Here is a 144179-nt window from a genome sequence, read left to right on the forward strand (position 1 = left end):
GGATAAATAACATTTTCATGATGAAAAAAATACTTTGAGATTTGGATCGGAGCACTTTGAACTTGCTGATACTAGTAACAAAAATAATCAAAGTACTGAAAGTACTGAGGAGTGGATTAGCAAGCTTGTTTGGAATATTTGTATTTCGTATAGAGTTATTTTAGTGTTCATGAACAAGATTTTTAAAAAGAATCAACATGTTAGTGTATGACTAGCCAATATATCACTGTTCCTGATTTACCAGTGTATATTTTCTCTTTATAAAATCGTATGTTGATTCATTGCTAGGAAGTACATTTAAATATAAGTGTTTCAAGTTTAAAATCATGTAGTAATGACTATAGGACCACATTAAATCAAAGTATCTTGCAAGTCCCTCTCGCTGTAAATAATTTCAATAAAATAAAAGTTAGTGATACTAGTAATCAAAAGAGCTTGAATGTAAATTATACACAAATCATTGGAATCTACCTTCATGTACATGTGAACTAATATACTACACATGTAAATACATGTTATAAAAATGTACTTCGTAGGAGGGGGCTATTAGTCTTTGAAACGTCTGATGCCACAGTTGTTTTTATTAGAAATTAGAATCTGGCGTACTGTGAAATATTGATATGTATCATTGGGTATGCATTTTTTCATCACAAAATCAGTTATGTTTTTATCGCGAACCTACCTGTAAATTATTTAGAGCCAGAGAATAATATCATTTATGACGCGCAATACCATAATGCTAGTTTAACTCGGAAATGGGTTTTTTTTTCATTCAAACAACTAAATTAAAATGTTGTGATAATAAACGGCGTTTCATAACTCCACACTAGCTCCAAACTCAGTAAATGCTTGCATCATTAAAAAGAACAATCACTTAATTAAAATCAATGATAAGGTTTAAAATTGTCATTCTTGTTCCCAAAATTTGGACAATCACACATTAATGAAGCTCGGCTTTCAGTACTCTCAATACTTCGATTTATCATTGGTAGCGCTTTAATGATGCACCTGGTTGCGTAATAGTTTTGGTTACATGGCATAAAGCGTTTACGTTAAACTTATAACGGATCCTCAACGCTACATGACTTATACTTTCTATTTCTATGATCGTTAACGCTCTCGCATCTTGCGGGAGACTTCCGCAAAATGGCATAAAAATTAAATAAAAAAACCCCACATCTAACCAATTTTCTGCGTGTGAGACTAAATTATCCCGCAAATATATTTGTCTACCGAATTACCAGTGTTTTGGGTTCAAATCCTAGCGGAGGTCTATTTAAAAAAAAACACAACTTTTTTTTTTGTTTCAAATGTTCGTTAATATAACATTATGTTGAATTACAATATACCGGTATATTTCAATTTGTCGTTATTGATTTCTAGATCTGCTGTATGAACACTATTTTCTGTTCTTATTACTAGTTTTTTTAAAGATATACACAATATAACTTAATGAAAATATGTTTCCATTAACATTTCCAATATAACTAGTAATCGGTTTACCTATCATTGCAATTTTTTGAAAGCTTGTGAGTTTTTTTTTTAATAACCGGAATAGCCCTGTACTTGGACTCACAACATAATGTACCTAACATAAGAGGTGTACATGTTGCATCGCCATGCCAAAAAGAGACATCCCGTTGATGCCAATCATTTAAAATCATTATAATTCATATTCATTTAATAAATACATGTACAGGTACATGTATAAACACTTACAAGCCTTCCAATACAACAGTTATAAATTTTACAAAATATTAAAAGTTACTTTTTCAATTTAAAAAACTGTTCAGGTACTTTTTCAATTTAAAAACTGTTCCTAGCTACTGAAAATCCTTGTCTGGAGCAAATTTTAGCTCCTTCAGACCGAATGGGGCACATATGAACTTGACTCAAGAATGCATTTCATATCAAAGATTGACATTTACCTTCAAAACAAGTCTCTAGGCTATTATTATGCAAGTATTTATCCAAGGAGTCTTGCAAAATACCATGGAGAAATTGAAAGTAAAAAAGAACCAATAATTTCTAATACTGAAGAAACCAGTATATGATACGTACTTCATATGATACCCACCAGCTATCACAATATATGACACTAGACAGGAAGTTGTAGCTAAAGGACATATTGGTCAATAGCTCAGATAACCTTAAAAGCAAAACAAGTGACTTTGATTGCAGATTTATTTATCACAGAAATCACAAACAAAATTGATATTGGTGGGTTAGGGAGTTATGTAAGACAGGAGTGTTAACATGTTTTGAAAACAAAAATTTTAAAGTTTTTTAATTCTTCAGTTACCTTTAGTATAACACTTGTTGATAACATTCAGAGGAAGAAAGTTTTTTTAAATGGAAATAAGTATACGTTGTCTGCTTAAATGTATGTAACCACATAAATTATCAAATAAAATCTTACGTCAAGAAAGGTCGAATGTGTTTAAGTCAATATTGTTGAAACAAACGCTTATAAGGAAATTCCAGAGTAAATACCACAGCTTAGTTAAAATTTTCCATAAAATATATGACCTAAGTATTTATATACATTAAACAACTGTACATTTTTTTGGGGGGGGTTTTTTTTTTTTGCTATTGTTTTTTTTTGGTAGTGCTAAGGCAGTTGATGGACATAGTCTGTCATAGAGGTGATAGAGGTAATACTATTCACTTGAGTTTGTTCAATACTCTCAACAACAACAACAACAACTCTGAGACCCAGTAATTAATATCCAAAAACTAAACATCTATGTCCAAAAACCCAAAGTTTTCTCTTCATAACAATAAAACAACAATATAAAAGGTAAAGGATTTTTTTTAAGGCTTATCAAAATTTGTCTTTATGAATCAAACTTGTTCCACTATTGCTGGATGTTACATCTTTTGTTCTTGGTCCCAATTTTGTTTTACCACCTTATGGGAAAAACAACAAATAAATGCCTTAACATCAATAAACATATTGCACTTAAAATATATCATACCCTTTAGTAAAATATTTAATCATAATCAAAAATAAGAAGAAAAAAAATTTGAAAAATGCTTTTTCAACAACTTGTTAAACTTGTAAAGGATTTCCAGTATCACAATAAATTAAAGGAGACAAGTTTCTAAAACAAATATGTCAAAAACATATCAAAATATTATGAAACATTCAATTATGCATGGGGATACAGTTAAACTTTGGTATCTTTAGTTTTGCTGGAGTGAGGAACACTATGAAAGCAATGAAATGGTGAACTTAATTATTGGACTTTGACAAATACATGTAGCATATGATTTGAACACTTGAGAATGACAATCTATATCAAGATTAGCCGGATATTCAAGATGTTCATGTTCAACATACTGGATTATCTTATCATTGATACAGTAAAAACAATAGGGACAGCCAACTAACTCCAAGATACTCATGCAATTTGAGTTATAAATGTTTGATATACCAAAGTTTAACTGTAATTTACAATTCAGCTTCTTTCCTAAAATATGAAAAAAGAATAATGTTTTGGAGCTTCTTTGTCCTTTGGAAATGTTGAGGGTCTTGACAGAAAATCACCATCCTGATTAAGGAGAAAGTTTGTAGACCTATACGACAGCAAAAGTTGACTTGAATCCTGAGAGACTAATTTCCAGTTACAGACTTGAGTATCCTTTGTAAATAGTTGTACAGTTGGTAGTCTTTAGTGTTGTATACATAGTCTCCATAAAGCTGAAAAAAAAATACAAAAGCTTTTCTTCACATTGTACATTTTCTAGTGTTTAAAATACATATTCACATATCATAAACAATCTTTGTGGAAAGTAAGAACTTTCAATGACTCTCCAACAGAAATTCAAACACTTTTTTCTCCATTTACAAGGGCCTGTATTTCACATCATCCTTTGTTTGGATGCCTTGAAAAGTCATCTTACTAGCATAGATGCCGAAAATGTTGTGTAATTTTCTATATTCATTTTAAATATCAAACAACTTACGACAAAGCTTTCTTCAATTGAAAACACTTTTAAGACCAAGCAAATATTAAACCTAAGATGTTGTGATTACAGGCAATAAGGTACCTTTTCGTCCAATCTTACCTTGTCATACAAAGAATCTTGAAGAAACTGCTCTGTTCCACTACTAAGATCCAATTGTTTGGTGGGAATGCAACCAGTTTGCCCTTTTGTTCTCTCTTTATTAGAAGGGGTGAGATCAAAGTTCACAGCCTGAGCTTGTTGCATCTGTTTATTAGCCACAGTGACGCAACGTTCTTCTGGGTGGAATCCTTCAGCAACAACTCTGACCTTGTAGTCTCCATCCAGCAATAGACGATAGTAGTCGCCCTGTTTCCCTGCATTAACATAAAATTTAAAAAAATAGATACATGTAATCTTTTGATCAGGTGGTCACTTTTACAATATCAACAACTTGCTTGGTGGTGACAAGAAATGTGATATTTGGATGAAAAATTACATTTTCAAAAATTTAATTCAGTTAACATGAACAAAAGCTCCAGACGGATTCGAACTCATAATCTGCGGTTAAAAAAAACCCAATACTTTAACCACTGAGCTACAACAATATACAACCCAAATGAATGATATAAACAGTTTAACAAAACATTTAAATCGCCGTAGTGTCTTAAAAAAGTATAGGTGTGGGTGTAGTGAGGTACCTTAATCAAAATCATTCAAAAATTGATAGTTAAAAATTTTCTAATCTTTTTTCAAACGGGAAATATAGGAGAGACACTTTGAACAAGGAAAATATTTTTGTCCCTTATTAGTCTTGGATACACACACCTCTGAAAAAAATATTTTGTTTGTTCAAGCATGTGCTCAATGTTATCTGAAAGAAAAATTGTTTAAAAACAAGCTTTTTAATGCTAAAAATGGAAAAATTGCAGAAAAAGGTAAACCTTGTAATGTCATTTTCTAAATTGTGGGCATTTGGGTCAATAGGGAAATTATAAAATAACTGTAGTAACATGTATGCGTGTACAAAGAGAACAAAGAACTACAGAAAAATGATGATGTTCATTTCAGGGGGCCATTTTAGGCCCATATCATATATAGTCCTTTGTCCTATAAACGATTACGAACAAAAGAAAGCAAAACAAAATTGTGTGAGCATGTTCATCCATATACAGAACTATGCTGTAGGCTTATGTATTTTCTCTATGGGCTATTTTGAGTTCATGTGAGTGTTGTCCTATTTAAACATTCAAAAGTAATGGTACTGTAAATGACAAAGGTATTATACTCATAATACATGTATATATTTCAAATTAACAACTGTTAAGTATACACAAAATCGAGACGGATATGTTATTAGCCAAACAATTCTGGCCACCTGAATTCCTGTGGACATGCACAATGAGGTAAGTTTCGCTCTTCCTTCACCAATATATTTATTAGTAAAATAAACAATTGAAATTTTATTTGTAACGACATGTAATTTACAGAATAGAGATAACTTTTCTAAGTAAACACACACATGCGTTTTTACTGTCATTCAAAATTGACGCAAATTAAAACATGTATAGCTTAAATACCCCCCTCTTATTAATTTGTACAAAAATTTCTACAAGTTTAATTATATTTTATATAAATTTTAAGGAGTCTTTTCACAACAGTACAAGTACACCTTCAATAAACGGTAGTTTTGAATGCTAGTCTTTACCTGAAAGAACATCATGTTTGATAGGAGATCCAGATGGCATGTTCATCACCTTGATGGTAGCATTACCCACTCTCTTCCCACCTGACTGTATCAACCCCTTAATACCAATATGCACCTATTTAAAAAAGTTTAATACATGTAACAAGGTAAACTTATGTTAACAAAGTAAATTTCTATCTGCCTCGGAAAACAGTTTGTAGGTAATTGTTTTGATTAGTACTTGAAACATGTAGTTGAGGAGAGCTGCTTTGTTCTCTTCCCAATAATTCTTCTCCTCCTCAGGATAAGGGAATTTATTGCAACCCAACTCCAAGGTAGTTTCAAAGCAGTTAGTCGCCAGGTAGTTGAAATCTTGCATACCTGATAACAGATTCATACATTAGTACCCTTATATTTTAATATACCATATAATGTATTCATTCTTTTTATAAGTCTTTAGCTTATTCTATCTTAAGTTGTTAACTTGTTATCAACGGTGTCTATATTGTTCATCAACATTGGTTAAAAAAAAACCAAGAGCCAACTTTTATTGAATTCCCATACCTCCAGCTACTGAGTACCACTTTGCACCATTGGTAATGCCATCCTTGAACTCTGGCAGTTCAAGGTCACCTGACATGTCACATGGTTTTCTCGATGGATCTGACATAGTGAGATGGTATTTAGAGTAAGACTTGGCCAAGAATCTGCAATAAATGTATACACATAAAATTCTCAACTAATTTTCTTACCGTAACGAATTAATAAATGCATGTTATATGCTATAAATGCTGAATAAGAAAATCATTAGTTAATATCAATAACACCACGAAAAACAATTAAAGATGTTATAAAAAAAAAGTTGGTTTTTACTTGGCTGATACTGTAGAATCATTAGAATTCGTGGTGGCTCAATTTTCATGGTATTTGAGGGTAGCCCTCCCCCACGAATTTACATCCTCAACAAAAACAAATTTCAAAAGAGTTATCTTTGTTACTGAAACTGAAAACCGGCGCATCCACAAAATTACATCCCCGCGAATAAGCAAATAGTTCACAATCCACGAAAATTGGCCCCCACGAATTTAAATGATTCCACAGTATCATATTTCTGAACCATGAAAGCAAAAGTAACTGCTGTTAATTACCTGAACAAGCCATCATCTGGTGAGGCTGAATATTGTGAGGTCTTTCTGTCATCACGAGATTCGTCATATGGATAATTAGCCACCAAATCTCCACCATGCAGATTAGATGACAGTACAAAGGGGATAGAGTACAACCATTTAATGACCGCTCGGGTCTCTGGAGCAAGGTTCTGAAACATCAAAACATCAGTATTTTCAATTTATACGAACAAAAAACTACTGATGTATGTACTTGGCATGGAATTTAACAATAAAACTGGTAGGATACCGTTTTGCCGAGTGCCTTGCTGAGTGACATAATGTGGTTGTTAAGTCCACCCTCCAGTTTTTCATATTTATATTCCAGCTTGTCAACCTCTGGGAAGTTTCTGTTTAAATCAACCTCATTTGCATTAGCCCTGCCATCCAACCATGGCTTCTGACCATTCTTAAATAAAAAATATCACAAAGTACATTTTAATTCAAATATTCACAAAATGAAAGGCAAGTTTCCAATTAATTCAATTCAATTCAATACAGTAATATCAGAAATATAACACTAATTAGTTCAGTATTAACTTTTGAATAATCATGCAATCAATATTAAAACAAGAGGCCAATTGACCATATTGCTCACCTGAGCAACAATAGGCATCATAAAATCAGCTTTATGGAGTAATATACCAAAAAATGTGGACAATGTTGTCTAACATATCCTGTATTTAAAAAAATCAATTTTTTCCCTGGATATTCTGTTTATGATTGATCCCTTTTTGTCACAGTATAGTCATTTCACATATTGAGCGTTACAGTTCTCAAGAAGATCTAAATCAAATGAGATATAAACCTACATCAAACTTGTGAAGCCAAAGAAATGTCCAGAGGCCAACGTCCAAACAATTTTAAAGAATCAAAAATATGTCAAAATGCTTGCATAAAAGTAAAACCATATATTAACATTTGAGTTTTGGTGAATATAAAATGTTTTCCTTTGTAAATTGGACCCCACCCCATGTGGCTCCATCCTACTCCTGAAAAATATGATTTTGCAAATTTTAATCTACACTGGCTAATGTTGCTTTCACTAATGTTGCATCTTTTCTAAGAAAATTCAATATATTCCTTTGTAAAGATTTAACCGGTCCCTATTGTACTCCTACCCCACCCCCAGGGATCATAATTTGACCAAACTTGAATCTACCCTACCTGATGATGCTTCACACAAGTTACAGCTTTTCTGGCCAGTTGTGTTCTGAGTAGAAGATTTAAAATAAAATTTCTCTTTATATTCCTATGTAAAAATTTTACCCCCAATTGTGGCCACATCTTACCCCCAGGGACCATGATTTGAGGAAACTTGAATCTGCACTATTTGAGGATGCTTCCACACAAGTTTCAGCTTTTCTGGCCCAATGGTTTTGGAGTAGGAGATTTTCAAAGATTAACTCTATATATTTCTATGTTAAACTTCGACCCCCCATTGTGGCCCCACCTTACCCCCTGGGTTTATGACTTGTACAAACTTGAATCTACACTATCTGAGGATGCTTCCACACAAGTTTCAGCTTTTCTGGCCAAATGGTATTTGACTAGAAGATTCTTAAAGATTAACTCTATATACTATTAAACTTTGACCCCCCCCCCCCTCATTGTGGCCCCATCTTACCACCGGGGACCATGATTTCTATAATATCTGAGGATGCTTCCACACAAGTTTCAGCTTTTCTGCACAAATGGTTTTTGAGAGGAAGCTTTTTAAAGATTAACTCTATATATTTCTATGTAAAACTTCAACCCCCATTGTGGATCCACCTTACCCCCAGGGTCCATGATTTGAACAAACTTGAATCTACACTATCTGAGGGTGCTTCCACACAAGTTTCAGTTTTTCTGGCTAAATCTTATTTGACTAGAAGATTCTTAAAGATTAACTCTATATACTCCTAAACTTTGACACCCCTCCCCCCATTGTGGGCCAACCTTACCCCCGGGGACCATGATTTGAACAAACTTGAATCTACACTATCTGAGGATGCTAAGTTTCAGCTTTTCTGGCAAAGTGAGTTTTGAAAAATATCACCCAATTTTCAATAAATCCTAATTATTTCCCCTTAAAATAGGGTGTGGCCCTTTATTTTAACAAACTTGAATCATCTTTACCTAATGATGCTTTGTGCCAAGTTTGGTTGAAATTGGCCGAGTGGTTCAGGAGAAGAAGTCGAAAATGTAAAAAGGTTACAGACAGACGGACACCGGACAAAAGGTGATCAGAAAAGCTCACCTGAGCTGAAAGCTCAAGTGAGCTTTTCTGATCACTTTTAAAACTAATATACTAAACAAGAGGCCCAGGGGCCACATCGCTCACCTGAGCAACAATTGCCTTAATTCTGATCAAATTAGCATTACAGTATCAAAATATCTTGACAACTAAGTACAGTAGATCTGCCAATTTCTATCCCCCTCTTTTTTTTTTGGTAAATACCAAGCCCCTTTTGTTGTTGTACCTGTAAGAAGATTTTTCTCTATTCGTATATACCCCCCCCCCCCCCTCCCCATTTCATGGCCCCACTTTTCTCTACGGAATCATGGTTTCATCAAACTTAAATCTGCATAACCGGTGCTTTCACAAGTACTAAGTTTAGGACCAAAAACTTTCCCATAATATTTTTAAAGATTTTCTCTATATATTCCTATGTAAAAATTCAAACCGCCATCATGTCCCCGCCCTACCACTAAAGACAGTGATTTTGCAAACTTGAATTTAAACTACCCAAGGATGCCTCTTCACAAGTTTAAGCTTTTCTGGCCAAATAGTCTTTAAAAGAAGATTTTTAAAGATTTTCTCAATATATTCCTATGTAAAAATTCATTCTCCATTGTGGCCTCACCCTACTCCTGGACTATTATTGAAACAAACTTGAATCTATACAATCTGGGGGTGTTTCCACTCAAATTTGGGCTTTCCTGGCCTAATAATTTTGAGAAAAAGATTTTTAAAGATTTTCTCTATATATAAAAATTTAGCCCCGCCCTACCCCCAGGGACCATGATTTGAACAAACTTGAATCTACACTACCTGAGGATGCTTCCATTTTAATTTGGGCTTTCCTGGCCTAATAGATTTTGAGAAGAAGATTTTTAAAGATTTTCTCTATATATTCCTATGTAAAACTTGATCCCCCTATTGTGGCCCCACCCTACCCACAGGATCCATGATTTGAACAAAATTAAATCTACTCTACCTGAGGATGCTTTCATTTTAATTTGAGCTTTTCTGGCCTAATAGATTTTGAGAAGAAGATTTTTAAAGATTTTCTCTATATATTCCTATGTAAAACTTGATCCTCCTCTTGTGGCCCCTCCCTACCCCCTGGGACCATGATTTGAACAAACTTGAATCTACACTATCTGAGGATGCTCCCATTTAAATTTGAGCTTTTCTGGCCTGATAGTTTTTGAGAAGATTTTTAAAGATTTTCTATATACCGTATTTTCCCGACGATTAGTCGGTATTTTTTTTCTCAGAAGCAGAGCACCCGACTTATTGTCTTGTTCGACTTGTCGTAGGCTCGAGGTCAGAAAATTGTTAAAAATAGCATTAAAAATCTTGGTTTTAATTATCTTGAGTTGGCTGTGTGATTGAAAATTACGTTGTTGAATTCACTGTTCATCTTTAATAATTATCATTTCACTCATCTGTTAACACTTAAATACATAATAATAACAACAGTTATTAAGAAATGTTACATTGTCTTTAATCAATTAAAAGTTTTACCGTTCCGTTTTTATAAACACATCGTCACATGGTTCTATGTATCACTAGTAGGAAGATAACATTGCGCAGTAAAATTAAAACCAAATTTGAATGGAAGAAAATATTGCAGTAGATCCGGGGGATATTTTTTTTTTTAATTTAATTATTTTATTAGCAAAGAGTTGTTAGTGGAAAGTATAAATCAGAAATATTTTATGGTCAAATTCAATCTTAAAATACGTAATCGGCAATAATCAATACTACTGTTTATACAATAGGCTGACACCGGTTGTGTTAATAATCTTGCCCTAAGGCTGAGATCTTTACGGCAATTTCACTCCTTGTGTATATAAAGAGTACCGTTATAAGAGTGATTATATTTCATTGATTAATTATTGTCCATTTCTTTTATTATTGTTAGATAATTTTTTTGGGAAACGTATGTATGTCGTATATGTCGTATATCGTCATTATCAAGTCGTACAAATGATCGATCTATTTCTAACAGTGTCTATGTAAAACAATAGCGTGTAACTGCATTACTGGATACAAAGTAAACAAGTTTCATCAAATCATATAGTAATTGCTAAGCTTTCTGCACTTGAGATCCCCCTTTGAAGTCGACACGAGACAGGTGCATGCCTATGACACCGGAAATTTTTAAACAAACATTGACCACGCGCCGAGTCAACAGGTCGCTGGTTACGTAATGGCGAATACACTGGCGATAGTCAGACTGGATAATTATTTTAATGCTTGGGAATAAAATATTTCTGACAAAGTAAGTTTAGTTTTGCATAACACGCGATATCGGGAATTGTTTAAAATGCAAGCGACTTTGTAGATGTTGCCGGTATTTGAAAATATGATGCATAAGTATAAAGCGTAATTGTTCAAATGTTAATCATTGATAATAATTGGTAGCAATATCGGGAACATCGTGGCTTCATACACTGGTAATGTTACTGTAGTTTTATATGCCATTTTGAAGTGATAAGATCGACGTGTCGTCTGAATCGACGTATCGTAGGATTTTGTTAAAATTTTGGTTAAAAATGAGCAATTCGACGAGTCGTCCGCATCGACGAGTCGTCGGGAAAATACGGTATATTCCTAGGTAAAATTTGATCCCCCTCTTGTGGCCCCTCTCTACCCCCGGGGACCATGATTTGAACAAACTTGAATCTACAATACCTGAAGATGCCTCCACACAAGTTTACGCTTTTCAGGCCTAATAGTTTTTGAGAAGAAGATTTTTTAAAAATACCAACAAATTTTCAATAATTCTCAATTATCTCCCCTTTAAAGAGGGCGTGGCCCTTCATTTGAACAAACTTGAATCCCCTTCACCTAATGGTGCTTTGTGCCAAATTTGGTTGAAATCTGCCCAGTGGTTCTTGAGAAGAAGATGAAAATGTGAAAAGTTTACAACGCCGACGACGATGACAACGCCGACGACGACAACGACAGACAACGGACAAATTGTGATCAGAAAAGCTCACTTGAGCCTTTGGCTCAGGTGAGCTAAAAATGAATGGACTGCAATTCTTTCATATATTTCATAAATATATCTTATATAAACCAGAAATACACTCTTTCTCAAAAAAAAATTAAAATTACCAACCACGCTTTAACCTTCACTATCAAAGTACAGAGTTACTGTATTTTTGGGATTTGAACTCCCAAAAAGATTTAAGCACTTATTATATTGAACTTTTTTCAGTGTGTACTTAAACTTCATGTGCCAGTAACTTTGGTTCAAAATATTGAACATTGATGCAGTCTGTACTAAGTTTCAACACCTATTTAAAATGAAAAATGTAAAATAGACTGCAAACAGGAACTAAAAGTACAGCTGTGGTTGAAAATATTATTTCATATCAGTCTTTGTTGACACCATGTGCTTCAATCTGCATCTGCTCCATAAATATCATTTTCTATGGAATGATAATTGTGTCATTAGGTACATTGTGCATTTATTTGAGAGCTTAGCTTATTATTTATGCATATTGTACAGTATATGTATGTTACAGACAATGGAAAACATATTTGGAATCAATTTGTTTATGATACTATTTATACCAGTAAATGGAAGTTACAAAAAGTTTGAAAAGATGCCTGCAAAATGTTAATAAAATATACATCGTAAGGATATTTCCATCAGCAAAATTAATCTATTTTGACTATAAACTCAAGAAAATACTGAGCATCTAACTAAACACAATGAATTAATCAACCATTACGCAAAGATCATACCGAATTACCGATAGAATTGTATTTTAGTATGTTATTAATGTACGGTACCTGTTAATTCATCTAATTTTACGCAGGTAAACAGTCAACTGTCTTGTTTACCGAAGTCTATGTTTGATTGATAATGCTATGTAAAAGTTACAAAATACAGGCGATAGTTCCCTAAGTTACAAAGCGTAATTAATGAAATGAAACGAAAATCAATTCCGATTCTTTAGAGATTTGCTTGATTTAGCAAGTAAATCCTGTACATTTGTTGTAATTTGTACATTAGTTTTCATACGGATTATCTAAAACTTCTCTCACCTTCCTTGGGCGTGAATTAGCCAGCTCCCAACCATCAGGATTCATGGAGGGCATAATGTGAATACGTGTATTGTCCATCAGCCATACAACCTCTGGGTCTTGCTCTCTGTATCCCTGGCATAAATAGGCTATAAGGGCCAACAACACTTCTCTGCTTACAACCTCATTTCCATGCATGTTTCCAACATATTTAAATTCTGGCTTCCCTACAAACAGTATATATTTACCTATTAGATTCTATCCATTCTTCCTTTGTCATGGGCATTTCATAAATGATTTTGAATAAAATATTTAAAAACTGATGTTGGAATTTTTTCTACACTCATGACTTTCCAAGTTACATCTTAGGATGTATGGGAATTTCACCCCATTTAAAAAATCAAAAAAATTTTGAAAAAGAGTTTTGAAAGTAAAACAATGTGCATCAGACTTCATGATATACTCAGAGTTTAACTTTGCATATGTTAACATCCATAGAAAGACATCCTAATTCAGTTAGGATGTCTTTCTATGAATGTGAACATATGTAAAATATTGGTAGAATTAAGTCAAAACAGAGATTGTATATTACAAAATATTTATGAAGAAATGAACATTCACGTATTAATAACCCTTTCAGGTTTCAATACACAACCCAAAATATTAAGTCTATGTGGATTTTGCATTCCATCAGCCATGAAATAGCCTGGATAATGTTGAAAAATTGTGCGAGGTATTCCAAGTGAGTTCCGAATGGTGAAAAAGATGTAAACGTTTCCAATTAAAAATATCCACAAGAAATTTGTTTTCGTTTCTGTGAACTTTTATGAGAGAAAAATGATAATGTGTCAATGAAGATATCTTGGATATTTTGCCATTTATCAATTTCAACAGTATTTCTTTCACAGGTATGTGTATTTTGATTAAAAATCATCCAAAAGAGATGGAAGCAATAACTTGTGGGACAGACTTTACATGTTCAAGGAGTCAAGTGAATTAATTAAGTCATACCCAAACTGACTCTTCCCCAAACAGACTCATGTAATCCATTAAAAGATAAGCTGTTATGGTGATGGGTTGATCTAATTACAAGTAATTAAGAAATTATGAGAAAAATGAATGTATGATTTTTTATAATATAATGCCATCTTCAATAAGTTTGCCAAAGAGGTCCCTATATACATGTAATTTCTTTCTAGGGTGAGAACCTAGTAAGTTGAAAGAACTTGTGTTCAAACCCTTTGTATATATTATATATACAATAAAATATGTTCAAACTAATTTCTTTTTTAAATGCCATCTTATTATTAAAAAATCGATAAATTAAACAGTATTGACAAATTTATAAATTCTTCTCACTCTTTGAAGTCATTCCTTACTCGGGCAATTTGATTACAAGTCTTGACTGTAATTCTAATACAATTTAATACTACCCTTTTATGAAACTTTAAATTATTTTTACAGAATAGAAGCTCAAAGAGAGAGAGAGAGAGAGAGAGAGAGAGAGAGAGGGGTCAAAAAGCATACCTGCTAAATGCGTCCCAGGTTTTTCTGCTGTAAATTCTATGACTACCAAATCTCGGCCTTCCACAGTCTTTTCATCTAAACTGTAAATCCGACTGACATCTGGACATTTCTTATTTGTTTCGTTCAAGACATTCAAAAGACTATTGTAATCGTGATCTCCAAAAGTGAAGTCTTTCAATTCAAAAGCACGATTACAGGCTATGCTCAAGGCAATAAATGTAGCAGCAATTAGCCGCATATCCTTCTCTTTCTGTTGTTTTCCACAATATTTCAACCCTAATTTTTAGATACTCTTTCTCCTAATTTATAAAGCATAATGATAATCGATTATAAACGTCACATTGACGTAAACAAAGTTGCACAGGTGCAAGACAGTTCGCTAAGAGTTTATTCGTGTTTATGGGTGCGTCGTTTTAGCCAAATGGCGATTCAAATGGAAATTTATTACAATAAAATTATTATTACGGGTAACCCGAATTACTGAAATGACAGCTAATATTTACCGAAATAACACCTGAAAATACCGGAGTGACAACTCATCCCCAAATATTAGGACAACTCGTCCTTAGCAGGGATCGACGTATATATACTAACGTATATATATACTACATATATATACTATAAGTATATACGTCCCTGGTAAAGACAACTCGCCCCAATGAAAAAATATATATTCCATATATTTATCCACATATTTAATAAACAAATAATGTTACTTTACACTTATTTTTGAAAATTTTAACAAGAACTCAAGTATAAAATTTCTAAATTATCATTTGTTGTAGGTGTTAAAAATATTTTAGATATGTGTGGTTTTTCAAATATTTGGTATGAACAAAATATTGTAAATGTAAAGTGGATTTCTACAATTGTAAAACAAAGGTTACAAGACCAATATATCCAAAAATGGTCTAGTGACATTAATGACTCAAAAGGGCAAATTTACAAGATTTTTAAGAAAATTTTTAATTATGAAAATTACATTAATATATTGCCACTTAGGCTCAGAAAGGTTTTTATGAAATTTAGAACCTCAAATCACCATCTCCAAGTGGAGACTGGGAGATGGTACAATACACCTTTGTAACCAGAGAGTGTGTAAACTGTGTAATTCTGGTCAAATTGCTGACGAATTTCATTATATTCTGGAATGTAAAGAACTATTGACATTTAGACGTAAATATCTTGATGATAAATACTGGTCAGCGCCAAATACTATTAAGTTTTGTGAATTATTATCAAAATATACAGTTTGATATAATAGTTTGTCCTCTGTCCTCCATTATTATACTTTTTCCTATCTTCATTGTATATATTGTATATTTATGCTTATTTACTATTTATCTACTACTTATCTATTCATTTATACAATGTACCTCTGACTTTTGAACTGTATATAATGATTGACCTCATGTACCATTCCATGGTGTGAGCGAAATAAACTGAATTGAAAATTGAATTGAATTGTTGCTTTTTTAAAAATACAAAATCACGTGCATTAATCAAATAGACAATAATTATGTTATCTCCACATGCAGAAACATCACCTAAGCAGTTTAATTAGTCGGCAATTAATTCATCATAAATGAAACCGTTGAAAAAATAGTTTTTATTGCAATATAATTTAGATAATTTAATGACAAGTTTCTCCAGAATCCAAAAGCGCGTTTTTTGGTACCAGTATTCCACCGACTCATTTTTTAAAAAATGCTATTATTAAATTTATACATCTATAAGATTCATTTATTCCTCTATAGTTATGCTGTAAAATAGTATTTAATACTATTTAAAACTATTCAACATTATGTTAATGATTTTTAAATTCTTAGGGTACGTTTTCTTCAAGAGAAAACATACTCGAGTACGTTTTCTCTTGTAGAAAACGTACCCTAGGAATTGGGTACGTTTTCTCCTGGGTACGTTCTCTCTTAAACTACCTTTATATACTGCTACATTGAGAGAACAAACTCATCTGATTTGCTCGGGCTGACCTCAGACTTCCAAGAAGTTGTTCTCCAGATGATAGTTTAAATAATTTTGATGTTCTGATGAAAATATAAACAAAATCCGCTAAAAGTGGTAAAAATATGTATTTTTCCTGCAATGCTAGGCTATCTATCCAGAATTCTAGTCAACAGAATTGCATCCGAGTATAGAACGCCAAATTCACAACAAGAGCCCCAATGGCCAATGATATTTCTCACCTGAAGAACAGTTTTTGTATAATCTTTTTCAAAATTTTCAAATATGAAAGCCTTCTCAAAATGTTGTAAAACTCCAAAAAATTATTGTTGTATATTCCAGATTTGACAATACATGAAAATAAAATACAGACCCTGAAACGTGCTACTACACCTCTGAAACGAACCGTACCGTTCCGTGCAAGAAACGAACCGTACCGTTCACAAAAAGAAACGTACCGTTCACAAAGCGTACCGTACCGTTCACAAAACGAACCGTACCGTTCACAAAGCGAACCGTACCGTTCACAAAGCGAACCGTACCGTGAAAAAAGCGTGCAAGATAATTTATGCAAGACCCGCCTCCAGACGGACAAAAAAACGTACCGTACCGTGCAATAAGCGTGCAACTTCCATATATGGCTTATTGACCTAATGTCTTTCGATGAATACGGACGGAGATTATCGCTGACCAGATAAGTTCAATATTTTGCTAGATTTTTTATACGGGATTAGATAACACATACTAAGATTTAAAACAGTTATTCTTATTAAAACAGTCACAAAAATATTTCCTTTCTTAGACCGTAACCATTTCTTTGTTTTTCGACAAAACTTGCATCGCCGATTTCTTAAACATTGTAAACTATTAACGTTCACACAATCCGTGGTTATACTATTTTGATTATTTTTATGAAATGTTTGAAACATTGGGTACATACTGGACTTTACATAGCTTTAAGTGATTCTCGGGAGAGAGAGAGAGAGAGAGAGAGAGTGAGAGAGAGAGATCTCGTTACCCGAAACGTTAGAAAAGTAGCGTTTGTTTAGAAATATATATATACACTATGGCTAAACAAGGTTGAAATATATCTATATATAATTTTATATCCTTTTTAAATTAAAAAAAAATGTCGACTTAAGTTACGCAGACCCAGAAAACGTAAATGACAACCACATATTACCGGTGACTCGAGTGATTTGTTCTTGAGCTATTTATGTACCAATAAATAAACAAAAAATCACTCATACATGTATGATGAATTATAAATAAATACATGTACAAAATCTTAATGCATTAAATGCAAGCATTGAACGGAAAAAAAGTACACGCATTCCATAAAATAACTTTCAACTTTATTTCCCGCATAGCTGGTAATGGCGTCGTGATTTCACATGAACAAAAATCACTCGTGCGAAACACGTGTACAGAAGCTGATCTTTGGTTCTATACACAACAGGTGTTATTGTCTTTCTTTGGTGTTTAGCAGTTATTGTACTTTACAACTAACTCTGTATATTTGGACGCTTAAATAGGTGTACACGAGATGCCGGTATTCACACCTTTCCACGGGCACCTGTTAGGTTACTCATCACAATCTGTCGTGTGTATAGTCTGAATATATCTTACTTCTACTTTGTTAGTTTCATGGCTTTTCTTTAAAATCTCTAAAAAACAAAAGAACCGTCTGTAGAAATGGACACAAACAACTACACGAAAGATTATCGGCGCGTGGATCCGTGGAACAATTCAGCGACTCTATACATGCGGGATTTTCACATATTAACTTGCGATAAAAATATCATTTACCGGGTACATTAATGTACCAAAAAAAAATGATTAATTAAATCATAAATAGTTGAATGAGATATCAAGTACATGTAAGCACAAACACAGCTCTTTTAAAATTTATTTTCAATCTTATATGTGTGATGTGAAATAGCGTCGAAATTTTAACCGTCGAGATCAATCTATATGTACATTGTCCGCTGTGCATACTTTTAGTCATTGTGTTGAAATCGTTGTGAAAACCATGGGTCTAAAATAAATGAATTCAATTCATACAAATAAAAATCTAATAATTCCAAATGGTTTGCACACAATCACATACACCCTCAGAGAGAGAGAGAGAGAGAGAGAGAGAGAGAGAGAGAGAGAAAACTTGTGTGTTGATTATAATACTTATATTAAAATTTTATCACTGAACTTTATTATTTAAAATTTCCCTTTAGGTTTCTATAGTCGGTCATTTGAGCGGGATTTTATCTCAGGACTCCACGTGCTTCGCCTGTCAATCAGTTTAAGTATAACAGTACAGATCACGCCACGCGCTGCGTGCTACTTGGCTCCTCCTATATGGCTAGAAGAATATTATCGAATGATACGTTTTTGTTTCATGTTTTCTTATATCCCTATTGAAAAGAGTGTTCCTATTTTAAATTATTCACCAATAATTTCTTTCCGATTTCATGATTATAATTCATGTAATGGCGATCAGAGTCGTTTTCCCTCGCTGTCGTATTATTTTTGTTACTAGATAAATTCTTATATATTTATAACATTTAACATTCATTTGTTGATTACCGGGTATTTTTTCGTGTCCTGTTTACAACAAGTATGTGTGTAAAAAGGTAAATAAAATATAAACAGGTAAGTCAGCTAAATCGCATGCATACAGTGAAGAGCGGACACTTGTTCAACAGAATGATAAATATCGCCATTATATAAATAAAAGTTATTGACTTGTTGTGTACAATGTATATCCAGTTGTGTACATATCGTATGAAATATGTTACATGAACATGTATAGTTTAACGGAAAAACAAAAACTAATAGTCATATATTTTGACTATACACGCGATCTTAGTTCAGAAAAGAGAGGCGATGACGGGTTAGATGTAGGTATGATCTATGTATACAAACAAGTGCAGAAAATCATAGAATTAATATTTAAATGAATAAAAATTCGTGTCAAAAACTATATAACAGTTGATTTCAAGATTTCTTATCTATCCATTAATTTTACATCGTCTATTCACGAAGGCAATCGGCGATCGGCAATAGTACTACAGTAGTACGCAATAAAGAATGATCATACGAATTATGAATAATAAAAACTAGCCGAGAATCAAGACAACGATAAAGGAAACTAAACTAAGAAAATATCGGAATATAGTCGGGGCAATTTGTTATCGCAATTTTAAATGCATGCGCGGATCTAGAGGGGGGGTCGGGGGGGTCCCGACCCCCCCCCCCCCCCTGGAAAATGAAAATTTATTAAATTTACATAGTAAAATTATCGCGAAAATATGCCTCGGACCCCCCCCTGGCAAACACAATTATCCTTCGGACCCCCCCCCCCTGGAAAAATTTTCTGGATCCGCGCATGAAATGGATTAGAAGTATTTAATGACTTCAACTCAAGTACATGTATAGAAATAAAAACTCAAGATGCTTTGTAAAATTATCGACAGCTCGCTGAATTAACAAAAATATATCGGATTAAAGTCAAACAGTTCTTTTAATCTATCTGAATGATTACATTAATCTAAATTAAATACTAATAATAATAGACTGATCAAAATTAAAATTACCCCTGCTTCCCAGTTGTCACTGAGTACACGATTCACGCAACGTATCAAAAACGGGGGAACGGATGGACGTTCTGATTTTAAATAGATCAATTGAAATTCTTTTGTAATACATCATATAAAAAAAGAAAAATTATTGTCACAATTACCACCTTGCTGAAGTAGGTCGGGCAAAAACTAAACAAAATTATATGGAGAAAAATCAAAGCGTTCAGGCCACGCCTACCTCATTAATAAAGCGCGCAAACCGTTCACAAAGCGTGCAGCTATTTTTAGCAAAGCGTACCGTGCAAGAAGCGAACCGTTCCGTTCACAAAGCGAACCGTACCGTTCACAAAGCGAACCGTACCGTTCATAAAGCGTAACGAACCGAACCGTGCAATTGGTGTAGTAGCACGTTTCAGGGTCTGTGTATAAAGATAACTGAAACGTACTTTTGGGACAATACATCCTAATTTCTATGATATTGCATCCACCGACAAATTTTAATATCTCAGTCAAAGCCATCTTCGCTAGGCAATGGTTTTCGGTCCACTTTGCTCCCCATAAACCCTTGGCGGATTTCATTACGAAAACAAATCATTCTTTAAGGGTCCCAGTATTGTCCTGGGGATCATGGAAAAAATTACAGACAGCTGGATGAACAGATGGACAGACGGACGACAGACAACAGGTGATCAGAAAAGCTCACTTGAACCTTCAGTTCAGGTGAGCTAATAAAAAGTCATACAATTTTCATTGATAGGTTATGACAGGTTTATTAAGCATGGATCTTTTGCACACTTAAAACATGTAGTTTTGATGGATAAAATTACAGTTTTTAACTGCATAACAAGAGGCCTAAGGGCAATATCCTTCACCTGAGCAACAATAGCCAGCAAATGCTTTATACTGTCTTTAGAGTATGAAATACAAAATATCTAGAGTTGTAGAGTACCGGTATATCTTGAATTTCAATACATATTCCTAAGTTAAATTTTTTACAACGAACTCCTTTTATTGTTTCAGTTTTTTAGAATAAGTTTTTCAAATATTTTTCTCTATTCATTCAAATATAAAATTTCACCCCTTTCTTACTGAGGCCCCACCCTAACCAGAGATGATTTGGTCATCTTGAATCTACATGCACTACCTGAGGACGATTCCACACAAGTCTCAGTCTTTTTAAGAAGAATTTAAAGATTTTCCCTTATAAATTTCTTTGCAAAAATGACCCCCCCCCCCCCAATTAAGCCTCCACCATACCCCTAGTATCAAGAATTTACAAGTAAATTTCCGGTTATGCGATGTTACTGGCTAAGTATGCCAATGATACAGTAAAGATAGAAAAAAACCTGGGTTGTTACATCAAAAATATATATAAATATCATACATATATTTAGATTTGTACATAAATATATACTAGTAGGTAGTATTATAGGTAACAGGCTAACAGCAGTACCATACATTTCTCTGCTAGTTACGTAGGGTGATATCAGTATAAGTGTCCAGAAAACCCCCCTACCAGTTTAATAATCCAAAGGCCTGGTCACCTTTATAGTAACATTTTTCGTAATATTCTAAGAAAAATGGTTTACATTTACAAGTAAATTTTTAATCATAAGCTGTCCCTGGTAAAGTAAAAATGGAGAAGAAAAAAATAAAACAGGTTGTCACAATCTCTTAAAAGATATACAGTCGCACCTGTTTTAAGCGGCCACCTGTGGGACAATGCCAAACTGGCCGCTAAAGACAGGTGGCCTCTTATTCCAGGTTTCAAATTAATGGGGAAAAAACACCGAGTACTATTGCACAGATTTATTAATAGCATCTGTAATGGCGGCGTACACAGAGATGATGAATGCACAGCTCGGATTGCTAAATAAACAGTTTATATTAATTTAAATGGCCATTTTAATTCCATTTATCAAGGGATTAAGACCAAAACATTTTCTGCTAAATACGCCCAAATGATAATTTTAATGTTAATTTAAAAAAGTATAAAAAATTCCATTCTTATATATATTAAGAACCCGTTTTATTATCTCAAAGAAATTTTCTAGGAAAAAAAGTGCATATTACCGGCTAATTGCTGCACATGTTAAGCTGTTCCGCACAAGACTGATATACAATGACTTTGTAATGAAGTATATAAGTACGTGTCGATATATAAACAACACAAAACAGTGGCCGCTGGCCGCGTTAGACAGGTGGCCGCTTAAATCAGTTAAAATATAGTGTAAAACTAAACGGGCGGGATTAAAACTGGCCGCTCATGGCGAGTGGTCGCTGATTAAAGGTGGCTGTAACAGCAGGTGCGACTGTACATAACAATATATTTGGATTTGTACATATAATACATGTATAGCTAGTACATGTAACAGCAGTACATTTTCTGGTAGATATGTGTAGAGGGAAATCAGATTTGAACAAACTTGACTCTAAACTAACTGAGAATGCTTCCACGGTAACCCCTACCTTTGGGGATCACGATTTGAACAAAATTTGATCTACACTACCTGAGGAATTAGCTTCCATACAATTAAGTGACAGCTTTTTTGGCCAAATGGTTTTGGATAAGAATTTTTTTGAAAAATATCAACAAATTTTCAATAACTTAATATATTTTGCCTTAAAGATTGGGCGGCCCTTCATTTGAACAAACTTTAATCCCCTTCACCCAATAATGTTATGTTCCAAGTTGGTTGATATTGGCCCAGTGTTTTGAAGAAGAAAATGAAAATGTGGAAAGTTTACAATGATGGACAACAACGGCAGACAATGGAAAAATTTTAATAAAAAAAGGCTCACTAAAATGAGCCTTCATGATCAGCTCAAGTGAGCTAAAATCTCAACATAAAGAAAAGAAATAAATAGCAATTAATTATTATTGTAGCAAATACTGATGTTATAAAATAGTGTATCAAAGTGCAAGACTTTGCAAAACATATGAAAAAACAAGTATAGTTAGCATAAGATAACTTTGGAGAGAATTTGTAGATGAGGCAGATATGTCTCCTTCGAAACATTCACACACACAAGTCTTGCCTACACAGGAGTGACAGACACAGGGTCTGGCATATTTGTTTGGAAACTGGCTTTGAAAGTCAAGGAAATTTTTGTACACCTTGTATACAGCATTTGATGATGATCCACCTTGACTTGGAACGATAGCTGGATCTACCTCTTCTCCACTATCTGGAGTGGCAGGTCGATCCCATGTTTCCAGTTCAGTTGGAACAAGAGGTGGAGTGGGAACACCAGGTTTAAAGATGGGTTCTCCTTTACTCATCTGGTTGGTAATCAAAGAATAGCCTGGTTCAATGTCTGGGTGACCAATTGCAATGTCTGCACATCCATAAAACTGTTCCTGGTTTCCACAGCCTATACAACCCCTGTTTGTTGTTGGATCCACTCCCCAGCTGTTCCCTGTGTTATACTTCCACTGTAAAACACAAGCACGGCACTTAACACTATCTGGAAGCTGTAGCTTTAACTTGTATTTACCAGATGTCGTTACTTGGTATCTTGTACTTTTCGACTCAATAATGGTTAAAGGAAAATCATTCAAACACTCCTCTGAGATCCGCTTCTGTGGATCATCATTTGGACACAGTCTGAATTCCATGTATCCTTTGTGTGAAGCTGTAATTTCTACCATCACTGGCATAATGGCACCAATGGTTGTTGAGTGAACAATGATTCCATTAGCATACTTTCCACCCGGCTCATTGTCCAGGGGCCCCTGAAATGGGTCCCCACACACCCCACAACGTCCTTTATTAACCTCATACTGGATCTGCAACAGAAAATAATTTTTGTATTATATATTTTCAATTATTTGTCACCAAGTGCCTTAACTTTACTGTGAGTGCTGCTATGTGTTTCAAGTTTCAAGTGATGAAGTCAGATATATCTAAGAAATCATTTAGTTCTGCTTGGACTTTCAGATAATTTATAACTGGTGTGATTACACTTAAGGACTTTGATGAGAACAGTTCTGAGGGTCAGGAGTTCACTCCCCAATGACAAGTGTAGCAGGGTGTATGACAGATGTATAAATTAATGCCCATCAAAGAATATTTCCTATATCTCACTTTTTGACCTTCTGTTACTTTATTTTAATATCCACTTCCTTGGAAGTTTAGGCCTTTTCATTAGAGTCATTATATATCTGATCAAGTAAAGTTAATATAAGTAATCAAAAATTATACACTCCATTTCACGGAGACAAGGTATCACCTAAATGAAGCCACCATAATCATATCAAATTCATAGTTTATGATTTATATTATGTTATATATCATCATACAAGAAAATGTTGGCATATTATTTTATACAACATGAAATCTTGAATACTTATATTTATATATGATATATGAATCATATAAAGGTAATATCATAATTATCAAGTTATACAAAAAAACATCAAATAAAATGGTACCAAATGTATCATTTGATAAAGATATTACACCATATGATCAAAAATTTCATTTAATGATATATGATTTAAATTTAATTCATAATATATATATTTTATAAAACCCTGAATTCAATAACAATCCTATGATACGATCCTATGATATGATACGATAATACATTAATAACTTAGATTATTCTATAAACAAGAAGCCCATTGGCCACTATTCGCTCAACTGAGCAACAATAGCCATTTATTATGATATTTATAAAATCAGCTTTACGGAGTACATCATATACAAAATATCTGGACGATGTAACAGATGTAGTAGAATAGATCCTGTATAAAAAGATTTTTAAATTTTTCTCTAAATATCCTTATGTAAAACATTGAGCCCCTTTTGTAACAGTTATTATCACATATTGAGCATATTACAGTTCTTAAGAATATTTACAACAACTGTTTATGTACCTCCTGTAAGGCCCAACAATTGTCCAGGGGCCCCTGAGTCTAAACAATTAAGTATCAACACACTGTAAAAATGCTTGCATATAAGCAAATTTAATACCATATACATGTATTATAACATTTGAGTTTTTGAGAGTGATTGAAAAAGTTTTCCTGCGCAAAAATTTGCCCCTCCAATATGTTCTCACCCAGCCCCCCGGGATTATGTCTTTGTACAAGCTTGAATCTACACTTAAAAGGTTATTTTCGCTAAAGACTGTCAGCTCCTCTGACCAAATGGTTTTTGAAAAGAATATTTTTAAAGATTTTCTCTATATATTACTATGTAAAAATTTGACCCCAAATTGTGTGGTTCCACCCTACCAAGAGGATCATGATTTGAACAAACTTGAATCTACACAATATTAAATACATTTTCACTATATGGTTATATCGGCCCCGCCCTAGGGCCTGATCCCCTGACCCAGGGGTCATGAATTTCACCATTGTGGTAGAGGGCTTCATGGACATCATAATTATGAATTTAGTTTTTTCCTCAAATGCGTGGGAATAGAGAAGAAGATTTTTGAAGAAAAAAAAATTGTATATATAGCCCCAACTATGGCACCCTGGGGGTGGTTATAGAGCCATGCATGAATTTCACAATTTAGATTCCTTTTACCATAGAGATGCTTTACTCCAAAAATTGTTCCAATTGGCCTTGTAGTTTTCAAGAATAAGTTAAAATTGTAAAGGAACAATGCACAATGGACGACGACCAATTGCAATAGCTAGGTCACCTGAGTGACCCAGGGGACCTAAACATATTTTTTGTTGTAAGATATTCTAATTTTATCTATAAATCTACTAGCTGTTAATAATCATAACTTCTAGTATCCAAATCAACATCATTAAAAAATACATTTTCATCTAAAAATCTACTACCCCCGGTAGCTACATGTATTTAATAATCATAATAAATTTTTTCGTCAACAAATCAACATCATTAAAAAAATTTGTTTACCTGTACTCCACCACAGTACAACTGGTTATCATTGTAATTTGGGGGATTTCTGTATCCATAGCGCCACATACTGGACCTACTTGGGGGTTCAATCAACCGACCATGTCCTGTCACCACTCCAAGCAGACAGGTAGTCCCAATGGTGACAGCCAAAAACATTCCTCTCATAAAACCCATCACAATTTGGAATCTAAAACCAGAATGTTAAGCATCCATAGACAAATGAAAACTATGAAAAATTATAGAATTGAACCTTTGCCACATAAATGTTTATATTTACTTATAATTGACATAAAAACTTCATCATTTCCTGTAGTTTAATAGTTGGTAGCTAGACTCTTATTTCCCATTTCACTCACTGACAGGATGTTGACATGAGGAAATTCCATATTTGTATACCTTAACAATGGGTATATTAAATAAAGTACTAAATGAAGTGTTGTAGTACGTGTTGCAGTCATTAATACTTCCTAAGAGTATGGTGACTTAATATAAGTATACTACACATGTATATATGTATACTTAAATGTAAATTCCTAAAATACTGTATATAATTTCCTGACTATTAGACAGATTATACCCAAGTATACTGATGTTTGGATTAGGTACTCTTGAGATGGATCAGTGATCTAGCTGACAGCTTGTCATTTTACAGTTGAAGAATTCTTTCAATCAGTATTGCTGTGGTTTCATTAGTATTTGTGGGTACACTGTATCAATTTTCGCTGATTCAGTGAAATTCATAGTTTCAAAGAAACGTAAATTCGTTGTCAATGATCCTATCAGTACAAAATGTTAGTAGAAATTGCACTTTTTGTGGATCAACTTAACTATGAAATCCAAGGAAATCAGTATTCTTAACAAACATTGATGAAACCACAGTATATTGGGCAAACTTCAAATTGCATTAAAAGGGACAAAATTCAGTGAAAAATGAATTTAAGGATTCAGAACCATCCTCAATAACTGCTGTTTGATAGCTTCCAGAGATCAAGTTCCATGCTCTGACAGCTATATATAGCTAGACTGTTTAAGTACGTAGTTTAAATAATTTAATCAATTCAATGTTGGTCAACCTTCCAAGTTGAAAAGAGCATTATAACATCAAGAAAAACAATTAATGGAAATTTCTCTCTAAATTGATATGACAAAGAGAAAGACTGCCTATATATGTACTTTTTGAATGATCGTGACCTTCATATTTTCTGGGGTTTTTTTGTTGGTATAAATTGTACGTAAATAAGTAAGTAAATATTTTATTATAGTGACATGTGTATGTCATAGGTATATAGTACAATACAATATTATACATTATCGAATTACACCCGGCCCATTGGACCTATATGTCACTTTGAAATCTTATAATATACAAATATACATTTCTGAGCATACATTAAATTGTATCAACATAATTGCAGGGTTGTCTCTAAAAATTGAAGTAGAAGGAAGGAATAAAAAGGTAGAAGGCCGGGGTATGGAGGTCTAGCTCATAGCAGATTGTGTTTGAAATGCAATAATAGCTGGGTAATTATGTCATTATAGGCGCTTCCTGGGTCTTAGAGACAACCCTGAATTATAAGGAAGTTTAAATCTTGTTGCATAATTAAGAATTAATCAAAGTTTTAAAATCCTGTTGGTAGCAATTAAAGTATAGATTAGAAAAACAAATTTCATAAGTATGACAATTGAGGTAGATTTTTGTCAGGTTTTCTGATGGCAGAAATAGAATTCAGAGAAAATACATAATTACTAATATACAGAATAAACCGGACCTGTTTGAATGATTTATAGTGTGGCTTTTTGTAATCATTTAGTGAGCTTTAGTATTAATCCAATTTCGTACATCACCGGGAACCCATACCAGTCTTGTACACTTATTCAGACAACACTGGATATTAAACAGACCCCCCCAAAAAATAAAATAAAGACAACATTACTGACTTGCATAATGTATGACCAATTATATAAAAACATGCTAATAAGGATTCTTTAGTTTCACCTGATGATGAATTACCTACCAAGGTATACTGTATATACAAGTTAAATACTCGTTTTCAGTGGTAACATCAACTGTCCTAAGTATAATTCCTCAGTAATTCCCGATCATGAACACATATTTTGTTATTCAAGAAGACAACGCAGGAAATATTCTTTGACCAGCCATCTCTGAATGAATCCACGTAACCAATCATTAAAACTTCCGTTCACAATATTTACATCATTGTCTCATTGTTTGACTGCTCTCGAGATCTAAATTTATGTAACTATCAATCTTAAAAGCTACTTAAAATTCACCGCAAGTTGTCTCTTTCGCCTGTTCGCTGCCTTCTATATGACAGAGACTGTAAATGCCGTTGCATTATATAACAGCGTATAACGTAGAGTGTTGGCGATCAAGCTATTCTGACTAAGTCACTGAGGGATTGTCTCGGCCCAAGAAAACTGTTCATCGTAACGATTTCTTCTGTAAAAATATCTCCTACACTATGAAAGGCTTGTCTGGGTGAACCTGCTAATTAGCTATGAATATCAAATGGTGATAATGTACGTGGATATGTTCTTTCTACCTGTGACAGGTATTCAGGACCTGGGGTCATACAGTTTACTTGACGGTATGCGCAGTACTACTACATGTATTTGACATTCAAGCATATTGATATGCAGACTTTTTTCTTCGGAACATATCTTTTTAGTTGACGAAGGATAACGAATTTTGAACAATTCTAACTGCCCTCCCTATTCCCCACTCTTTGTGTGAGGGACAGTGTTTAAAGTGATAGGAAAACATGTGCAGATCCGGATTTTTTTTTTCGAGGAGTACTTATGTTTGCCAGGGGTGGTCAATAACTTTAATTTAACGTACAATTATTTATTCACCCCCCCCCCCCAAAAAAAAACAGTGTCAGCAAAGAAATGTCGGTACGTGATCAAACAAAGCTCCTGGGACTTTTGACCGTATAAATTCCAAGTTAAAAGACAAAGAATGAATCCATATTCTTTTTAAATAAAGAAAATCACATAGTCCTTAAACTTTGTCCCACTATCTATGTATATTGTGTTACTATTTCCATATATTTATCATAAATACTCCTTTGCTTATTAAACCACATTTATTTACCACGACGGGGAGTAAAAAGTTAAAAAAAAAAAGAAGAAAGATTTAGAACATTTCTCTCATGTTGAATGGCACCATTGAAGGGATCATATTAGGCATTTTTGGGAGTTGATTTTAATCAACTCTCCTATGCAGTCACTCTGGCAAACCGAAAGTGAAACAGTGTTTGGACCTAAGCACAAATCATCACCGCTGACAAGTCTTAGTTCTTTAATAGAATAGAAAAAATCGACGTAATTTTTGCTGAAGCATTGTTTTTCAAGGAAACTTATCTATAAACACTTTGAAAATAGCAAGATGTTATATAATACGAACAATTTAGATATTTATATATGTAGTCTCGTGTATTCCTACGCCAGAGTTTAATATAGTCTCGTTCAACCAGACGCTCGGCTGTCTCCGTAAATCTCCGACAAACAGAGAGGCTCTCTTGCTTGTCGGAGTTTAACGGAGACAGCCGAGCGTCTGGTTGAACGAGACTGGAGTTCAATATCAATAGTGCTTGGATCCATACAATTTTTAGAATTGTTTCGATTACTAATACAAAGTTTGAAATCTTCTTTGAATATTACACAACATGATTCATATGGGGTTTCTCTAAATTCTTGTCTGAAAAGTCTAATTAAAATTCATATTATAAAAAAGTGTGTAATTTAAATACAGACTAGAAACTAATTGCCACGCAAGATAAGTTGATTTTAAAATATATGATAATCGATAAAATCAACTCCCGTCAGTACTTCAGTACTTTGATTGTCTTCGATATTAACATCAATCAACAACAAACAAACAAAACGCCAGTAATATTGATATCGTATGCAATTGTCAATAATTTGACAAGTTGAATTGCTTTTATTTCAACGGAGATTTGTCTAATGAAATCAGCCCTTGTGTTGTTGTTTTTTCAACTCTGATATTCACCCAAACACGATATATAATTTATGTTTCTCTTTATCGTCAAACTATTTTGAAATATATACTTATCGGTAAACATTTACTGAGTGTGAAAAGTTCTATAAATTTACGTAAGTGTCGAATAGGATTTTCAATTAGTGACAATAAAAAAAATCTATGGGTTAATGAGTAGTTTTAATATCAGAGCAAGTTCATGGAGGAAAATGCATGGAATCATTAATGAAATGATATTTAATAAGTATCATAGAAAGAAAAAATGCATCTGTAAACTGTTCCGGACAGGGCGGAGTTGTATTTGTGTATTTACATATACTGAGTATTTTTTTTTACACAGATACAGGTAAAACTGAATCATCGTCTAACCAGTTTTAATCAATATGTCCGCAAACGTTCATAAACATTCCATGACTTTTTAAAGACTGTCTTGTTTAGCAGTGCATGATTCATTATGAGCCGGCTATTATCATATGTTCATTATCTTTTCAAGGCGGATTTAACCGCAAACCCGACAAATAATAATTATACGTACTAAAATATAAAGTAGTCATATTGCAGATATTATTTGAAAAATAATATATGTCAGAAAGGACTGTACTCTTGATCGCCTTTGATATATGCTATTTCTTAGGCAAAAGTAAGATATTGAAATACATCAACTATCATAACTTCCTTTAAATGGATATTTGAATACTTGATAATTGGAGAGAGAGAGAGAGAGAGAGAGAGAGAGAGAGAGAGAGAGAGAGAGAGAGAGAGAGAGAGAGAGAGAGAGAGAGAGAGATTTGGGGTATGTATTTTTTCTGAAATATCCTAAACCACCAACGAAAGTATTGTATTAAAAATGTACTTTCTTAAACAAAAACAAATTTAATCTTTTTGTTGGTTTATGCATATTAATCATGTACTGAATAAAATAAAAATACATACATTTTAAAAACATGTCCATTTCTTTTCCGGTTCAGCAGAATTTACCACATATATTCATGCGGTCACACCAAAGATGAATATGTTTATGTCAAATGTGCATAATGCATATGATTTTCTCTTTTTTCGCCGCAAAGTAAAGCATGCACATACTAGTGTTACACGTCTTAAGCGTTTCTCAAGTGGAACTGTGGTCACTACAGACAGCGAAACGACCAGGCTTATACCATCCATCAACATATGTCAAAGCCAGCATTTTAATGGACAAGATGGATAATTACTCATCATTCTGAGTGTGAATGTATATATTTCATGTAGCACAGAAAGATATGAAATATCCTAGCTAGGATTTCTACTCTCACATGAAAGTCATGCATTGTAAAGGATTTCAAAATGATAAAAAAATCCAAACGCAGGGTATTGTTAATAATAAAAGTAATAGCGAAGACATGTAATTCAATTTTCTAATAAAGAGCTTTAAATAATCTTTATACTCACTTGACTTATAATGATTTTACACATGAAACGTTACTTGCTATTTGTTTCATTAGAATTCTTTGAAAACTTCAGAAGTTTTCAGATATTGTCAATGCTGAATATTGCAGATTGTGTGGGAGTGACTTTCTATAATGCAAGAACGAAAATTGCAAAAAATGAATATTGTTTTTGGTGTTAATTGTTTTTATGAAGTGCAAGTACAAGAGAATAAATAAAGTCAAGAGATATGACAATGCTGTTTTAAATACTACAATATGTACTTTATATTACATATAAACAATTCTCCCATAGCTCACTGGTTTCGTTCTGTATAGACATGATGTGTTTCGGGTTCAAATCTTGCTGACGATTTTTTTTTTATTTCATAGGCCACCTGAGTCACTCAGATGACCTATTGCTAGTGGTCTTTGTCCGTCGTCGTGCGTTTTGCGTTAACAATTTTACATTTTTAACTTCTTCTTGAAAACTGCAAGGCTACTTGTTATCAATTTGAGTGTGAAGCATCGAGAATTGGTAAGAGAAATCTAAATTGTGAAATTTGTGGCTCTACCACCCCATGCAAGGGCGCCACAAGCGGGGCCAAATATGCAAAAATAAAAACAACCAAATTTTCAAAAGTCTCCTTCTCTACTCCCTTATATATTTGAGGAAAACTAAATGCATGGACGTCGCGCACGATACTGGTGTTACTTAACGTTACGCTTATAGCGTCAAACGACGCACAAACGCAACGTCGCATTCTAAAGAAACTCAACTTCTTAATAGCCGTGAATTTTGAAACTAAAATAAATATTCATATCTCCTGTATCTCCAGATTTGCACTGCAAGCAAGTTATGAATTAGTGCACAAACATTGCCAGTGATATGGTTGTAAATGTACTTAAAATAAGATCACAGTATGCACGCCTGTAACTCGGGCAATATTTAATAAATATAAGTAATAACTTTAAAAAGTGTATATCTTCATTTAAATAACTCAATCATAGTTTATGAAACAAAAAAAAATTCACAGATTGGAATGTGATTTTCTTTTAGAAAATTTCAAGCTGCATGTATAAATCTATAAATTTGATCAGCGAATTCAAAACATTCCACATTTGATATTGCACTGTTACTAGTATCCCAGACAATACAGATAAATGCACAGTATGCACATATATTTGGATATTATAATTATACAATCATGAAAAATTATATGCTGGTATATTATTCTATTTACTAGGTTTACAATCTTAAACGTTTATGTATTCGATCATGTACAATTCATTTTTAAGACGTAATAATGTCGTTTATTGCTTGCAATATGTTTAAATGGACACATTCGTCCAAAACAATATTGGCCCTAGCGTCTATTTCTGAACAGATATAAACTACTGCACTGGCTGGCACTACGGCTCTTCTCCTGGGTATAAGTTTGTATGACAGAAGATTCTTGTTATTAATATTGTCGTAATAGAGTCCTGTGATGACCTTAATACCAGCTGGAAGAATTGAGCCCCAAGCGTCGGTGCTTTCGCTGTTTAATGTTTGAATTGCTTCCTGAACCTTTAGCAAGAAATAGTCATGGTGTGGGTCATTCGCATATACGGCAATTACCTGTCCTTTGGATACCATTTCGGACAAGGGCACCTCTTCGTCATCTTCTTCAACATCGAATGTGTTATTTGTCTCCTTGACTATTTCATAGTATTGAACTTGCCAAATTCTTTGAACATTTACACATTCGTGATAAATTTGTAAACTGCATTTTTCACAAAAGCAGGACAGTTCGCGTATAATGATATGGGGAGACGAGTTTTCAACGATGACTTGATGGACAGATCTGATGTTTGAAATTGGTTTGAAACTTAAATTACCTTCTCTTGGGATGAAATCAAGAAAACGGAAAAGCCGTCTCCGGCAAACAGATTTTGTCCGCGTCATATTTGAAACAGATCCTGGGTATTTTGTATATGGGCTTGTCCACGCAAAACTGCCAGATCTGCCTGTCTTATTAACAGTCCCCCAGCAGCATCTTGAGGTCCTACATTATAAACACAATCATGTAATAATACAAAAACATTTAATTGAAACAAAAATGCTCATATAGTAAATGCAAAATAAACTTCAACGCAACATGAATGAATTTAATAACGCACGTTCTGCTCAGTGCTCTCCATTCCATCAATGTCGGGTAGTGCATGGCGATGTATAATCGTAACGTGAACAGAGACTTCAGTTTTTTGAAAGTAAGCACTTTGAAGTTGTTTTAATTCTGTGCAACGGTAATTTTCAGAAAAGTCATGAACACAGATGCAGTGGTTGAGTGGAAGATTAGATGAAAGTTCTTGAAATTGGTTGTTTTGCCTAGTAGCTCGGTGTTGATGGAATGGAAACGATTTTAATAGTTGCAGAAAGTGTGAAAATAAATCACTGACCTTTTGATTCCTTTTTAACTAGAACGAGTTTCTTTGTTGTTTTATTGCCCTTCACTTTGATTTCAACTTTTTCAAATTTTCCCACTTGACTGTTTCGTCTGTCTCCGGGTCTACAGTTTCTTCTGCATGGTAATAAGTATAGTTTGTGTATACCACATTCTGCACACTGTCGCTTCATGCATTGCAAAGTAGGATTTATTCACAATGTGACATCCACCATCGCTTATGGACTCGAATACTTGGACATCAATTCCAATGTCATTTGATGATCTTTTGATGATCTTTTTCCGAAAGTCCATACATGATTTGAAGGTACTTTTTATTTCAACATGATATCTACAACAGCATGTGTGTCTTTCCTTTGGTTATGATACCCATGAAGTCTTCTTACTAAATTGTGATTTTTATGGCCCCTAGGACAGGAGTTTAGGCCTTAGTGTGGGGCCAAAATAGCCCTACAGTAAAATTTTATTCAATCATAGAAAATTCTCGTAATTTCTCCCACACATGTGGGGAAAAAACTAAATGCATTGTTTTGTTGTCTACGAACTCCTCTACCTAAATTATGAAATTCATGGCCCCGTTTATAAGCATTTTTCAAAATTTTTGTAGTGTGGGTCATACTGTTATCTAAATGAAAAAGTGAGATAAACTAACTGAAAATATGCAAAATTATGTTGAGTAACATCGAAATAAAATCTTAACTTTAAATATAACAGTACTACCAAAATATTTCAGTGAAAAACAAGGTCTGAAAAATTTAGTCCGAATTTCCTCTGTTTTGCTAAAAGTCCAACTTTGTTTGAACCTAATTCCATAATATAGTAAAAATATCGAGTTTTCTGTCAATAGTATTTCATTTGAGAACTTCAACCCTGAGTAAACAACGTCCTTAAATGAGTTGTTTAGAAAATGAAACAATTTCTTAATTGACATTCTATATTAAATCCTGGAAAAAGTAATCACGATTCCATTATCATTTTGACATCATTTTTTAAAGAGAAGGTCAAGAGCTTGTTTAATGCCGTTGTTTGAGAGAATGTGGGCATTCTCTAGATTATGATATATTTCATTAGTCAGAACAGAGACATAAATAACAATGTTATTTATGTCTCTGCAAGGTCAGAAATGGACAAAACTCCAAGATTTGTTACTTATAGCCTTCATATTTCATAGAAAATGAGTTTAAAACATGATTTTTCTTTGTATGTACCAACATTTTAAGCTCCAGCAATGGCGTCGGAAGCAAATTGAAAGGGGGGCGTCTAGACTTATCAAAAAAATCTTGAGAAGCAAAAAAGGGGGCATGGTTAGTAATGGTTAGGCTATAACTTTGCAAAAATAAAAGTGGATGGGGAGGCTAGCCCCCCGCCCAGTTTCGGCGCCTATGCCTGGTACACCGTATAAACCAAAGCTATTGTAATGAAGGATCATTAAATTAAAATATCTTGAATTTCATAAACCTGTACGGTAGGCACCTGTCATTTACTAGATATTGACTTTATACTGTTATAAGTATACTTAATTACATCCAAAGTACAAATTTTGTATCATCGCCCTCCCGCACATTTAAAAAAAATTCCTGGATATTATGTCAGTGTGTCAGTATGAAAATCTACTTGTTGTATTGTAACGAGGTCGGTTCTAGTTTAAAAGGGGGGGGGGGGGGTGCATGTAACAAGCCCACTGTTTCGCACATGTGTATGTGTACAGTAAAAAAAACAAATTTATTGAAAGGCGTTAAATACAAATTTATAACAAATAGAATTTTAACTTGTGTGCATATTTTACCCTAAACGTTTCTCCTACAAATTTATTAAATAACATTTGATAAAAATACGAAAATAAATTGTCAACATGGCGGATGCAGTAGCAAGGAGTGAGGCAAGAAAAAGGAGAATCCTTGAAAACGCAGAGAAAAGGATAAATAGACTGTATAGCCGACAAAGAGCGGAACATGAAATCAATGGTATGATAATTTACACGATAACATATATTTTATTGAATACTATTGAACTAGTAAAATGTTGATGAATAGGACCTCGTCAGTCGAACACCTTGGTCAAAATGTATCAGTTAATTTTAATGAGTTATGAAATTACCAATGACTTACCAAATGGATGTTAATAATGACATTTTAAACATTATTTTTGATTAGTTAAGTAAAAGAAATAGGTAAATAATCATCAGTTGCATCTCTAATATGTACATATATGTAAAATCAGACAGTGGGTGCGTTTAGAGTACATCCAATGGTACCATCACCTGTTTGCCAATGGTAAAAATTTGTGCCATGGGCACCATTAGAACCATATATATACTCGGAACGAGTTTTGGGGTATATAAATTCACTAATCCTTAGTGTACCAGCTAGTTAACACTGGCTGATTATTTTGAAGAAAATGTGAAAGCAAGATGTAATACTTTTGCTTTGTGCATCATTTTGCAGCTAAATGATGTGTTCAGAAATAAAACATTTATAGTACAGTAAAGTATTTTTTTTACCGTACAATTTTTGTTCTCCTGCAAAACATGAGTAGATCATTAGAGGAAATGGCTAGATTGAGTCATAACTATGAGATTACTATACCATCATATACACTTGATAATTATTTGATACCAATTTCCATTTGTTCTGGGACACATTGAAAGTAAATGCAATGGATGCCAACATTGGTACTGTTGGCATACCAATGGTAAGAAATTTTACCTGTGTTAACTTTTGTCTGCCAATTATATACTAATTGGCCTAAGAACAATCTTGCCATTTACCAGTTCTCGCTGCCACATAATAAGTATCTAAAAGATTAATTCGTTGCATGATGTTGAAATAGCTAGGTTTTTCCACAATTTCATAATTTGATTAGACATACATTAATCCAGTCATATCTCCTGATTTCAGCACTGTTGAAACTTATCTGGTTTGCATGGTCAATTATTTTCCTTCAAATTATTTTAGATTGGAACACTAGAAAGTTATTAATAGAGTTTAGGGACAATCAACATTGACAAGTGCAAGTCATTTAATGGTTGTTTGAACTTTGTTGAAGAAAATGTCTGCCAATATGGTGGAGCACACGAGCTGAAAGGAAATTTTTTTGCTGTTATTACTTTCATTTTCTCTGATTATCCTAAATATACATGTTACCATTAAGGCTTGTTTTTCGAGGTGGGCTGTGCTCGGTATCATGTATAATTTTATGTGTTGATGAAGTGACATAATATTGCACTGGAAAGAAACAGTAGTTCTCTCCCTTTTTGTTAAAATGATTGTGACATCGGAGTTTACTTTGGCATTTTAGGTGTAGTGTCTTCTGTCTTTAGAAAAAAACCAAGAATCAAGTACCAGATTAGTACCCTAAAGTCTTGTGTATAAGTTATACACATATACATTATACAGTATAACACATATCTTTTTCAGTCAAAATTGGATCAAACATGTGTATTATACATGGGAGCAAACTTTTACCCCATTTTTTAGAGTGTGTTTCTAGATATCGCAGTAGTATGAATGCTGATATTGCGTGTTATGCAAGTTGTATGAGTGAAGACCGAATTTTATTTTGTAAGGAACACCTTATTCTTAATTTAATTTACATGTATTAGAATATCTATCCACCCAGTCCACTGTTCCTTGCATCAAACAAGTTCTCGCCAGTGTATTGGCCATTACATAACCAGTCACCTGTAGACTTGTGGCAGAGTCTATATTTGTTTAACAATTTCTGGTGAAGCATGCACCTGTTTCATGTTGGACTTTACAGGTTATTTGAGTGCAGGAAGATTAGCAATAATTTAAATTTGATTAACTTATTTAATTTTAGTTCCGTTATGCAGTTAAACATTATTGATTTACATAGACTGTTAATTAAAAATAGATCAATCATTTGTACAACTTGATGATGACGATAAACAACATACAAACGTTCACAATGTTTATTTCAATCATAATTATCCAAGAATTTGACTAATTATCAATTAATCATTACTTTTGTTGTTTGGGGTTTGATCTGCAGACATAATTACTGTTAAGCACTTTGAAAACATTATCAACTTATACACATTGGTTATTTAAAAAAAATCATTTTTTGGGTGCGTATTTTACATAGGAACAGCAAGTTTTTTAAAACATTTTACACCCAACTTTCGTATTATACAAAGGTGAATGCTATACACAAGACTTTACGTTAATAGAATTTACTCATAAGAACATGCAATTAGAAGCCATATGCAATTTACTGGGAATTGATGGTCAGATTAACTGATACCAACAATTTTGATAGCAACAATGTGTATATAGCTTGACCAAATTTTATATTCCCAAACACTGGTAGATCTTGTATGCAGCTTATCTTTCAGGTTAAAGCAATGATTTTAACATGGAGATATAATGGGGCTTTTCAAAGGAGAAATTTTTAATTTAGTAAATATCAAATTATTGAACAATGATAGGATTTTGAAAAAATATTGTATTTTTAATACATGTATAATGGCATCGAAAAAAAAGGAATACACACGCAAGTACTATGTCTTTTTGTTTGATTATAACAGGTGGAGAGGGCAATGATAGTAAAGAAGACAAGTCCACAGAGAGCCAGCAGTGGACGTGTGAACAGTAAGTACCAAAATATTATGGTGAATAGTCATATATTGTTTATTACATCATATGGACATTTTTATTTATCATGTTAAAGTGGCACGATCACTCAAAAATAGATGTTTTGCTTTTTGATTATGACAACGGAAATAAAAAGAGCTACTCGAGATATCATCATACGGAAGGTTTCGAGCATCACGAGTCTTCACCTATTAATTTACAGGTCATTAAAACTCATACGGAAATTGCACATGTAAACAAACCGAGTTGTTTTGGACACTGGTATAGTGTCATGTGATTGTGATTTCTGTCTAAAAATAGTTACAATGGGATTGACACACTGAAAAAATAATTTGATATAGAAGCTATTCGATGACTGTGGTAAGAAATATGCATTTATAGAGAATGCAACTTAATAAATATATAGTTCCTGAAGACATCATGTTTTAATGAGAGGTTTCTGGCTCATGATGTATGTCACGCTGTAGTATTTACATTCCCCTGCGCTTGTGTGGCTATGAAGCGGAAGGAAAACTCAATATTTTTGTGTTGGCCCAAGACGTTATTCTATTTTTAATTTGATTTTCTGTGGAATCATTTAATTTCTTGGGGGCCAATTTTCGTGGAGTGTGGGTTTTTTGCTTATCCGTCGGGATGTAATTTCGTGGATGCGTCAGTTTCCAGTTTCAGTAACGCTAACATCTCTTCTTAAATTTGTTTTTGTTGAGGTTGTCAATTCGTTGGAGAGGGCTACCCACGAATACCACGAAAATTGAGCCACCACAAATTCTAATGATTCCACAGTATTTATACCCCCCAGAAACAAAGTTTAGGGGGGTATATAGGAATCACCTTGTCCGTCTGTCTGTCCGTCCGTCCGTCTGTCCGTCCGTCTGTCTGTGCAATCGTGTCCGGTCCATATCTTTCTTATGGAGAAACATTGGAAGTTTTTACTTCACAGATTGCTTATGACCTAAGGGTGTGTCATGACCTTGACCCAAGGTCATTCCGGCAAGGTCAAGGTCACTGGCAGAAAAAATACAAAATTCATGTCCGGTCCATATCTTTCTTATGGAGAAACATTGGAAGTTCTTACTTCACACAAAGATTGCTTATGACCTAAGGGTGTGTCATGACCTTGATCCAAGGTCATTAAGGCAAGGTCAAGGTCGTTGGGAAAAATAGTGCAAAATTTGTGTTCGGTCATTATCTGTCTTATGGAGAAGCATTGAATGTTCTAACTTACCAAAAATATTGCTTAGGACCAAAGGTGTTTCATGACCTTGACCCAAGGTCATTTGGGCAAGGTCAAGGTCACTGGCAGAAAAGGTGCAAAATTCGTGTCTGGTCATTATCTTTCTTATGGAGAAGCATTGAATGTTCTTACTTCACACAAATATTGCTTATGACCAACAGTTTTAAAAACATAGAGCAGTTGTTATATAAAGAAAATAGACGGTGAATAGATTCATCCAATTTTTTCTATAATTGGAAAAATACACGCATTATGATTTTTAATTTATCTTAGCGGGGGGTATCAATTGTGAGCTTGCTCACAGTACCTCTAGTTACTTTTGAACACTGTAATTTTTCAAAGTTCATCTTTTCATATGATGTGTAAAATATGTGGAAATGATGTAAAAATTCGATATTTGCTGAATCATGGGTTTGTCCGTCCCCATGTCCCTTTATGATATCATACTCTTCATATTATGTGTATGTATTAGGTTTTCATGAACCAGATAAAAATACTTGTTGCCAGACTTGTTTCAAATTAACTTAAGGGGGAAACAGGGCATTGCAGCGTAAAATTATTTGTCAATGAATATTTTGCTTCTTCAAATACATAAAAGCTGAACACTGCTCATAAATAGGCACTGTCCACCATATTTCTCTTTTATCACTGCTGTCCCTACAACCCCTATATATAAGTCAAAGTACTTTGCTGTAGAGGTCTCGCTTGTGGACGTACATCCTGCCTTGCCATGTTACTCGGTTGTAATGAAAATATCAAATTTTACTCACTATTTTTCAATCCAGGAGAATACTAACATCAAATAAATTGGTCAATGCATTATTTACAAATAGAATGTGCACTTGAATAAGAAATAAATGCATAAAATCCATAGACTACGAAAGGAATACTACATGTTGGTCACGAGTTTCGGGTGTGCAATCGGATGTAACGAAATCAAAGGGTTTTATGCCAGGTATCTGTGTGCCGGTGCCTATTTAAGAACGGTGTTCAGCTTTAACATTAAGATGTCTTCTACAGCATATATCATTTTCATGACTACTTTCTTACCTTGCAAGGGAGATATTTGATAGGAACTGTCCCCCTTTTCTAGCATTATATGAATTTTTTTGGACAATTTCAGTTTTCTGCAATATACCGCAACTATTTTATTTGATTGAATTTATTTGCAAATTGTATTCATTAGTTTTAAGAACGGAAACAAATTTCAAAATTATTTACCTCATTGACTTTTTTACATAGCAATATCATAATTTTATCAAAATATTGCTAAAATCAGCACTTCAAATTTTGTAGTTTTTAAATCTAAGTTTGAACATACTGTGAAAATGACTACTTTAGAGCTGTAAGGTACGAGAAACAGATTTCTCGCATTATCACCGGTGTGAGATCGGTTTGTCCGGTGTGAGACAGCAGTGTGAGATTTTTCTGTCTTACACTGTGTATTACCACGCCGTTTTAAAACGGAAACAAACGATGTCTGCTGTAGGAAAATGCGAAATGGTGCATTGAAATCATCCATTAAGTAATTATATTGCTTAATTGATTATAATTTATCATATTTTTAATTTTAAAAACTGTCGTATGCTCTCATTTTGACTTGCACTATTTGAAGCACGCGGAGGGATAAACCGAAAGTAATCTTTTGAACGTCATAGCAGAAAGTTGTCAAACATCATTTTTTAAGGTAATATAATGCGAGAAAAATAATCATTCATTATATACTCGTGTGGGATAGTGAAATTCCACCGAGGGGCCAAGATTCATGGTCTAGGACTCGGCAGCCGAGTCCTAGACCGTGAATCTTGGCCCCTCGGTGGAATTTCACTATCCCACACGAGTATATAATGAATGATTCTATTACTATCGAATCATTTTTGACATCATAATGGATAAGTGACATCATAGCATCATACAATCAAATCCATTATGACGTCATAATAGAGTTAGCACATCAAAGCATCGTTGCAACGATAGTCACATGATCAGTGTCCTGTTCCCCCTTAATTCTTATTATAGAATGAAAATTTATTCACTAATTGAATTTAGTGTTATATCATGGTACAATTTGGTTTGCTATGAATTTATCACCATTTTAAAGGTACATTATCATAGATCTTGCATGAAATATACACCATGGTGGATACAGCATTGTGTTGAGTTACGACACACTTTCTAATTGGTGTGCATTACAAATGGGATTTGCAACAAAGATTCTGATTGGCGCATGTTTATAGACTCGCCCATCTATTAAAAGCATGTTGACATCATGATGCCGAATCCATGAAAACAAATGCCAGAGAAAGAAATTTATAATTATAGTCAGTGGTGTATATATTGCATTGTTATGTACCGCTTTGAATTTCTTTTTATTTGTGTTCTTTTTAACATGTATAATCTTCATAAACAGGAGGGTTTCCTTTATTGTACATTGCAGATGTGGTAACATTAATTTTGGAAATAGGAAGGCCTGTTTACTCTGCAGAGGCAAACAGATATCAGATGAAACTGAAAACTCAGGTATGTGTACTTTGCTTTGGTTCAGAATTTGCATACCAGTACTTCATTTCAAAATGCATTCATAATTACGAATAAGAGAATGGTAAAGTGTTAAGTTTTTTTTTGTTTAGAAAGGCACAAGAAATTGTGCATATCCAATAAAACATAGCCTGATGAAAAAAACCAATCTTATTTCATTTTGCGTTATTAAGGTTTGCATTGATCTTGACACATAATATAATTACACAAAATGTTTTAGTGGGAGTTTATTACATTTTGTGTTGTTATAACATTTTGCATTGTACAGAGGTTGTGTAGATTCCATTTTGTTTAAATCATGGGGTTACGAATAGGGGTTGAATTTTTACATGCATGTGTAGGAAAAATAATTTTTTTGTCAGCTTTAACATACCGGTACATGTATGTGCTTCTTGTAGTTACAGTCATAAATTGGTAAAATTGAGCACTTAAAAATCATTAATGTTACTTAAGGTTCCTCAACACACTAAAATTTTATTTGATGGATTAATAAAGATCTTTTATCAAACATGATTTAACAAAAACAGAGATCGATATCGGCTTTCAATTATTATATATAATTTTTTGGGTATTTTTTCAGTGAAAGTGGAAAATTTGTTTAGACCTAAAACAGGGTATTTTAGAGCTTAAAATTTGGTCTCAATAGATGCGTAATGTAATCATCAATAATTACATGCCAAAGATGGTATGGTCTACTCTATAATTTTTTTAATTTAAAAATTATTTCTGAAAATAAATCTGTTATTCTTTGATATCTTAAATCTATGGTTAAAAATATAAAGAGTAACAAAAGACAAATAAAACACTTATCAAACAATGACAATGATATTTCACAAAGAAAAAAAGAAAATGCAAAATTTAAAAAATTAAAATTTTTAAAAATTTGAACTGATCCAGATTAAAAAAAAAGATCCTGATCAGAATTATTTTAAAATTGAAATTTTACATAAATACTGCAGTTTATTCTGAGAAATTGATATGTATTACAAGATCAGTAAATGAACAAACCATTTTTAAATGAAACAAGCTGAAATTTTTCCAAAACTGTTATATGTTTTAACTTTATGTGATTTTGTTTGAGATCATTTTAATTACAATCGGGATTGGTTTGATTAAAGATTTTCCAATTTTTAATTTTTTTTACAATTTTATTTCAATTTCTTGTTGAAATATGATTGCATAGTGAGTTACAGTTTACTTGTAGATTTTATCCAGTTTTAAAAAATATCTACCGGTACAATTCTTGATATTCATTTTCAAAAATATATTTTTAATCAAAAATATTATAAAGTTTTATATGGCTGTCTTTGACATGTATTTACAGATAATTTTATTTTGCATCAATTGATAAATCATATTGAATAATTGAAAGCTGATATTGGTCTCATTTTTTTTATAGTACATTTCAAAAATGATTATTTATCATTCTGTCAAATAATGCATTCGTGTGTCAAGCCACATTAATAACAATTTTATTGACAGGGAAAACAGAAAATCTAATTGAGGTCAAAGAAATTCAAATGAAAGAAACACTTGAGAAATCAGACGGAGAAAATTCCAAAGAGAGACCACTTTTGATATCTAGTTTTGATAAAGGTGAACTGCATCAAAGAAAAAGTAATACTGTGAAGTTACAAAGAGCTGAAATCCTGCCAGAAGTGACTGTACCAGATGAAGTGCCATTACAGCGGTCTCCCAGTACTCAACCCAAGAAGAGAGTGTCCTACTCCCAGAATCAGCTGTTTGAGATGTATCGCATATTAGGCTGTATTTTAATGGCATTTGTCAGTCGCATGGTTTTAAAATCTGGCCAAGGTTTATTTTATTTTGAGGTAGGTTTACCATATTGTATTGTATATAAAGTTTTGAGAATTTGGGTCTGTTTATGATTAAATGTTTTTAACTACTGTAAACGTATGATATATAGCATGAACAATACTGTAAACGTACTACATTTGGCTGTGTATTCTATTTAGCGCTTTTGGCGGAATGCAGCCCTCCGCTAAATCAAGTACATCGCTAAATGCCATACATCTATGTTAAAGAATAGTGATTATAGTCACATTCAGGAATAAGCTAATTCAAATCCAGGCCAACTTGTTCGAAAACTAATTTCCACCAAATATCATACACACCAAATACAATACGTTTACAGTATTTGGCAGAAAATTATTTTTCAACATGTTAGAGTGGATTTATCTGCATATGTGTTTGACATTTGGCAATGTACTTTATGTACTATTCAGCCAGAAACACAAAATAGAATACACCGCCAAATATAATATATTTACTGTATTACATCTATTTTGATGAGTTTGATGGTTTACACATTTATGTTTACATTTTCAACTGTCTTTCACTGTGATAACATCACAAATCAATATTGAAGCCTATAGCCCAATAATTTCTTGAGCTTTGTAATCTGGGATTACTTGTGTTTTCTTTAAAGTAGCTCTTGCATTTAAGTTACACAAACCATAATTCATTTACTTTTTTATTCTGATAATATTTGATATATGACTATTGGTACAGAAATTCAAATTAATGATATCTATCAAAAAGAAAATGTTAGCTTGACGCCTTTGTTACCGTTTCAGCCTTAGATTTGGAATATAGTATGTGCATTAGTGTGTGTTAAAATCTTATTCACCTTTTTTTCAGACTATATTTTTACCATTTACTGCATTACAATTTGGATTATACCTGTTCAACAATAATTTTCTAAAGGTGAGGCTGTATTATAATTATTTTGACGGTAGATAATTCTCAATATGGCCATATATCAAACATGAATATTTACTTCGGGTAATTGCTGTGTCCTCTATAAACAATTTCAACTTCATCTTGAAAACTTCATGGTAATTTGTCACTTGGCAATATTGAATTAAATATATGTTCTATTTTAGGAAGTCTACCTTGATACCCTGTACATTGTATACTTGTAGAAATAAGATGTATGCATTTTGTGTGCATTATAAATGAAACTGTGTATATAATAAACGATTGACCATTAAAGCCCTGCAGGTCTCTTTTTACCAAATAGATAGGCCCTGGAAATAAGATTAAGATAATCTGAGATTCCTCCGACTCTTTATCTCCCCCCCCCCCCCCCCCCCATTTATGAATGAATATTTTCAAACACCAAACAATGAAAGCAGGGTAACAGTCAGAGGAGTCTATTAGGTCAAGGTCAAAGCAAAATTCTGTGAAAGACTTTTCATCTTATTGTCCATTATTTGAGTGGGCCCTTTGAGATGGTCACCATGTCAATGTTGTCTAGTTTTGTTTATTTGTTTTTATGCTAATAATATTTTTAAAATATTTGTCACATTTTTAAAGTTCTTGCCTCAGTCATTGATACCTAATCTACTTAATAGAGGAGCGAAGACAATTTTTAAAAATTGTATCTTGCATTTGAGATTTCTGTACTGTTTTCTTTTAGGGTGTCAAAATGCACCAGAGTCAAAATGTGATGTCTGCTGCCTTAATGCTGTGTGGATTATCCCCTCATCTGATCCAGACCTACAGTCGAATAATGGGATATGTGAAGGCTGTGTCCGAGGACTTTTTCTTCTTTCTGTTTGTGTTTTTCACTTGTGGACTTTTTATATGAGTGAATAACATTTATTTGCAATAACACGATTGAACATACTTTCAACTTTGTACATGCATTATTAAATGCACATTAAAAAATAATCAAAGTACTGAAGTACTAAAAGCCAGGCTCTTTTGGTGTGTCTTTATGCATATTGTGTGGTAAAGACTGAAAATTAATCTCTCTCTCTCTCTCTCTCATAACTATGCTTTTAATGTCGGCAAAGCGTCAGAGAGCGACCAAATTTTGTAAGCAGCTACAAACAAAAATATATCTGTCTAGTAGAAAAAAATTCAACAGTTACTGCCTTGAATTTTGCAACAAGCGTTATATATTCAATCCCTATTTCTTCAACACGCAGCAAAGTAGTTCATAAAAATTCATGCGCATTGTATGTATCAAAAATGCATAGTCTTGTTTTTAAAACTTTTTAAAGTTATTAATAAGAAAACTAAAAAAGATAGACAATTCTCTTGAAATTAGAATAAAAGAAACAAAATGCCAACACTTTTGACAAAACGTGGCTCTTTGTGTAACTATTTGGTATAGCGGAAGCTTTTACTTTGTTAGGTTTTTTGTTGACTTGTGCTATTTATAGTAACATTGGTGATTTGCCTGCCTACAGCCAGGACTCTGCTTTCAGCAGAGCCCGGCTAAAAATAAAAGATTATTGATGATATGTAAACTTACAATAAAGCATAATTTGCTAATGACAAGCATTATACTCTATTTTTAGCTCACCAATCAAAGCTTTATTATGTGAGGCTACCTGAGTCCTTCGGATTATTATGTTACCTAAGTCCCATAGATAATTAGGTTACCTGAGTCTCTTAGACTCTTAGGTTACCCGACTCCTTCAGATGTTTGTTTACTGAGTCCCCCAGATGATTTTCACTTTTCAGCTTCTTCTATGAAACTGCTAGGGTTATCTAAACCAGATTTGGTGGGAAGAATCTATAGGAGGAGGTAATTTGTAAAATTCATATCCCCTACCCCTGGGGCCATCCTTTTGGGTAAAAGCAAAAATTGGTACATTTTTAGAAAAACCTTCTTCTCTACAACTGGTCACTCAGCAGACAATGTTAAAATGAGCAATTAAGACTACCAAAATTGTTAAAGGATCAATTGTCTATTACAATTGAATTGACCTATAGGGCTGGTATTGGTTTTTGTCTTTACAAATGGCATAGGGCGAGTTAACCATGCATGGGACACATACCTTGGATCGGACAACTTTGGTTAAAAATATACAAATGAATGTGGAGGCGCTCATGTATTGTTTTGTATATTCCTGAATTAGAACTAATGAAATTTATCATTATTAAGAATTGGACATTCTCACTGTAAAAAAATAGCAATATAGGCATCGTAAAATGACGTCAAATACGCCATCATTGAAATTTTAGTTATGAAGATTTTACACTAAAGCATTATTTGAATGTTGTGCAGTTGATTGTGAATTAGTGAAAATCCACTCTCTGCGTAAATTAATTAGAAAGAAATAAGTTTAGAAACAAAATTTGATTAAAATAAGTCCAAGAAATTTGAACAATTAATGTCAAGGTCATTTTCGCTCCATGTGTTTATTTCACCATGGATCCGATCATCGGACACAAATTAATCATGCATCGAACAGTAATCAGTGCCTGATTTCTTCTAATAATAAGGAGAGTATGTGCCCATTCCTTGTGATATACTTTAAATGTGAAGTAAAATAAATATTTAAAAAATAATTGATACAAACATTTTCCTCAAACCACTTAATATTCGAGTTTTAATGACACGGCCTTTTTAGTCCAAAGTTCCTGCACGAGCTGGCATGATAAAGAACCCCTTATGATAAATATTCCTTTAAACAGAAACACTAGTCTAAATTCCTACATGTATATGTAGATTTGAGGATTTACATTAATAGAAATCTGAATAGCAATTGAATGAATATATATGTGACTTGCTCAAAAACGTAACCTTCCATCTCCAGATCGAAAACTTGTGGCTTAAATTAGGTTTAGCATTAAGCCTGTTAAGTGTATTAATTAGTACATGTATTACAAGATGCATCATCCATCTAAGATTGTTGATAGATATGATATCTAGCTTCTTCAAAAACTTTAACCTGGTGCTGATTCATAGAAAAAAGCATATTTTTTCATCTCGATCAGTTTTAAATGAATTCGAACCCAAAGGCTTTTGGGCATTATCTGTCACATGATTATAATGCAACCTTGTGAAAACTAAATATATCCATATATTAAGGTTTTCCGATCCTCAGCCTCAAAGTGTTTTTTTTCATCATAAAAATATTGTTTTTCTTTCAAACTTTACATTAATATTTAAATAAAAGGAAATAAAATGAAAGGACTATACATGTATATGATATGAACATAAAATAGCCCCATAGAATTAACATCATCATTTTTCTGTAATTCTTTCTTTTCTTTGTACACATATACATGTAAAGTTATTTTCCCACAATTTAGAAATAGACATCACAAAGTTAACTTTCCCCCCGCCATTTTCCTTTTTTTTAGCATAAAATGGCTCGATCATTTTTAAACAGATTTTCTTTAAGAAAACATTGAGCGCACGCTTGAACAAACAAAATATTTTCATCGGAGGTATATCTATCCAAGACTAATAAGGGACAAAAATACCATTAGTTTCCTTGTTCAAAGTGTCGCTCCTATATTTCCCACTGGAAAAAAAATACGAAAAATGTCAATTTTTGAATGATTCTGATTACCGGTAAATTATCAAATATTGCATAACTTCTGACGTCATGCACTGCGAGTGGGTGCAATTTAAACAAATAGGTTAAAAATATACATTTATGTAATATTAACTCTTCTAAAATATAACATAACAATTAAATGTACCTGAAACACTTTAAAAAATGGTGAATTATGGGGGCCAAATATAACCGATTTCATGAATAGTTCTTTTTAGATGGTATCCATGCCTTATACAAAGTTATTGCAAATTTGACTAAGATGGATATAATGGAATAAACAAAACCAATTGAGTTTGAAAAAAGAAGGACTGGTGCACCGGTGGCTCAAACTGTTTACCAATATGTAATTGAATAAAAGTTCTTAATGGATCGACTATGCCAAGCATGTAGTTGTGTGACAAATGGTAATACTAACACCAAAATACTAATTAAAATTGTCGGTATAAAAGTTGGATTTATATTAAGAGTAAAAGAAATCAGGATAATTTAGAGTTATCAAACATTGCTGAGGATCTATCTATAGATATCTATTATAATTTAATAATATGCCTGCTTTTTAGAATACGAGGACTAGTTATTTGAAATAAGTTTTAAGACAAATTATCACTTCAGAGAAGAGGTGAGCAAAGATCCCTGGGCATGCACTTGACTATTTAATGCATCATGATATTAATGTCACACTTAATAGTTTAAGTTGTTAAACAGTAAACTATAGATAACGCTGTTAATTTATATTTCACACCTGAAAATCATTGTTAACGCAATGATCTGTTTCAGAAGTGTAAACTATACATGTAATACCTGTACATTGGGTTATTTTTTTTTCCTCTTTCACTTGCAAACCCTTTGCCCGGACATAGTTGTGTTGAAAGAGAGATAATTTGAGACATTCGATTTTGCCCAGTTTAAATTCGCCAGCTGACAATGAGGGTGAAAACAAAAGGGGTGAATATATTTACCTGTGTTTAAATATGTGAGAAATAGTTGAGGTAGGATCTGATCCAATGAACCATATATAAACCTGTTGCTGATACCAACGATACAAAAGGGGTGTTTGGATGACCAAGTCTGCTTGAAAAGCAGCAACAGTTGTTCAGGAGTGGGGACATCAATAGTCAATAGGGTTCAAATCAGGATGTGCTACCAAAGTGTCCTGCTGTTGAGTGGTTGAGAATCACATGATCAATTTATTAATTTTTCTCCACAAGGTATTTAAAAAACAAACAACTTTTACAAGCCCGTTTTATTGAAAATAAATATACTTGTCAGTGACATAGATATATATTACAATCGGAGGATGAAAAAGGTGAAAAAGATTTATACATTCAAAAGATATTGAGCTCAGGATGATTTGTGCATGGTTTTAATACTTGAGTCAAATTATGTCAGACCTTAAAACATCCCATATAGGCCTGGAAATCTCCGAGCAAACTTTCTCCATGTATAATATATAAACATAAAATGTGCAATTAGATTCAAGCTTCTTAATATTTTGATAGTAGTCTATTTTGTTTCATTTCATTTTATAAAAAATGTTTTGTATAGAACGAAAATGATTTAAAAGGTCAATTTTTTATGAAAAGAAAGTTAACATACACACAGTTGTTTATTTAAAAGAATGTACAATGATGCTTCTTACACTCTTGCAGTCAGGGTATGTTTTAAAGTATCAAGAGTTGAAACAAATTAAAAGAATCAATCCTAATGCACATGTACTGTGATAAAACTAAGTTGTGTTATCAAATATAAACATAAATGAGTTCATAAACAGTCTACTTCTGAACAGTTTCTTCTTGCTTTGTCATCTACAAAAAAAGTAAGTACGGCCGGTATATAATCATCAAAACTGAATAAATAACACACAAAAGGCCCACACCGCTCACCTGAGCAACAATAGCCATAAATTCAGCTTTATGGAGTCATATACAAAATATTTGGACAATGCAGTACTGTAGTAGAATAGATCCTGCATAAAACAGATTTCAATTTTTTTCTCAGATATTCTTATGTTTAACATTGAGCCCCTTTTGTAATTTTTGGTTTTGTGATTTTAAAAGATTTTTTTCTCTATATTTCTATGTGAATATTCAACTTACCATTGTGGTCCCACCCTTACCCCAGGGATCATGATTTGAACAACAGGCCCAGGGGCCACATCGCTCGTCTGAGTAACAACAGTAACTCGGATCAAATCCGCATTTAAGAATCAAATTCAAAATATTTTGACAACACACCGCGATTACAGCATACCTTTTCCCGCAGCAAGAAGTTGCCATGTAAGGTCATGTCAAAATTCAACAAACTTGTGGAGTTTACATTTGTCAAATTGTATCATGTCAGATGTGCTATTTCCGAGCATGAAGATACAAATGCAGAAACTATGGATTGAAAGTGTGCAAAGTTGAAGGTTGAATTAACTAACAGAAACACTAAAGCTGCAAAATGTGCATCATACGGTGAAACTTGGTCAAATCTGAAAGTTGTTATACATGAGTTATACACTTTACACAATCAGAATTAAACACATTCACATTCAGACTTCAACACCAATTTTTTAACACAATTACCCTCCATAGTAAAAGGCCAATGTTATTAATAAGTTTTAAAGGGGCATAGTCACAATTTTGGTCAAAATTTATTTTTCAATTTTTAATGTTTACAATGTTTTGGTAAGGCACTTTTAATAACGGTCGTCAACAAAAATTTGAGTGTCAGTTGTCGAGTTATAGAGCTCACAGTCCCTTATTATGTAAATAAAGCTCAGGTCTTGTTTTTAATTTACATTTTAAATGGTTGAAAAGAAATTCAATTAAGGTTTATACCTAAAATGAATGTGACAAAATACTGTATATTTATTGCACTCAAAAAGTTGCAGACAGTTAGGAATATATTCTGTGAAATTTTCATACCAAAAAATTTCTTCTTCCTTGGGCTTCCTGGTCTACATTATGAATTTAGTTAATCATAAGAAAATGTGGGAGTAGAGAAGAAGATATTTTAACATTATATGCATTAACACTATATGACCATTTTGGCCCAGCCCTAGAGTCAAAACCCCTACCCCGAGGGACATGGAATGAAAAAATTTGGTAGAGGGCTTACTGATCTACAGTAATTGCAAATTCTGGTTCTCTTACGAATATGTGGGAGTAGAGAAGATGATTCTTTGAAAAATGGGCAAATTTTGAAAAGAGGTATAGTGCACTTAACAAACGATTTGGCCTCAAACATGGTCTTTTGCAAACATCAGACATTTTCAATATTATACAATATTTAGTTTAAATATATTCAAAGAAACGCAAATTACACAATCACCATGCTCTAAGAGTCTTACACAATATCATTAAAGTATTCAGGTTTTGTAAGGCATATATAGGAAAGTAGTTAGCATACGATAAAAAATTGAAAATTTGACTATTTGAACCACTCTAAACCAAAGACATCTGATTAAAATTATGTTCTACAGACACAGGTATTGTAGTACACGTTTACATTGAATTGGTTTTGGTTTAACGTGGTCTTCGTACTGAAAATTAGACAAATATTTCAATTAGTCTCTTTTCTAATACAATCATGTATATAGCCATAAATATTGAAAATGCATCTACTGAAAATGTTAGATGCTTGGCCTAGTGGTAACGCGGAGGTCTTTTTGATTTTGTGGTTGCTGGATCGAATCCACTAAGTAGTAAATTTTTTTCACTTAGATTGAAACATGAACAGAATAGAGAGGTTAAGTTACATGTATCTAATCTTTTGTGTATTTTTTTAAAATTATCTTGTTTTAATTCAGTCTGAGTATGAACACACCCAGAATATATGGATCTCTTCATTAACACTATACATGTACTCTATTTACACTTATATCCATTGCATTTTGCTTGAACTTATCACGGTTTAGAATATCAACTGACATTTTACACAAAGTTTCCCGAATTTATGACAAATCAGTTGTTACTGACACCATTATAAAATCAGTACAGTGAATCCAGGTTTCGAAAATCATATTGCGACAGCTAAGTACCTGAAGCTAATATTAGTAACAGGTACTTTCCGTCCAAACACGTGTAGGCGAAATAATGGGAAAAGGCGCTATACCTTTTTTTGTCAAGCCCCTAGTGCCCCTATGGAGCCCCTATGGAGCAAGATCATGAAATTTACAATTTATGTTTCCCTTACCCCAAAGATGCATCATACATGTATTAAATTTGAAAAGAGTTGAGAATGTAGTTTTTAAGAAGAAAATAACATGTTCAATTGTCAACACATGACGAACCAATTGCAATAGGATAATATTAAATCACTCAAATGACCTAAAAAACCAATGACAACACACAACTTTTGATCAGAATTAGCTGGTTCAGGTGAGTAGAAAATTGTATGATTAAGTTTATAAGAAAAACACAGACAAAAGAAGATCAATCTTGCATACAGTACAGAATAGTTTTTTTTTTTACATTGTTTCAAAAGAGAATCTTGTGTACTTTCTTCATATTCCAGTTAATACAATTGTTAGAAGTAAATGTACTAGAGTGTTACCTTAGACCAGATTTGTTGCCCTAGGAATCCTGTGGCCACAGATGAGAGTTTAGTCTTAGATCCATATTTACATCGAATGTAGCCATACAAATTGGCTCCATTCATTATTACACCAACCAGTGCTACCATCTGTGAAATATGGAACTTAAATAATTACAGGGTATGTATAACCAATTCATAAAACCAATTTTCTTCAAAATTCATTTTAGGCATATTGACAAACTATCTGCTCTCTCAGAAAACCCCCCCACAAAAAAACAAAAACAAAAGGCCCATGGGCCACATCACTCACCTGAGCACAATTAGTTATAATAAAATCATCTTCATGGAGTCATATACAAAAAATCTAGACAATTTAGTAGAGTAGATACTTGTATAAAAGGGTGTTCAAATTTTTCCTCCAGATATTCTTATGTAAAACATATAGCCCCTTTTCTAACAGAATGATTTACATGTATTATCATATCACATCTCTTTTTGAGAAGAAGATTTTTTGAATGTAAAATTTTGACTCCCAATTGTGGCTCCATTCTCTCCCCAGTGATCATGATTAAAACAAACTTGAATCACCACTACCTAGGGATGTTTCTACACAAGTGAAAGTTTTCTAGCCAATTGGTTTTTAAGTATGAAGATTTTTAACAATTTTTTCTTAATATTCCTATGTAAAATTTCAAACCCCCATTGTGGCCCCACCCTACCTCCAGGGACCATGATTTTAACAAACTTGAATCATGATCACTACCTGGGAATGCTTCCAAACAAGTTACAGCATTCCTGGCCAATTTTCTTTGGAGAAGAAGATTTCTAAAGATTTTATTCTGTATATTCCTATGTAAAATTTCGACCCTCCATTGTGGTCCCACCCTTCCCCAAAGGTTCATGATTTAAACAAACTGAAATTTTCACTACCTGAGGATGCTTTCACACAAGTTACAGATTTTCTGACCTAAAGGATTTTGATAAGAAGATTTTTAAAGATTTTTCTCTATATATTCCTATGCAAAATTTGACCTCCCCATCCACTCAGGCTCCACTCTAACCTCCAAGATCATAATTTGAACAAACTAAAAACATATGAGGATGGAAGTTTCAGCTTTCCTGGCCAATTGGTTTTTAGAGAAGAATTTTGAAATTCAATAATTCCTAATTATCTCCCCTTGTAAGAAGGTGTGGCCCTTCATTTCAACAAACTTGAATCTCCCTAACCTAATGATGTTTTGTACTAAGTTTTGTTGAAATAATTTAGCCAAGTGGTTCCAGAGAGAGTTGAAAATGTAAAAAGTTTACAGACAGATGGATAGACAGACTGACACCGGACAAAAAGTGATCAGAAAAGCTTACTTCGTTTTCAGCTCAGGTGAGCTAAAAAAAACCCCACAGAATATTCAACAAACAAGAGATTTTATAAAAATCATTGTTGTAAACTTAGTACAGTGATTTTAATCTAATCTTTTTCAATATCTCCATGAATTTACTTGTAGTTATGTAAATTTTATGATCAAATATTAAAATCTTTTTTAAATATATTTAATTCATTTCTTTCAGAAGATATGCCGAATCATAATCAATTTACATATTATAAGTATTGACTAGTAATGCTATGTTCACATTATCACTGTTTGCAGCGCAATTGAAATAGCTGTTTTAATCGTAGAGTAATTGTAGAAATCTTATCAAATATCACCAGATCTTGAGGTCTGTCATGGTTAACGTGTTAATCAGAGGAATATTTTTTACTTAAATCTTCAATTAACATGATAAATTTTCAATTGTAATCATTCTTTATCACTGTATTAGATAAACTGCTTGTTACTGAGCACAGCATGTCACATTTAACCTTGCCCAATAATTGTGATGAGCTGGATCAATCTTGGAAGAGACAAACAACAAGATGCACTCCGTCTGGGTTTAGTTGCAATATGTCATTATGATCAGTTGGGCTATTTAAATAACTCTGACAGGTCCAACAGAATCTCAAATTGTGATCACCTTTATTCTTAATCGTGCAAAGAATCAGATCAGAACTAGATTCAATCGCCAATTTTATCTGGACAATCTAATTGGAACATATGGTATCCTAATTAAAAGGGCAATAAAATCATGACTGAACTGAAATCAACTGAAATATGTATATCATGACCTCATAGTATCAAAGCTCAACATATTGCGTAAAGTCGTATCGGCTTGTATCACCTCGTACCTAAGCCTAAAATTACAGAGAAGGTCCACCATCATCTATGATTGTCAATTGCTTGTGACTTATATCATAACAGTATAGGAACCTAGCATTACTACATGTAATAGGGTACATTATATACTTACAAACCACTTCAAATCTAATTTGAATATGGTTCCAAATATGAATATTATCCAGATGATTTGACAGATGATGAGAGACAGCCAGAAGAGGCGTGCCTCTGTGGCAGATACTTTGATCTTATTTTGGCTCTGAAAGTAAATCATAATTGTGAGTGAGAGGATGGGATTTGCATCATATTTATCACAATGTTTAATACTTTTCAAAATATCTCACAAACCCCTTACAAAATTTTCAAACTCAGTTATATTCCCTAGAAAGAAAATTGCTTTTATTTTGTTTCTATATTGTAAACAGGGATTATAATACATTTGACAACTTTTGTAAAATAATTATGATTATAAAGAAAACAATGAATATGATGAAATCTAAGAAATAGGTCAAATAAAGGTAATCGGAAGGTGTATTATTGAAACCTAATCATAATGATGTTCAATTAGGGGATAAAAGGTCCGTATAACAAATCTTGAATGATTATTGGAGGGTTTTTTATTGATGCACAAATATATCTATACTACTATATTAAAATAATAGACTTGAATTTTTGGGCTTTAATACCGAGCAATCTGAAGAGTACTGTCTTTTGTTTAATATATTTTAAACATCACTGGTACATGAAAATTACCAATTTGTTTTTAGTTTTTCTCAATCAAGTTTCGCTAATTAATAATCAACGAAATTCCTTTAAAAAAAAACGGAAATCATCTGGAGTTTTTGGATTTTACAATCTTGCGCATGCGCATTACCATTCACACAAAATCACGGGAGGCTCTTTAGTTTATGTTTCACATCTGCATGGATAAACTCAGAAACGATATTACAAATACATGTTAATTTTTATTGAAAATTTGACATATATTCTGTTCATCAAAGGAAATACTGGAGATAACTCTAACTCAGTGCATTTAATATGAAAAATTTCGAATGTCAACATGGTGTGTAAATTCGAAGGGAGTAAAAAACTGTGGTGAAAAAGTGTTGAATTCTTCATTAATATGAATTAAATTTTTATATGAAACATATTTACAGCCTCAAAATGGTTTGTTATGAATAATTTAATTGTTATTTTAAATGCAGCTTTATTAATTTAGTATAAATTTGATTTGTTTTTTATTGAAATGATGCATTACTGAGCATTTCAGACCCAATAACAGAAAGTTTGGTTCTGATTTGTAACTCTGTAGTTTTTCAATGAATGCAAATGAATAGAAAGGGCATTATTTGATTATATTTGAAAAATATGAGCCACATTTTTTACTAAATGCACTAAACCATATTTGTATAATACTTTAAATCAATTACATGTCATCCTGTAAATGATCACTGATTGGACCAAACCTGTAACCATAAATTTATCACTCCGTGCAAAAAAAAAAAGAAGAAAAAAATTGCATTGATAGTGGAAAATACCAAGTCTTTGCATGGTCTGATTCAAAACACTATATTAATTTAATGATTTTGTATGCTACAGTCAAAATAAGACTGAATTATGCTTCCTTAACCTACCCCTAAAACTATTAGTGCTATATGCCCTTTCTATTCGAAAACCACAGAGTTAAAAATCAGAACCAAACTTTTTGTTATTGGGTCTGAAATGCTCAGTAATGCATCATTTCAATAAAAAACAATCCAACAATTGACAGATATCAAGATTTGTCAATTCAATTGTTTGAAAATTTGTAAAAAAAAAAAAAAAAAAAAAAAAATTAACTGTATTATTGTATAAGGGGCTGTTGACATGTGTTCATGGGATATCATCCTTTCTATTCTTAAGATTATCAAAAAAAAAAATTTCAACAAAAAAAAAAAGATACATCTAACAATAACCAAAAATTGCAATATGCATCATAAAATACTGTATTGATTAATACATTAATTTAACTCACCTTTGGCCTGGATTCATACACCCAATGGCTTACTCCATCATCATCAACATAGTTCCACCAACGAAGTCCAACTAATAATCTACCTTTAATTATCATAAAGAAAAAAATATATAAAACAATTTGTAATAAAATCTTTTTCAAAATTCTAGAATATTTTAAAAGAGTCAACGGTTTCACATCCTTTCAATAACTCTTTCTCTTAATTCATTATATTAATTACATATTTTGATTTAGAGCAAATATATCACCTTATATCTGCTGCGTTTAAAATGTTTGAAATGAAATGAAAGAACAATACTGTTTATATCATGCCTAAATTTTCATTTTTTTGGTCTCCAATACCTAAATTGTTGCTCTTTTATAGTCCCATTTTACCACATTCATTGTATTTGCAATGAAATCGCTACCACGTTTAACATCACGTTTGAAAAGTCTATATATTCATATAACAGTGAATTAAAATTATTCAACTCTTCTTTCAAAATGAGTTCAATAATCAAAGTAACAATTCAGGAACTTATTTTGTTGTTGCATAATTAATAGATTCTCTTTATCTCGTGACTGTAACTTTCAGGTTCCTCAGAACTTTATGAAAACCTCCCTATGCAGGATAATTACCTGATATATTTTTTACAGTCCAGAAATCCATGGACAGAAGAATGACAATGAAAATGAAGTTTGTTATAAAACTGGTGCTAAACCATCCACAAAGTATAAACATCAAAACTGCAAGACATCTAAATGCTACATGGCAAAAAACTGTCACTGGATGTCTGAAAATATAAAGATATATTATATAGATGGATACAATTATTTAAGTTCAATTTTGGCAAATCATCGTAAAAGTTTTTTTTGTAGCAAGCGTTGCTCACGTAGCAAGCTCCATAGTGGTGCTGAAATGAATACCATATAAATCAATATTTGAAGCTCTTCCTATAGACAACATGTGTATATACCAAAACTATAGAAATTACACTCTATACCTATGAACTTGAAAAAGCTTTCCTATATGGAAGAAAAAAGAATCTTCAGCTACTTCTTAAATGGTATAACAAAGAAGAACAGTTCTGGTTAATATATTAATTGATTGGTGATATAATTGAGCACAATGTGAAGTAATCACACTTATCCATGTCTCATTGCACACAAGGTGTCATACAGTTACTCAAACAAGAGAAATGCATGTATTCCTTAAAACTGCTCAAAAGCAGTAATGTTTTAACTATTTTTGCTCCGAGTTGCTTTAATTTTTAAAACTACACTGTACAAATTTGCTTTTGATACGTCAACCAATAGAAAATTATTCAAATCATTTCTTAAGAAATATACAGTATGTACCTGTGTGTATTTAGTTCATATTTAAGCTGCGCTTGCTTCAACGGCTGCACCGTAAAACATATTAGGAACTTTTCAAATTTATCAAAAAGAAAATAATTTAGAGTCAAAACGAACACCTAAAACAAGATTACATCGTTAAATTTAGTTTTACCAAAGACTGCTATTTATGTCTCTGGTTTTACCTACTTGAGTTTTTTCTGCCTATCAATTTCATCTTCTTCCCCAAAATTAAGAGTCACGTCTGAGGGGTTCATCATCAGTTCAGAACAAAACGGATTCCGGTTGAAGGTATTCAGAAGATTTTCGTTTAAACGATCTTCATGTTGATGGTGGTTGACGTGCAACTTTTACTTTCACATTTAAGGATTTGGGTAATGCGTGTCCTCAACAGTGAAATGCATAAAAAGTTTCTAAAAGTGATATTCCAGTTGAATATAATATAATTAATTCTGAGTTTTTAAGATATATATTTTAGCTTTTTATTACTATAATTAAGTAAGTAAGTAAGAATTATTTAGTACTGTGTTCACACATAAAAAGTTTCAGATCTTCGTTTACCGAATACTTAAGGAAAACGCGCAAGATCATGAAGATGTGGCAGACGCTTGGAATATTCACCAGTGTATGCGCAATATCTGAAATAATATTCCAAATTTATAGATATCGATTGAAAAGAAGTTCAGTACGAAAGAAAAAAAACAAAACTGAGGTTCTCTTTTTTCCTGACAAGAAAGTTGCCTGTATTAATTATTTTACGTCAGAATGTGAAAATGAAAGTTGCTCATTCAGCCACGAGGAAAACTCACTGAGCAAACTTTTCCAGTTTATACATAATGCAGTGAAAAGTGTGGACGTGTGTGTGTTTGTTTTCACCTGTACAGACCTGGCCGACCTGTTGATACAGGCTGTGGGGAGAGGGGTGTCGGTGAGAGTTATCACCGACTGTGAACAGGTGGATATTCCAGGCTCACAGATCTGGAGGCTTCGCAGTCAAGGTACACATGGTACAGTAGGCTTAAAGTAGCAAGGGACAGTTTCGGATAAAGTAACCGTCAATATTTTTGTAAAATTGAGAGTTGCTGTATTTGACAGCTTATGAGTGTTGCCAAAATTCATGAAATGATTTTTAGCTCGCCGACAACTCAGGGGGAGCTTATGCCAACCCCGGGCGTTGGCGTCCGGACCTGGTTAAATTTTTTGTTGCAGGTCCTGTACCTAAGTTATTACTTGTGCTATCTTCACCAAACTTGAATGGACCTACTTATTGACTTGAAAGACTCGGATGCTGAATCTGAATCCTGAATTTTAGATGCTGGAGGAGGTTAATGTTTTTGGAGCAGGTTAAAGTTTTTGGAGCAGGTGCCCTTCGATAGCAATATCTCAGTTACTACTGATCTTCACTGCACCAGACTAGCATTGGATTGGATTGTGTGTCTTATGATACTGATGCACCAGACATGCTTGAATGCAGAATCTGAGCCATAGGTTTCGGATGCTGGAGGAGGTTAAGGTTTTTAGAGCTGGTTAAAGTTTTTAGAGCAGGTTCCCTCTGATGAATATATTATCTTAGTTATTACTGGTCCTAACTTCACCAAACTTGCATGGATGGTGCATCTTATGATACTTATGCACCAGACAGGATTGAATGCTGAATCTGAGCCATAGGTTTCGGATGCTGGAGGAGGTTAAGGTTTTTAGAGCTGGTTAAAGTTTTAGAAGCAGGTGCCTTCTGATGATGATATCTTAGTTACTACTGGTCCTAACTTCACCAAGCTTGCAAGGATGGTGTGTCTTATGATACTGATGCACCAGACAGGCTTGAATGCTGAATCTGAGCAATAGGTTTTGGATGCTGGAGAAGGTTAAGGTTTTAAGAGGTGGTTAAAGATTTTGAAACAGGTGCCCTCTGATGATATCTTAGTTATAACTGGTCCTAACTTCACCAAGCTTGCATGGATGATGCGTCTTATGATACTGATGCACCTGACAGGCTTGAATGCTGAATCTGAGCCATAGGTTTTGGATGCTGGATGAGGTTTAGTTCTATGGAACAATTCCCCACATGTTTTATAGGTAATAGCTTGCATAGTTGATTTAACTATAGTATAAATGAATCACAGAGGTAGCTTCAGATGCAAAGCCTGATCTCCATTATCAAGGATGCTAAAACAATCTCCTACCTCACTCAAACCTGCTTGATAGATGTGTTTGTTGTTGAATGATATAGCATGATTCCTATGATATAGTATTGTATGATATGATACACTATTGTTTAATATGATACGATATTATATCATGTTATATTGTAAAAAGTTATATGATACGATAAGATATTGTATCAATTTTTTTTATATTTTATGATATGATATTGTTTCATGATATTGTTATATGTATGTACAGTATTGTATATTACGATACAATGTTGTATAATACAATATTGTATCATTAATATATTATTTATCACATGATACTGTTACATATGATAATGGAATATATAATATTGTTAATATGATACTATATTGTAGATTATATAATATCATACATACAATATTGTATAATATGATATTGTTTATATTATATCATATAATGTATCAAATATGATACAGTATCATACAATACAATACTATATTTTACAATATGATATCATGATGTACAATTAATTATGTATTATGTGATATGGTATTGTATCATATAATACTCTATTGTAGCATGTATTATGTGATCAAATACAATGTCATATCATGTGTCATATCAAAATACATTTACCACAACCCCACAAAATGTGTGCGAGTAAAACACAAATGTGCAAACAATTTTTGACTTATTTTTTCCACCATTGAGCATTTTCACAGTTAGCATAGGCTTTTTCCTGAGTTATATTTATACTGTATATAATTTTCGTTGCGCTGTGACGTCAATGTTTTTCGTCAATTTTAGAGGAATATACGTCTTTCGTTACTGATATCTGTTCAACAAATCTATATATCCTGTCATTTTTTTGGTACATAGAATACCATGACAATTTTTGATTTTAGTTTTCAATACCAGTTGGCTTTAAGCCCAATTCATGGAGATATTACTTTAAAGCTGCTTGGTCCGATTTCTTTGTAATTACAGTATCAACATTTTTTTCATACAAATCATTTATCTTAGAAAGTTATGGACTTTCCCCTATTTACACCAGCAGATTCAGTCTCCTTTCAAAGTTAGAAATATTCAAAGTAAATAAAAATAATTTCTCTTTGGGCAAACGAAAAAACAAAACCAAAATGCATCACGGGAATGTTTAGAAAAGGAAACTGCATAATTTCGTCCCCCGAATGATTGGGGCTATTCGACCCACATGCTATGCATCGATTGTAAAGAAAGCAGACTTTAGAAATATTGGCTAACAAAACGTACACATGTTTATTTGTAATTTGTCTGATTATTTCGACCTTTATTTAAAGCGATGTCAAATTCGTAATACAACCATACCCGTCTCGTAGTCAGGGGTGAAATTTAACATGAGGCAAAATAACGCGGCACCTTTTAATGTCGTTTTGTTTTGTTAGCAAATTTTGTACGTATTTTTCTTCATTGAAATTTGGCATAATTGACGGGTAAAACTACTGTAATGTCTATTTTTATACATATACTAGGCATAGCCATCGTTTAAAAGCGAGTATAAAATTTGATATAAAATCGGACCAAGCAGCTTTAAACATAATAAATATGATGAATTGTTGACAAAACACAAAGTTTAACCGTGCACCGTGACCTCATTTTTGCAGGATTAGACTCTTTATGTAATTCTTAAAAATAAAGGAATAAATGAAATTTTTTGCTTTCAAATTGTTTGAAACAATTGCTAAATTATGTCTTCTGAATTTGATAATAATGACATATTAAATAACATAGCTATGGAAAAAGTCTTTGTATTTTTTGATTGACCCTCACAATTTTAACGTGTAAAGTGTTAATTCCCACGCCTGCGCAGGATATATCATCTAGTGTTAAATAATTTTGTGATAAATGCCAGATAATGATGCAGAAACAATGGTTAGAAATTGAAAAATTGGAATATGTGAAGGGAGTAGAAACGTAATATATCAATAGTTTTTATTTTGCCGTTTAACTGGCCCATTTAAGTGGGGTAGAGTTTCGGTCCAGCATCAATTATGATCTCTATGTTTTTTGCCAAAATTACCGGTATATAGGTTTCATAGTCCTTTTTGAAAGATTTCAGGCAGAGAGATGATCGTCATTACAATATTTATTACTCCAGAATGAAATTAAATGCATATATGAGATTCCTCGACAGGTCCGAGTATCGGCTATGGTACCCAAGCGACCGTTAAGGCCTGTTGGCCTCTTGTTTTTGTTTATTCACTACTAGCAATTTCATTAAACATGATGATCTGGTAGGATGTGGAATATGTCCTACTTTCTTTTTGCATCAAAATTGCAAGTTTTTTCGTGTAGCTCTAAGGTGCATTTAATTTTCTAATGCCACTGATCTGCAGCTAAATTAACTGCTAGTTAACAAATTTGTTAGGTATTAGTGGCGGTCACAGATAAATTGTTTATTTTAAAACATGTTTTATATTAACCAAGTTTGCATTATATTCATGTCATTTTCTATTACATTTTTATCTTTTACCACAGGTATAGCTGTCAGGACAGATAATTCTTCCTTCTACATGCATCACAAGTTTGTGATTATAGACAACACAAGACTACTGAATGGATCCTTTAACTGGACAAGACAAGCTGTAACAGGAAACCAAGAAAATCTTTTGGTGACCTCTGATTCTCAATTAGTTTGTCTCTATAAAGAAAGATTTGCCAAACTATGGAGACAATACAAAACGAAGAAAGACCAGTGATATTGTGTGAAACCATTTTGTATGTACCCTGAGCAGAGTGCAATCCAGCTGTTAAGGCAACCCTTTCCTATGAAAAACAGAAATACAATTCAGTCATGGATGTGCATGAATTTTATCGTGACAATGGCAATACAAGTAGTTTCTAGTATATACATTTGATATTAAAGATAATACCTTGGATTGATCTCATTACCTAATGTCTGGTACAAGTCTATTATAAGAGACCAAATTGCTCACCTGATAGAGAAGTCTTTGCTATTTTAAAAGGAAAACAATCCTTTCACATGTGATAATAAAGGAAATAACAATGCGATGCCAATTATTTTTAATAAGTTTGTTTAAAACCAATATTTCAAATGTTGCGAGGGGGATATAGCAACCCATTGTGCATGTGTGTGTGTATGTATGAATGTATATATATGTATGTGTGTTCATTTTCAGCTTAATAACAATATTTAAAGAAAACCCTTTCATGAATGTTCATTAAACTTTGTACACTTTTTTTTGGCATGGTAAAAGGACAAACCCTATTGATTTCCAAGTCAATTCATTAAATATATTTTAAGTTATCATTAAAAAAACAAGAGGCCAATGGGCTACATCACTCACCTGAACAACAATTCCTTGAAACATTCTATTTCGTAGCATAGACTTTTTCTATTTTAAACTTTGAACCCCTTTCTGGGGCCCAAGTATTGGTCCTTGGGTTATGGTTGGCTAAACAATTTAGAATCTACATAACCTGAGGATCCTTATATTAATATCACAATCTGTAGCATTGTAGTTCTCGAAAAATTTTCTTTAAAAACATTTCCCATATATATATTTCCATTATACTTTGAACCCGTCTTGGGGCCCCATGCAGTATTAGTCCGGTGATCACAGCTTTATAAATTAATAATCTACATTATTTAATATCACTCCAAAAAAACTTGAAAAATTCTGCGGTATACCCATCACTACCAGGGGACTTATTATTCTTCATGTGCTTTAATACGTTAAGAACTTCTCTTTCCTCAATGTCTTTCTCCAGACCTTTGGACGTATTTGTATCCATTTTAGGATTAGAATTCAAGAACATTTCTTCTAAATTTATATTAACTAAACTTGAATCTGCACTTTTATACAGAGTTTCATAATATATCTTAACTTCATCTAAAATTTCTGTTTGTTCATATATAGTGCCAGTACCCTCTAATTCAATTTTTTTTATTGTTTTATTCAAATAATTCCTAGATTCTAAATTACAGAAATATTTTGATGGTTTTTCACCCTCTTCTATCCAGCGAGCTCGGGACCTTATCATGTGGCCTAGTAACTTTTCTTTTCTAATACTCTCGAGTTCCCTTTTTTTTTCATCTAATTTATTTAAATCAATGAAAGCATCTGATTCTAAATCCTCAATTTCTTGCAATAGTGTTTTTTCTTTTTGGTCTTTTTCTTTTTTGATATATGAAGAATATGAGATAGTATTTCCCCGTATTTCCATCAGTAGTACCTCAAGAAATAAACTTTCATCCATGTTATTTTTACATTGGAAATTTTTACTTTTGATATTAGAAATTATGTTGTTAGAGCTATTAACTGTATTTTTCTTAAAAAAGAGCTTCCTATCTCTCAAAGACTTGGAATAATTTCATGTTTGCGAAAAGGGGACAAACCAAGACAGTTTCTAAAGAACTGGCGACCAATAACCCTTTTAAATGTTCTCTACAAGATCATATCTGGTTGCCTAAGCTTTAGAATCAAACAAGTTTTGGACATTATTATTTCAAATACACAATCTGGTTTCATAAAAGGTAGATACATAGGGGAAAATACTCGCTTTGTTTATGATCTGATGTCGTACACAGAGATACATGAAATTCCAGGGCTTTTGGTCCTCATTGATTTCGAAAAAGCCTTTGACTCTATGTCATGGTCATTTATTTATAAAGTTTTAAGTTATTTTGGGTTTGGAGAATATATTATCCAGTGGATAAAAATTTTAAACACAAATTTCCGTGCCTGCATTTTACAAAGTGGGTTTTTATCAGAACAATTTGACATACAAAGGGGTTGTAGACAAGGAGATCCTGTTGCTCCATATTTATTCATTATATGTGCAGAAATCCTTTCAATTCTTATAAAGCAAAACAATGATATTAAGGGCATTTTTGTTCATAATAAAGAACATATAATATCACAGTATGCAGACGACACTTTGTTAGCCCTTGATGGTTCACCAAAATCCTTGTTCGAAGCATTAGAAACTATAGATTTTTACTCCAGCTTTTCAGGACTTAAAATTAATACATCTAAGACAAAAATTGTGTGGATTGGTTCAAAAAAATTCTCTGATCAAGTGTTTCATCATACCAGATGGAAATTAGACTGGGGATCTACATCTTTTAATTTATTAGGTTTCCAATTTTCCGTTGAACTTTCTGAAATTGTTGATATTAATTTTGGTAATCAGATTCCAAAAATCATTGCACTTATGGAACAATGGAAAAGAAGAATTCTTACTCCAATTGGTCGTGTCACTGTCATTAAGAGTTTGTTAATTCCAAAACTAAATCATTTATTTATATCGCTTCCTACTCCCAAAAAGGAGATTGTAGCATTTATATGCAAAGCTTTTTTTGAGTTTCTATGGAAATCCAAAACAGACAAAGTTAAAAGGTCTCTTATAACACAAGACTACTTGTCAGGTGGTATGAAAATGGTAGATGTTAGAAGTTTTATTACATCACTTAAATGTACATGGATTAAAAGGTTAACTTGCTCACATAAACCATGGATGGATATTTTTTATGCTCTCAATGGAGATGATATTTTACAGAAATTGTATGATTTTGGAGATAGTTTTGTGTTTGATTGTTTGTTAAAAGAAAATAACGCCTTTTGGAAAGATGTTTTGATTGCTTGGTCATGTTATATGAAATCTTTTACTTACTCTCCGCACTTTAAAAACAAATTTCATTATATTCCAGTGTGGTATAACTCTAAAATAAAAGTTAACAACAAACCAGTTTTTTTTAAATCCTGGTATGAAAAGGGAATAAAGGTTGTGCAAGATTTTTTTGATGATGATTGTAATCTTTTAGACTTTGGAGTTCTTAAAAACACATACAATCTATCTGATAGTTGTGTGATGCAATACAATAGCATTGTTACAGCTATTTCAAAATATTTGAAATCATTGTTAATAGATAGGTCTTCTTTCAAAAGACTTCCTAATCCATATGTACCTTTATTTTTTGAACCTCTCATATCTTCTGAAAAATGCTCAAAAATCTTTTATAATTTCTTGAATAAAAATGAGGCTATTCCAACCTCAATCAGCAAGTGGGAGGCAGAGCTTAGGCCATATGGAGTAGACACAATATCAGTGCAAGATGTTTTTAAAATTTGTTATAAAACCACTAGTGATTCTTCTGCCCAGTGGTTACAATTTCGAATCTTACATAGAATTGTTCCTGTTGGAAAATACCTTAAGAAAATTAACATTAAAACTTCTGATTGTTGTGGTTTTTGTATGGAAAATGTTGAAACAATAATACATGTTTTCATTGCTTGTGATAAAGTACAAACACTCTGGAGTGATTTAAGTCTTCATATATACAGAAAAACCTCTGAAAGAGTTGGTTTCAATGTTTCGAATGTTATTCTCGGTGATCTACCATTGTCAAACAATAACAGGGTTATAAACTTCATAATTCTATATGTTAAACAATATATTTTTATATCCTTAATGCAAAACAAAATGCCAAATTTTCTTGGATTACTCAGTCATTTAAGAATAAAATACCATGTAGAAAAATATGCTGCTATCCAAAATCAAAAGCTGCGCAATTTTGAAAAATTGTGGCTTACATGGAAAAACATTTTAGATTAGTTTATAATATTATGATTATTACTATTCGTATTATTATTTGTTATTTATTTTTTTGTTTTTTATTTTTTGGTTTTTTTTGGGTTTTTTTTTTTGGAAGCAAAGTAACCATTTACCACTAATATTGAAAAATGTATGTAATTATACTTGTGTGTGAGTGAGTATGCATGTGTATAAAATTTATAAAAACTGAATTTAATAATGTCAACATTAGTATTAGTATGTATGGAACAAAAACAATAAATTATAAAAAAAAAAAAAAATCTACATTATTTAAGGATGCCTGCAAATAAATCTTACAAATTGAAGTTATGTAGTTCTCCAGAAGATTTTAAAACATTGTCCCTCTATATTTCTATTTTAAACTTTGAACTCCTTCTGGGGCCCATGTATTAGAATGAGGGTCACAGCTTTCTTAATTTAAAATCTACAATATTTGGGGATGCTTACGTAGCAATCTGACAAATTGAAGCATTATAGTTCTCGAGAAAAAGATTTTTGAACATTTTCCATATATACTTCTATGTTATACTTTAAATCGTCTTGGGTCCCCAGTATTATTCCAGGCCCCAGGATCCCACAAACTTTTGCACTGTAGTTCTTAAACTTAAGTCAAAAACTGTAAACTGTTTGTCTGTCTTAATGTCTCTTGATTAAAAACACTGACAAAATTGAAATACTATACATGTAATTAAAAGTGTCTTGATATAATGTTGTCAATTGTCACATTTCCGTCGTCATTTTATGATAAACCATTATTTTTTGACTGGTTAAAATTTTGATTTAAGTCCAAAATTGCTTCAAGATCCCGAGGCCAGGGGTCACTATTTCTTAAATTTTGAATCTACATTATCCAAGGTTGCATGCATGTTAATCTCACAAATTGTAGCATTGTAGTTCATGAGAAGAAGGTTTTTAAACATTTTTCCTATTTACTTCTATGTTAAACTTTGAACCCCTCTTGAGGTCACGATTTTACCAAATTGAATTCAGAATTCTACAATAGCCAAGGATGCTTGCATAGTAATCCCACAAACTTTTGCACTGTAGTTCTTGAGAAGAAGATTTTCAAACTTGTTCCCTATATACTTTGAACCCTGCCTTGGGCCCTGGTATAAGTCTGGGGGTCACAGTTTTAACAATATAAGAATTAAGTCAAAAATGAGAAAAGTTTACAGACGGACACAGGACAAATTTTATGTACGACTTGACAATAGACATTTACAGTACATGTATTTACATGTATATAGTAAGACTTGACAATGGTCAAATGTTTCACTGGTCAAATGTTTCACTGCCGTATGTGGTTCAAATCAACAACTTAATATTTTTTGGATTTAAATCTAGCAAAGGCAAAAAGTAAACGTTTGTGGTAATATGGGGAGAAGGGGGGAGGGGTAGAAGATTGTCTAAAGTGAAAATTTGAAGAGGACAAGAGATTAAATTCATCCGACCTTAAGAGAAGTTACTCTTTCAAATAAAACAGGACTGACCGATTGTCAGGTAAAAAAAACTATAACCCACACAACAAACCCTTCGCAACTTCATTGCGTGTGGTATAATAAGGACCCTTTAAAAAATTGTTTTGTGTATTTAATGCAAACTTTGCCATTCATTATGTGTAGCATTGTCAACAAAGGTGGGAGATTGGGGTACGTTGGCTTGCTTACCATTTCTTTCACTTGGTTAAAGAAGAAATCTGAAATAAAAACTTAAGGATTCCAGTTAGCACAAGGCTTCAATCTATGCGATGCTACATGCCTGTTTACTCACATTTACTGTAGAATCACTAGATTTCGTGGTGGCTCAATTTTCGTAGAATTCGTGGGTACCTCTCATCCACGAATAAACATCCTCCATGAATTAATAAATTAGTGTAAAGTAATACATATTTCCTTTGTAGGTTTAAGATAATACATGAATTTACGTCCCCACGAACCTGTAAAATTTAAGCAATCCACGAAAATTGGCCCCCACGAAATTAAATGATTCCACAGTGTCTAGTGTTTCTCATTTCTATGTACTGTACATATACAAGGTTAGTATTTCATAAACTTTATTTAAAAAGCTGAATATACAGAGAAACAATGTTATTTCTTCAAAGGTACTCTCTTTAGCCATTCTTCCATGAATTTGTTGAAATCAGAGAACATTTTTTCTTCATCTGGTACATGTATGTCTTTTTCCTATAAAATTAAAAGTAAAGATAATTAATTAAGTTGAACAAACACATTATGTAAACATTGATGTACAATGCTACATTCCCACTATCAAGATTCACAGCGCAATTGAAATCATGCTCCCAATTGTAAAGTAATCAAAGTAATCGCATCTTATCTCACCAGATCTTAAAGTATGTTGTGGCATCGTATAAATCGTAGAGAATGTTTTTAAAAAATTCTACAATCAACAAAATTAATTTTCAATCATTCCTTATCATTAAATCAAATCGCATTACATTATTACCAAGTGCAGCATGTCGCAATATATTGTGCCCTGCTAATCGTGATGATCACGCAGGGCTGCATTTGTGTTGTGATGTGTCATTATAGTCAGTCAGGCTATATAGATCTATTCGCCAGGTCTAATCTTAGCTCAAATTTTGATCACCTTCTTTCTGGATCGTGAAAAGAATCGCGACCATTACCATGCCCTATCACAACAGGACACATCGGCTTTTAGTGAACATATCGTAACATATACTAACATATTTGCACATACACAAGGGGAATTTGTGTCATGATGTTTGGATCAAATCAAGATCTAATCTGGAATTCTATCTTGACAATTTTATCAAAACATATCCCTTACCAAAATGAATTGTTTGCGGCAAACTTGCAGCAAACTTGCCGCAAATTTTCGGCAAACTGATTAGTTTACCAGAAAACTTTAGAACTTGTTTGCCGATCTTTGCCAGTAGTAGCGAACTTCTGGTAAACCTCTTATATTTTGCCAAAAGTTTACCAGACACCCAATTATGTTTGCAGCTTCTTCGCCAGAAGTGGCAAACTTTTGGCAAACACCTAAAAATTTGCCAGAAGTTTATCACAAACATTTCTTCTTTTTTCTCTGTTTTTTTTTCCTTCGTGAGCTTGCCAAAGCTTTACCAGAAATAAGACTTATACAATTTCATATACACATTCAGCACAAATTTAAGACTGTCAATTATAATGAATTGCTTTTATAATTTGTGTATAGAGAAAAAATAAATCTAATTAATATTTTTGGATTTAAGTTTTATTCTAAGATAGTCTCGATAAAAATGTTTATTATTACGAAAATAAGATCAACTTTAATCGCATGATGCTTCATAATGACCCCCCCCCCCCCCCCCAGACCCCACGTATTACGTGAACACCAACCTGTCTGTTCTTTTGTTATGCTATATTCTTTTTTCCTACGTTCAAATATCAGTCAACTTGGATTTGAGTATATAAACCGCTTGATGTTGAATCATGTAGATTGAAGAGTTTTCCGTAACGTTATGCTGTTCAGTGTTTGTTTCTACTTTTACTTTTGTTTCAATGTTAAGCTACGCGCGCGCTGATTGGTCGATCAATAGCTAGCCGCCAATTTTCACATTCGATGCTGCCATGTTGTCTGCCATCACCGAGATGGTAAAGTGAATGAAAATAAGGGAATAAGGCTGTGCACAAGGTAAAAGAAACATTGTCAATGGAGTGTTTACTTTTGGAAAATCCACGGCTAAACAGAGGACGAATATAAGTGAATGAATCGAGTCTCAACACCCATGGCCACTGCATGCACCATCTGCATGATCATGAGCACGTTTTTGAAAAAGTAAGTGAAGTAATGAAAACATATTCGTTGAATGGCAGTTTAAACAGTTATTGGAATATAAAACGAAAGACTGTGATCTTTTATAATGAGTTTAACAGTATAAGGCCGTCCCTATGACAATGCGGGGTGTCGAATCGAGCAAAACGCTCGTTATTGACATCGTTGTGATGCATGAACAAATGATTAAAATTTATTTAAACAACGCCAAATTTAGGAAATTATCATTACATAGTGTAAAAGTACATTTTATATGATTTACATTTTTATTACTTAAATAAAAGAATTCATGTTCTACTCGCATAGTCAGAGTTAGAGTAGGCCTAGTGCAAATTTGTAGCTTAATTTATATAGATTTATAGATTGAGTAAGTATATGATAGGCTAACTTGTTTTAATCTGAAAACAATTGTGCTTATATGAAATCCATTTATCTTCCCAATAGGTGTCTGCCCTGGTGACTGGGTTACACAGACCTAAAGAAAACCATGCAAAGAAAAAAAACCCACTGATTTTATGATCAAATGATGCAACCAAAAAAGAGTGAAGACAGAATTTGTGTAAGACTTGCGTAGAAAAGCATATAAACAACAGTGCTGAAGTCTGACCATTCCATTGTGGGTATTATTGTGATATTCGGCTATTTGTGTGATATTGTTTATGTGTGAAATTAAATCGGAGAGCACGTACAGGAGACCGTCATAAAAAAGACATCGAGAATGCCTTAAAGAATCCGTGATTAATTGTAACATGACCAGTGACCGTGCAGGGCTTAATTGTGAACTACCGGTTAAAGTATCGACCTAATTTCCGAAAAATATGGTATATGGTTTGAACTTCGCTCATTGTGAACTTTTGACAAGTCCATCTGTGCATGCAAGTTGTGATCAAACTGCATTCAAGTTTATCGATCTGCAGCAACAAATCATCACCTATCGGTTGAGTACTATTTGTCAAATTTCAATATGGTTTGTTCATCAGTTTTGTGTTTATTTTTGAAATTTATAAAATGTGTAAAATTTTAAGTTAATTACTTGTGTCCTTTATCTCTAATTTTGCTGCAACTGTTTAAGTTAAACAACATCTTTGTCAATCACCAGTAGAAGTTATTTGTTAATTGATTGAAAAGCATAGTACATGTATTAGTAACTCATTATTAAATGATTATTAGTGTTTATTAATTGTTTTTCTTATGTTGTAATATCTTAAAGTTGCTATGTCTATCTGTAAGCTTGCGGCAAATTTGCCGCAAACAGTTTGCCGGAAGCTAATTTGCATACGAATTCTGAACTTGCTGCAAATTTGCCGCAAACAGTTTGCCAGAGGCTAATTTGCATACGAATTCTGAACTTGCCGCAACTTTGCCGCAAACAGTTTCCCAGAAGCTAATTTGCATACGAATTCTGAACTTGCCGCAACTTTGCAGCAAACAGTTTGCCAGAAGCTAATTTGCATACGAATTCTGAACTTGCCGCAAATTTGCTGCAACTGTTTGTCGCAAATTTGCAGCAACCTCTCTGCAAATTTGCGGCAACTGTTTGCCAGAGGCCTTATATTTTGGTAAGGGATGTTGTCATGTCTAAACGGGCATTGCAATTGTGACAGATCACGTTATCTTTAATATGTTCGTCGTGACCATACCGTATTGAAGATCGAGATATCATATAACAGTTTAAGAACGTATTGACTCGCATCATCTTGTATCCAATCGTACAATTCCATGAAGTTTCATGATCAACTACACTCTGACAATAAATATATGTGGTGTTCATAACAAGGTGCATGACAATAGGAACCTAGCATAATTAGATAAATATGTGTTGATAAAATTTTTAAGAGGTGTGTTTCACATCATAAGATCAACTCTCCACAGCTTACTTTTGGTTATAAAAAACAGTAAAAAACGCAATTGACAAGAGCAAGTAGTACTGGTATTTCAAAATCCAATTAGATTAATATTTAAAGATTTCAGGTTGACCTAGACCTGTCTGTTATATATAGATTATTCACTGTATATCATCCCGAGAACCATACGGACCAAGGCCTAATAAGGGATGCAAGTTTGGTAAAGATAGCACAAGTAATAATTTAGATACAGGACCTGCTCCAAAAACTTAAAACAGGTCCAGGCGCCGAAGCCAGGGGTATATAGCATAAGTTCCCCTGACTTCATCTCGGTGAGCTAAAAAGTGATTTCATTTCCGACAACGATAAATCAATAGGACCAAACCTTCTGAACTATGATTCTTTCCCTGGTAACACTCAGAACTTTGTGCAATGTCTCCAGGAAATAGGTAGTTGGGTGGATATCCTGTTGTTCCATTAACTGTAAAATGTACTTCTTGTCTTCTAGAGTCAGATGTGTATTTCTCATTAAACCATCCATCAGGTGCACAGTCAGAGGAAGCTCATTGGCCTTTTGAAATGGAAAATCAAACCATTACAATTATTATGAGACCCACTTCAAATGAAATTTATTAATATTTTCTGGCTGCATGATAAGCGGTTATCATATTTTAATTAAGCTCAAGTGAGTTTTTCTGATCACATTTTGTCCAACTATACACTCTTAGCATATTTAACTTCTTTTAAAAACCACTGTGCCAATTTCAACCTAACTTTACAAAAGGCTTTCTTGAGTATAGAGGATTCCAGTTTGTTTAAATAAAAGATCACAACCTTTTTCAAGGGGAGATGATTAATAGTTACTGAAAAAGTTGTAAGCATTTTTAAAGAACTAATTCCCCATAACTTATCATCACAAGAGTTGAAATTTGTGTGGAAGCATTATCAGGAAGTTAAGGTTTAAATTTGTTCAAAACATGATTACAACAATATAGATAGAGGTGTTGGCGCATTTGATAGTGTCGACCTATTTGGCCACACCCTAGGGCCTAAACCCCTGTCCCGGGGGCCATGAATTTCATAATTTAAATAGAGGACTTTGTGGACATCAGAACCATACATGTATTTTAGAGTATAGAGAATATTTTGCTCTACCTCTTTGCCCTGGGGAAGGTAAAGCCATGAATTTTACAATTCAAATTCTTTTTACCAAAGAGTTGGATGCTTTACACCAAAAATGGTAATAATTGGCCTTGCAGTTTTCAAAATGTTTAATATGTTAAATTGTTAACGAAAAACGCATGACGCCCGAATTTTTTTCTACACAATCCCCCCCCCCCCCCACCAAAGGTAGCAAGGGACAGTTTCGAATAAAGTACCCGTCAATATTTTTGTAAAATTGAGAGTTGCTGTACTTGAAGGCTTATGAGTGTTGCTAAAATTCATGAAATGATTCTTAATGATTATCATTAGTCAGAGGGGTGTCTCTTGTTGAAATTGATATGCAATATGTAGACCCCTTACGTTAGGTACATGAGAATCAGAAGTAAAATGCGAAACCTGCGGCTATGACTGTTGTGCTGACTTTACACAGTGAAATTGCAAGTTACAGACGGGAGGTAAAATAACACGAAAAGTAGGTGGATGGGACATTGAAAACTATACACCGGTAAGTTTGTGACATGTGATAGTGCAACATGCACGCGGTACGGAAGGTCAACCCTCTGCAGGGAATTAGCTGGGGGAGGTCTAAAAAGCCGAAAAATCATGAATAATTAGCAAAATATGAAAGGGTCAAAATCTCATAAAAACCAGTATGTAGAGAACTTTACAGGTTTTGATTAGTAATTTTCTTCAGAAATTGGTGATTGGCCTTATAAAGAGTGAATTAAAGGTATTTGTGCTCAATGGGAACTGAGGAAATTCTAGTTACAGAGTTCCGAAGACATGCATCCCTTGGCTACAATGAATTGTATCAAAAAAACTGTCCCCTGCCACCTTCAAGACTACATGGTATTTTCATATTTCTCCTTTGAGTGTAATTTTGAGTGGATTTTGTACCATAAGTAATACATTTTGTGAAAATGGATGATTTTCTTGGCTATAGGTGTCATGACATGATTTATTAGCTAAAATATTCAAGGGGAGTAACTCCCTCTTAAATGTGTAGAATGACCACCACTAGAGTAAATTGGCTTAGAGAGTAGGCATTTCCTATCCTGATGACAATTAATAGGCTTAAGTTAATTACTGAGATAAGAATAAATACTTTAAAACAGTTTTTATCAATTAAATCATTAAATTTATGAATTTGCAGCCATTTTGCTGTCTGATTTTATGAAATAACATTAATCCACCTGACTTATATCACCCAATTTTTTTAAAACAGCATATTTTTATTTCAAATGAACTATACATGTAGACAAATGCAGTTATCAAAGTATACAATATGTCAAAAAACTCAAGTTTTTGCTCCTTCCTATCAAAAAATGGTATTTTAGATGTATTTACAGAATTGAAAAAGCCACCCCTTCTTTCCAATGGACTCCATTACCATTACATGTAGGATATGTAAATGTACATTTGACCTTGAAATAACATCTGCTATGATAATTACTCTTGAAATGAACAAGAAACAACATATTTTTACCCTTTTATTGTATATATGCATCAAAAATGTAGAAAAACATGTAAAATTTGAACATTTTTCACGGAATTCTCATCCGTCCCCAGGTACCCGGGTGTGTTTGAATTTCATTTTAATTAAATGCACACATCACACTTGTAGGTCTTACTAATTTAGCAAAGTTAAAAGGAGACTAGAAACCAGACTATATAAGATATTCACTAAATATGATTATAGGCTTAGTTTTTCATGAAAACAAGAAATCACATGTAGGGTGACATGTCTTTTTGTGAATAAAAATGATACAAATCATCCATTTACCAAAAAAGATCAATTTTAAATATCAGTGATGGTTGTTTTCAATTATGTGTAAGAAATGACTCAAAGAAACTGCCACAAGTTTGATAATATTAGGTTAAAGTGTTCAACCTAATGCTTCATGTGAAAATCAAAAGATAGGGGGAGGGTATACATGTAAAGGGATTTCTAAGTGATGTGATGCTTTTATCATGATAATATCAAGCAGATGTATGTAGTATTGAATAAGGTTTCTTATTTAAGGAGATTGAACAACAGTTGACCTCTAAAAGATTAGGTAAAGATGCTTTATTTATGGAGAGCCCTGTGAATCTGTGTTAAATAGAGGAAAGTGGAAATGGTGGGTTCACTTAAATGGCCATATTTTTCTTAAACCTCAATGGAATTGGCAAAATGTGGTGTACTTTTTTTCAGAATAGCATAAGCTTTTTAATTTTAAGACAAGATGACTTTTCAGAGAATGTAAGTGTATGTTAAAGGTAGCAAGGGACAGTTTCGAATAAAGTACCCGTCAATATTTTTGTAAAATTGAGAGTTGCTGTACTTGAAGGCTTATGAGTGTTGCTAAAATTCATGAAATGATTCTTAATGATTATCATTAGTCAGAGGGGTGTCTCTTGTTGAAATTGATATGCAATATGTAGACCCCTTACGTTAGGTACATGAGAATCAGAAGTAAAATGCGAAACCTGCGGCTATGACTGTTGTGCTGACTTTACACAGTGAAATTGCAAGTTACAGACGGGAGGTAAAATAACACGAAAAGTAGGTGGATGGGACATTGAAAACTATACACCGGTAAGTTTGTGACATGTGATAGTGCAACATGCACGCGGTACGGAAGGTCAACCCTCTGCAGGGAATTAGCTGGGGGAGGTCTAAAAAGCCGAAAAATCATGAATAATTAGCAAAATATGAAAGGGTCAAAATCTCATAAAAACCAGTATGTAGAGAACTTTACAGGTTTTGATTAGTAATTTTCTTCAGAAATTGGTGATTGGCCTTATAAAGAGTGAATTAAAGGTATTTGTGCTCAATGGGAACTGAGGAAATTCTAGTTACAGAGTTCCGAAGACATGCATCCCTTGGCTACAATGAATTGTATCAAAAAAACTGTCCCCTGCCACCAAAGGGTAATAAAAATACATTGAGGCAGGCCATTTTCAGAGAGGCAGGTAGGGGTGAAAATCTAAAAATTAATTTTATGTGGCCTGACACAAGCAAGCTTTGTGTCAAATTTTTGCTTCTAATCATTTCCATTAATACAAAATATGACACAGACAGGAATTAAGCATTTTTAAATCACCTTGAACTTGCCCAAATGACCTTGGGTCAAGGTCATGACACACCTTCATGTCATAAGCAATCTTTGTGTGAAGTAAGAACTTCTAAGGCGAGAGAAATTTAATTTTTAGTTTTACGGATTTTGTTGTAAAAAATTTGGGTCGGAGGAGGGAAAATAAAAAAATAAAAAAAACAGAGGGCAAACTTTTTTTTTAATCAAAATTACATCTTATTTGCTTGAACTTATAATATTAAGTTTAATTTGTCCACTATCCACTGTGTACTTTGTGTTTGTTTCAAGATCATTGGTATTAACCTTACTAAACTTGTTCAGGATAACAATTTCTTTGCTTTTCATAAAAACTTTTAAGCCAAACCATGCATGGCTGACCTCCATCTTAAATACACCATGTTATAGAGACGCTTACACTTGATTTTAAAAGCTCCCTTTGTCAAACGTTTTGCAGATTACAAATAAAATAAAGTAATTTTAAAACCAAGATTGGTCAAACTTGAAAATTCCGGAAAAAATTTCCGAAGATACAAATTTTTTTCATTATTTTTTTTTTTACAAAATCGGAAAAATTGGGTCGGCGGATCCGTAAAACTAAAAATTAAATTTCTCTCGCCTAATGTTTCTCCCTCTCCATAAGTATGGACAGGACACAAATTTTGCACATTCAGACAGACGGAAGGACGGACATGGTGATTCCTATATACCTCCGCAAACAAAGTTTGGTATAATAATTATTAAAACTTTTAAAGTAATACATGTATGTGAAATCCCTTGTATGTATCTTTTGATTTAAATAATCAAGAATAATCAGAGATGTTCCAAATCACATTACTAAGGAGTAAATTCTTCAACATTACAACAGTTTAATAGTATATAGTAATAGTAATAAAATCGACTGCTGTACAGAAAATCTCAACATAGACTATCTGACAGAATACTTACTAGTAAGTCATCCAGAAACTGCCTCATTGTGTCCCCATCCTTACACATGATGTAGTTGAGGTATTTAAAGATGAAGATGTTGGGTTGGATACCTTTCTCTTCCATTAGATGTACCAATTTCTACAATCAACAATTCCATGTACACTGCAATACAGTAAAACTCGTTTAGTACGAACACGGATATAGTGAATTATTGGATATAGCAAAGTTTTTTGAGTCCCTGGTAAAACTGTTAAGAAATCTTTTCAAAATTTTACAGTTATAACAAATTCGGATAAAACGAATTTACGGATATAGCGAACTGATTTTGAGTCCCGTAGAGGTGAATAATAACAATTGAAAATTTAACACTTTTATAACGAATTTGTTTACAGTTTGCACTACGATTTAACATAATAGTTTGAATTAATTAATTTTTTGCATAAATTCTTCAATTTACAATCCAATTTTTAAAGGTATAAACATCAATTAGCAAAAATTGAAGTCTAGTAAATAAAACATGTATATAGTGAATTCCCTATAGAAATTATTACGAATTTATTATATGGATATAATGAATTATGGATATAACGAAGTAACTCCAGAGTTTTACTGTAAAATGGGTTTCCAAATGTCAGGCATTCACCACTTAGTCATATTGATAAATAAGTGAAGGTTATCTTTTGTTACAACTTAGCTCCTTACACAGACAAACACCTTGATATTACCTAAGTTTGTGAACAGATATTAGACAAAGAATGTATACATTTATGATATGAGAATGCAAATCCTTTTCAACATGTTTTTCTCCTGATGGTGTAAAATTACAGTTACATCTTAAGTTTGTTTGGTATATTTATTTCTTATTAAAGTTGTATTATCATTGAAGTTTCATAACCACTTTAGACCCATTCTCTCCATCTTTCTACTCTCTACATACCAGTACATATATAAGCTTGCTTTCTTAGTATACCTTAGCCTGTTCTGGCTGCATTCTTCTTGTTCTCTTTAGCATTGCATGCGATATTATGTCTATATCTGGAGAAATGCCAAGTTCTTCCATCATAGAAAATAGATAATCCTCCTCTTGTAATGTATCCACAATATCAAACAACTGTCCAAAAACAGCCACGTTTGGAGTTATTCCATCTATCTTCATGCGAGCCAAAAATCCACTCACTCCACCCAACATGTCCAATCTGACATATTTATTCTGAACTGCATGCATGTTTAAAACTCTCAGCAAGATTTCTCCTGGTTTTAACACATCTGGAAATTCATTGTTTCTGACTTGACTTGAGTTTGCTGTGGGTGGGTGAACTGTTAACCGATTTGCTTCTGTACTTGAGACTGACGTATCTTGTTGAGATGAACTTACAGCATCAATAAGGCAAAGCTCTGCCTGAGTCTGGTTTGACCTGCTCTGAATTTGATCACCAGTGTTAGGTATATTCTGTGACAGACAGTTTAACTCTTGTATGTAAGAGTCTGAGGGCAAGCAGATCGTTTCCTTATTTACTTTATTTAATTCAAGATCTTTGTTTAATGTCTCACATAACTGTTTCTGCATGGAAAATGGTGAAGTCTGAAGTAACACTTGATAGAATGTGGATATGTCTCCAATTTCACAACAACGAACAACTCGCAAAAGTAGCATGTAATGATACAATGTTGGCTTTATTTGACATAAGCTTGCTATCCTCCATACCTGTGAAAATAATGAGGGAATGAAGGTTATATTGCTTTTTACAGAATGGAGGAGTAAAGAAGTCTCAGGAGAGAATGTTTCAAACATTTTTTTTACATTGAAAGGTTAGCTATGAGTAAACTATGAGCAAAATATAAAGTAAGTTGACCAGATATTTTATCCGTTTAACACGCTCAAATTTTGGTTGTATGTACGAATCGTCCCTGCAACATTTTATATAGGATTATATAGGAAAAAGATGGTTTTCATTTTCAATTTCATATGTAAAAAATTACAAGCATATGTTTTTATTTTGTAAATTATATTTATTTTCCATTTTAATTATTGACGCTGCAATAAAGAAAGCACAACATTTGTTTTTGCCATTGTAACTTCAAAGTCTCAATTCATCGTAAGATGTTGACACCAACATGGATAATGCCCATATTGAAGAAGTGGCGAAATGATTAAATACTTCTGAATATCATTGTAACGATTAATTTCACTGAAAATAATCTTTATGATAAGTAAATCTTCTAAATAAAAACATTACATGATAACCTGTATATTTTAACATTTTACTTTAAATTTGCGTTTTACACGGTAAAGTTTGACCTTAATGGAAATGTTTTGTGTCTTATTTTTCTGTTGATAACACTGGCCATTAGAGCTTGTTTGTAAGAGGCTAAAATTGTTCTAGAGAAGATTTTAAACATCCTATCCTTTTTATTCCTATCTAGTAATCGTTCATTTGAAAGGGGAGCTAGCACTTCAATGAATTTCATAGAAACTTAAAAGGTCTTCACCAATGGAGCCAAGTTAGATTGAAATAATGAGAAATAAAAAATGTAAACATTTAAAGACATACAGAGGAGCAGGCATATAGATGGATACAAGTGATAAAACTTACAAAAAAGTGGAATATCATATGAAAAAATTAATGAAAAAAAAACAAAACAAAGAAAACAGCTACCCCTATTGCCAAGGAAAATCCATTCTTTTCATCTCCTGCAGCAGCCATTAGAATGTTTGCAAATGTCTTGTCATCTGGTTTGTACAGTTTAAAGCTCTGGTCAGCCAGATGTAGAGCTATTTCAGTTTGTCCCAGGCAACCAAAGGTTTTGATCATGGCATTGAATGTGATCTGAGTGGGGGTTATGTTATTTGCTTTCATTGTGTAGATAAGTTTTGTGGCTCGTTGGAAACCATCTTCCTTCCCATAGATAGACTTGGAGCAAGCATTAAACAGGGCTGTGAAAACTTGTGGAATAGGTTCGTATCCAAAATCTCTCATCTGCAGACAAACATGAGAATTACATGAAATATATAATATTTAGGCTCTGTCTGTGTAAACAAATGAAAATATTGATAATTTAAATTAATAATTTCAATACATTTACAAAGTAAAACCATGATATTTATCATTTAAGACAAGGATTCTTCTAAAACTAAAACATTTACAAGTGACTAAGGTAAAGCTATAGCATCTCTCTGTGTGAAAGATGAAAATAAATACAGACTGCGACAAATTTACATATTTCTACCTTTTTATAGAAACCAAATGCTTTTCTGGTGTCCCCCGTCTTACTGATTAGAGAGATCAATGTGTAGTAGTGTGTCGGTAGGGGTCGGATTCGGTCATTCTTCAGCATTATCACCTGCAGGACATCAATGGCCCTGTCAATCTATCCAAAGAGAGGAGCAAACAATATTTAATAATTAAGAAAAGTATTCAAAACCGAAGAATTTGAATGGACTGGAACATGTACAATAAAGAACTGATTTCATTCTTTTTTAACAGATTTAACTGATTTCATTCTTTTTTAAGAATATTGATTCTCCTACATGCGGATGCATGTAGGAGAATCAATATTCTTCAAGACAATTCAAACCAAATGATGTAACACTGTGTATATATTTAAGGAATAAGGAATCATTCTTTGAGTATTATGAGGTGATAGTTTTGGTCGGGCATGGTTAAATCCATCAAAGCCCAAAGGGCTTTATGATAGCCATCTGCATCTGAAATCTATAGCTATGATTCAGCATCCACGCCCGTAGAGTGCATCAGAATCACAAGATGCATCATCTATTCAAATCTGATAAAGACTGAACCAATAATAACAAAGATTTGTCTATCAAAGGGAACCTGCTAAAAAACTTTTATCAACTCAAAAACATTAACCTCCTCAAGCAACTATAGCCTATGGCTCAGATTCAGGTTTCAAGTGCATAAGTGTTGTAAGACTTACCATCCATGCAAGTGTGGTGAAGTTAAGACCAGTAATAACTTTGATATCATATCTTAGGGCACATGCTCCAAAAACTTTACCCAGCTCCAAAAATCTTAACCTCAGTCAGCATTCGGAACTTATGTCTAAGATTAAGCATTCAAGCCTGTAAGGTGCATCAGTATCATAAGACACACCATCATGTTTGCTGAAGTTAGGACCAAAAGTAATTAAGAAATGGCTATCAAGGTGCACCTGCTCCCAAAAATTTAACCTGCTCCAAAAACCTTAACCTCATCCAACATCTTAAACTCATGGCCCAGATTCAGCATCCAAGTCTTTCAAGTCCCTAAGTAGGTCCAGATGCATCATCCAGGCAAGTTTGGTGAAGATAAGACAAGTAATAATTAAGATACAGGACCTGCAACAAAAACTTTAACCAGGTCCGTACTCCGACGCAAAAACCTGGTGTATAGCATAAGCTCCCCCCCCCAATCCCGACTTCGTCTAGGTGAGCTAAAAGCTGGCCTTTTATTTCTGCAATTTATATTTACCTTTAAATTGTGATGCTTTGTGCCAAATTTGGTTGAAATAGGCCAAGTGGTTTTAGAGAAGAAGTTTAAAATGTGAAAAGTTTACAAACAGAGGGACGTCGAACAAAATGTGATCAGATCAGAGAAGCTCACTTTAACTTTCAGCTAAGAGGAGTTAAAAAATTCTACCTACAATTCAATACTTTCTCCTATAATTATACGGCTTTTTATGATAAAATAATCATTAATTTGTCTTCAAAACAAAATCATTCAAATACAATGGAATTTTTAAAAAATATTTCATATATATTTATATATCATAAATTTTTTTGTAAATTATCATTTTCTGATTTCTACATTTAACAAAAGGCCTACAGCCCTTGACGGTCAGCTAAGTACCATAGTCCTTTGATGGACCTGTTGAGTTCCATATAATCCATGTTTGCATGTTAAGACAACACTATGGATATAATAATAATGCATTTAGTTTATCTCCCATGACTGTTAAAGTACAGAAAAAAATATTATACAACATTGTACATGCCTGAACCCATGACTTAAATGTCATGAATTTAACAAGTAAAGTAGAGGGCTTCATGGACATCATAACCATGCATTTAATTTATCTAAAATATATTTGGAAGAAGAAAGGAAGACTTTTCTAAGATTTAATACATTTTCACTATACCAAATTGGCCCAACCCTTTGGCCTGAACCACTGACCCAAGGGCCATTAATTTCACAATTCAGGTAGATGACTTCATGGCCATCATAACCATGCATTAAATCTTATTCAATATGTATTAGGGAGTAGAAAAGGTGATTTTCTAAGATTTAATCAATTTCACTATATGGGCATATTGGACCCGCCCTAGGGCCTTAACCTAACCCAGGGACCATGAATTTCACAATTAAGGTAGAGGGCTTCATTTACATCATTATTATCCATTATTATGCATCACAGACATTAATTTATAAAACCATGCATTTAGTTTCTTCCCACACATGAAGGAGTAGAGAAGATTATTAATTATCTTTGATCTTTTTTGCATATTTGGCCTTGCCCATAAGGCCATGGGGTGGTAAAGTTATAAATTTCTAAATTTAGATTTTTCTTATCCAAGATATGCTTCAAACCAAAAATGGTAACAATTAACCTGAAAGTTTTCAAGAAGAAGTTAAAAATGTAAAATTGGTAACACATGACCCACAACAATGGATGAAAATCAATTGCCATAGATCACCTGAGTAACTCAGGTGACCTAAAAATGTAAAAAAATTTACAGACAGGGAGACAGTCACCAGTGACAGAAAAGCTTGCTTGAGCTTTCAGTTCAGGTGAGCTAAAAACAGTACATTTTGTGTCCTGCTGGTACATAACACATGTATTGAGCATTATTTAAAATTTCTGAGACTGATTACTGGGTTTTTTTTGGTTTATATATTTATCCACACATTCAAATTTTAATACATCTAAGTTCTTTCAAACAATATAAATTATAATAGTCTTACCTTGCCCTCTTTTGCAAATTTCTCCATCTGCTTGGTATACCAGCCAGGAGGAAGCTTTCGATAATACACTCGTAAAGGTTTTGGATCCTCTTCACTTTCATCATCTCTTTAAAAAACAAGAGGCCCACAGGCCAAAACGGTCACCTGAGTACCATAGCCCTGCAGGAAGTTCCATGTCTGCATAATCAACTTTATTTTTGAGTCTTAAAACCCTATTATGAGACTCCTCTGACTGTAACTCTCAGTTTTATTATTTGATGTTTTCAAACATCAATTTATTAAGGTTGGGGAGGGGGTGGGAGAGAAGGAATCTTGGATTATCTATACCCTAGCTCTAGGGGCTAAAAATTGTAGGAAAAAAGATGCCTTATATGGTCAATCTTTTATAATATTTAGTCTCATTACCATAAATTCTTGTGTATAGCATGCACCTGTGTATAATACCCATCCCCAAAGTTAGGTGTAATTGCTGAAAAGCTGGAATAGCTTTTCCTATGTATAATATGCACCCCAAAAAACTAAATTTTCAATTGAGATTTTTTGAAAATCACCCATCCATATATGGTTTGATAATGTTTTCCAAGCACTTAAAAGTAATTATGTCTGCAGATCAAACCCCAAACAACATCAATAGTAATGACTCAATTTATAATTAGTCAAATTCTTGGATAATTGTTAAATAAACATAGTGAAGAAACGTTTGTATGTTGTATTTCGTCATCAAGTCGTACAAATGATCAATCTATTTTTCACACTGTCTTTGTAAAGCAATGAAGTTAACTGCATAACAGGAGTAAATAAGTTAAATAAAATCATAATTATTGCTAATCTTTCTGCACTTGAAGTCCAGCATGATACAGGTATGCTTTATTGGAAACTGAAAAATTAACATTGGCCACTTAAAGAGTCAAAAGGTGGCTGGTTACATAATGGCGAATACACTGTTTAGAACTTGTTTGATGCAAGAAACAGTGGTCTCACTGGTCTGGGTGAAAAAATATTCTAATTCATGGAAATTTAATTAAAATAAGGTATTTTTGACAAAATAAAGTTAGTCTACACTCATACAACTTGCATAACATGCGATATTGGCAGTCATACTCGCGTGGAATCCAGAAGCACTCATTAAAAATGTGGGGTAAAATTTCTTCCTATCTATAATACATGTACAACTGCCCACTTCTGATTCAGTTTTGGATAAAAAGTGCTTGTTACAGTACCAATTAGACCAAACCTAACACAAGAGCAGACCCCAACTAAATACCGGATTTCTTTCAGAGTTTACCCTGGGTCTGCCTTTTGAAAATTTGTGTCCACTCTTGGTTTTTGAAAATTTGGGTTCGCTCTGGGTTTACTTTGGGTTTATAGTTTAATCAGGGTATGCTTTTGGGGTCCAATTTATGTGCTGAAGAGTTAAGCAGATCTATCTTTTATCTTACCATCTTGCTGCCTGAATTTCTGCCCCTTGTATATTACAAATACATATGTAGCGTCTGCTTTAATGGGTACCTATAGACTTCTGATCAAGGTTTACTCTCTGTGTCCACTCTGGGTTTACTTAGGACAGTTAGGGTTAATTCCAGGTTTACTCTAGTAAACCTGGAGTAAACCCCAAAATGGGGTTTACTTTCTGTTAGGTTGGGTCTGATCGTTAATGTATACACAAGACTTAACGGTAATTATGCACAAAACATGCACACAGTTTGTTTCTATAATCATACAATGCACAGTAAATTTAACATTTCAAAATAAAGTTACTGATGTAAAATTGTTAACGGTTTCTTCACACCAAAAATGGTAACAATTGGCATTATATTTTTTAAAAAGAAGTTGAAAATGTAAAATTGTTAACTCACGACGATGGACGAAGACAAATGGCAATAGGTCACCTGAGTGACTCAGGTGACCTAAAAATTCTATTGTAGAGATACATGTAATGTAACAGAAAAAAATAACATAAAAATGTTTATGAAAGCAGTGTTACAAATGTAGTTGTTGTTGACATTGACCTAAATTTTTTTTAAATAAATAATTGATTTATTTAATTGAATTAATTTATTGTCAATTCTTTGAACATGCTATCGATACTCTGATATGCCGAAGGCTGTATGAAAAGAACGGGCCCCTCATCCAAGCATACCCTTGAAGAGATGGATGAGGGACATTCTTGTAGTTCAGCCAGAGGCTGAGGAGAATGTGAAACATTCATGATATTTATGCCCACCACTACATGTAGTTTGTAACTGACAATAAATTTTCTTTAAATTATGAGTGATAGATGGATGGCGGTACTATACATACTACTATACATGCATATACTACTGATGTCACATGGTTTGAATCCTTTGAATTCTATGAACTCTATGACTCACGAATCTTCAAGTAGCTCATCTGCCTTGCCATGAACATGTGTAGATTGGTACAGCGGTTCTTGTTTAGAACTGTCAGTGAGATTTCCAAATGTGTCTTCCCAGGCCTCTAATTCACTAGCCCCAGCCTTATTCCTGATGTATTCTCCCTTTTCTTTTCCATAAGCACTAATTTTTTCTTTCCTTTCTTTAATTTCATTCTCGATAACATTTTTTGCATTTAAACTGTGTGATTTGGCTGAAGTTGAAGAAACTGTTGTATTTCGGTGACCAGAAAAGCAATTTGCCAACTGCCATGTGGGTCTAAAGTCTTTTACATTACTCTTTTTGATGAGTGTCCTAATGTTGTTGAACTTTCTTAATGATATGTGTGTGGATTTGTAAAACACACTTTGCCTTTGTATTGTGTTCAGCAACATCACCTGTAATGGAGATGCATTAATTAAATAACTGATATTTAAAAACAAGGGCCACCAAGTATGATGCAGCCATTTTAAGGATACCCAGCTAGGGGCCACATCGTTCACCTGAGCAACAATAGCCATAACTGATCAAATCAGCATTACAGTATCAAATTCAAAATACCTTGACAATATGTTAGATCTTGCACAAAAAATAAAATTAAAGGCAGAAATGGCTACAAAGGTGTCAAGAAAATTTTTCTGGAATAAAGACAAGGCACGTAGCATCAGGGGGAGCTGGAGGGGGGGGGGGGGATGAATAAATGCGCTCCATTCCTCAAATTAAAAACATTGAAAAATTTAACAGGCCTTCTCCATTATAAACGATTGTCGTTTACCAGGCATGAACTCATTTCGTATGACGTTTCATATCCTTTTCACTTGATTGATGAATAAACTTAACTGAAAAATGTTGTCACATACGTTAAAAAGTTATATTTACATCATCCAGTGTCTTTGTCTGTGATAACACTACGTATCGATTTTGTACTATATAACCCATAATACAAATGACGCCAAATTGAGGCGCCGGCGGGGTTTGCTTATTTATAGTTAAAGATTTAATTATACGATGGCTTAAAATTATATAAATATAAGTACCGGGTAATAAGGAATCATTCTTTGAATATTATGAGGTGATAATTTCGGTCAGGGCGTGATCAAATCTATCATAAAGCCCTTTGGGCTTTATTGGATTTGATCACGCCCCGACCAAAATTATCACCTCATAATACTCAAAGAATGATTCCTTATTCCTTATATAATTCAAATTTATGTATTGGCAGCTCTATTGTACCAAGGCCCACCCATTATTTTCATTTTATTGCTGAAAAACAACAAACGTCTACAAACAAAGATGATATTTTCCTTTGCAATAATTTTTTAAGAACAACAATAATGCTTTTATCCTCATAATTATAATGTGTCAGGACTATGGAAACTGTTTAAAAGACATCGTTTTTATTTACTTGTGTTCGAAAAACTATAAAAAATTTGTGTAGATTTTATGCAATTCATCGTTGAAAAAGGGGCACCAGAAAGTAGTTACAGCATATCATCCTTTTAGCTAATCCGAGATTCCTCTGACTCTAACCCCCGCTTTTATATTGGGACGTGCGGGGTCCCAATATAAAAGCGGGGGTTAGAGTCAGAGGAATCTCGGATTACCTTTTAGCAAGACATTTCTATTGATCAACCAAAATTTCAGCATCAATCGTAGAACTATAAGAAAGATACATAGCTTGGTTCGAGTCATATTTTTGTTCACATGAGTTTATTACATTCAACTTTAAGATTTTTAAACTTAGTATTTCCTATTCAGCATAGCTGCATTTAAAATATAAACGAACTAAAGCATGACCTCAGCTTTGTGATTTTAAATGAATCAGACATTTTAAGACCGCAGGCTTAAGAAATTTTAATCGAAGAAAAACACGCGGCTTTTCTTCTCGAATGCCCGAACAAAACTGAAACGGAAGTATGCTTGTGCATTATGGGTAAACACTAGATGATACCACAGGGGTGGTCTCAAAAGTTCAGGCATGATCGTAGGCAGCTCGGGGAAAATGCAAAAAGTTGATGCAGGTAAGTATAGATATTGATGTAAACATACAGTAGCATTGTGCGCAAAGCTCTGTATCTTGCTGATAACTCGAAGGTTGTTTTTTTAATTTGATAATTTTTTTTACAAAAATACATGCAAACTTCTAACAAAATCATGAGAGTTTACATTAATACAATGTCAATACACGTTGATATCTTTAATAAAGTAGGATACTTCCACTTCTGAAGATATGAAACGTCTGAGATTTGTCATCTTCACTTATCCTGTCATGTTATATACTTGTGCTAAAATGCCCTTGTGCTCAAATTGGGCATTTCGGTGTTTTCACGGTGCATTTCGGCAATTCTAGGTACCCGGAATCGGAGAGCTAATTAAGAATATAATTAAAAAGATCAGTAATTCCTTACTTTAAAAAGGGAACTTCAACAGCTTGCGACTAATTTGATATCATCGGTAATAAAATACTTAGTAATCATCAGCATTCTGCATTGACAGCAAGTAAGCAACACATGCTTTATTATTAAACTGGTTCACAAGAACCAGAAAAGAAAACTCTAAGCACCGGAACAGCAGAATGCGGAAGGAAGACCGGAATTAAATGGTAAACACAAAACATAACGGAAGATGTCAAACAAGTACATGTAATAGCTTTCCAAAAAAAACTTGACTAAACATAATTATTCTAGTGCATATATAAATCATATTCCTTGCAATTATATTATTTCATTATTTCAAATTATTTCAGGAAATTACATGTATGAAATAACTGTAAGCTCGAAAAGCCGAAAAGAAAACAGTAGAGTTTAATTTAAATTGTACATGTTATACATTTACAAGAAGAGGTTTCTCAAAACAGGAATAAGTGAAAGCTAGGAAGGTTGTTAAGGTTGTTTTTTATTTTATTATTATTATTATTTCCAATAAAGCTGCGTGAACACACGGTGTGCTCCGTCATTAACAGATTAAAGGAGAGCTGTTCATAATGATCCCATTTTGGACTCGTGGGTGCGTTAAAGTTATGAATGTGACATTTTTGTGCAAAGTCCTGTTATGTTAACCTTTCCATTCGAAGGATAAGATCTCCGATGCCCTGAACAGAGTTAGATTCAAGGGGTACACCCGGCGCCCCTCCCCTAAAATTTTCAAAACAAACGGTTAAATGATACTCCTTCTGGCAATTAAAGAAAATGTGCAACTTGCGAGTCTTAATGATCAACTTTTTTGAAACTCATGGGATTTCTCTTCACGAGACTAATTCCATTTCAATTCAATTCAGTTTATTCGCTCACACCATGGAATGGTACATGAGGTCAATCATTATATACAGTTCAAAAGTCAGAGGTACATTGTATAAATGAATAGATAAGTAGTAGATAAATAGTAAATAAGCATAAATATACAATATATAAAATGAAGATAGGAAAAAGTATAATAATGGAGGACAGACTATTATATCAAACTGTATATTTTGATAATAAAATAACATAATTTTTTCAGGTTTGTAGCATTAGAACAAGACATAAGTTCACAAAACTTAATAGTATTTGGCGCTGACCGACGTAGTGGTATGAAGAAAACTCGTGGGTTCATTGTGTGACGTACATAGAAAGCCCATTTTAGTTACGCTCTCCTTGGGTTCAAATGGGACCAGTCGCCCACCTCTAAGTAATTGGCTTTACTAGCTTGTGTTTTTAAAGTCTCTTCTATGTTTATCGTGATACAAGCTGGCATCGTTATCTTTTTTTTTAATTTCATCTACATCGAACAATTGAACTAGTGGTTAATTTAGAGTCATTTGTAAGAATGAAAAAAAAGAAAATGTTATATATATATTTCTGCAAGGCAGGTGAATTTGATGTGATTTCTGCAGGTCTTAAATCTACAAACCTTTAACATTTTAAATATTTTTATTACTTTAAAGTCTAATCATGAGAAAAATATCGAAAAAGTCGAAATATGATAACTTCAATTTTACCCTTCAAATTCTCTGGAATCCTGGGACCCGTTTCACTGAAAGGCGTAAGATACGACTGTTACAACGCACTTTGAAAACATTTTTCAAAGTGCGTTAATTTTCGAAATAATTGATACTTTTATATACAATAAATGATTGATTTAACCTTGTTAAGCTCAATGGGATATATATTTAAAAAAAAAAAAGAATCCAATGCATTCTCAGCTAACTTGATCACCAGTTTCTCGATCACAGTTTTTTTCTTAAGCTTACGTACATATAGATTGACAATTTATTCATAAAGAACAATTTGGGAAATTTGAATTATCCAAATGTGACATAAACTACATAACTTAGCAACTACATTTTCCTTTTTTTGTGTATGAGAGAAAAAAACCCCCAACACATTATTTTTATCAAGTTTATAATAATTCATTGTTTGTCTATGTACTTTAATTCTTTATAATGGATTGATCTATTTGATTAGAATTTGAAAAGAGGGTTTATGTTGAAACACTTATAGATTCTTTAACATACCATTGTAGAAATTATTGTTTGGCTAGCTCGTTTTTTTTTTCACTGTACTTTATTTACAACAAAGTGTATTTCTTTTTCCATTCCTAAACGTTTGCTCCAAGTTGCTAAATATCATATGCTTTGAAAGAAAAAATGAGGGGTAGGGTACCTTTTTCCTGTAACCAATTAAGTGATGTACTGATAACTGAACTGTATCTTTGGTTACCCCCACCCCCATCCCCATCCCCGTTCTCAAAGACGTTACATTAGATTCACTAGTATTAACGAATCATCATACTATCATCTAATTAGAAATTAAAGTCCAAAATTTCTGATTTATACACTTTTTTTTCAAAGTGCGTTAAGGGTCTCGATGCTAAAAAATCTTGATATACCTTCATAACACACTTTGGAAAAAAATTTCGAAGTGGATTAACTTGGTCCCAAATTTAACGCACTTTGAAATTTTTTTAAAGAGCGTTGATTTTACCCCAAAAAAGCACTTTGAAAAAAAAAATTCAAAGTGCGTATATAATTTTTTCAAAGTGCGTTGCTTTTTTTTATTTTTGACTTTTCAATTTAATTTTAAATTAAATGTAGATTTGAAATACGGGCACCTGGCGTCATATCTTTTTCTTATAACAAAAAATAGATACTCTCTATGCAATGAAACAATGTTGAACTGATATTCAGTTTAGATGTTTAGATTCTTTACATGGCATATATTTCTTTAACATTACATCGTAGTCAATAAAAAAGATACGATGTAGACACGATGTCGACTCAATGTCGATCAACACTGCAATATCGACGATGTCGACGATGTAAACAAAAGAGAAGGCACACAATGTAGACAAGGTGTCGACTCGATGTTGGTCAACCACCTTTCATACTTTTCCATATTTTTGTATCTTCAATTTAGCTCTGCAGCTGCGCAGTTCTAAGTGAATAGCCAAGACATTGTTCTGTATTTGTATAAGCAATTTGTGTACAAAACAACTAGTAAAACCTCATACCTTATTCCTGTTGTATCTTTTGACAGCGGTCAGTTTTTGGCATAAACAGGTCAGTTTAAGAAATGTTTATATTTTGGTCAACATGTGTATCAGATGACCGTAGGTCTCCCTTAAACCAAACCATTGGCAGAAAATATCCTTGTGTATAATGCATGTTGGTACATGTACTTTTCCTTAGATTTTAACCACAAAGTGCAACCAGTGATTAAATAAAGCATTTGGCTGCATTTATCATCTATTTCAATTTAGTCTACAACTGATATGATTGTAAATTATTCATATCTTAGTTTGACTATTCATCAAATTTTTGAATTTATTTTTCGTGTTATTTGTAGACTTTATATCATTTTGAAACATTCCTAACGATTTTGTCACAAAAGTTTTAAGTTCCACCAAATTGGTACAAGAACAGTCGGACATAACGGACAGCTCCCGGAAGATTAACTTGTTGATTATCATTGATCGTCACATCGAGGAATCAGAACTTCAACGCCTGAAAATATTTGCCTGTAGAGTGAACTACCTAATTGAATATTATTAATCATAAATATCAACAACGGTTGTCTTTCTTTTGTTACAGAAAACAGTAACTAACATGTAGAGATGCTGCTGCACTGTGTTGAGCACATATGTAAACCAAGTCGCCATAAAAAGCATTTAAAATTCATAACTATAAAGAGATTTATAACATAAACCATCTTACATAACACATATCCTATTTACCTGAAAGTATCTGTTACTGCCCTGTGGTTTAACCGAGTCTTTTGGGTTTTTGTAATTTGTGGAACGCAAAAGCAATGGAATATACCGTATTATTGCTATCGTGCACCATTGAAAAGAATGGTTGATATAGTTGTCATGAGCACCCATCCGTGGCCCTTAGTTAGAAAACCATATATAATTATCATTAAATTCAGTTTGTTTCAAAATTGTTAATATAGACTTTTCATAGTGTGTATAACGCAGACAGACCAAGTAGTGCAATCGTGATTACTGACATGTCAAAAACAAGTGCAAATAAGTCAAGTAACTGAAAGTCTTACAACATGGCCCATCTTGTTACACAAAAGATCTTCTCTAATTTACGACCCGGTGTGTTTCAAACAGGTATTTCTTTGCCTAATGTGCCGGTCTTGATTATAATTTACGTGGCTGGTCGTCCACAAGATAGGCAGCAAAAGGCATGGTGTTTTTTACCTTCTTGGTTTCATATGAAGTTATGTACATAAATTTGAAACTGATATGACTTCATTACAATGTTTGGGTGTCGTGGAATGCACACCATAACGAGTTCCTAATCCTATACACAATACGTGCATGCAAGAGACGTGTCCATGCACCTTTCTGATACTTTATGTGACAAGAACTAGCATCTTTTATAATTAGATGTTGCAATCATAAGTTTTCGAGGTCCTAAAACAAGTTGATCTATAAAAAACTGATTATTTTTAAAATAGGTTGTCACTCTTTTTTATTTATTCAATTGTCGAATTCAAAGTTTTTATAGCAGTAACTTTTAAACACACAAGGGCGTGTGCACGACATTTTATAATTCAGCGTATTAATTGGCAAACACTTTTACATCATATAATGATTATTCCATTTTGTTACGTCAATGAACGTTTTTGAGAATACCTCTTTGCCCCTAAAATAACAATAATTAGAATAAATTAAAGGATTATGGAAGCTCAATCAGTGGCCATATCAAAGCAACATTATGAAATTGATCTTAATATTTGATGTAGCGTTTACAGAGGAAGGCTATATATAGCCACTAAACACAGCAAAAACCCGGACTAGGTCTGTCACATCGGATATTATCAACAGAATTACTTCAAAATACCAAGGCTGAACCCATGTTTACAGGGGAGGGGGGGGGGGCATTGAAGGCTAATATTTCTGCTAAAGTACAACGAGGAAATTTTTTAAAATAAGAAATTCGTTTAATGACCAAATGAATATTGGATTAAATAGCGAGGAGAAATGGTTGTTTTAAGCAACAAAGAAGCTGGCCCGGTTACGCTATGCACCCCGTCTTTCTAGTTTCTGTGTCGCGTTTTCTAACCAACCTGTTGTCATTCTGTAGTTTTTACTCGGTAGGGGTAAAAAAAAATTACAATATTACAATGTCCAATGTTAAGATTAGGTGCTGCAGTTTAACTCTTTCTATTTCATTTAATGATACAAAGCTTGTCCAATATAAGACGTGCTATGGTATGTTCGATGTGTCTCTCTTTATGATTGACGCACCGCACTCATGGACATGAATAGTCTACTATGAAAAGCCGAGAAATTGGGATTGAAACATCACAAATGTAATTGGTATTGAAATAAATATCCCCCTTTCTGACAACTTTGGACCAAAACAAATGAGTCATCATCCTTGAACTGACTGAGTAGCAAAGTCAACGGAGGACCACGTTTGTTGTTCATTACGTGGAGCGAATGGTAGCCCCAGAATGACCACTTAGCAGTGAATAATATGTAACCCCAGTGTCAATATGTGTAAGCATCATTCCCCTCTTCCCTCTGTCGATGCCGACATGTTCTGATCCTCCACAGGCAGAGCGTTCATTTCCCGCTGGAACCGTTGATGATTTCCTTGTCGGACATGAATGAGAACTTTAATATCTGTGACCATGTGGGCGGGCTCTTTGTGCACTTGGATATAGAAATTCATTGATAAGATCTAGCTTTAATAAAACGTTGTATTTCCCGACAGATTACACTTTATTTCAGCTAACTATCTTGACACATTCTTAAATAAGGGAACAGGCAGATTGATAAGTTGGGATGGTTACAAAATGAGTATCGAAACTAAATTTTGTTGTAATACATGAATATGGCTGCAGCACAGTATTCCCGAAGGAGAAAATTCTCAGATTCTGTCTAACACAAAAACTTGCTGAAACAAGCCATGTTGCACTGTTTGATTCCCAACTGTTCAAGATGAAGTACATTTTCAGATTGAATTACACATGTACCAAACTGTCTGATCGTATTGCCAGTCAGATAGCCTTCCCATTCGAACCCCCTTTTCTGTTTTTATGAACAACGTATTAATAATACGCATTAATAATCCGGTCAGTTCAGAAATAAGCATAAAAAGTTTTTATTACGCCTAATCGCTGATTGAGTTAGATTTGCTGAGCATATTTCCGGATGCTGGTTCTATTTCTGTTGGAGGTCTGATATCAATACATCGGGCATGGAATATATTTATTAATCATGTAGGCGGCCATTCTTTATTAAAGTATTTAATCCAACAACTTGTCATTGCTACCAAATTGGAATGGCCCTGCTAATTTCTCACCGGAGTTTACCATCATTTTATTTCTTTTACGGGGAATGGTTATATTTGGTGAAATGAAAACGATAATTAATCAAATAAATGATTCGTCTGTTGTGAATTGACTCTCTGACATCCGGTGTCGATTTTTAGTTCACCCAAATAACCGTATCCATTCTGCGCTACGAACGCTCAGTGGATTGAAGATGTGGAACTATTATTGAGTTCATAATACTATTGCCAGACTTAGTATAATTATTAAATGCCATTCTTTATTATTGTAGCCAAGTCTAAGTAAATCATTTTTTAATAAAGGAAGCATAGAATAGCATTAAGTAAGAAAAAAGATAATAAAATTTAACCTACATATATATGCACCTGAAAATTATATTTTGTGATTTGTACGACGATACTCTGTAAACACTTATGCCTAAAAAAGTACTTATTTGAAAAATGACTAAAGTTCTGAAATTTAGAACCAGTACACACAAATGGAAGATATTGAATTTATGAAAATAATCCAAGCCTGGACAAGTCTTTCGGTAAGTTTACCGTTCAGTGTACAAAAAACACCACTTCCGTTCCCTTAAAAAGGAAAAAAAATATATACTCATAAAAGCATTACCTACGATTTATCCGGACACGCAACCCTCCTATTATTCATACCTTTCGTGATTTGTTACGAACTAAATATCCTGGGAGTAAACTTTTTGTTATGATTTCTGCAAACTAAAAAGGAAGATATTTAATGTGAAATCTGATTGATATGTCGTTTTACCATGTTTATATCATGTTATTCATTTACTGAATATGAAATAAAGCAACACCTGCTAATGTCACCTTTTTATTGCTTGGGTCGATTCAAAACGCTTACTAATTTCTGAAAATACGCTAGAACCTTTCTTGATATGTTTGCATGTTTTCCACGTTGACTTGTACTTGTACTGGATTTTAATTGATACAAAAGAGAAGAAAAATGTACAATCTTTAACAAAGATCAATTTTTAAAAATTATCATACAAACTTGATTTATAAATGAGGCACTTGCCTTATTACTGATTTTGATCTACAAGTAATTACAAAATTGCATGGCTTAAATTTCACAATTTCTTTTGTCAGAAGTTTTATTTGCTCTGTTTAAGTTAAAAGTATTTCTCATCGCCGTTTGCTTATGCCCTCGCTTAAAAATAAAATAGTTCAGAGATTTGATTTGTGAAAAGCAGCGTACATTCAGAAACCCAGCGTTAACGCTTCGTCAAAAATGATGTGTTTGTCTTCAGTGGGTTTCTCGCCTTCCGCTCCGTAACTGTCCACCAAGGGCTAAATCAAGAAAACTCTAGCGTTTGATTCCTAAGATTGTCTGGGATTCTCTTCTTCTGTTTGTAGTTTTTACACCTCCCACGCACCTTCAGTCATCGGTAAACGTATTTGTGTCCAATTTTCTAAGACTGGCTACTTCCCCACCCCTTTCGACTCCATCACTCTTTCATTCTTTATCAAATTAATGCATGATTTTTGCATCTAACATAATACTGAAAAATGAGGAATAAAAGTAAACATGATTGATAGAAAAACAATCCGACTCTCAGCGTAAATCTTGTTTGTCTGTTTACCCCATCTTTGCACTGTTTAATCTAATCTTTACGTGATTTGTTTTTTGTTTTTTGGTTTTTACTTTATTTAGTGTCTGCAAAATAACAATATGAAAGTAGAGAGGGAAGCAAAGAAAGATAGCCCACGTAAAACGAATTGATACATTATTCTGTAAGCAGTTGCCGATTTATTTATTTCCTTTTCTAATTGAAACCATGAAATGACTGAAGATTTATTTCCAAAAAAAGCAGGTGAAATTCGCTGAGAGACTATGCATCATTTAGACGGTAACACTCCGCATCCTTAAAAACAGAGTTAACGTGCCGGGATTATAGATTATTGCCAAGGGGAGGGGAATTCGCTAGTTTAATGAGTGATATATCAGTAAGTATGGTTTAAATATTTTCTTAAACTCTTTATTTAAAAATGATGAAACAGATCAAAGACACAAAGTCGACATTTCCCTGTAAACAAAATATCATACTGGTGCTGGAACCGGGGAAATCGCTTCCAATCAGATTCCGGCGTAACACACTGCAATCAGATTTATCCGAAATTGTGTTACCGATTCAGTTTCCATTGGTAGCTACCAATAGCCGTGAGCTAGAGCAATTATTAAATGTGCTACATTTCCTTATATCTATTCCACAGTTTGGGATAGAGATGAAGAATTATTGGTTTGTCAACAATTGGGCCTCTTGTAATTCCAATACATTCCTCTCAAAAGTACACTTCAACAAAAAATATTATTTTTGAATCTCCATCAAAAGAGAACAATACCCGTAGACCAGGTGTCACACTTTTTTATTGTATACGTGTAACTAGTTGGTACTAAAATTTGTGTTTTGGATTCTATTTTGCTTTTTAAATAACAATTAAAAACAACAATATACATGATATCAATTTTTTTGGTAAAAAATAAATATTGTCATTACCTACTATCCCTTGTAGGTCGAGGAATTTCTCTTCAACCCTCATTCTACTGTTAATAACATTCTGCTATTTCATTATGAGCCTCGCCCAAACATTGACATGAAATTGTTGTAATTCAACACATGATATCTTGTCCTTTTGTCAGTATCAGTAGATACTAAATTATGTCTTGGATTGCACTATAAACGATATTTAAAAATGTGCAGTATTTTCTCTAGGAATCTTCTTACTCGTGAAATATCAGTCTATCTGTCATATATTTAATCCAATTTTTGAAGCATTAAGACGAGATAAAATACCTCATTTTCAATAGTAACATAGTTACTTAGAGCTGAAATGCTAGATAGGATGATCGTGTGGCGAGATAGGCTTGCTACAAAAGTCACAGGACTGTACTTATCGCTGCCTTCTGAAGCCAGGCAGAACGAGTCAAATTAATTGTTGAAATATCTAACACTTTTATCCTTCAGATCTCACACATCAAATGAAACATACATACTAACCACCTGCAAAATCACCAGCCGTAATATGATGATCAATGGGACGCAGTGTCAATTGCAGTAGCACCAGCGAATTTCTTAAACACAGATTCTAATGTTATGCTGTTGAGAAAAAAGATCTGGATTATGCTTGTATTTATTCTGGAATTTGTCATTGCTTCGTATGTTTCCTCGTGCTCTTTACAAGAGTTCAGATAGCTCAAATTCCTGGTAAAATGAATTGCTTTGTACAGAGTTCCGTTGTCTTTTTATCAAATACATGCGGCTCATCCAAATGATTTCAATAACGTACCTAATATTCCGACTGATCTTTCTAAACAAACCAATTTTATAAGACCATTTCTTCTAATCACTAGCGTAAAGCAGATTGCACAGCCGTTTATTTTAGAACCAGGGAAGCAGATCTTTTTCACTATGTGCACTCATTTTAAATGTATTTGAGAGGAAGTAAACTATCCAACCACTTGTCACTTTTAGTAGAACTTTAAAAGCCAATTTTGTTTTATTTTCCCCAGCAATATGTTCATATATTTGGCTAGCAATATTTCATACATTTGAATGTTTTAATTAAACAGTTCGTAATTTTGCTGCGTCTAAATTGCATTTTATTCCAATGTAATCTTTCAAATATATCGGTGACAAATCCTTGTGTAGACTAATAGATTGGTATTGCTTCTACTTTGTAAAGTGATTAATATTAAAAGTAAAGTCCATATCTGAATTCAATAATGGATGACAAGGGTGGGGCAAGGAACCAGTGACAGACGACAAATACAGCTCTATACTGGCGCGGATTACTACACAGCAGACCAAATCAACCTTCGATCACATAAGCATTGTTGTGAAGTATCGAAGTTTTAGCTTAGAATTTTGAATGCAATTCTTCAATAAAGTGTAATAGATATTTACCCACAAACGAGCATGCTTAATAAAGAAAAATTCGTAGTTCAATGATTGAAAATACAAAATACGAATGATACATGTATTTCTAAAAAAAAAAATCAAATTCATTAAAACCAAAATTACCAACCGATTGGCAGGTTTTATGATGGGGACGTGTTGTGTATGATTTAAAGGGTGTGAGTTTAATATCCTATTTATAAGATATTTGTTTAATTTATTGATAAGTGTCTGTTCTAACAATAAGAGGTGCGGTCCAGAGACAATGTTTGCAGCAGACAAGAACACATTTAGTTCCAAAATCTTCTCCTTAATTGTCGACTTCTTTGGGTGTCATGATTTTTTTTTTTTCAAATTTAAATTGGGATCATTAAATGGTACGTTCTCATCATTACTTTTATTGAACATTTTTTTACCAACCAAATTTCAATTTTTTACTTTTGATAAAATCAGGTACTGTTATTACGGGACAGTATCAGTACAACTTCAGAATGTCCGCACTGAAGTTGAAATTTCCAACTTTAATCTAGAAAATTCAAACTTTAAAATTAGAAATTACAAAGTTGGAATTAGTACTTACATGAACACAAGCCGTACATGTAAGGGGGTAGGACGTATACCTCATGCATGTTAAACAAATAGCATATACAATACATAAGATTGCTTATACATTCTATGATTTAAGTTGGACTTAAATCTTGGTAATTTCAAACATAGTCTTTGAAATTCCACTTTAATCTTGGAAATTCCAAGACTAATGTTGGGTATTTCAAAATAAAAGTTGAAACATTCGTGAATAAAGTTGGGAAGTTCCAACATAAACTTAGGAAAATCCAACATTAAAGATCGAAGTTTTGCAAGATTTTTTTTACCAAGGTGCCACTCACATGCATCCGTAAGTGAATATAGTTGTCCTCTCATGAAGAAAAAAACCGAAATTGGAAATGATATTTATTTGGTAAAGTTAGTAGAATTTGGACATTGTTGGACAACATCCAAACAATGTCTCATTCCATTGGATTAGACTATTTTGTTGGTTCTGAGATTCTATGAAGCACGCTATGTCGTTCTGTCATACGTACATGTATGTTACGCGTATACTATAGTATATTCTCATATTCGAACAGCAGCAGTTTTCTCATAATAGATATGATATTTCCATAGCAATAGAATTAATCAGCGAGTACAATTACGATCTTTGATTGACACGAATGTTAGTATGATTAACGATGTGTCCATCTGATTCCATCTGGTTTCAAAATAGTACTGACGCTTGAAAAACTAGAACACTGTGGAAAAGGTGACCTCGGATTGACGCTTTAATTGTTATTGTCTTAGTGCTGTCTCTGTTCCGTTAATTAATGTATAATTATCATGATGGGCAATTAACTTTTTTTTTTATATAAATAGAACATATAAATTTCACGTCTGGTTTGTCAGAAGTTGTTTAAAAGTAACAAAGAGCTATTAACATTATATCTATATGCTCAGACTTGACTTTTTCATTCATTCATTTTCTCGTATACTTTTCTAAGAAAACAAGTCGTTTAGTTTTCTGATATTTGATGAGTGAGGATCATTTGACAGATTTCCTTAAATCATTTCAATACAATTCTGCCCCCCCCCCCTCCAAAATAACACAAAAAGACAGTCATCGCATTGTATGGTTTGCTCTTAATTTGGATTAACAAACTGATTCAAAATTCTTCATAGTTATTGTAAAAAAATATTAGTTCTGTTGTCATGGTGATTGCTGTGTCTTTTTTATTAAAATAAAGTAAATACATTTACGGACATTTACTTATCATTAATACGTATATATGAAAGCGTAATGTAGGGAGCTTTTGTATGAAAAACAAAAATTATCGTTCTCAAATATGTTCCAAAACAAAATCTATAGAGAATAAGACAAATATTTTTGGCCAAGATGAAATTTCGTCGAAAGGAATTCCTTATGACATAAAATGTTATGATTTTGATAGACTGATATTAACAAAGCTGCTAATCTGTAGCTTACTAGTCTGAAAAAAAGAATGAATGAAGGGTCAGAGAGTTACTGTGCCACCCATTGAGAAAGTGTATTTTTATTGCGCACAAGAAGAGCACTGTTTCTGGAATTATATCGCCGTGTATTTCAATAGATTACATGTACTAGCCGTGTGTTTCAAACATATTCTTTTACAAAACTTCCCTCCGTCGCAATGTACATGTATCGACGGTAAGTTCTCAAGTAATATGGACACTCTTTTTTGTGTAATATGGACTAGAACTTGAATATATAGAGGATATATTCATTTTTTTAAAAATATAATTATATTACAACTAAAGAAAAATGACATCAGGAAAATTGAATTATGATTATTTTCTTTACTTTTATATACATTTACATATCTAACATGTAGTTTATGAAAGTGAAATAATAATGGCTGAAAATAAATTTCTAAAACCACTATAATTTCTAAACATAATAAAACTTGATATTAATAACAAAAACCAAACCGCGGATCTCCTTTATTATGAACTATATATAGATACATACATGTATATGCCTGTGTGACAAAGCCATAAATGTCAGTATTTCTTGTATATAAATGTGCCAAGTGGAAACACCGTTAGAAGAAGCAATCTTTTGTTTGCTGATAAGTGAACATTGCGCCTCATCCTTTAGGCACAAAAGAAGGTCCGAAGATTTCAGTAGATCTTTCAATTAAGACATAAATCATACAGCTTCGACAGGCAAACTAACACATTTAGTTGACCTAATAACACATTTTGTCACGGGAGCCATCACGAGACTTGTACTAACTCGGTTCCATGCCAACTGCTACAATACCAGGGCAATTCACATTCTCATTAAGAGCGACTTTAATGAATTTATTAAGACCTTGTCACTCTTTCTTGTTGAAGTGATTAATTAAGGCCTGAAGTTTAAGTGAATTTTTTTAAATTCTTGTAATTTTCATTCATAATAATTGCTAATGGACAGAAACAGATCTATTATAGAAAGTGTTGATTATATATATATATACGGGTTATTATGTCACAATATGAATATGATACCATATTAATACCATTGCAAAGGGAATAAACTGTCAGCGTATAATTTAAGTAAGAAGACATTATTTTGTATAATGCTGTCAGATAGAGGTGAATTATGATATATCCTTGAGAAAAGATGATATTAGAGTTGCTCTTGTGATTACAAAGTGAATTTCAATGACAAAGGGTCAGTGTTTGGTACGATGGGTGCAGCAGGGGGGGGGGGGGGTCAGTGTTGGGTACGATGGGTGCAGTGGGAGAGGGGTGTCGAGGGTCACTTATGAATTATTTTTTTTGCAATTTACAAACCAAACATATAAGTGTATAACATGACTGTAGAGATTATGGATATCTTGATTTTGACTTAAAGCATTGATCTGTTGTATATCTTTTTATAATGTGTCGTTTTAAATAAACTCGTTTGCACTTATAGATCTGAAATATAAAAAAAAAGTAATGTAAAGGAACTCCCTCCAGCCTCTAGTACAGGTTTGGACCATCCGTACTCGATCACTCTGTCAGTATGTACTCACTTCGATCGTTCACGCGGTTTAGTTCGGTGTTAAAACGCTGTCAATAAGTACATATTTCATTACGACATCTCCCAATTCCAAACTTAATTTTTCTGAGCATCTTTGTCAGAAAGTTAATTGTTCCATCCACTCCTATTCAATTTCACCGTTCATTGCGAAATACTTTTCAGATGTTTATGAACCTAGGTACAAGTATTTTTCAGTTGTTTATGAACTTAAGTACAAGTAGCTTCTTTGAACAAAGATTGTGTACAACACGTTCTAAACATCGCTATTGTATATACATGTATTGGAGTTTCTGTATTCCATGCTGCTTTGTAACGACTTCCGGTTATGATTATGATAAAGGTTATGTGAAAATTTTTAAAATACCTCTTTCTTAGAAGATAAATATATGGACAAACATGCAGGAAACCCTATCATCACGCTACTTCCGGTTAACGGTATACTGGATGTCGGTGTATTAATTTTTCATATATAATTGTATCTTTGTTACACACGCATACACGCACACACACAAACACACGAATATATATCCCATCTAAGCATATGTTTAAATCGATCTAATATATCAAGGAACACGCATTCACACACACACAAACACACGAATAAATAGTACATGTATCTATATCCCATTTAATCGATCTAATATATCAAGGAACACGCATTCACGCACACACGCAAACACACGAAAAAATAGTACAAAGTCATGTATCTATATCCCATTTAAACATATATGTTTAAATCGATCTAATATATCAAGGAACACGCATTCACGCACACACACAAACACACGTAGTAATTACATGTATATCCATCTGAACATATTACATGTATATTCAAATCGATCTAATATTTCAAAAGGTTATTATCAATCATTATATTCAATTATATAATACACCTAGGAAATACAATGGTTGGGTAATTCGACATCTTTGTATTTGTTTTGTCTTGCAGGAATCTTTGTGGGGTTTTTTGCTTTGGTCATTTCCGATCACGATTACATGAATCGGAAAACAATCAATGGCTAACATGCTAATAATTTATTTTTGATTCATCAGATTTGTTTATTACCTGAATTAATTATGCTTTTGGTTAGATTGATAATAGTTCTTTGTGACAGATGAATTTCGAACAAAGGACTTCCCGGGTTTGTACCACCAGAGAAGACGCGCGTTGTTACATAATTTGTCAAAATCACGGAACATGACTTGGACCGGGGGAACTTCCATCGTCCACCGTCTGAAAGGAAGTTGACAAATGATTGTATGTGGGCAACGGACAACATCCATCAGCCATTGACATATATGTTTTATTTTTAGTGCTCTCTAAACAAAGGGACACTGTTAAATAATGCGACTTTTACCCAAAAATACAACTTCTTTTGTTACTTTTATTTATCACCTAGTATTTCTTTTCTAAATTAAAAGAGAGCCAAATTATGTGACCAGGAAATATTGAAATCTGTCAGCAATGTATGTCTCTGTTTATGAATGGTTTATCAGCTGTCGGATGAATAAAGAAAAATAACATCAAAATAATTTTTCAATAGTTTAAGTTTTGTGGTATTTCTTTGAATTCGTTGGATTTAAAGCTGAAGAATCATTACAGAGTCAGTCAAGCATATCATAAGATTAAATAAGTTCTATTCCCAATTGAAATTAATAATTTCTGCCGGTATATTAATGAAAGAGGTTACTGCAATTTTAGAGATATTATTTTGTTAGTTGTTCCTTACTTGATTACTTTTAATCATACATTTTTACAATTCAATTTTTCAATTCTTTATTCACTCCAAAGCAGTTCACTGGTATTTGAGGTTCAAAATCAGTATATACAAATGTACACGAACACAGTCAAGGATCACATGTACAGTAGGAGTAATAATGACGAAAAAGGTTAAAATCACAATACAATAGGTTGTTAAAGTTGGTTTCTGGAAGAAGACTTTGAAAATTTTCTTAATAAATATTGACAAGTTTTTTAGTTTTTCTACATTAAAAGTTTTCATGAGCTCGTTAAATTTTATAATATTTGGATTTTCATAATATCTCTTGGGCGAAAACATTTTTCTATCGTTTACAAAATGTGTACATTCTAAAATATAATGAAATTCATCCCCAATACTATTAGAGTCACACATTGTACATTTTCTTCAATTTTTTTCAATACTATGCCATCTACCTGTTTCTATGGGGAATCGATGATTACATTAAAGTCTTGTATCGGAAAGTCGACGCATCCGTGTTTTAAGTGGAACCCAGTCACGTGACAATACTAATGGCGAAATTAAACATTTTAATCACATCGAAACAAAGTTGATTAGCCAAACCTGTAATGGGGGGGAAATCGTGACACAACCCAAACCAAAGTTAAACAAACTGTTAATTAATAAAAAGTGACCCCCCCCCCCCACACAACACAATCCACTCTCACCAATATTATCCATTGCCAACTAAAATATAATACCAGTAGTTAATTCTGATTGGACAAAGCAAGAATTAAGTCGAAAAGCTCCAAAATTAAACGAATTAAGGAAATAAATGAAACAACAAATCAATGGCAATAACGGAATACATTTTACAGATCTGTTAAACTGATAACCAACTACTAGTATCTAATATTTTTTCGCATAAGAATATTACATGTTCTTTATATACATACGTTAGCACGTATGTCAGGATTGCTTGCCGTTGTCTGTACAACTTGAAGGGGGTTTTACAGGGAATAAGAAGAGAATAGAAAAGTATAAAATGTCGAGCTAAACCTTTAAAATATGTTAATTTTAACCTACTTTTAATTTATAAAATTGGTAAAAACGAAGTATGTCACGTACATCGGCCTTTTCTGAGCCCCCGATATACATAACAGAATGTACTCGGATTGGCCATCTTAGTGATGTTGCTGCATGGTTGTTTAAATACAAGATAAAATACGGCTGTTTAGGTGAAGTGCTGTTCGAACACGTCTAGCATCCACTATGATGAGACGACAAATGCGGTTAAAAATACCGGGAACAGTCGTTTCTTGTTCCGTAACTACTTTATCATATACATGTGTACATCAATATCCTACAGATAGTTTTGGCGGAGACTTGCAGTTTGCATTGTAAGTTCATTATTCTGAGAGGTCATGAAATTCTGCATTTAACTAGGTTAAAACCCCGGAGATTTTATGAATATCTCTTTTTTATCACATGAAATGTATGTTATGCATTTATGTCGTTAAATCGGCTTATTTGACTGGATAGAATATTATCTGTGTCTAATAATCTTACACCATCTGGGTTCTAGGGGGTTCAATTGCTGTTTTGATAAAGACGAGAAGAGACTGCACTTGTAAATTTCTGTAGATGTAACTTGACTTCTTTGATGAATATTTATAACTTGCCACAGTTGCTTTTTTTTTTATTGTAAACAAATGTACAATGTTGAATATTAAATGTTGATAAAAATCGTCAGGTTACAGCGAACGTGCATTCGCAACAGGTGTGTCTTAATTAGCAGACAAATAATTAGTTTAGATCAAAGAGGATATTGCATGGCATTATCAAAGGAATGCAGTGAATCATAAATACTACAAATATGGTATTATCCTCCATTTATAAATTTGATGACAATTTCTGACCTTGTCATCACTCGCGCCGTGAGATTGTCAAACTTCTCTCAGAAGTGTAAATCAAGGCAACCTTTTTCAGCCTGGTTCTAATTGTGTAGAATATCATACCGGTTCACCTGGAGGAGAGTAGGAAAACGTCAGAAATACTAGATGAAGTGCAATTTCTCGCCAATAGAGCAAGATGACAATTACACAATATTTTTAAAAAAATGTAAAGAATGTGTTATAAAGAATAAAATTATGAAGTTTTTACACACAGTGGGAGAGAACACAGACATATCGAACAACTCTAGAAAGTAATGAAAAGATTGGGTATCACAATTTTGTAAATCATTTACAAGACAGTTCATATTACATGTACATATTACAATGTCATTTTGTTGTGAGACTTGGTTAGCTGTCTTTTTAAAGAGAATGGTTCGTCCCAACCCTATAATAAGAGACAATTACTTATCTGTCCATCTTTCAATTCCCGTCTCTTTTTGACAATTTTCAACCAAAATAGTTCAAAATACACATACCTGTACTAGAAGAATTGAAATTAAAAGTTTAAACTACATTTACATTTCAAAATGTATAATCTATTGTACATACATTTTAGTATATAAATGTTCATATAGTGATAAGAAAATCACAGAGTTCCATTCTCAGTTATCTTTTTTACATATGATAACGACTTCTACTTTTTTTTACTCTAACAAATGAATTGACTTAGCTTTGTAGGAAGATTATTTTTCAAAGTGCAGCTGATTTGAACATAATGGGATTATACATGGTCTAAAAGTTGAAGAAAGTAAAAAAAAAAGTTTGTTGAAAATACATCATCTATTATTATATTTAAATAACATAAATAATATACATGTACATGTACACGTAAATCATTTTGGCTTTTTTAGTTTAATGATTAGAAAAACAACCCATTTAATTTGGTTTGGTATTTTGTGACCGTACTTTCTATAGAAATTAACAATAAAATAAAGTATAATTTTAAAATGTCTTCCCCAATCATCTCTATCAGCGTAGTGCAATGGGTTTAGAGTGTTACTTCGAATTAGTAAGTTAAGAGTTCGAACACCTCTTGGGATTTTATATTTCTTACATTTCCAAAATATTCTAAGACATATATTGTGTCAAATAAGGTAAAATTTGAAATTTCTAAAAAAGATAAAAGTAATTTGATTGGAATGTACATTTATTAACAAGAAAATCGACAGGTTTCCCTTATTACCTTAAATGAACATGGTTTTGAGAACAGTAAAAAATTGAATATAGCGTTAAACGTATTGTGGATATTCTGGTCAGAACTCAGGAACATAAACATGTATACTTATGTTTGGCGGTTTTTGTTACGCAAGATGTCATTATAAGTGATAATTATTCCAATAGAAAACATTATTTAACAAGGGCAATGCTGAGTACGGACCATCTGTAGTTTTAAGGAGGATATCCAGAACATTAGAGTTATTTCGCCTGATATGGAAGACAGATTATGGATTTTTAAGTTTTCTGTGGCGGTAACTAATAATTTATTTACTTCTCTTCATGTAGATAACTTTTATTAGATATATGTAATAAAAGTCTTAAATTAAACTTTGATCACTTACATACATGTAGAAATTATACCCTCGAACATTCAAATTAAAAACATTATCGGTGTTTAGTTATACAGACATTTTAAATAAGACTATTTCCAAAAAATGCTACTGTGTGGGTCATATTGCCTCTGTGACAGTTCAACATATTAAGCTTGATTGATATTTTCATTTAATGCAATTAATTGTAATAAATAAAAAACTACGATAATAAATGATAATTGCATTGCGTTGTCTAACATTTTTGCATTAACGCATACATGTAAAACAATTATCTATGAGCTGCTAGATAATTTTGCAGCACTTGTGAGCTAAATGGTTCATTTACATATTTCTTATTAACGAAGTACAGTACTTCAGACTGAAACATTCTTCAATTAATAACTTCTTTCCCAAAAGAACTTCAGAATCATTAACATAAACTTGACATCTAAATACCTCAAATATTCTTTGAAATATGTTCCGGTAGAGTTTTACAGTGCAAAATTAATTTACCAAGAATATCACATATTTTGACAAACCACTTCAAAATTGTTTTATACGTTGAGTAAGGGAAAGTTGTTAGGTGACTGAAAGCCCTTACTTTTTCCTATTCAAATTTTATAAATTGCGTTTAAAGTCTACTCAAAAATAATGTTGAAATGTTCAATTTTATTATGTCAAGGTTATCTAGGAATTGATTTACTTTACTCTGCTTGCCGAATTTACAAAATCCTTGTAACACAAACGACACATTACCGCCTAATTCCGGTAGTGTACATACGTAATGCAGTGGATGATTTCATGTCACAAATGATTGAAAGTGACTGGGTCATGCATGCAAGATTATCTGCTCTTGTCATTATGGCGGATAGATTGCAACATCCATCTTAGTAAAATTATGTCTTGAAGGTATTATACATCATCAGGTAAGCATTAAATGAGATTTCAATTAAAACATTAGATTCTTCTTTTCTGTAGTATGTCATTCCTTATAATGTTTAGCGTGCATATCAAAGGCAGGAATATAAAAAGGAAAATGACAAAAGCAAAAAGCAGCTCTGAAAATATAAACAGAACAGTGCCATAAGCAGCAGCAACAACAAAGAAGAAGAAACAACAAATAAAACAACAACATATACGAAACCTTCAGTAAAGGCAATAAAGCAACAAATACAGCACCAACTTACACAGCGACAGTGTGGCGTTTTCTATTGATTTGAAATGGACTCCATCATACGAGACGTGCATTATAATGCCACTCCATTTAAAAACTTTTGAAGAATAATGCAATGATATTAGTTATTTGTGATTTTTACAGAAACTGTCAGAGATGTTGGGGGGGGGGGGGGGGGGGAGTGCCCAGAGAAAACCCACGTGCCCAAGCGGGCGACCATCCTACCTTTCACATACCATAATATTTATCAATCAATATTACCAGTCAACGCACCTAATGTAAAAAAAAAAATGACGTCTCCATAATTCATAATTTGAGAACTTACTTATTTATTATCGTAAATGAAATTGTATTTCTTGAAAAAATATCAGACTAAAACCTTCCAAGCTTAGCACTAAGCTAATACTAAGCATAAATCTATATGAAAGTTGGCGATAGTGTAAGAAACGCTGATACATGTATATTAGTATACAGCAATACACTTTTGATCCGTATTCAATGTGTCTTTCAAAGTAATGTACATGTATTCACACGTCGGCTTTGTTCACATTGAAAAGAAAGTAATGGAAAACCACAGAACTTAATCTTATGTAAGTCTACTTTAGAATTATTAGTACAGTTGGTAAGTCACTGACACTATAACTAAGCGTGTTGTCACGTGTCACAGGGGGCGCGGGATCCATCAGAACAGTCCTCAGACTTACAGTCTAAAACTACTAGTCTAAGACTAACAGTCGAGGACTTACAGCCTGGAACTTACAGAAGGGGGAAAAGCAGTCTGGAAACCTACAGTCGGGTGACTAACAGTCTGCGACTTACACTCGTGGACTAACAGTCTGGGGAGAAACAGTCGGAGGATTAGCAGTCTGGGACATATAGTCTTGAACTTAATCAGGACCTAACGGTCTGGAACTAACAGTCGGGGACTTACAGTCTGTAAAATTACACCCTAAGACAAACAGTCAAGGACTAATATTCGAGGACCAACACTCTGGGGACTAACAGTTTAGAGACTAACAGTCGGGGACTAACAGCCTTGAGACTAACAGTCGGGGACTAACAGTCTAGAGGCTAACAGTTGGGGACTAACAGTCTAGAGACTTATAGTCGGGGACTTACGGTCTGAGGACTAACAGTCGGGAACTTACGGTCTGGAAGTCTGGGACTAAGAGTCTAAGGACTAACAGTCGGGAACTTACACTCTAACAATTATAAGAAAAACAGTAGGAGGCTTACAGTCTTGAAACTAACAGTCGGGGACAAACAGTCTAGGGACTAACAGTCGGGAACTAGCAATCGTTGGACAACCATTCTGTGGTCGAACAGTCGAAGACTAACAGTCGCGGTCTTACAGTCGGAGAACTTACACTCTTGGAATTACATGTACAGTCGGGGATTAACAATCCTTGGACTAACAGTTCTTCCTTCGTTGGGATCCACAAAATATCTTTTGACAAGCATTTTCTTTAATTTTTCAATTAAATGAGTTCAATTTAATATAGTAAGTAATTGAGGTACTATTTTGACAGAAAACTGTCAATGCTGTAGTATCTACACATAACGGTCATTGAACTAGTATGGTTTATCGTTTATGACTAGATCGTTTCTTGTGCAAAGTTTGATTTAGTACATCAGTTTAAGTTACAGTTTGTCAAATAAGGTACTAGTATTCTGATTTTAGATTGTGACCAATAAAAATCTATAGAAAATTTCAATGTTTTAGTTTCGACACATTCTAACTTCTCCTTTCATAGAGTTCATCCGGAATAACCGGTTAGTTTTTTTTATACTGTCACATGGTTGCAATATTTGTATGAAATCATAACGATTGGATTGACACACAGCGAGAAAATAAATTAAATTTGAGGAAATATGATGATTGTTGTGAAATTTTGCTAAAAGTAAGTATTCATCTCTAAGATTCAGTAAACAATATAGATCCACTAAAGCAACAACAAAAGTACACGAAGAACCATTCTTATTGTTGCTTAAGATATACTATAGTACTTATGTAGTGTTGATAGTCCATCAGTTAATGCATCAGTTATAACATGTCCTCATACTAAGAAAAACAGTAATTTCTAGGATTTTTCAGCGCTGTTTTCGAGTAGATAATACGTGCCAGAAAAAAAACCACATGGCACTGAATACAGACTTGGTTGTCTAAAGGCTTTATTTCATTCTTTTGTTTTGAATCATTTACTGCTTCTTATTGTAAACAGTTTTAGGAGACATCATCAACCACAGATGGCGGCTAAGTCACACAGCTTAAACATACAGCTAACCGCTGTCATTTTCTTTCGACACGAAGAATGCGAGATATATTACAAAAGTGACAGTAAAATTTATTTCACCAGATCGAGGTAATTAATATCAAAGCTTGATAATATGCGGACTTCTTTCATATTTGGTTTTTATTGATATTTTGACAGCATTAATTTATCCTTCTCCTCTTGATTTATAAAGAGGTTAACGATATAGTGGTAGAACACAGGCTGGAACAAACAGGTCCAAGGTATTAGGAATAATCGGGCATCGGTGAACTAGATGCTCTGTAATTGCCGAGTTCTGTCAATTTTTCTAAATCTTACATATACTCCGCATTTAAATACCGATTGCATCAGACAAGTATACACTTTTTTGGCATAAGAAAGTAGCAAGTATTTTTAACAATAATATTGGTTGTTTATGAGCTTATTTATGATGATGTCAGACTCAAATTCCCATATATGACGACTTGGCTATTATTTTTATTCGACGTACTGATGTACAATAACAATATCCAAGTTAATTTTACTTACTCCTTACGATTTCATTAAGATGTAAATTTAAACAATAAAATGCTTTCTTTGACGATTAATGCTGCTTGTGAAGGTAGCGATCATTGCAGAAAAAAATTACATGCGGGTTATGGATATTTTCTGCAATGTCTCTACCTTCATATCCCGCATGAATCGCAAAAGAAAGCATTTTATTGTTTAAATGTTTCACTGTGTTACATGCTATGCCTTCGGTATGCGTAAAGAGGTAAAAGAAGCTTTTAGAAATAATCTCTTCTTCTGGCCCACATACATGTGTATAGCAATTTAATAAAGCACATATATGTCAGATTTCTAAAGAGTCTGTGAAAAATTTCAATATTAAAGTACATTTTGGATGGGCGGGTCCTCGAGAAGTTGAATGGTTGCATAGTTTCTACAGAGGGTTAATGTGGTGTGCAAGTTTTAAGGATCTTTGCCTGACGTTTAGTTCAATTAAATCTTCATCTGAACCTACCACAGCTTATACGATCGCATGGTAATGATCTGTCTTTTTCACCGACCAGATTACTTTCTAATAAATAGGCACTTTGAAGATGGCAGATTGGGTCGACAGTGTAGCAACTTAAAATACCGGAATCAGCTATGCATATCCATAGAATGCCAGCTGTGATTTATGCATTGGATTTCTCCTTTTTTATAAGTATGCATGCATGTTGTGTAATATTTACACATTGTCTAGTGAAAAAAAAAGCTTGGACGTGAAATGCAGCAATTTAAAAAGATGCCAATATATAAAATAATGATATTTGTTAAAGAGTTCTCTCTCTTGGCATATCTGGACGTTTGACACCTTAATGTTCGTCCTTAACGCCATGGCTGTAAGTTTGGACACGCGAATTGCTTCTGTCATATTTATCTTCATTAATACAAGCATGTTTCACGACAACGGATGGTAGGGAGTACATTCCAGGGAACACCAAGTTCACATCGTAAGCCGAGCTCAAAAGTTAAACAAGCAGCGGATTGTTTGGCAATACGATATGAATACTTTATCACGAGAATTAACATAGGACACTGTCCTTAAAAATATGTCCATTATCGGTAGACATCCGAGTGTTAATGAGAGTCTGACTTGGTTTGCCTCACTCTGTAAAAGACACCGCAAGAATTATAAATGTGTATGCTGAAACTGTCAGCAGACCTCGCTAGGACATACATTGTATGTTTGGACAGGCTCAAATGAAAACAACAGAAGTTTTAAGTTTTTGTGTTTGAATGTATTAGAAATACGACAATAAATAATAATAATATTAACAATGTTTTGTATATATACATATATTCCCTGCACTTAAGTGTTGGTTCTTCAACAATAATGTAACAGTCGCTTCTTTCTATGGCCACAATGCCCATATCAAATAGTCAATCACATTCATTTCTTTTGACGAAAATAAGTAAAACCAACACAATCTGTCTTTTTCTTAAAAGGCAATATTATAAGCCTTTCTGCGTCGCACTGGCCACATCCTAGATGAACACAATTAACAAGACGAAGCACGTGTACTTCATCTCTCTGGATTTCTTTGCTTTTGTGAATCAATGGGAATGTCACAAAATGGCAGTACCTCACGATATTGAACAATAAATACGAAACAGACAACATCACATACACTATATCCATTAAGAAAAATTGCACATTAACATAGGGTAAGTGTTTTCATATAGTTCAAGTTTGGATTTCTGTCGGGAACCTATTGCTCCCAATATCACAGTCCGGTACAATGGTCCTTCGGAATGTTGGCACGTGGAATGCACACTAAAGCTAGGGTTTACGAGCGTCGAGGTCTCCGTGCTTTCTTCCCTCGCCGACGCCCGGAACCGACTCCACATTCACAGAAAACGGTCACGTGGTACTTATCGAGGAACCACCGTTCCTCGTAGGTTGTGTTTAGTCCTACACTAGGAACAGGATTACAGTTATTGGGATCTCGTTTGAGAATGTTTACAGCGTATTTACGGGGAATACAGTCATTCAAATTGAAAAAACACTTTTTTGACTTACACTGTGCCGACCGAAGATAATTGGGAAAATATCCTTCTTCCATTGCTAACCAAATCTTCTTTGTCTTGCATGTCCATGGCAATTTCTTATTTTGTTTTAATTTTTTTGATTTCCTAATGAATCGTTTAAATTGTTTTCTATTAGCTTTTGATTCCATTAGAACTTGATACTGAGTTTTGAATTCGTCCACACTTTCGTAGCGTTTTGTGTCCCTTTTCCGTCTCATAAACTGAATTGACTTAAGGTAATTCGGGTGTTTCGGATCCTCTGTGTACTTGTGAATGTAACTGGACTTATCACTGCTCTTCGATTTATCACTTGCTTCCTCATCATCATCATCGTCATCATTGTCTGAGTATAATTCATCATCATCCTCATCATCATCATCTACACTCGGATCGTCACTTTGCATTAGATCCTTGTCAATGCTACGTTTAACGGTGGCCTCATCAAGGGCCATTTTTGAAGGGTCAAAGAATTCGCCCATTGCCTGCGTTAGATGTTGCGGGTCTACCGGCCGACAGACTTGGTTGTTAAACACTACCACAGTTCTGTTCTTGTCTTGTTTCACAATTGGACTACTTGGAAAAGCACTGACACAATTCGTCATCATTAGGACACACAGAAGAAGGTGAATAATATTATACTTGCTTTGTACCTGAAAAATGATAAGGAAATTCATAAGAAACAAACATACCAATACATTTCATATGTTAGACGAAGTAAATGTTGAACTGAAATTTAAATATGGGGATATAATCCCCAGCAAAAAAAATCTTGAAAGGATTATCTGTAAATTCATCATCCACATCAGCATAAAATTCCTCATGCTGTGAAAAGAATGCTGGGGACCCACAGGTAAAGCACTTGCCCTGCATTTAAGTCCTCTCAAAATCACTTCATCTACTTATGCATTGTTAAATAAGAAAATAAACTATACAAAGTACCCTATCTTTATTTATTGCGAGTTGCCAAAAGCATTAAATATTCTTTAGAAAAGTATTCTACTGTAAAATATTTGAAATATTGCTATAATACCCAGCCACAGCGATGATTCGGCTCTTTTTTCAAATTTACATTTTTTCCCCTCTCAAAACCTTACAAACAAGCGGAGCAGCACAATAGTTCAAAGAATGTTGTTTATCTGGCTGTCGGTAAACATGAGCGGAGGGTGACCAGTATACCGACCCACTGCCGACATCCAGGCCTCGGAGTAAGCCCCACCACAGTGACTGCCATTTCGTGCTTGTTTTGAGGGGTTGAATTTGGGGATGAGAGGCAGAAAAAAAAACCAAACTGTCAAAACGGCAATTTTCCAAATGAAAGTATTTAAAATGCGGTAAAAATAATTTGATGAAGAAACAAGCACCATCGAACTCATTAAAAAAAGAATTTCTTATGATAAAAAACAGGCAGTTTAAAAAAAACCAGTCAATTCATAAGAGAGGATAAGACGCATGCATACTCCGCAGATTCCAAAACTTCAGAAGCTAACAATAAAGAGTCAACTGTTTAGAATCAAACTTGCAGACTCGTATATAGTGTGTTAACTGAAAAGATTCCAAGCGAAAGAACCCACAGGAAGACAAAAGCTTGCAGATATTGGCAAGTTTATAAAGTGCTATCGCTAATAATCCGTGTTCCATCGCGCCAGCCAATTTATGGTCAAATTTATTTAAAAGAACACATGCTTCTTCGATAAGGTTTAAGGCAAGGTTTGATCAAGTTGGTATATCCAGTGTGACACCATTACAGTGGAGACAGAGTCAAGTTTAAGATATGTTCTTCGGAAGAGGGGGTTGGGGGGGGGGGGGGGCAATACAATAGAAGACAAGAGAATGATTAATGACCTGGGGTACTTAGCACCAGGGGATGTAAGGCATTTCTTACATTTGGTTACGTTAATTTGTCACTATATCTTTTAAAAGGCATTAAATGATTGAAACTCTTTAGCTATTAAATTTCACAGTCAAGGAAAATATTTCACAAATTACCTGTAATCAAAGCGAAAATAGCATGATCTTAAATCAAATATCTCACTTGTCATTCCGGAAATTTTCTGAAGTTAAATTTCAATAAATTCAATTGAAAACCTAGAAGGACACATAGTTTTAAAGGATTCAAGGAAAATACGAATATGATCGTCATGTGGATACAAGAAGAAAAATGTACCTTTAGAACAGGCGAAGCAGCAACCATCGCACGGTCATTGGAACAGTAGTAGGATGTTTGATTCTCTCTTGTTATAGAAATCATCTCAGAAACAGGGCACAGTGGGGCGGCCTTGGACGCGGGCAGACATGCCTGGCTCTGGCCATCACACAGACTGGGTACAAGCACGAACAACTGTTAAATATAACACTTCACCCCGGATTCGCCCTCAGTACCGAAGTAACGCTCAGTCCATTGAGTTTTTTTTTATTGTGAAATTAGTGAAATTAACATCCTCATCATCCAAATGAGTGTCGACATAGAGCGTGTTTGTAGAGAAGTGTGCGGGAGTTTGGATCACTGAGGGACCAAACTAACTAACACCCACGCTGGATAGTCCGGCCACTTCTTGGAACTGCTACAACGAGAAATGAACATCACTTAGATCAACAGTCAATAATATTCCTGATAGAACATTTCATAATGATCTCTTTAATACTTTAAATCGATGTTGCCGCCTCACCGATACTCCGCCCAAATTCTATGGTACTCGGATGATACAACTCAACATACACACAATTGAAACGAACAAGCCCGTGTAATTCTTCAAAATTCTTTTAAATTTTTGAGCGAAAAAATTATTCCGCCTGACTCTCATGCGTATCAAGAATTAAAATACTTCCACACGTTGTGTGATTGTACGTCCATTTATCAAATAGTTTCCTACTTAACGCAATGTTAATAAAAGTAAGCGATGCATTACAAAAACAGATAACTATTTGAATACCTTACGACAACCAATCGACTCTTATATATCTAATGCCAAACATGCACCACCTTTCTATTTTCAGGCATTTACGCAAGTATTGTATAGCCCACGATTTTAAACCGTGACAAAGATCCAAAGTATTTTATTTACAAAATACAAACCCTTTGCGTGTACCGGTTTTCAAACGCCTAGAGATGCGAGTTTGGTTTCTACCCCTCGAATGGGTATTTGTTTTAGTGCCTTTATTAGCATACAGTTTCTATTTAGGGAGAGTATGTGATGATGTTCCACAAACAAGAGAAAGCATAATGCAGACTTGAGAACGGTATTTCAAAATTTCTTCAGAACAGGTCTAAAAAGATCGACATGACATTGAAATCTAAATAAATACCACCGAGGAGAGAGTTCCCATCGCTGAAGCCAAGAGAAAGTGGTAGTCAAAATCTCCACTAGGTTCCTTATTTGATTTTTTGTAAATTTGTGCTCTTATATTTATGTTAGTTTTCCAAACGCTTTTGTTAAATAATTTGGGCTACATTTTTAATTGTATAAAAATTACAGGGACTCATTTAAAGTGCAAACACCAGCTTTCACTGTCGGCATGCGGCAAGAAAATGCAAAGACTGCCTCGTCGGTTGATACCGAGTGCGAACTATTTCAAATATGCACATTCGGTGTAAAAAGATTGCCCGCCCCTTCAGATTTATGTGCAAGTATAAATTAAACTTGAGAATAGATTAAACATTAAACATGGGTTGACATTATCTTTTTTTAATATTTGCAAAAATATTTTGTCATGTTGTCAATTGCATAAGTCTGTCACTTAGGTATAGATATGAAACTAACTCCTACCGGCGAAGGAGGTAGATACTTGTATGTATGTGATTGAATTGTAATCAAGATGAACCTTAAATGGGGGAAAATCGATCTAAATAGTTTCTTGGGGCCGCATTTTAATCCTCACCATAGAAAAGCAAACAGAAAATCAAATTGTTTGGGTAATATTGGTATCAAGATGCCCGATTTATCTTGCACTCAAAAAAATATTAAGATTTCGTTATCACCGGGCCTGAGAGACCGGTGAAACTTACCTTCAACAGACGTAATCCAGTCTATATTAAATTCCGTTTGTAATGAAAATTCAATTTATTAAAATCCCAGAAACTAGAGAAAAATAAATAAATTCACAGCACTTTGTTTGAATTCCGTACATCAACGTATAGTGACTATGGGACTCGACTGTCTCATTCGAAGCTTAAAACCCAACTGTTAGCATCTAACGAAATTCAAGCTATTCACACATCTGCCGCTACACCTAGACTGTTTATACCTGTGTACGGACCGTTAAGCGTAGAAGACCACTTTATACCATACCTGATAAATATATATGGGGATTATACCAAACGTTTTCTCCACAGCCGAAGAAAGAAACCGCAACGAACTTTTTTTTAAATATAGGTGTAAACTTTTTTTTTTCTTTTACCATAACCAAAAGAATTTACAACGTGAATTAAATCTTCCGGTGTGTAATTTGTGCCATCATTTCTAAAAATGGTTGTTTGATAAATCTTTAATCAGTCGTAGTGAGTTTATTCACTAAGCTCTTTTTGATTTATCATACAGGAGCACAGTCATCAGAGTAAATATTTGTTTTGTATATTTCCTAAGGATCATTTGATATTCCAATACAATTTTTTTTTACTACATATGCTTTATTAAGCATAATCCTGATAAAGTTTTAAAATTCTAAAATTCAATAAATGAAGATTTAAAAGATTAAGACAGCGTAGTAATGATTATTTGTTAGTTCCTGTTATGAAGTAAATGTTGTTGTTAAATACCAGTAAATATTAATAAGACCTTGCCGAGTCAGTATAGCACATCAGGTATTGAACTTTAAAAAACCTAGACACACTCTGAGTAGTTGGTTTTAACACCACTAATTTTAAACCTCTTTAAAAATCATATGGGGAATTATTCCCAATTTAACTTTCACACAAAGGAATTTTTGCGAGTAGATGGGTAAGAAAAATCTCGAATAGCACACATTTTTTCTCATTTTCTATCCAACAGAAGGATTATAGGGCAACACTACCTTCTCCCTCCCCCTCTCTCTCTCTCTCTCTCTCTCTCTCTCTCTCTCTTGTGGTGTGAATACCCATACAAAGACTGGAAACGAGAAATAAATTTAATGATTTCAAAGTATGTCAGCTACGCAACAGAAAGATATTTTCTGTAACTAGCGTGATACATGTGCTTATTTTGGTGTTGACTTGGGGTCTTGCTCAACCGTCCATTTAGTGGCGTCTCCTAATTTACAACAGAGCGATACTGGCTACAAAAGTTGCCACCCTTATTTGTTGCAGGTGTAAATTTTGATTTCAGATTGAAGGCAATGATGCCTTTTTACAAATACTAATCCGATAGCTAGACGTTGAATTTTCTGAGAGACCAATTCTAACGTCTGGTGGCCCTATCTGTTTAAATAAAACTTGTCAAAGGAAACGGGGCAGTTTACTGTGATCGCCTCCTACATTAACTTTTTACTCTTTGTAATCCGGATTATCATAATCCTGTGTTAATCTCATTAAAATTCAAGTTCATTGTAATTTAGTCAAGATCTCATCAATGATTGTCAAGCATTAAACAAATTCAAACCTATGGTTTTAAAATTTGAAGAACGGAATACTTTTTATTAATCATTTGTCAGCAATATGTTGTTTAAGCCTCTCGAGTAGTTTATATATATACTTAAGGGCATTATGAATATTAATAGTGAAGTTTAACACTCTATTACATGTGCTTCACATTCTTAGCGATTATGTAAATGGTTAGGTTTAGTGGAAGGACATATTTTATTGCAATGTTTGTACGTTTGTTAAGAATACAAGATATGATCGTGATGTTAAGCCCACTAGCAGGTCACAGACAGACGTTTCCCTGATAATTTTTCAAATATCTTAGGTATTTAAGATCAGGCCCAGTCATCTACTGAAAAATTGTCCTAATACGGCTCAGAATCGTGGGCCTAAACTTAGTGGTGAAATGAACGGGAGGTGGTCCAAATCTAAGAACTTTTTATTAATAGTAGAATTTTTTTTTCTTTATCATGACTTTTGAGAGAGAGAGAGAGAGAGAGAGAGAGAGAGAGAGAGAGAGATTTTCTTCTAGTCGAATGTTTTCATTTTGTAATTAATCATTAATTTGCTTTGCCAGAATTTTATTTGGGGAGGTGGGTTGAAGCAGGTAGCTTTGTTGTATCCACAGGTTCCACCGCGATGGTACTCAATTTGCTTTTAGACATGATGATATCACAATAGTTTAATTTTTTTTTAAAGTGATAATACTATACAGGATTTTAGACACAGTGATGTTATTATACGATATATAGACACAGTGATGATACTATAGGATATATAGACACAGTGATTAAACCAAAAGGATTTAAGCCACAGTGATGAGATTATATGATTTTAGACACAGTGATGATATTATATGATTTTAGATACAGTGATGATACTATAGGATTTTAGATACAGGGATGATACTCTAGGATTTTAGATACAGTGATGATACTATAGGATTTTAGATACAGTGATGATACTATAGGATTTTAGATACAGGGATGATACTATAGGATTTTATACACAGTGATGATACTATAGGATTTTAGACACAGTGATGATGCTCTAGGATTTTAGATACAGGGATGATACTATAGGATATATAGACACGGTGAAAATACTAAAGGTTTTGGGACATTTCTCAAGAATGATAAATTACCAGAGCGCTTCTCTCATTCTTCAAACGTGTTAACCAAATAGTTTGAATACAAATTAAGTTGTTATACCGCAAGTAAGCCGATAAGAATTAACCAAATGGAAAGAAATGTGTATATCTATTTACGCAACAAAAAGTCAAAAGCAATACTTTGATGGAACATAGTACAAACATTGAAGCCTTATTTTGTCCTTTGTTCAAATGTTGACCTCACTTGCCACTGTATGCCCCCTGTGGATTTGTCCATTTGACCCCACGTGTCTGTTTACAAAGTCAGACTAACTTCAATCTTATTTTAGAAGTATGAAATTTTGACACATATCTGTGAAAAGTATAGGTTGTTTCTGTAGCGTGTGTTTAAGGACTTGGCCTTCTCCATAATGTCACACCGAGGATTCACTTCGGGATTCCTCAAAATAACAACAATTACGTATACTTTCTACAAATCATTCTGAATTGTATTAACTAGATTTGTGATTTCTTTTACCATATTTGTTCTGATTGTCAATATCGGACAGGTGTTCGACAACGCGTTCTTTTATCAATCGCTCAGCAATGTATGGTATGCTTGTTGAGCACTGTACCCAAGCAGCTCATAATTAAGAAATTACACCTATCTCTTCTTTTGAGCCTCTCTCGAGTAGTTAATAATCTTTCCTTTTTGCTAGTATTCCAAGCTCTTTTTAGAATTTCAACAACTTTTTACTACTAACCAAGTGTTTGTCTACATTCAAATATTTGATGAAAAAATAAAACTCATGACATTTAAATTCCATTATATACCATTATACGTTGGGCGACTAGTAAATTTAGAGGTGCATGACAGTGCATCTCTGGCATTTAGGATTTGTAAGTTGTTCCAGTTTCCTGGGTTCACGGTCTCATGCCTCCTCCACACGCTTGTAACCTACTCATTAATACAGGCGGATGAAATGCACTTTGTGATTTTAAGAAACGGCCATAATTTACTTAGAAACTTCAAAGTACATCTCTCCTAGCCATTGTTTAGTCTGGTGGCGATCCGTGGAGGGTCCGGGTCATTGTTAACTTTTTAATAAGCATAAGTGGGAACCTGTCACTCCATGAAAGACGTCAAGAGTATCCAGACACAACAAATTACAACACTTCCTAACTCCAAGCCAATACCTGGCCTGGGACTCTTAGATCAAAGCGAAACGAACGAAATCCATTCGACAGTAGCACTTGTAAGAGCCTACACTTTATGCGAGTCCTCCACGAACCTGACACACTACTAACGAAAATCTGGGCAAGTGACTGTGGGCTTTACAATGTTTGTCACTCATTCAAGTGCTAGAACATCTTACCTTACCAAACACAGCCGTAAACTAGCCATTGTGACATATAGAACGTGGAAGAGACTATACCCATAATAAAATATTTCCTATCTTACACTCATGGGGGTTTGGGCTGCTCTCTGCATATACTGACGTAAATTTTGTTTCTAAACTCTTTCTTCTTTCACCTCTGTCAAACATTTTAATGGTTCTTGGTAATATTTTCAACATCTCTATGTTTCTTAACCACAAAATATGATTTTAATTAGAATTCATTAGCTTAATTTGCGCTCAAATTTGTCGGTTTATCATTCATATGAGAGCGTTTTATTACGCAATATTAATCGTAACTGTCAAAAATAGTTATACAGAGTCAGGAGCATACACGCGTATTTTGTATTTCAGTTCTAGAAATGTTCTAGTCATGCAGTTTTCATATTTTTAACTTACGTGTCTAATTTAGAAAAATTCCCATGACCTCTTGTAACGTTTTCATTGATAAGCTACCTTATCATCTAAAATGGTACATCTTCTTTGACCCAATTTATGACGAAAACTTATCATTTCTTTGAATAAAATAAGTCACAGTTTTACAACCCAAATCTGAAACGTTGAAGTCAAAAATGAAAAATTACACATTTATTATAAAAAGAACAGGAAAGAAATATTATCAAAGTTATAAAGTTGTAGAAACATCACGAACTTTTGATATTTCTCTTATTTCAAGATCTTATGTATTTTTTAAAAATGTTTACGGATTAAATCTCCTCAGAACACGCTGTCGTATTCTAACGTTATTTTTTTTTTTAAATTGGCATCTCAGGAAAATAACAGATCTGGAATGCATCTCCAGATGTTAGGGGCGACGCTGTAGTACTACACACAAAGAAATAATTCAAACGACAATGAAAGGATCCAGCAGACGGACAAATGATATGTTCGTAAACACACCTGTAAATTGTGCACAGGTAACAAAAACAGACAGCCCGGGCTCTTTGTATTGCGTAACAGAATGCATGGGATGATGCTAGGTGGTATGTTTATTTGTGTCTGCACATTAAAGTGATGAATGTAGGGGGTAAAATATCCCCAACTCCTTCCCAAGCAAACGACGAGCACGGCGGTTCACGAATACAAATTAAAACAAATTGAATGAAGTTTTGTTGGAATCCACTTTGCATGCATACTGGTCAATTAATTCCGGATTGTGGTTTTCGTTGTTTTTCTTTGGCCACGTGGTCACACATAAATTGTCATATGCTATGTTAACGAGTTTCTTTTCACCACTGTTTGACTGCAAAACTTTAAAACATCAGTATTTACATAGTCATTAGGGAATATCTTGATTTATGAATTCAAAGGCCACCGACTTTGGGAAGCATGCCCTTGAAAGTCCGTATTTACATTCAATGACACGATGCAAAGAATAATACAGCTATGCTGACAGCGGTGTCACTGTAGTAGTGCTGGGTAGGTCTGGGGGATAAGATAGCAGCATGTGCATGTGTGCCCCATCAGATCCCGAGAAAGATGACCCACAAATTCCTTCCTGTCACAGCTGACACAGAGCAGGTACACTACCCCTCCCCAGGAACACAAGGTTACCCCCTCTTCCGGTTTTCGTGATCCAAGGGTCAGGGTTGAGGTTTAATACTGACAATTTTATGAAGACAATTAAAAATTTATCATCCTCTTGTTACATAAGGTTATTGTGCTTAATATTTACATCGAGAAGAAAGCATTATGATAGAACACCCATGCTGGTATGGAAAACCAGTGCAGTAGGACCATGTCAAGCTGTTCTATCCGTGGTCAGTGAATTACGATAGGAACTTATCATTCTAGAAGTGTTAAGTGCTTATTCCTACAAGATACACTATCTGAATTTGTTTGCCTTCGTCTGTATTGAATGATAAACGAGGGTATAGGAAGCAAACAAGGAGCTTAGGCCAGGATAGCAGTGACCATAACAGGTCGCGCTAAAACCCGTTCTAAATTCGGTATATCTCGGTAGTAAATCTTCTAGCCTAGGTAAGTTTGTTTCCTCTGAAGGACATCAAAATATTATTACAAGTTACAATTGTAACAAATAACAGACAAAACAAACATTACTCCATTATTGTCAAAAGATGGATGTCTACGGGGTATTTAGCAGATCCACACACAACACACATCGAGGCCGCTGCAAAAATCGTATCACATGGGGTCATGATTGAGCAAAACAAATCCAATCGTTTGATATATGAAACAATTTTCTTTCACTACCAGATATGTTTTTACTGGAAATATTTTTAGCATAAAATAATTAATAGATATTTTTTTATGTCATAAGGTGCAATACATCATGTAGTCAAGGATATAAATACCTTTTCTAAATTAATGAACGAGAAGCTACCCTTATACATATACAGATGTACAAAGCGTAAGAACGTACATTTGACACTATTGTTATGAAAACTGTAATGGAAAACAGAAACAAAATTGATTCCTATACAGTGTATTTCTTATTTTACTGTCTAAATACGGTGTTTTTTTAAGTTACCCAAAAATAAATTAGAATAATGGTTTTCTTGTTATTTCTATACCAATAATTTCCTGAGAATCGTGTTGAAAAATCGCTTGTATAAAGTCCCTCACTGTATTGTATTAGGTCCCTCACTGTATTGTATTAGGTCCCTCATTGTATTGTATTAAGTCCCCCATTGTATTGTATAAAGCCCCTCATTGTATTGTATTAAGTCCCCAATTGTATTGTATTAGGTCCCTCATTGTATTGTATTAAGTCCCCCATTATATTGTATTAGGTCCCTCATTGTATTGTATTAAGTCCCCCATTGTATTGTATTAGGTCCCTCATTGTATTGTATTAGGTCCCTCATTGTATTCTGTTAAGTCTTTCATTGTATTGTATTAATTCCCCCATTGTATAGTATTAAGTCCCCCATTGTATTGTATTAAGTCCCCCATTGTATAGTATTAAGTCCCCCATTGTATAGTATTAAGTCCCCCATTGTATAGTATTAAGTCCCCCATTGTATAGTATTAAGTACCCCATTGTATTGTATTAGGTCCCCCATTGTATTGTATTAAGTCCCCCATTGTATAGTATTAAGTCCCCCATTGTATAGTATTAAGTACCCCATTGTATAGTATTAAGTCCCCCAATGTATAGTATTAAATACCCCATTGTATTGTATTAAGTACCCCATTGTATTGTATTAAGTCCCCCATTGTATAGTATTAAGTCCCTCATTGTATAGTATTAAGTACCCCATTGTATTGTACTAAGTCCCCCATTGTATAGTATTAAGTCCCCCATTGTATAGTATTAAGTACCCCATTGTATTGTATTAGGTCCCTCATTGTATAGTATTAAGTCCCTCATTGTATTGTATTAGGTCCCCCATTGTATAATATTAAGTCCCCCATTGTATTGTATTAAGTCCCTCATTTTATTGTATTAGGTCCCTCATTGTGTTGTATTAATTCCTTCATTGTATTGTAATAAGTCCCCCATTGTATAGTATTAGGCCCCCCATTGTATAATATTAAGTCCCCTATTGTATTGTATTAAGTACCCCATTGTATTGTATTAGGTCCCTCATTGTATTGTATTAAGTCCCCAATTGTATTGTATTAAGTCCCCCATTGAATTGTATTAACTCCACTATTGTATTGTAATAAGTCCCCCATTGTATTGTAATAAGTCCCCCATTGTATTGTATTAGGTCCCTCATTGTACTGTATTAGGTCCCTCATTGTATTGTAATAAGTCCCCCATTGTATTGTAATAAGTCCCCCATTGTATAGTATTAAGTCCCTCATTGTATTGTATTAGGTCCCCCATTGTATAATATTAAGTCCCCAATTGTATTGTATTAAGTCCCCCATTGTATTGTATTAGGTCCCTCATTGTATTGTATTAGGTCCCTAATTGTATTGTATTAAGTCCCCCATTGAATTGTATTAACTCCACTATTGTATTGTAATAAGTCCCCCATTGTATTGTAATAAATCCCCCATTGTATTGTATGAGGTCCCTCATTGTACTGTATTAGGTCCCTCATTGTATTGTATTAGGTCCCTCATTGTATTGTATTAGGTCCCCCATTGTATTGTTTAAGGTCCCCCATTGTATTGTATTAAGTCCCCAATTGTATTGTATTAGGTCCCTCATTGTATTGTATTAAGTCCCCCATTGTATTGTATTAGGTCCCCCATTGTATTGTATTAGGTCCCTCATTGTATTGTATTAGGTCCCTAATTGTATTGTATTAGGTCCCTCTTTGTATTGTATTAGGTCCCCGATTGTATTGTTTAAGGTCCCCCATTGTATTGTATTAAGTCCCCCATTGTATAATATTAAGTCCCCCATGGTATAGTATTAAGTCCCCCATTGTATAGTATTAAGTCCCCCATTGTATTGTATTAAGTCCCCCATTGTATAGTATTAAGTCCCCCATTGTATTGTATTAGGTCCCCCATTGTATAATATTAAGTCCCCCATTGTATTTTATTAAGTCCACCATTGTATTAAGTCCCTTATTGTATTGTATTAAGTCCCTCATTGTATTGTATTAGGTCCCCCATTGTATAATATTAAGTCCCCCATTGTATTTTATTAAGTCCACCATTGTATTAAGTCCCTTATTGTATAGTATTAAGTCCCTCATTGTATTGTATTAGGTCCCCCATTGTATAATATTAAGTCCCCCATTGTATTTTATTAAGTCCACCATTGTATTAGGCCCCTCATTGTATAGTATTAAGTCCCTCATTGTATTGTATTAGGTCCCCCATTGTATAATATTAAGTCCCCCATTGTATTTTATTAAGTCCACCATTGTATTAAGTCCCTTATTGTATTGTATTAAGTCCCTCATTGTATTGTATGTAGTCCCACATTGTGTTGTATTAAGTCCCCCATTGTGTTGTATTAAGTCCCACATTGCACTGTTAAGAGGGCTGTTTGACGATGACATTTTTGGTATTATTAATCTCCTTACAACGAAGACCTCAGTTTTTAAAGCTAAAATATTGGAATTTTTTCTTTACTAATGTAAAGTGTATGGCCAAAAATATATCTAAATTATTAAGGTAGTTCTGACGGCTAGATTGTTGTCCATCAGCTTCCTTTATATGTGGTATCCTATGCCTCACATTCTTAAGATGTGTGCCATGGCAGTGAAACGCTTTTATTCTTCAAGTGTGTCGTAGGTTATGTGGCTTTAAAAACGAGTGTTGATGCGCGAGTGCGTACTTGAAATTTAACTAAAGATGCATAGGTTTTAAAATTACTTACAAAAAGAAAAACCTGAGCGATTGACAAGTATTTCCAGGTGTTCCTTGGAAGACTGTCATGTAGCGGCTATGTGGATGTTGTTTACTGTGAGGTAAAATGTCGAAAACTGAAAGTAATCCACTAAAAAATCACCTGCTGTGAAATTTCGCTCTAGGGGATCAAAAAGAGACCCCCGGTTTAACCTACTATCCCCTTCCGCTTTAAAGAGTCCAGGAATTTGAAACTCTATGCATTTCAAATATTAGGAACTGTCTGCCAATCCTTTAATCATTTTCAATTTTAACTTTATGTCATAGTTTTGTCTTTTGCAATTAACGCTTTCAAATTCTTTCCTACATTTAAAATTTGTTTGTTCATACTTATTGGCACAAAAGACGCATATGAAATTAAACAGGTAAGAAAAATGCATGTCAGGTAAGGAATTCCGAGGATTGCATAATCAATCCTTTACTGGGAACAAATCCCGACCCGTGTCATCAGTCACTCAGCCCGCTTTTTATGTGATGTCAAAGGAGCTCGCTGAAGGCCAATGTCAACCTTGATTGGAACATATAAGACATTCCTTTCATGAAAAGCGCAGATACCCGACGCGATCTCAAAGCCGTCTTTTAGTTTTTCTCCTTTTAATTCGCTGCTCTATTTTGTAAAAGACATCGAACACATCCGTATTTATCTGCCAACGAAATGAAACAACAGACAGTTTATAAGACTGCAATTTGCGTGTAAAATTACGAGAGATTACGAAAAGTAAGACATATTGTTAAACAAACACAACTCCTTGTTTCAGTACAAATTGGTTGATGGCTCAGAAACGACAGATCATCTGAAATTGCATACACTTTTTACTTGGGTCCACCCATTTAGTATCAAGTTCACAGTGCGGCGTAGTCAACACTTCATACAATTTTGACATGAATAAATTGAAATCATATCGGGTCCCTAATAAAATATTAAATTTCGCGCAACTGAACCAATATTAACTGGAATCATCTAAAGTGCAGATTCCGGAAATTCCAATCCAGAGACGGCTATCTGTCTGTGCAGGATCAGCGACATTATCAGAACGATTGGGCCACCCTTTTAAACGCCTGATTTTTTTTCAAGACTGTCGGCTTTTCGGCCTTTTTTTTTTCTTGGGACCTCAATGTAGACTGAAACATTTACTTAAGTTGTACAAACTAGGCAATATAGATATTGAAGCAGCCATTCTCGCTCGTCTGTCGCGATAATGGTGTCGCCATAAGCGTGCTATAGGAACTAAACCCGAGTTTTGACATAATTGTGATATCTGGCCCCCATGGTGTAATGTCAAGTCGTTGGAGCACAAACATACAATTAATGCAGCTCGATATACCATACAATGCTGATGTCGTTGATCGTCTGTTGAGCTTGGCTGACAACGACTTGTAAACACGATCCTACTGCAAGTTTATGCTGGGTTTTTTTAACTACCTTATATACTAGTATTTTCCGCAAAATCGAAAGTCGCATTCAAAAAAAATGTGAATTATATTTATGATTATAGTTAAATGAAACCTTGTGACACATATCTTATATTAATACATATATGTTATAAAAAAAAGGTCATAATACATTTCCCATGGTGTATGCATATTTTTGTGGTACACAAACTTTGATATTTTTTTTTAGAATTTTCCTTGACAATCGCTTTAATCATAGAAAGGGAGGGTTTGGATATCTACTTGTCTGGAATAAAAAGCAATCGAGGCGAACGTTTGCAACTTGGACCTTGTTTAATATTTAACTGAAAGATCAAAGAAAGTCTGCACAAGTTTCTGGAGATCTAACGTAGCATTTAATGCAATGTACACAATCTTGAACTCGGCAAAGCAGAATATTTTCACTTCAAGAGATAACATAATGTCAAATGTTTAAACATTGCGTTTTGAAACACTTCCATCCTATTACCTGCATAAGTATGTATACATATTAACATGCAACCTGAATCCACTACATGAATTACATACCCCCTTAAAGTTATTTAAAAACTCTGCTAATGTGAAAATTTCTCTCTCTCTCTCTCTCTCTCTCTCTCTCTCTCTCTCTCTCTCTCTCTCTCTCTCTCTCTCTCTCTCTTAGTAAAAGTCAGATTTTTTGTAAAATGATAAAGAAAGTAGACCACAAAAGTTCATTCGTTTCCATTTTTGATTCGAAATTGAAAAAAAAAGATGAATCACCCGATTCATTTTTAGAATATAAAGGTCTATTGAAACGAACAGTTTGCAAAAAATCTATCTCTAAATGTTGTTTTTTTAATAATAGGACGATATACAATGTAATTGAAGCACACTTACTTCTACAACCAATAATCCATCGAGGAAAGACGTTTCTTTCCAATAATCATTTTCCTAAAAATAGAAAGAGATGATATGTGATTTATACTTGGCATCTGTCTGTCGTGTGTAACAACTATAATATGTCGTCTTACCTGCCTCTCTCCTTCCCGCTACTGTATTAGTATTTGCGTCAAAATTATATTTGTTAACTCCAAAGACATAACATTGCGACTCTCAGGTAAAATATTTCTACCTTTCACCCATCTTATCCAATACGTGGATTTAATATTGCACAAAAACATTTGAGTGACAAGCGGCGCTGACCTAAATTGGACATGTTTAAAAAGGCATTCCCATTTGCATTGAGGGAGATCTAAAATTTCTGTTGAAATAATTTTGATAACAGTTGTCAGATTATTTTTATACTTTAACCAAGGAGTAGGGTGATGAAAAAATTGACTGAAACAGTTTTCCATTTAAATGACAGCACTGGCTTTCATTTTCTTTTCGCCTTTACTTTCTTTTCGTTTTTTTCTTTTCCAAATTTGGCTTTTGTAGAACAGATAACCTATTTTGCTACATCGAGGGGTCTTTCAGGACGGAACTATTTTCTTAATGCTGATTTAAACAGCTTTAGGACCTTATTTGTCGAGAAGTTGATAAATCTGTTCAAAGATTTCTTTTCATTAAAGTAATCGTGTTTGCTTATTGATAAATGTGGATCAATTTCGGTGTGAAATCTAAATATAAACAACTTTGAAATACCTTTTTGAACAAAAAAAAATTCTGGAGAGTGAACAAATAACTTCTGTCGCATTTGCCAACGACACTTTTTGAATGGAAGTTTCTTTGAAAAATAACTTGTACAGTTAAAGAAAATTAATACATTGAGTAAATTAAATGTAAAGTTCATTGAGTGTACGGTTATTAATTATTGCATCTTATCTAAAACAAGGGCATTTTATATGTAAAATTTCCTGTTCATTATCGTGCTCGAATTTATTTACTCATGTCTGAAATGCACATTCATTCATTTCCGAGCTACATGCTACCTGCACAGACCTAAAAACACACACAAAATCCTTTGATCGGCAAACTATTGACACATTTTTGCTACAGTAGACAAAAAATATAATTTCATTAAAATGTAAACATTACATTTTATCTGATTTGGGCCATACATTTTACTTTTAGGTGATTTTCAGCTATTAATCTAAAGTACCGCAGATAAAATCGATTTTTAACTTTTTTCCTGTTGTTTTTCCCTCATAAAGCTCTAAAAAAAAAACGTATTGAGATAAATCTCATTTTATACCCATTTTAAAACTAGGCGTGGTTTTTATGTACAGTGTATGTTTTTTGTGTTAAAATTACAGGTACTTGTACAGAGACTGTGGTGTATTCCAACTAACGGGCTTTGATCTTTGAAGGAATCTGTGGACTGCGGACAACAAAGAACAGGTATGCGGGCCTATTTACAAATCATTACTGCTACCTGACCGCCATTATCCAGCACACTCGTCCATCAAAGTGACCGGTTGGTTTTTGATAGGAATATTTTGCTATGTCATTCTTCAGCACAACATTTGTGTATTGTTGAAATTGAAAGTTGCTTTCTGTAACACTCGAGGTATTTGCTGAACAAATAAATCTCATCATCATTTAATACCAATTGTGATAGGGGATGTTCAGCTGCTGGTGTTTTTCGTATCCCTGTCCAGATAGCTCCTTTTACCAATTCAAACATAATATTTTTCAAACTTCGTATTTCATAATCTCTGTTTTCCTTGCAATTCATTCGCAATTTCGTTTGTTAGCAGCTACAAATGTATATTAATTTAGTATAAGAAAGACAGACTGTTAAGGGACTGTCGTTACCATTTCTTTTTTATCACAGTGATAAATCAAGACCTCTGTAAAAGGTTATAGGGGGGAAAGTATATTTTAAGGATAGGAGAAAAATGTTTAAATCTTAAATCTAAAATATTTGGATTTTTTCATTACTAAAAATAGTTTATGTCCCATATTACTAGTATTATGCTTAAAATTTTTAGGTATATTCCACAATATATGTGCTCTTTGTTTTAAACTCATCGACAATTAATTTTTAAAATGTGAATAAATAAATGAATTCACATGTTTTATCAGCTTTGTTTTGTAGCAGAATTTAACATCCGTCAAAAAAAATTAATAACTGGCAACCACAGAAATGTTAAGAACGAGATTTGATGTGGATTATCTATGCCCCGTGCAATTGTCATATGATGTTGAAGACCCCGCTTATAAATAACAAAATATGCACCCTGTAGTGTTAGAAAATGTCCAAGTAGCCAACAGCCAAACGCACTGTTGAATAAGATCATGATGCAGCAAAATCTCTCTGAACGGAAAAGATATATGGTATACATTGGGTAAAAGGCGGACATTGTCAGAGATTTAGGCGACCAGATGAATGGGGGTAAAACTGGCAGTCAGATGTAGGAATAAATGAATCGGAAGTGAAACCATTGGTATCAGGGAAAAGATAGTAAGTATGGATGAAACATGAGCCATCCGAAAGTAAACATCCCAGGTCCTACAGATCCCGGGAACCTTAAGGGGACAGACTTTGCCATGGGTGTGTGTTACGTTCTCGCGTGAGATTTTTTGGTGTTGAGTTTCAAACTGGAGGAGAACCAAATTTTCCTTTTCAAAACAAACATTTGTAGGTCGTAAAACATGTTGCCATACCTACATGCCATGAGTTTAACCGCAGAAGTTAACATTGCTTTGTTAGATGATATGTATCTTATTTCAAATGGATCATCAAATTTACAAAAATTTACGCACAATTACATGTTAAACTATACAATGTATATTTATCAAGTCGTTTTATTTCAGTCACTTTATGTTGGAATGTGTGTTTTGAAATTAATCGTGGTCATTGATATAATTTGCTGTATTTGCGTCAGCAACCTCTTGTCACTACTTACTGTTATGCTCTATTTTGTAAATAAGTAGTAAAAAAATTAAAAGAAAAATTCGGCTTTTACTGATTTCTTCAGTATGGTTTAAGTTTACCATCGCACAAAACATATTTCTTTTCAAAAAATCACCACCAAGAAACTAAATAGCCTGACAAAGATTTTTCCAGATAACTGAGGTGCTGTTTTCCGTGCGTCTCTCGGTGTTGCGATCAACAGATGCCTGTTGGTGTGCAAAGATTTCTTACCGACCATCCAATACGACCGCGATCCACCATCCAAAACGACCTCGATCTCAACGCGTATTCAAATGGAGGTTGGTGCATTCCATGGTAGATAGTTATCGCCTCTATCTTGACAGATTACGGCAAGATGATATTTATTGTCAAACTTTTTTATTACCAAGCATCTCACCACCGAGGTTCATACTTTAATCATATTTTTCTTAAGAAAAACAATATTTTTTGAGTGTTTTAAAAGTTTACTGAATCTAAAAAATCATGCCATTGGCAATCTTGTTCATTACATTGATGACAATGCAGTTGGAATCAACGTTAATACATGTACCTTTGTCTTTGGTCAAATATTTCACCATTATTCAAAACAATGAAAAATCAAAATTCAAAAGAAGATAGCATTAGCACTTCAATATGACTTTACTTCTAAACAACTTCGTCATGGTGAATCGGTACACCTATGATTTAATCTTCAGTGCACTGGGTACTCGGTCATTATTAGAGTAACACCGTGTCTGCTTTTTAATGATGGATTTTAAACAATCAGTGTGATGCTATAGTGCACAGTCAGAATTTGTATCACGAGTCTCAATAACTCTCACAAATGAATCACCCAAAGGAAACACTAAATGATATCACACCTTTACTTGCAAAAATTCTAATTTTTTTTAAGAGCAACACCTTTTAACAACATTAAAAACAATGTCTCAAACAAATTTTGCATATTATTAAAATGTTAATGAAACTTGGGCGATGGAGGTGAAATGAAAAGTGTCGTGTTTCTGATTGATTCGGCCAGACTTGTAATGGATTATACCGGTGTACAATGAGACAGCGTTGGATCCTTGCATGAAAAGTAATTCCACGTCAGGAGAGAGAGTCAGCGCCCAGCGTGGACCAGCAGGGCTTGATGTTAACCCATCATACCCTAAACACACAGTAAACAATGAAGACCAGCCATCCCACAACATATCTTTCTATTATCACTATTATGCGAGTTCCATCAGGGATTCAGCTATGATATGATATAAATATTAGCGCAATCCGTACGATATCATCATTTTTTTCTTTCATATTGCATTAATTTTTTCACACGTACCAATTTTGTCACAAAACTTTGCTGTAAAAAAGTGATTTTGATAAAACCGGGACAATTATTCACATTAGTTACTTTGATGAACTATAAAGCATAACAGCAGCTCAAACTGTAATGAGTTAGATAAAGTTTGTGTCGGTTTGGCAATGGTTTACACTGGCAAAGACGGAAACCTACCGTATACATGGAAATATTCGTCCCCGTTCTATTTTCGCACCTGTCGCCCTTGATGCATGTCGCCGTGCGAATTTACGACTGGGCGAATTCGAAACAATTTTTATTGACTTCTATAGACTGTGTATTCCTGTGTTAATTAAAATCTCCCTTTTTTTAATATTTTGAAGATGGGGGGGGGCCGAAACTAGAGCGAAGAAAACACAGGGCGAAAAAAAAATTGTATACAGCATCAAACGCCGTCTGGCAGTAGCGAGGTTATATAGAATGTACCTTTGATCATTTTGAAGCAAAATCGACCAATACCAAAATATTCTCGTTCTTTTTAGTTTATATTTGAAATTGCGTATGACCATATAACCCATAGGCAGAAATAATCTCGCGTGAAGGATATCATTGCGAAAGCACGAATAATCATGTTAAGCCACAAATTTGTCCTCATTAAAACCATATGTATAAAAATATACCTTCAGAATCAATACGAGCGAAGTTACTTTTTTTTTCTATTTAGCTTTATGGGTGTAGGGTGGTTTTTATCCAAATATGTTTTCCATCAGTTAATAAACTTCCCAGAACTAGGTTAGCTTAGCTCATGCCGGAAGTTCGATGTAAACGTCCACCTTTTGACCTGGAAGAGATGTTTTCAATGACAGCATTAGCAGTGATTGTATAACATGAGCACACTGTGATGTTGCCCTGTTCACTGTGATGAAATATCAGCATTAAAGAATCCATCCGTGCATTAACCTCCTCTAAATGGAAAAATAATGATTTCATGTCACTTTCATTAAATACTGGCATCCGCTACCCACCCCTGTGTGGTGAAGAGCTGCAATTGGATTTATTTCTATGTGTATTGCCATAAAGCACGAATGTTGTTGTCTTTCAGGTAACTTCGTGGGTAATTAGTTCGTATTTGTAACTAAAATTGTCGTTTACGAAATGATCAACTTTTCTTGCACGATACGAAATGATATATTTGTGGACACGTTTTGTTCGAGATTAAATTATCGACCACAGACAGTTATTAAAAACATACATGTATATTTAGTTCTGTTTGAACAATTCTCTACAAGACTTCTTTTAAATGATTTGATAGGATCTACGGGACGAAAACTGATGGTTTTTTGCACACCTTTAGAAAAAGTTAGTGCAAAACTATCCATTTTTATGATTAGTTGTCGATAACTTAAAAAAAAATCCCAAAAAAACCCCGAATACGCTCGAAATAGTAAATCAGGAGGGATGGGGCTACACGGAATACTGTCAAGCGGGGGTTCTTAAAATGTTGCTTGATATTCAATCGCTTGATAGATTGTTCATATCAGAAAGGAAGGTCTCGAATTTTTCTTTTACATGGGGATGCGTTCCTTCCATGACTCTGCAGATATTTTTCTTTGTATAGTATTCTAAAATATTGTGTTACAAACCAAAAAAAGGGCGACTCGTGGTTTCAGATCAAAAGTACCACAACACCCTATCTATGTATCAAATTCCAGGAGGCTGCCGACATCCAGTTATGAACAGCTGTTCTTTAATTCACCAATTGAAAATACGTGTTCCAAGTAATATTTGTTTGGTATTTGAAAGTTATTTTAGAAATGTTGTCATGGAATTCATATTCTGTTTAAAATCCTGAAATTTTATGACATGAAATTCCTTCATGTCTTTGACTGGTATTTTGGGGTTCCATGGTACTCAGTCCTGTGGGGCTCAGATAAAGAAAGCATTAAGATTTCAATCTCATTCTAATATTAAATATTTCAGTAAACCATGCAAAATCTCTCTCTCTCTCTCTCTCTCTCTCTCTCTCTCTCTCTCACACACACACACACACACACACACACACATTCATTGAACACTGTACGGTGTAAACTTGTTTGTCACAGACGAAAGATGTACTAAAGAAGACAGTAAATACTTGTAAGACTACTAGACTCGAGAGCACAAAGTGATGTCGACCCAAATTTTAATTAGGCATGATATTGGATCACAAACGTACAATTATTAATAAACGTGGTGTTATGCTACCAATCAAAGGTTCTTTAGTGCTGACAAATTAAAGGCATTTTTTTTAAATATCTACTCAACTGGCATATCGGATTTCTAATTTTAGCCATAAAACCCTGAATTTTCAACACCAACTTTTTATTTAATAAATGTACATTCTCTACACACAAGCATGTAACTGGGTTGCGAGGGCAAAAGATCTTTGGTTTAAATATTTTCATTATTACTTCTATCTCCATGTTTATGTGCATAATCTACTGGTATTTATTGTCAATTAGTCGAGCTAGAAGTGACTTAAAGTTGTTTGTAAACTTTCTCTTTGTTTTTAACTGTCTTCAGTAAAAAGACGTTCGACGACAATACATTGTTGACTTACTTTCTCCCTCATTTATTTCGATATCTATTGTCAGTTGAACGATTTTTTATCAGCATATTTTATCAAAAATTCTTAAGACCTTTCAATAAATTACTAGGGAATCCCCTTTTTTAATTGTCATCAGGAAGTTTCTGTATGCTTGACATATCATCGACAGGTATGTATCGATTCATAAAAGTTTATTGGTTTATGGCAATAAAAACATTAACAAAAAAAGCGACAAATTCATGGCGTACTGATTGGCACAATGAAATCAACCAAAATCCACACTCCAAAATGGAATATGGAAAGCTTAATTATCAACATAGAAAGCATCAATAATTGAAAACAACGACCCAGTGTTCAACACCCTTGTATAAATAGAATCTCAGTTTTGAACAGTTATTTTAAGAATTAGTCAAGAATTTTTGTGGTCATATTTTGCGAGCCATCTACGACATATGTCCTGGGGAGGGCCGTGGGACGGTGTAAAGACAGTCGAGATAAGCGTGATAGACGGAGCTAACAGTGAGATTGGCCTTTATCTGGACATAAAGCTATATAATCCAGTGCTGATGTGACCTGGAGCGTACAAGACGTCGACAAGTTCACGGTAGTAGGCAGACATTCAGTAACAAACACCGCCAACACCCGAACAAACAAACAAGCAGTGCTGAGTGACAGAGACAACAGAAGCCGTATAACGCTACTCCGTGCAGTCCTACCTCTGTCGTTAAAGGTTGACAAGATTAAGTAAATGTGAAAGTGGCTCTTGGAGTTGACTGTATGATATTAGAACATCTAGGAGCTATTTTGAATTCTGATCAGTAGTTTAGAAAAAAAGAAGTCAAAGGGTTAGAGTGATTTTCTTACGTTTTGGGTGTTTTCAAGTCTATCATTGTTTTTTTACAATGGATATTTATTTCTATAATGTCAGCAAAAACTGTAAAAAATAGAAATTTGAATAAAACATACAAGGCAAAAGGAAGTATCGTTTCCTGGCCGGGATAGAACCTTTGTGTGTTTGTGATGTCAAACGCACGCGGTATAACTGAAGTCTTTGTTCTTCACTGCGTAATGGACACATATATCAATTAATTCTTATGCTAATTGATTCATAGTAGCTGGAAACCTTGAATTCATGTTTTATACAATATATCTGGAACAAAACATGGCGTTATGAGTTAAATAAATGGAACAGCGGTTGTGACTATATATATATTTCCCCCGTCACATTACTCGACACGCTTTTCTCGTTATTTACTTTTATATTTTTACATGAACACCTTCTTTGTTCATTATGATTTCTTTTATTTAATCATTAATTTGTAATGTTAACTAGAATCGTGACCCGGTAGTTAACGAGACAATTGTATGTCTGTTGCAGAAGTTTTGTGTTAACAGACACGTGCTGTTTACGAAACCAATTCAAGCAGGCAGACGGGTTTTTTTTAAGTCTAAGTTGTAAAACAAGAACAGGCTATCGTTCGGCAGTGCACATTCAATGTAACTGAAGAATTTCATTCAAGGAAAAAGGATTGGGGGATTTTCATTTAAATTAGTTTTTGTTACATTTTTGTTTTGCAACTTGAAATGTTTCAACTTCTGTTTTGCATTCATCGAACAAACCTTATAAAAATCTAGCGAATAAATTGGAGAATGTTACACATACAAATATCGTCGGACTCAAATTCGGCATGTAACCTCTTTTTTATGTGACATAACTTTATCTTTACGTGTTTTAAAAGAATTTATTTTACAGCATCAATATATTTAGTCAGGTGTCATGTGAAAAAAATGTTACCAAAAGTTAATAAAATTATTGTTTATATAAATTTTTAACATTATCATTTAGTGAATAATTCTCCTCCATTTTTCCTTATGAAAAATTTATTAGATTATATAGTTATGACTTATTCTACATCGAACTATTTTAAAGCAATTTGTCTGCGTATGAATAAACAAATCAGTGAACTTTTTTTCAAATTTCTACCGAACGTTTGTGTTATGATATCCTAATTTTTACTTATATTACTTTTATTATCAATCATAACCTTTACCCTGAAACTACGTAATGTTCGAACTAACGTCAAACTTCCAAATAGTTTTATTAATAGCAGGGTTATTCCTCCCTTCTTTTAATTAAACGAACTGATTTACGGACTTTATTGCCTGACGTCATTGTCTCAATTTTAGGAATGAATTGATAGAGTTTCAAAGATAGGTGTAAATATCAACGTATATTTCGTTGTAAGCTCCTATGGGGTATACAGGTTTATTCTTTTTGGTTGTTTGGTGTTAACAGAAAGATAATTTTATTAGAAAACATACCAGCGTCACAAATTGTTTTATATTCGACTTCGACAGGGGTTCTAATGACATCTTTTTTTGGTGTATTGCGTGCATTTTCTGGTATTTTGAGTATGCCGCTTAATTAAATGAAAAATATTATTAAAAACGAATGAACTTCTGTATACTCCATAAGAAAGGTAAAGCATTATCTATTTGGTCCATATGGTAATTTTTACTAATTCTGAAAAAAAAAAATTCATATCAAAAATATAAACAAATGATAAAGATATACAATTCAACGTTATTCATATATACTTATAACCATTTAAGCATTTCAATTGTACAAATATGATAATTGGCATTATCTTTTAATCATACGCCGAATTAATCAAACAATAATTATGAACATTTATTACAAACCAATGTGTAATTAATACCACGTACCTTTTGCATCAATTCACGTATATTCGTGTTTGAATTAACAAAATCTATACCAATATACCATAGTTATTGAATGACATTTCATTATTTTTTTATTTATTTTTTTTGCATTCACAAAAACAATCAAACAAAAATATTCAACAGACGTGTGTATTCTGTGCTCACTGATTCGAAATAAACAAAACTGAAGAAAGTTTAATATGTAGTCTACATTATTGGGTTTTGTCAACAAAAAAGTTGTTCGGCATCAAACAAACAGAAAATTGCATAAGAATCCAATTTTAAGGTCGTAGATTTTAACCTTTTGCTGTATAATCAAAAAAGGTTACGATTGGATTAATTCATTTCTCTCTCTCCCCTCTCTCTCTCTCTCTCTCTCTCTCTCTCTCTCTCTCTCTCTGAGAGGGGATGATGGGCAAGATAATATTGACTCAGGTGCATCGCCTTTAAGTAGATGTTGCAGATGCTTCAATTTTTACGGCTGAATTTAGTTTTGTAAGAGCGTACTGGTATGTCTGTGTATTTGTAGAGTCTGTGAGAGCCATGGATAAGATAAGGTCTACAAGTACATGTACTTGGAATGCGACATTACAGTTCCTAGCGTTCTTGACCTCTTGGTGAGGACATTCTGGAGCTGACACTGTCCTCTCTGTCCTACATGTGACGTCAGGAGCGCTGTCAGCTCAGTGACCGAAAGTAAACAGGGTATATCCATCAACTGTTAAAAGTAAACGAAAATCCCTGTGTCAGCAAATCTACAGATGGCCACTCTCCATGTCCTTTCGGTCAGGATATTAATAAGAATCTGATACTATATTACTAAAGCTATATAAGCACACAAGACGTGCAAAAGTGCAATTCTCGTGTCATAACCCCCTGCGAGAGAAACAAAAAAGTGTTTTGATGTGTATAAATCATTCAATTATATTTTTCCCCATTTTTATGATCAATATTTAAAGATGTTATAATAAAATGTTCGTTGTTTGAGTGGTTCAAAAGGTGCAGAACTAACTTAAACTGAACGGTACACAGGACATACTTTTATGTGCTCTGGTAACAAGTAATGGATGTCAGCAATCACCATCAAAAGTACAAATCATTTCAATTACATTGATACATAATCCTTCAAGTAATCAAAGATATATGTATGCATGTATTTTTAAACTTCGATATCTTGTTTATGGAAATGTCAATGAAAAGAAAAATGTGTTTCTCGCCATTTAGCCCTAAAATTATCTTTGAATTAGATTTGTTTTTAATTTAACAAGGGATGTTTTTTGTGTTTTGTCCTCGAAGCAAAGTAATGCCAGATATTAATACTAGTAACCGACGACAAAGGACTTTATGAATGATTTGATTTTGATTTTTTTTTACTTTAATTTCAACACGAATATCGATTGTAAATTCACAGTGTAAATTGATATAGCCTTGTGACTTTATTTAGAACCATTTAGATGGAAAAAAGAGTGCGTCTTGTCAATTCTTAAAAGTGCTTTCCATTGCAAACATTTAAAGAAATGATTTATTTGTTTGTGATATCGTGTTTTTTATGTTTCTCTTTAAAACAGATAAACACAGTTTTATTCTGAAATGTTATTCTAACCAAACTGTCATTCTATTGATGCGTTCTGAGGATACATATGGTCTGAAGAAGTTTATCGAATAGTGATTACTACTATCCGGGTCTGTACTTTATCTAAGTTTTTTTTTTTTTATGATATGGAATCAATCACCTGTGTTTCACAATTATTTGATAAATAATGCAAATTTCAAAACAATTTATTGTTGAGCCGTAAAGCCATTCGTATTTGAAACAATCTACAATTCAGTTGTCAATTCAATGCTTTGCCTGTGGTCACATGAAAGATTTTAATAAATTTGACTTGGAAATCAGTATAAAAAATATAATCTATCTGAGATGGTCTCGTGATTGGTGAAAATAAATAAAGACTGAATGGGCATCAAACGAGAGACACCACGTGAGGGGACAGGATACAATTCGGCGGGGGGTGGGTGGGGGGGAGGGGGGGGCAATACTAACTTCGGCACCAGATATTGTATTCGTCAGATTTACGGAACTTTCGTAATTCGGAAATGATCACACTCTACAAAGATAAATAGGGAACTGTGTTTGTCATTAACTGTTCAATGAAAGGAAAGCTTCCTGTCAAGATAAAACAATGGACACCAATCATCTAATAAACCCCACTCAAATCTTATTGAAGGGCACTAAACCATAAATCAAATCTCATAAAAAGAATACGCAATTTGACCGAATTATAATGATCAGTCGTCCTATGATAGGCTCTCCAAACTCTGAAATCCCACAGACAATCTAATGTATGCATTTTACAAAGTTCGTCATAAAGACCCAGATGTGGAGCAATATCTGTGCCACGAGCTTGGCGTAGTCCTTGGACCCAGCGTGATGTGACTACATGTGTGTTAATCCGCCAGGGTTTCTTTGTAAGGAGACAATACCCCTCACAAAACGATCTTGTCCCGAAAGGCCCATATTAGAAACTGCACATCACATGGCCTTGTGGATGGATTAGACCTTTGTATAACATATCTACCACTGACACCACCCACAGTATGTACAGGGTTGTTACAAGGAACTATGAATTAGTTTCTATAAACATTCTTCTCTCATGTATTCAAGAATCTATCTAGAGACATTCATGGGTTGAGGAATGATATACTTCAATCGGATCGACACGAGTAGTAATTTGAATGATTTTATTTCCTAGCTTCTTGAATATGATATTGTGTAGGAGACAATGCTCCGCGCACAACATGTAATTTCTACACGGGCATTAGTCTCAGTACCACGCGTCAGGAAATCTTTAGCAGGATATAGTCTCAAAAATATAATTATCTTTTTTAAAGAACCGGCATCTGATCTTTGCAATAGTAGTTAGACTTTGACATTTTCAAACACCTATCAAAATAGGGTTCTTCGGCAAGTGAATCGGATTCTAGTCTTATGTAGATTTCATTGATAGATAAAAGTAAACAGGTTGACAAAGTCGTGCATTTCTAATAAGGGTTTTGAATGAGCAAAGCGAAACCTCGAGTGATTAAAACTATCTATATGAACCCCAAGACCTTGAACCCCAGGCCACTATCACTAAAGGTTTTCAGTGCTGTACCATTACAAATACTGTGACGAAGTTTCCACTCAATTACCACAGCAATCATCTCAAGCTGTGTCAAATCAGCTGACACATTTCTTATTGTAGATAATATATCTATATTCATTTGGTCATGCTACGTATTTAATTTTCACTAGAAATCTCAAAATTCCGATACGAAACTTTTTTTTTCGTTTTTTTTCTCTCTTGTTTTAAGCTGACTCAGTCAAAGTCAACCGAGTAACCTTAAGGTTAGGGATACATTAATAAATAAAGGATTATTTCAATGAAATTAGTTTAATTAATATGTTTACATGACAAAATCTACGACCACACAGATCGTAATGACATCTTACAACTATAATTAGTGACTAGACGAGCACACCTGTACGTGCGAGCAGCCATTTAAGAGACTGGCGAGCACCGAGGCTCATTAAAGAATGAACACAGACGCTGGCATCACACCTACATTGGGCCATTTCTACAATATCATTTAATAAATATCTGTCCTACGTAATAAATATATGTCCTACAGCAAAATTGTGGACACTTTGGCTAATTGCATCCTTGTTCTGGCGATATATATCCGATCAAATGGTTCTTTGAATAGTGTGAATCCAAATATGGCAGGGACTCCGGTCCAAATTCAATAGATTATATTAACTTCGATACGAAATATTTTCTCAATGTGGTTTCCTTATTTTCACATGCGGTTTCCGGGGCTCCTCCGTCGATTTCTCCCTTTTGTTTAATTGCTTCATCGGAAAATGTGATCGTCTGCGCGTGGGACGAGGCTTCCAAAAGACACCTCCTAGTGCCCACAATCTCCAGTCGGAGGTTTTCTCGTCCATTAAAGTGCAATTTGATACTGAAAATCTTTGAATTATTGGCAAGGTGACTTAGCTGTTTTTCTTTCAAAGAGACTTTAATTTCTTATTTTCCAGCCTATAAAACATAATTAAGTGGTTGCTAGTATGCTTTTGTTAACAACTAAGCTGAAACCCCTGGGGGTAAATGTAGATATCTCATTCGGCCTTGAAGAAGCAACATCTAAAAAGGATACATTTGCAATATTCAATGTTTAAGATGATGAGATAGTGTCAAATACATTAAACCAGGTTATTCATTTTGTCTTGCTTATTCTTTTCATCCAACAAGGCTGTTTTATACATCACATTAAGTCTTACATTTACGGGGAATATAGCTTTCTTTTCAATAAAGGGTATGTCGTAATGATGATTTTGAATTGTGTGTTGGTACAATACAAATTTACAATAATCTTATTGTAAACTTCGATTTTACGCAAACACGGAAAAATACGACACATAGAATAAATTTGAAAAAATAATTGGAAACATCGCTTCTTTTCAAATTATACAATTTCCGGATTTTGTCTGCGTGACTTATTGCAATTAAATATATTGTCTAATGTTAGAAGGAGAATGCATTTTTAAAAAACGTATTTTTCCCCAAAAGTCATGTTTTGGAATATCCCATGTTGAAATCATCAATTTTATAAAGTGTATCGTTATTTGACATTGAATTGCAATTTTTTTTTTGTTTATCAATTTTTTTCTCTGGAAAAAAAAACACCCGAAAATTTTTTAAATGTTATTTGGTAAAAAAGCGATGAATTAAAAATATGCGCTGATCTTACTGAAAAGAATGTGCACATCATCGCCAGAGGAATTAAACTGTCAGGTCTTTCAATTATCTGCCTTTTTGGTCTGGATATTCTCTCTGAACCTAAAGTGCACATTTTTATGTCATTTACATAGTTAGTGTATAAAAAAATAACACTGACACGGGGTGTTATTTCTTTAATTGGATTTTAATTGAGATTT

General features: G+C 33.6%; 7 protein-coding genes across 14 annotated transcripts; 2 read left to right on the forward strand and 5 right to left on the reverse strand.

Annotated features, from left to right (window-relative positions):
* Window positions 1–3024: 3024 nt before the first annotated feature.
* Window positions 3025–14930, reverse strand: LOC105329096 (carboxypeptidase E). The gene is made up of 9 exons (XM_011430263.4): window positions 14582–14930; window positions 13076–13281; window positions 7052–7210; window positions 6784–6953; window positions 6200–6342; window positions 5877–6016; window positions 5657–5771; window positions 4072–4325; window positions 3025–3703 (listed from the first exon to the last, which is right to left on the reverse strand). Exons 1-9 carry the CDS (start codon window positions 14817–14819, stop codon window positions 3617–3619), a joined length of 1512 nt encoding a protein of 503 aa, XP_011428565.3. The 5' UTR covers window positions 14820–14930; the 3' UTR covers window positions 3025–3616.
* Window positions 14931–21393: 6463 nt separating this feature from the next.
* LOC105329064 (uncharacterized) lies at window positions 21394–31122 on the reverse strand. Of its 4 annotated transcripts, none has more exons than XM_011430242.4 (3): window positions 30961–31122; window positions 26004–26193; window positions 21394–23911 (listed from the first exon to the last, which is right to left on the reverse strand). In XM_011430242.4, exons 2-3 carry the CDS (start codon window positions 26178–26180, stop codon window positions 23036–23038), a joined length of 1053 nt encoding a protein of 350 aa, XP_011428544.2. In that variant the 5' UTR covers window positions 26181–26193; window positions 30961–31122; the 3' UTR covers window positions 21394–23035. The 4 variants fall into 4 exon arrangements, with proteins under 4 accessions (XP_011428544.2, XP_065922323.1, XP_011428529.2 ...); XM_066066251.1 differs by lacking the exon at window positions 30961–31122 and adding an exon at window positions 28041–28569; XM_011430227.4 differs by lacking the exon at window positions 30961–31122 and adding an exon at window positions 28022–28567.
* A 4561-nt stretch (window positions 31123–35683) lies between these two features.
* Window positions 35684–45984, forward strand: LOC105329062 (guided entry of tail-anchored proteins factor CAMLG). The gene is made up of 6 exons (XM_011430205.4): window positions 35684–35841; window positions 38424–38487; window positions 42162–42244; window positions 43745–44094; window positions 44924–44989; window positions 45705–45984. Exons 1-6 carry the CDS (start codon window positions 35730–35732, stop codon window positions 45873–45875), a joined length of 846 nt encoding a protein of 281 aa, XP_011428507.3. The 5' UTR covers window positions 35684–35729; the 3' UTR covers window positions 45876–45984.
* A 3829-nt stretch (window positions 45985–49813) lies between these two features.
* Window positions 49814–59036, reverse strand: LOC105329054 (uncharacterized Golgi apparatus membrane protein-like protein CG5021). Its single transcript, XM_034456468.2, has 6 exons — window positions 58858–59036; window positions 57952–58106; window positions 57334–57416; window positions 55453–55578; window positions 53128–53256; window positions 49814–50393 (listed from the first exon to the last, which is right to left on the reverse strand). The coding sequence occupies exons 1-6, from the start codon at window positions 58926–58928 to the stop codon at window positions 50361–50363; spliced, it is 597 nt and encodes a 198-aa protein (XP_034312359.2). The 5' UTR covers window positions 58929–59036; the 3' UTR covers window positions 49814–50360.
* A 180-nt stretch (window positions 59037–59216) lies between these two features.
* Window positions 59217–63849, forward strand: LOC105329045 (uncharacterized). The gene is made up of 2 exons (XM_011430181.4): window positions 59217–59666; window positions 63319–63849. Exons 1-2 carry the CDS (start codon window positions 59258–59260, stop codon window positions 63537–63539), a joined length of 630 nt encoding a protein of 209 aa, XP_011428483.2. The 5' UTR covers window positions 59217–59257; the 3' UTR covers window positions 63540–63849.
* A 5606-nt stretch (window positions 63850–69455) lies between these two features.
* LOC105329035 (pentatricopeptide repeat-containing protein 1, mitochondrial) lies at window positions 69456–89125 on the reverse strand. The gene is made up of 9 exons (XM_020067481.3): window positions 88988–89125; window positions 86559–86977; window positions 84187–84292; window positions 81455–81595; window positions 80884–81204; window positions 79197–79931; window positions 78245–78364; window positions 73444–73629; window positions 69456–69602 (listed from the first exon to the last, which is right to left on the reverse strand). Exons 2-9 carry the CDS (start codon window positions 86972–86974, stop codon window positions 69507–69509), a joined length of 2121 nt encoding a protein of 706 aa, XP_019923040.3. The 5' UTR covers window positions 86975–86977; window positions 88988–89125; the 3' UTR covers window positions 69456–69506.
* A 24111-nt stretch (window positions 89126–113236) lies between these two features.
* LOC105329006 (uncharacterized) lies at window positions 113237–129874 on the reverse strand. 5 transcript variants are annotated; one of them, XM_011430128.4, is made up of 4 exons: window positions 129787–129874; window positions 129653–129706; window positions 116213–116609; window positions 113237–114698 (listed from the first exon to the last, which is right to left on the reverse strand). In XM_011430128.4, the coding sequence occupies exons 3-4, from the start codon at window positions 116294–116296 to the stop codon at window positions 113808–113810; spliced, it is 975 nt and encodes a 324-aa protein (XP_011428430.3). In that variant the 5' UTR covers window positions 116297–116609; window positions 129653–129706; window positions 129787–129874; the 3' UTR covers window positions 113237–113807. The 5 variants fall into 5 exon arrangements, with proteins under 5 accessions (XP_011428430.3, XP_034312361.2, XP_011428412.3 ...); XM_034456470.2 differs by lacking the exons at window positions 129653–129706; window positions 129787–129874 and adding an exon at window positions 118052–118295 and having other exon boundaries at window positions 116213–116606; XM_011430110.4 differs by lacking the exons at window positions 129653–129706; window positions 129787–129874 and adding an exon at window positions 118052–118295.
* Window positions 129875–144179: the final 14305 nt, after the last annotated feature.

This window comes from Magallana gigas, chromosome 7 (genome assembly GCF_963853765.1).
Source record: "Magallana gigas chromosome 7, xbMagGiga1.1, whole genome shotgun sequence".
Lineage (NCBI taxonomy): Eukaryota > Metazoa > Mollusca > Bivalvia > Ostreida > Ostreidae > Magallana > Magallana gigas.

What these genes read in the sequence shown, in the direction of transcription:
- LOC105329045 (XM_011430181.4), top strand. Translation starts at nt 59,258, where the DNA reads ATGAAGATGTGGCAGACGCTTGGAATATTCACCAGTGTATGCGCAATA. An exon ending in CTGGAGGCTTCGCAGTCAAG is followed by an intron (nt 59,667 to 63,318) that starts GTACACATGGTA and finishes CTTTTACCACAG; the next exon opens with GTATAGCTGTCAGGACAGAT.
- LOC105329064 (XM_011430242.4), bottom strand. Translation starts at nt 26,180, where the DNA reads ATGGGTTTTATGAGAGGAATGTTTTTGGCTGTCACCATTGGGACTACC. An exon ending in TGTACTGTGGTGGAGTACAG is followed by an intron (nt 23,912 to 26,003) that starts GTAAACAAATTT and finishes TTTCTGTTGCAG; the next exon opens with ATCCAGTATGAGGTTAATAA.
- LOC105329006 (XM_011430128.4), bottom strand. Translation starts at nt 116,296, where the DNA reads ATGATTTCTATAACAAGAGAGAATCAAACATCCTACTACTGTTCCAAT. An exon ending in CTGCTTCGCCTGTTCTAAAG is followed by an intron (nt 114,699 to 116,212) that starts GTACATTTTTCT and finishes ATCATTTTTCAG; the next exon opens with GTACAAAGCAAGTATAATAT.
- LOC105329096 (XM_011430263.4), bottom strand. Translation starts at nt 14,819, where the DNA reads ATGCGGCTAATTGCTGCTACATTTATTGCCTTGAGCATAGCCTGTAAT. An exon ending in ACCTGGGACGCATTTAGCAG is followed by an intron (nt 13,282 to 14,581) that starts GTATGCTTTTTG and finishes TACTGTTTGTAG; the next exon opens with GGAAGCCAGAATTTAAATAT. An exon ending in GTGGTACTCAGTAGCTGGAG is followed by an intron (nt 6,017 to 6,199) that starts GTATGGGAATTC and finishes ATCTGTTATCAG; the next exon opens with GTATGCAAGATTTCAACTAC.
- LOC105329054 (XM_034456468.2), bottom strand. Translation starts at nt 58,928, where the DNA reads ATGATGAACCCCTCAGACGTGACTCTTAATTTTGGGGAAGAAGATGAA. An exon ending in TGTATGAATCCAGGCCAAAG is followed by an intron (nt 55,579 to 57,333) that starts GTGAGTTAAATT and finishes ATTTACTTTCAG; the next exon opens with AGCCAAAATAAGATCAAAGT. An exon ending in AATTAGATTTGAAGTGGTTT is followed by an intron (nt 53,257 to 55,452) that starts GTAAGTATATAA and finishes CATATTTCACAG; the next exon opens with ATGGTAGCACTGGTTGGTGT.
- LOC105329062 (XM_011430205.4), top strand. Translation starts at nt 35,730, where the DNA reads ATGGCGGATGCAGTAGCAAGGAGTGAGGCAAGAAAAAGGAGAATCCTT. An exon ending in AGATGAAACTGAAAACTCAG is followed by an intron (nt 42,245 to 43,744) that starts GTATGTGTACTT and finishes TTTTATTGACAG; the next exon opens with GGAAAACAGAAAATCTAATT. An exon ending in TCAACAATAATTTTCTAAAG is followed by an intron (nt 44,990 to 45,704) that starts GTGAGGCTGTAT and finishes GTTTTCTTTTAG; the next exon opens with GGTGTCAAAATGCACCAGAG.
- LOC105329035 (XM_020067481.3), bottom strand. Translation starts at nt 86,974, where the DNA reads ATGTTGCTGAACACAATACAAAGGCAAAGTGTGTTTTACAAATCCACA. An exon ending in GATTTTCCTTGGCAATAGGG is followed by an intron (nt 79,932 to 80,883) that starts GTAGCTGTTTTC and finishes TTATTTTCACAG; the next exon opens with GTATGGAGGATAGCAAGCTT. An exon ending in AGTTTCTGGATGACTTACTA is followed by an intron (nt 73,630 to 78,244) that starts GTAAGTATTCTG and finishes CCATTTCAAAAG; the next exon opens with GCCAATGAGCTTCCTCTGAC.